Source organism: Pollicipes pollicipes, unplaced genomic scaffold (assembly GCF_011947565.3).
Source record: "Pollicipes pollicipes isolate AB1234 unplaced genomic scaffold, Ppol_2.1 Scaffold_7262;HRSCAF=8765_pilon_pilon_pilon, whole genome shotgun sequence".
In the NCBI taxonomy this organism is placed as follows: Eukaryota; Metazoa; Arthropoda; class Thecostraca; order Pollicipedomorpha; family Pollicipedidae; genus Pollicipes; species Pollicipes pollicipes.
The window spans coordinates 9,833,239-9,974,654 of NW_023597055.1; the positions used below are offsets into that span (position 1 = coordinate 9,833,239).

The 141,416-nt window shown below is 56.3% G+C and overlaps 6 protein-coding genes and 1 pseudogene across 6 annotated transcripts; 4 read left to right on the plus strand and 3 right to left on the minus strand.

The window, feature by feature from the left end:
• Positions 1 to 1,744: 1,744 nt before the first annotated feature.
• Positions 1,745 to 16,024, plus strand: LOC119113763 (dual specificity mitogen-activated protein kinase kinase 4). Its single transcript, XM_037238005.1, has 11 exons — positions 1,745 to 1,888; positions 5,494 to 5,575; positions 6,375 to 6,471; positions 6,912 to 6,981; positions 7,858 to 7,971; positions 9,552 to 9,671; positions 10,327 to 10,446; positions 11,184 to 11,363; positions 12,974 to 13,037; positions 13,938 to 14,100; positions 15,682 to 16,024. The coding sequence occupies exons 2-11, from the start codon at positions 5,512 to 5,514 to the stop codon at positions 15,839 to 15,841; spliced, it is 1,152 nt and encodes a 383-aa protein (XP_037093900.1). The 5' UTR covers positions 1,745 to 1,888; positions 5,494 to 5,511; the 3' UTR covers positions 15,842 to 16,024.
• Positions 16,025 to 28,188: 12,164 nt separating this feature from the next.
• Positions 28,189 to 40,056, plus strand: LOC119114274 (multiple inositol polyphosphate phosphatase 1-like). Its single transcript, XM_037238472.1, is given in 11 exon segments — positions 28,189 to 28,234; positions 32,269 to 32,452; positions 34,227 to 34,361; positions 34,993 to 35,168; positions 35,451 to 35,567; positions 36,094 to 36,244; positions 37,179 to 37,279; positions 38,056 to 38,165; positions 38,402 to 38,493; positions 38,496 to 38,550; positions 39,732 to 40,056. Coding segments are annotated over 11 exon segments (1,398 nt in total). The 5' UTR covers positions 28,189 to 28,228; the 3' UTR covers positions 40,003 to 40,056.
• Positions 40,057 to 44,797: 4,741 nt separating this feature from the next.
• On the minus strand, positions 44,798 to 51,104 carry LOC119113408 (uncharacterized). Its single transcript, XM_037237728.1, has 5 exons — positions 50,899 to 51,104; positions 49,189 to 49,310; positions 47,461 to 47,643; positions 46,074 to 46,120; positions 44,798 to 44,828 (listed from the first exon to the last, which is right to left on the minus strand). Exons 1-5 carry the CDS (start codon positions 50,969 to 50,971, stop codon positions 44,798 to 44,800), a joined length of 456 nt encoding a protein of 151 aa, XP_037093623.1. The 5' UTR covers positions 50,972 to 51,104.
• A 1,535-nt stretch (positions 51,105 to 52,639) lies between these two features.
• On the minus strand, positions 52,640 to 64,036 carry LOC119113409 (all-trans-retinol 13,14-reductase-like). The gene is made up of 5 exons (XM_037237729.1): positions 64,029 to 64,036; positions 63,086 to 63,246; positions 61,998 to 62,148; positions 53,572 to 53,679; positions 52,640 to 52,677 (listed from the first exon to the last, which is right to left on the minus strand). The coding sequence occupies exons 2-5, from the start codon at positions 63,233 to 63,235 to the stop codon at positions 52,640 to 52,642; spliced, it is 447 nt and encodes a 148-aa protein (XP_037093624.1). The 5' UTR covers positions 63,236 to 63,246; positions 64,029 to 64,036.
• Positions 64,037 to 65,375: 1,339 nt separating this feature from the next.
• LOC119113410 (all-trans-retinol 13,14-reductase-like) lies at positions 65,376 to 99,939 on the minus strand. The gene is made up of 10 exons (XM_037237730.1): positions 99,787 to 99,939; positions 89,865 to 90,035; positions 89,172 to 89,302; positions 69,622 to 69,767; positions 68,485 to 68,602; positions 67,483 to 67,611; positions 67,006 to 67,081; positions 66,191 to 66,285; positions 65,579 to 65,687; positions 65,376 to 65,437 (listed from the first exon to the last, which is right to left on the minus strand). The coding sequence occupies exons 2-10, from the start codon at positions 90,028 to 90,030 to the stop codon at positions 65,376 to 65,378; spliced, it is 1,032 nt and encodes a 343-aa protein (XP_037093625.1). The 5' UTR covers positions 90,031 to 90,035; positions 99,787 to 99,939.
• Positions 99,940 to 102,048: 2,109 nt separating this feature from the next.
• Positions 102,049 to 102,881, plus strand: LOC119113411 (vacuolar protein sorting-associated protein 26C-like; the record flags this gene model as incomplete). The annotated part of the gene is given in 4 exon segments (XM_037237731.1): positions 102,049 to 102,063; positions 102,065 to 102,368; positions 102,371 to 102,588; positions 102,590 to 102,881. Coding segments are annotated over 4 exon segments (792 nt in total), but the record flags the coding sequence as incomplete, so codon positions are not given.
• Positions 102,882 to 104,799: 1,918 nt separating this feature from the next.
• On the plus strand, positions 104,800 to 110,080 carry LOC119113412 (CCA tRNA nucleotidyltransferase 1, mitochondrial-like; annotated as a pseudogene).
• The last annotated feature ends 31,336 nt before the right edge of the window (positions 110,081 to 141,416 follow it).

Sequence of the window (141,416 nt, forward strand, 5' to 3'; positions counted from 1 at the left end):
TGGGGGGAGGGGGGAGGGGGCAACAAACTCGGCGGGCGGTCTGGCCGTGGACGTGTCAGAAAAAAATATCCAGCTCCCTGAATCTCCAGGGCCATCATGCGGAACCAAAAATGACTAGGAGCTAATTTGCTGGTCGTCGTCTGAGAGCGTCAAGTTCATGGCATGGAAAGTTGTGTTAGGCATCACACGTGACCTGACCTAAGCAATTGTCGCTGTCCACCTCCATCTCCTACCCCCCCCCCCCCCCCCTCCCCGTCCAGTCGACGGGATGTGGTATTCCCGCAGCAGCCATTCACCCGGCGCATGATACCGATAATCAAGATCTGCATTCCAGCACTCAGTACACATCTGCGTACGGACTTTGTTCGCTTGCTTTTGTCATATGAGCTTCATTCCTGACGAGCATTTTTCGTGTAAACTTTGCGTACTTACACCACATATCAAAATACGACCATGGCTTAGGTCGCGTTCTTGTACGCTCTTTGTGTGAAACCAAAGTTTCCTTCAACCAACATTCGCGCCCGAGCAATAGTGCAAACTATTGCTCGCGACCTTTTTCCATTTCTGCGAGCACGAACATGTGTGTTGCGAACTCCTTCCTAACGAACATTTTACGATGCGATCTTGATCCGTGTGCGTACTTTTATCATGAAAAACTTTTGCCGTTGCATTCTTTTTACGTACTTTTCCGGACGAACATGAGGCGCATGCCGCACATGATCTTTCGAACAATTTTCATAGTACTTTTCTATACGTACTTCTAGTTTGTTGGCAGCGTTTGCTGATACGCAGGGGCGAAGAGCCATACTTGAGGCCGCAGGTTGGGATGTTTAAAGGGTGGCCCGAGCTCACTAAGAAGTCATTATGCGGATATTAAACATAAAATTCAGCTGTCAGAGATGCCCGAAGCAGGAACGAATTATTTCTGAAAATGCGTTCGGTGATGAGGAGTAAAACATGACGTGACCTACCCCAAACATGCCAAAAAACGGGCGGCTTCTCCCTGCAGTTGGCCTATCTTCTTTTCAAAGTTGGAGCGGGAAGGGCGGGGCGGGGGCGGGTGGAGCCCAAGTTCGTGGGGGGCGTAAAGCCCCCCCTTGTCTGAGCGACTAGGAAAATACACCCCTGGCCAGAGGCCATCTGCGGTGCTAATGCGCGGGCCTAGGGGCGGGGGCGAACTCCGCCCTCATCCTTGGCTGCGCCTGTACTGATACCTCATGAATATGCAATTAATTGCATCATTGATGCCTGCAGATAAATTATGACGTAAATTCCAAGCAGTTTCCAGCGTTTTCCGTCCTCCACTACTACTCGATTTCAACGCGACGCCAGCGCTATCATCGCTCCAGCATTACCACGGTCGCTAGTGTAGCAAATTTCCAATCAAATTTGGAAATAATTGATCATATCCTGATAGGTCATTCGTGGCGCAGTTGTTGCGACTATGGCTCTATTGTGCTGCCCTTCAGTACCGATGTGAGAAATCTACTAGGAGAAATGGTACACTTAGATGCCGTTCATTATTTTCTCCTAATCTTTTGACAAGTTTTCGCTAAAAATCAATGATATTATTTTGAAAGGGCAGCCTATCCAATTATTTTACTATTTTCATCATCTACATTTAACAATTTTCAGAAGGTAAAGTTATTGAAAATTCGAATATTCTTGAAAATGTACGGAGATATGGTATATAATTTGGGAGAAACATGCTAAACCAAAACATCACTGAATTCGATGTCCTGGGTACACTGGACGTTGTTCTCCAATCATTCACAACAACATCACGACGTTGGGTAGTTATGGTAAAGTGAAATACCATTACGTTGCCCACTGACACTGGTTCTGACATCCTGCTGGCGTAGCTCACAGCCTGCCCTGCTTGTTTTGGGTAAGTGAATGCGTTGTTGAGGAGCCCTCGGTATGCCATGCGCGGGCTGCCTGACCAGATTATGGGCGTAAGAAAAACATGGCATTTGTTCATGGAATCGGGGCTAGTTCGGCACCGAGGTTATGCAGATAAATACATATTCCGCTTGGTTGTATTTTTATGGCTCCTCATTTCAAACATTTTGTTCATGTAATGGTGATTGCTATGAATGCTTCTGCATGTCTCAAACAGCGTAGGTCTGTATATGCTTGTCAATTAGAATGGTGTATGGTGTGTTTGTGAGTAAAGTATTTTCATTATCTTTGAAATAAGAGTTTTCTGTTTTCTAAGCCTATGTATACCACATTCATAGAGGCCTATTAACTCTGAACTTTAAGTCAGAAGAAATTACCTCTGGATCTGGATAGTTGATGGTTGACTTTCACCTTCTTGTGTGTCTCACTTGCACATACATTTTTGTCAAGTTGCCAGTATTGAAATGTCCAGAAATGTTTGTAGCAATAGGTACTTCTGTGAAGGACACAGCACAGGTGATTTCAGTAGTAACAATTTCAACCAAAACAGTGAATCAAACAGTGATTTAACTTGGAACATGTAGTTAAGCAAGTTCTTGCAGGATGATCTGGAAATAAGGTTATCTTGCTTAGTAATATAATAAGGGTATAATACAACTTTCATTCAGGGTCATCTGAAATCTTGGCTTACATTATTGGTTAGATAAGCCTATGTATGCATAATGAAGAGAAAATTTATTTTCCTTAATGTTTAGTGCATGGTTGTCACTATTGTCACATATAAAATTACTAATTTCCCCAGGATAGATGTATCATAGGTTTTCAGTAAAAACTATACCTGCCAGTACACTATACAGAGTACCTGTATGGTGGGCTCAGGCCTTCCACATCCTGGTTGTGTATACTGTAATCTGGTGACTACCATGATATGGGATACATGTTATGCAATAATGAACTATGCTTTTTTTTTACTTGAAGGTCCTTTGTGTAGCATAGTATGTATCTTATTGATATGGTAGCTATTTATATTGACTACCTTAAATCAATTTGATTTTCCTGACCTATGCCTGCAATCATGGAAGCTTTTTTGCACATGATGGCATGTGATAATGGAGGCCATCTTGTGGTAGGCTGATGTTCACCAATTCTAGTGCTGTGTTCAGCTAGTGCATTCTGTGGTATCATTGGGATGTCTTGGAAGTGGAGGTTATTGTTCATGGTCAAGTGATATCAGTAGGTGTCCAAAGATTCAGTCTAATTTTGTTGGAAATATGTGGCATGGAATCACAGAAAATGTGGTTTGACTAGCTAATTGGAGCAGGGTGAAGCCAAGCCCTCTCTTCAGGAGCTTGCTAAGTGGAGGATGTAAGTCAGCCCTCTCAATCACAGTTAGGCTGGGCTGTGGATTTTTCAAAATGTTGTGGTTGTTTATGGACTTCTATCTACTAGCTAAATATATCTACCATATAGTTGCAAGTTAGCATGGGAAGACCATCCCAAATCATAAGTTATTTTAGCCTGGCCAGGGTTACTTGCAAGAAATGCACATAATATGCTTACCTCACTTTTCTGGAGTTTAATGATCTTGATCCAGGTGACTTTGATTGAACAGCCTGTAGTTGGTTTTATATGCTTGCTCATTGTGAATGGAAGTATTATGAAACAGTTTCAAGTTTTGGGTTTTAAACACTTGCTCAATGCTGACATGAAAAACAGTTGTTACCAAGATCATTGTGAAACTCTGTCGAGAAGCGCTAGCTGTAGGGATAGCTGGTGTAAGGACAGTAGCAGTGGTGTGCCAACAGGAGCTTTGTTTCACACATGATTTAACACCAGGTATTTCCTTTGAAGCCTTTAGGAATTTAAGTCCTAGGCCTGAACAGTCCTGGTATCCATAGAGTCCCTGGACTAATGTGCAAATGTCCAGATAAATTTGCCATCACATATCTCCATGCAAAGTTATGGAGTAATTGGGAATACAAATCAGAGCACACATGTAATGCACAAGCAATACATGTAGTCTACAGTACAAAGTATTTGCTCATTTCCTCTCCACAACACCAAGATCTCAGCTCCATATCCCTTGAAATCCTGCAACTCCATCCTAGCATGCATGCCATCTTTGCTGTGTTGTATGCTCAAAGCTGCTACCACAACTTCAGTCAAGCACTTTAATCATGCAGTCAGGTACACTATGTTGTGTGCTCAAAGTCACCACCACAACTTCAGTCAGGTACTCTTATCCATTAATACAGGTACCTAGGAGCCATTCTACAACTACTACTACTACACTAACACCTGATATGGTGACACACTGCAGACATTTTGCTGCGGTGCAAGGCTGCAAAAATCAGGCATGCCATGTATCACAACTCTCATGAACATGAATATCACTGCATGTAGTTGAGGGGTAAGTCCTCCACCACACCCCCCACTGCATTCATAAACACATTCAATGAATGAAGGTCAAAAGGTTACTCTGTGCTTGCATGCAATGCTTACCTGCATGCTATAGGAGTTGATACCCAAAGCCACATATTTATCATATGCCATCCCTTTCTCTCTCCCTCACTAATCAGAAGACTAAAACCTGCTGCCACAATCTGAGCATTCATAATTGCATACCTTCCATACCACTCCAAGGACCCAAAGTCTATGCCAAGAATCATATGTGGAACATCAATGCATTGTTGAACCACACCTCTTGTTTGACAACACATGATTGCAACACATTATTTTATTATTACACCAACACAGCCAGTGTGAGGCTGCAGTCACAGTGGTCCCAGGCCGCTGGTGACAGGCTGAGGTCCGCCGCCTGTTACAACCCCACCGACCCTCAGCTCTGTCTCGACTGGCCAAAGGCCGTGGCGGCGTCCTGGGGGTCCCCACCTGTCACAACCCCGACGCTCACAGTCTGTCTCGACGGCCAGGCCGGGGCCGGCGTCCTGGGGTCCCCACCTGTCAAACAACAAACCCCGAGCCTCAGCCCGGTCTGGCCTGCGGGCCGTCTCGGGCCAGCGACGGCGCGCCCGCGGGCGCCCCGCCCTGGCCAAGCCCACCCCGTCCAGCGAGGTAACGCTCCTCGGAAATTCTGCGTTTCGGCCACCCAGAGTGCCTTTTATACCAGCTGTGATTTAAGTCCTGCTCAAGCGAGGCAGTCAGTTAGGGAAGTGAGGAGAGTATGGCGCGTGGTGACCAGGTTCAGGCGAGCAATGCAGCAGTCGGTTTATCGGTGCTGCTATCGGAATTCCAGCGGCAGCTGCGGACGTGGCAAGACCGTTCGAAGACCAGGACCGTGATAAGCTTTGCAAATGTGTAAATGTAGTAGTAGCAGCGACTGGTGGGGGTGTATTTCCACCAGCCGCGTCATTGGCACAGTTGAACACACTGCTTGGTTCGCAACGCCCAAAGGTACGCAGTGACGTTGATGCCCCTTCATATCTGAATATTTGCAGATTGAAGTGGGAGTGACTCATACCGCATGCCTGGTCACACTGTCGCCAGCATACCGAACTGAAGTGGGTCCAGGGTGACGCAGACGAGTGCGTGGCGTCCTGTGCGGGACTCGAGCGACGTCTCTGTCCGCAGGCCTCTCTCAGGACAGCCATGGCGGACAATGAAGGCAACTCGCCGTACACCCAGCATCGCCCCGGCTTCTTCGGACCCACGGGTACGGTCGTGGCGAGGCAGATGATGGCCTCTGACTTGCACCTGCCGCCGCTCGCCAACGCTGCGCGCCTGTGCGATGTATAGCGGGCTGCAGGGGTCATGCAGTATGCTGATGGTTTGGTCGCCGTGGTGAAGGGATTGGGGGAGGCTGGGCTCCAAGCGTTATCTTGCTGTTCTGTGGGAGAGATCGTTGCCATCAAATATATCTGGCAGTTCCCGAATACGAAGGCCATCGTTAGCCCAACCACGTTCTCAGCTCATACCATGCATTGCTGCCTGTATTACATCTTGAAGTACTTGACGCGCCATCTGTATTGTAATTTGTTAGCAGTGCTCGCGGCGTATGTCGTCGCAGAAGTAATCTAGCGAGTTGTTCAGCTGGCAGCTCAGCCTACGCTCAGGGACTCTTTCCTTTGTCCGAAGTGCTACGCCGTGGGCCGTCTTTTGGTGTGATGCGTTGTGTTGCGATTATGGCCTCATGATCGAACTCTTTTCGAAGCACAGCTTGCTGAACTGGCCTTGACCTCGCTAAGTCAGCACTGCTCTTCAGCCATATATCATTGACGGAATTAACGCACCGTGCAACGTTGTGATGCGACCGCCTCGTACCAGTTGAACCTCATGAACAGCTGCCATCGACTATCGGATTGGTTACCGAAGCGTGTTTTTTCCGTGGAAGCCAACCCACATGCCTGTGAGATGTGGCCATAGCGGAGTCGGGGCGTCCTAGGATGTTCCGGCTTTCTGTCGGCTGCGCTGCGAGAACGCCGCCTTCACAGCGTCTGTACTGGACTTTCCAGGCAGCTGCACAGAGAAGCGCAACCGGCTGAAGCTCTCGTTCAACACCTCGCTGTCGAGGCAGACGCCCATGCTGCCCCATCCGGTCCCCACCACGGTGTAAGTGGACGCTCAGAGCGCTGGAGACTTCTGGCTCCGGCAGTGTCGGCTCATTTGATAAGCTGATGAAAAGGTCAAGTGGCTATTCACGTGGTTATGGCCTTTATGTGTCGTGTGGAACTGCTCAAATGAGCAGCGGGGCGCTATTTCGCGCCACATAAGCGCGCCATTTCGAACTCGGTGATGTTAATCGGGAGATGATGCGAGGATGTATGGTCCGTTTCTGACTGCTTTACTTGCTGTTTAGAGCTGATCGTTTCGGTCGTAATCTCTCATTCTGAGACGCAAGCTGCTGCTGAAGTGATATGCATGTGACTAAACACGAACGATGTCTTCGCTTTCAGGCTGATTATTTTGGTCGTAATCTCTCATTCTGAGGCGCAAGCTGCTGCTGAAGTGATATGTACGTGACTAAACACGAACGATGTCTTCGCTTTCAGGCTGCGTGAAAAGCATTTCGTGCCGAAGAGTATAGCGCAGTCGGGCATGATGAAAATAGCGCCTAACCAGGTAGGCATTCGCCAAGTGGGGGGTGGCGCGTGCGTGTATAAATTACAACGGCGTGCGTATAGATTGCAGCCATCAGCGTGCTGGATGAAGCCCGCAGTCGTTGCTAGCCTGCCCACCCACGTGATGGGTGGAGGGTACGGGCCGCGCGTCGGCTGTGGACCGTGCCTCCGGTCAGTTTGCCCACGACATTGGCGATGCATCCATATCAAGTTAAAGCCCCGAATCTCGACATAGTTGCGGCTGGCGTGGCGTGTGCGGCCTATCCGCACAATCAGCCGCATGATGTCATGATGTCATGATGTCGATCCATTTACGCTGAGGTCATACCTCGGCTCGGTGTGGCCCGTCGTGCGGAACCTGAACCCGAGCGGCCCGTGTTCCGTGTGGTGGGGTGCTGTGTTAGGTTTGTCCGAGGGTCGCGGGTTAGATAGCACTGAGGCTCAAAGATCACCGACCGAGGCTCCTTGATCAGTGATCTCCAAATCAGTGGCACACGCTAGTTCATCGAATGCGCAGAGGAATAGCGACGGTTGATACAATTGGGACGATCAGTGATTTAGAGATCAGTGACAGGATGTCAATGGATCACGGAAAGTGACAAATCGGTAAAATTAGACGAGTTACGAAATAATCAGTGGATGGCAACCATATCAGGTGATCGTACCTCTGCTCCCTTGTGTTCCGCGCTTGGATACCCGACTACTCACCGTCTACCCCGGCATGTTCTGTGCTGGATATGTCACACACCCGGCGCCACGCAACTGTGTGTTGTCGCTAGTGGGCTTGGTTAGTGCACGGCCCCTTGTTGACGCGCGTTGTTTGGCGGCTTGTACGCTAGATGGCGGCCAGGTGCTGACGTGCGTGATTCGGTGGCAGGTATACCAGTTTACGGCGGAGGACCTGGACAATTTGGGCGAGATCGGCTGCGGCAACTTCGGCACCGTCAACAAGATGTTCCACAGGGCGTCCGGCACCGCCATGGCTGTTAAAGTGGGTCCTGCAAATATTAACGGCGCGTAGCGTTGAGGGAGGGGGCGGGTGGGGGGGGGGGGGGGCGGAAGGTGTGGGGCCACGCTGGTTAGCCTGTTTACCTGGCTACTCTAGAATCTGGCTCTATGGGAATTGTAAATTGGTGCGTTTGTTGTAGAGAGACTTATTTGGATGCCTTGTTCGGGTGGGGGGAGGGGGGGAGGGGGAGGAGACTGCGGACCGCCAGCATAAGAGGACAGTCGTTGCTGCCCGGGGCACTGCAAGGCCGCCGGTCTTCGAACCCCCGAACTTGTGTGTGGGGTGCGTCGGCACGCCTTCTGTCCTCCCCTGTCCGGAGAGAGCCGGTCTGGTCAAACGTTCGGTCGTACCCGCATCTTCAGTGGTCACCTCCCCGGCCCTTGGAGACAATCAGCGCTGGCAGTCGGTCGGGTAGATTGGTCAGCAGCCGAGGCGTGCTGTTAGTGCGAGCTGCGAACCCCCCCCCCCCCCCCCCGGGCCTAATCGGACGCAGCGAGCCAACTCCGGGATCTGGCAACGTGCTTCGTGCGACCTGTCATGCTGGCGTATCTTACCGCTACGAAACGCAGCGCCCAACTTCCGCCCTGATGTGCCGTCCTTCAGAACGCGAACTGATTGGGGTATGACGCGACCCCATGCCGTTTCCGTAGTAAGGAATATAGAGCCTCGCTTAAAAAGTATTGGATTAGTATCGATGAGATGTAGCGATCAGTAGAAGTGTTCTGTTGCGTGATCAATGTATGACGTCCACCAAGCCTGGTCAAAAAAAATCTTGAAAATTTTAACTTCAGCTTTACATGCTAGTGTGTAGGAAACCGTGCTCCGTAACATTAAACATAACCAGTCGTGTACCTTGTCAGTTTTGAGGTCAATGGTATGCAGTTTTATGTGTTTTGAGCGTACATTTAGAATAGAGGGCTCCGTTAATGCAACAGTATCGACCCGTCTGCCGCGTTCCGCGGAATAGTCGGTTGCCGCCCACCACCCGCACCAGCCGGGGATCACCTCGCAGAGGTCCGAAAAAACCGTCGCTACTCAGAAATCAGAAATGCCAGGGACACTTTGTGTCAAAACGCGTGCCATGGGTGCCCCCCCCCCCCCCCCCCCCGTAGGCTAACGAAAATACGGGCGCGATTGCACGTCATGCCGGAGAGGCATCCTCAGAAAACCTTATGGGGGTCTCATCGACCCCCCCCCCCCTCATCAGGGCGAGGGTTAAGGTGTGCGCTGTGGTGTCGTCGGACGATCAGCTGTCTCGTTTGCTGATGCGACTCAGCCGCGCCTTCTCGATACGCGCCTTGAGTTTGCCCTGCGTGTTCGTGAGGCGCGTTATCTGACCGAACGGAAGTTCAGATGCCCGTACATACCGACATCGTGAGGTGTCATGACCCGCGTGAAACAGGACTTAGGAACATTGCTATAAATCGGTGGGTGCCAGTCACTACTCTTTTCACAACATATGCTACTTCCCAGTTCTGCCCGAAACGCACACATCCACACGCGTTCGCTGTCTGTCCGTCCGGTTGTCACTCATCGCTGTTCTGCTGTCGCTGTGTCTACAGAGGATTCGCTCTACAGTGGAGGAGGGCGAGCAGAAGAAGCTGCTGATGGACCTGGAGGTGGTCATGAAGTCCAATGACTGCCCCTATATAGTGCAGTTCTACGGAGCCATTTTCAAAGAGGTACGAAGGCGCTGTCCTGATCTGCTGTTCTCTGATATGAAGTAAGCGTGTTCATGTTCAGGTGTTCTGCAAAGAATGCGGTCTTAAGAACGCACGTTCCCCTGTTTGACACTTAGACGGGACATGTGGACGAGGAACCACTGTTGTGCAGTGTGTGGTGTCAGTTGGTGTTGTCAGTCAACAGCCCGTCAAGGCTTTCATGTTCGTTGAGCGCCATTATGTGCTTCTTGTATTTTTCGTTATCGTTCGCTCGAAGTGCTGAGGACTGATTGCACCTCTGATTTTTGCTCTTCGCTGACTTTGATTACATGTTTAGGTGTTCTATCCGAATGGCATGTTTGCCTGCTTGGCTGCCTCTTGCGCAGGGGAGCCCCCCCCCCCCCCCCCCCCCATTACCCCTTGGTTGATCTCCTGATCGACTACGCTTCGGACTCCGTTCTCTGTTGGTTGAGGTTGCCCCCGAATAGCCGTGCTCTTCTCCAACTGTCATCTTAATCGAACGCGTCCTCGATCGACTGCAGTGTGTCGATCAGGTGGCCTGGCCCGGTCAAACCTGCTTCTAACACGGGCGCCTCCGTGCCGGCCGGCCGGCTGCCGCTGGTCGGCGGCTCCCCGACCGACCACGCCCGGTGATGGCCGCCCTCCCCTGCGGCAGGGCGACTGCTGGATCTGCATGGAGCTGATGGACACGTCGCTGGACAAGTTCTACAAGTTCATCTACGAGCACGGCCGGTCGCGAATACCGGAGACTATTCTGGGCAAGATTACCGTGGCTGTGAGTAGGACGGAAGGGGAGGGGGCGGGGCGCTCGCCGGGCCGCGCCGGGTAGGCGCCGCACCCTCCCGGCGCGGCTGGTGCGCTGATAAAGATGGAGCGAGTGGTGGGTCAGGCGTCCGATTTGAAACATGGCGCTGGCGGGGGTAGTTCTGGTCAGGTGGTGAAGCTTGCGGTGAGTCAGGCGTCCGATTTAGGACACGGTGCTGGCGGGGGTAGTTCGGGTCAGGTGGTGAAGCGCGCGGCGGGTCAGGCGTCCGGTGTGGGACATGACGCTGACGGGGTTAGTTCGGGTCAGGTCGTGGGCTCCGCGGCTGTTGGCTCCGTGAACGTCCCTCTGTCATGTCTTGCCAGTGATGTAGATGCAGTTGGCCAGACGTTGTTGCCCTGTGTCAGCCAGGCAGCGGCACACACAGCGGGCCAGATGTAGCCACGTCTGTCAGGTGCCGTGCCGTCGTGTTCATTGGGTGAGGTAGCCTCGCACCCAGCACTGAAATCGCCGACACAGGGATCTCTGGGGTGGGATGCTGCTCCTCATCAACTGTACGACCTGGGAGCGGGATCTTGTCGTTGGGAGGATGTGTGAGATCCGGGATTCCCCTTGAGATCCAGGCGCGTGTGTTGATCGGCACGCGCGGCCCCGGGTGTTCTGAGATCCAACCGACGCGACTGCGCTCGCGCCGTCGCCGCTCAACGTCGCCAACCCGCCCGCCACTGACCGAGCCGCTGCCGGTACAGACGGTGAAGGCGCTGAACTACCTGAAGGAGCAGCTGAAGATCATCCACCGGGACGTCAAGCCGTCCAACATCCTGCTGGACCGGCGCGGCAACATCAAGCTGTGTGATTTCGGCATCTCCGGCCAGCTGGTGGACAGCATAGCCAAGACGCGCGACGCCGGTTGTCGACCCTACATGGCGGTGAGTGGCCTGTCGCCATGGCAACGCGTATTGGCAGCGGCGCGGTCGGCGTGGAAGCGGACAGGGCACTCTGATCGCCTCTTGCCAAGGTGATGTATCAAGTGAACTTGTATCTTGTGGTTTTGTCGTGATTTCGTTGATTGCACGATTTATTTTTCAGCAGCATGATCAGTTGAGAGGATGGCGCCTGTCAAAACAGGTTTCTTATTCATGTGTACCGTGACAAGCAAGACCCCGGTTTGGAGCGCATATGGATTGTAATTAATAATGCATCGATATTTTCCCCATCACGGACGGAACTGGCGGAAAGGCGCTGACGTTTGGCACCCAGGCACGTGTTTGCAACTGGCATTTCGGGGTTTGGTTGAGCTTGGCCCTGCCAAGATCCGGCAGGTTGGGTCATCGAGGCGGCCGGGCTGATTTGTTCGCCGTTTTTGAGTGGCTGTGGCCGACGCATGGAGAAAACACGTTACTTTTGGTGCGAAGATTGGCCGTGGTAAACCGCGCGATGGGCCTGTGCGGTTTTCAGGGCGCTGTAGCTCTTGGCTTAAACCACAGTGGGACGATTGATTCTGGCTTCTGAGAAGAAACATCAGCTGGTTCCCCTCTGTTTCTGGTGCACATGTGGGCCGCACGGTGTTGAGATCACTTACCGATTTATGGACGGTGCGTTCGCCTACAACGTGCCGATGGTTTCACGTCTCTACTTCCTCTGGCTGCCCAGCTGGAACATCAGTCTTAAAGCGTCTGAAAACGGGCGGGTCTGACGCTCGCACGCGAAGGCGCGGCACGGTCGGCAGTCGTGCTCATGAACCCATGCTTTTGTCATGCCATTCATTGTAAGTTTGTGTCCTCTTGCCACGGTAGCAGGTCGCCGAGATCTGAACCTGTTCCCGCCCCGCGCCCTTAAGCTTTTTGCGACTCGAAAATGTGCGGTCGCATGTCATTGGTAAAGGGCGGTGAAATGGGAGCGTCATCGCAACGCTGTAGAAATACGCCGTAGTATAACAAATTCTGCACTTCAGCCGATTTACGAATATTCACGCAGCTGTAAAAGAATTATGCCACTTGTTGCTAAAGACTCCGTGGAGGTACGATCAGTCGTTACAAATATGGAAGCCCGTCAAAAGCGACGTGGCGGAGTCGGACCGGGCTCGGCCGAACAGTCGCTGCTGCAGAATGTCCAATCAGTTGACGTTACCGCGCGCTCGGCCTCCCTCCCAGCTCGCTCCCCCAAAAAAGAATGTCAGGATTTCGTATCTAAGATTGGTTTGAGTCGCGTCGGGCGGCTATCCGGTGCACGTGTGGTCCTGGCCGTTGCGTCATCTCCGCCGCGGCTCCGTTGCTTACGTCCGTCTGGCGTCATCTGCCCGCGCGTTTGCCTTCGGCCGGACGACTCGCGTCTATCGAGCGCCTTCCAGCCGTCGGTATGACGTCACTTCGTCCGTCTGTCGTCACGCCGCGTATCTGATATTAGGCCGCCTGTCTGATATCACGCCGCCTGTCTGATGTCACGCCACCTGTCTGACGTCACGCCACCTGTCTGACGTCACGCCGCCTGTCTGACGTCACGCCGCCTGTCTGACGTCACGCCGCCTGTCTGTCGGCAGCCGGAGCGAATTGACCCGACCAAGACTCGCTTCTATGACGTGCGCTCGGACGTCTGGTCGCTGGGTGAGTGGTGTGCCGAGCGGCAGCCCCGCCGCCCCGCCGCCCCGCCGGCCAGCCGCCCCGCCGTCTCGCCGCCCCGCCGTCCCGCCGTCCCGCCGCCCCGCCGTCCCGCCGTCCCGTCGTCCCGTCGTCTCACCGTCTCGCCGCCCCGCCGCCCCGCCGTCTCGCCACCCCGCCGCCCCGCCGCCCCGCCGTCTTGGCACCTCGGCACCGCGTGATGGGCTGACGGTGCCCCCTGCCCGTGCTGTGGACGAGGCCGGGGCACGGGCGGGCGGACGACGCCCTCAGCGGTGGCTTCGTCGCGATAGCACTTTGTTGATTTGTTGATCGGGTGTTGCAATGGGTCGGGTTGCGCAACGCTGCGCACTGAGATAGATGTAGCGGGGCGAGAATCTCGGTCCGGCTGCTGGTGCTGAAAGATGTGTCGAACGTTGGGAAGGAGAACATTTTCCTGCCACATGTCTCCTGTTATGATAAATCAGTAGCACTGCACAGGTGTGGCGTTTTAAGATACCACCTCAGACAAAGAAACAGGAGAGGTGTCGTACTTTGCGCCATGCCCTTGGGCCTCGCCCAACCAATGTTGAAAATGTGCGCTTTCGCGAATGTCCCAACGAAGGTGTAATCTTACTACGCGCGATCTGTTGACAAAACTAACTTGTTCGTTCTTGCGTTTTCCGCCATGTTTAGAGGTCTCCGTCCATATTTTCACCCCATCATGTCCAGGACACTAAGATTCAGCCTCTGGAACGCAGGCTGCGCCCCAAAGACCACGCGCCTCGCGCAGGGCCACCCATTAAGAATCGCCACTGCCCTCCCTCCGCCGCCGCCGCCGCCGCCGCCGCCGCCGCCACCACCGCCGCCGCCGCTGCCCGGCGCTCTGACGTGACGCCCCGCCGACAGGCATCACGCTGTTCGAGCTGGCCACCGGCCAGTTCCCGTACCCGCGCTGGAACTCGGTGTTCGAGCAGCTGACGCAGGTGGTGTCGGGCGACCCGCCGCGGCTGGCCCACTGCGACAACGGCAACACGTTCACGCTCGAGTTCGTCGACTTCGTCAACACCTGGTCAGTGGTCAGCCGGCTCGCAGGGGGGCCACGCGGCTGCGGTGCGGCCGCGCGACGCCGCGGCGTCGTGTCGACAAATAGGAACTGTTGTGGTTCCTGTGACTTGGATGGATTGGACCCATGCATGAGTGAGAATGTTGGAGCTAGACATTTGGAAAATTGTGTTGTTTGCTCCAAATGATATGATATTGTTACTTTTACCGGAAGTTACGTTTTAGCTCTGCAGCATCGTGCAGTTTAGGGTTTTGCAATGAGCCATATGAAAGAGTCGCGCTCCTTTCAGATAGCAACCTGTATAGTAGTACTTAAACATGACAGCAATTTTGTTCATAGTGGCGTGTCGAAACCGCCGTGGAACAAAACACGGCAAATGTGACGATATTTTCGGTCGCCGGTGTCTTTTCGTGCTGAAAAGATACTCTTTGAGGCCTTTATTTTCGCCACGGTCCGAAAAAGGAAAGTCGTGCGTAATCAGTCTGTGGGCTAACCAGCCCCTGTCCGATATTTTTACTGACCCCTGGGGTACTATTTGTCATATTCATGGTTTGTGGGAAAACTGCAACCCTTGTCTTTTAGTTTCAGCTTGTCACCTTCATGCTTTCCGGCTTGCTTCCGCTCCCCTACCCTCCCCCTCGCTATCCCCCTACTCGTTGCTTTGTTTATTTACTGCTTTCTGTAGATTGATGAAATTTGGCCGTATTAATTTATTTCAGTTTTAAGGTACGCATTTTTTACTTTAATTTCTCAAATTCACATCCGATTTCATATATTTCGATGAAACATATGATGATGTATCAGTCATTTCGCGTGATTGGCCAAGGTTGCATCATTGGCCAGGGGTGACACGGCGTGGCGGTGAGTAAAGACTACAGATTCACGTCCACAAGAGATCCACAAGAGAGGCCCACCTTCTCAACACATGCCAAAACATGGTCTCTTTTCTCTTAAACTCCTTGAAGTAGAGACGGCGATGGAACCGTTTCCGCGGTCTGCTGGCGTGGTCAACATCGCCTCAGCAAAAGGTTCCGCGGAGACCAAATACATTCCCCGGAGACCGGAAGAAGGCTGAAAACAACGTTAAATTAAACAAGCTTACGTGTGTTGTTCAGTGCATTAGCGAGGAGCATTATTCACGTAGATAAGGCAGTAGTATTAGCCTTATTCCTCGGAGAAAAACCAGTAGAATAGAGATATAGTTGGTTTGATATTTCGGCAGCATGCCTTCATCGAAGCAAAAGCAGAAGCAAAAGGCTTCTGCTATAAGTAGAATATTTATATAGCAGAAGCAGGAGACTTCTGCTCAACAGTAGCAGAAGACTTCTGCTATTGTTTCGCTAAAGGCGTGTTGCAGAAATATCAACCCAACTATTTCTCTGTTTTCCTGGTTTTCTCTGAGGAATAAGGCTAATAATACTGTCTTATCTAAACTCACGTTTGGCAGACGGAAATTACGATAGCGCAAAACTAAGAGCCAGAAATGGACCGGAGGATGTGTACTTTCCCCACCCGTCCTTGAGGTTTGACGCGGCGCCTCCCGCGCGCGCCCGTCACTGACCCGGCGCGCCTGCCTGCCTGCCGCAGTCTGGAGAAGGATGAAAGCAAGCGGCCCAAGTACAACACGCTGCTGCAGCACCCGTTCATCCGGCGTTCGGAGGCCGACTCGGTGGACGTGGCCGGCTACGTCAACATCTACCTGAACGCCGTGGCCGACAACCAGCCGCCGGAGGGGGCCGGCTGCTAGACGCCGGCGCGCGACGGCGTTGTGGACGGAGCGACGGCAGGCACCCGCGGCCGCGTCACGGTGCGGTCGTGACGCCGCGCGGGCCGCCAGCCCGCCGGGAGAGGGAGGGAGCGACGGACGGTGCGCCGCCGGCGGTGGCGACTCGACGGGACTCGCCGGAGTGTAACAGTGACGTCAGCAGCCTGGGAGGATGCCGCCGCTTCGGCGGCGGCCGGCGGACGCTCCTGTGGCGGCGCGCGAGCGTCGGGTGCGACGAAGGCCGCCGCGCGGACGCCGCCCGCGACGCTCGGCGGCCGCGAGCAGAGCCGCGGCCTGTGGCGGCGATGGCGTGACTTCCAGGACGTGGTCGGCGGCACGGCGGCGCGGGCGGGCCGCTGGCGTCGCCGTCGTCGCCATGGCAACGGCGGCTGAACGGCGGCGCTCGCGGTGCGGACGGTGGCGCGGCGACGTCCGTCCTTGTCCGCGTGGCGCCCGTCGATGGTCGAAGTCCGGGCCAAGCGGTGTGCGTGGACGATGCGGTCCTGTGGCCGTCGCGCCCGGCCGCGCTGCATGACGTGAACTCTGCTGGAACTGCGCGATCGTGAGCGTGATTTAGATGGTGACCTGACCAGTTCCGTGACATATTTAAACTTATCCCGGGCGGTGGTGCAGACCGTGCGTTAGAGTGGACGGTGGCTACCTTCAGCGCGCGGATGTAGGGCAGTCGCCCACTCCTAGCGGTCGGTGTTGCTCTTTGCTCGGCCGCCGTCCGGGCCGGCCGCCTCGCCCTGCGCCGTAGTCTGCCCGGCTCCGTCAGGACGCGGCCACGTATCGGCTCACCACTGCACCGCTCCGCGCGCCCGGTGCGGCCCGAGCGCACCGGCGCCGGGGCATTTCCGGGCGAGCGGCGGCGGCTCCCCCGCGCCACGCCCTCCGACGTAGTGCGCCGCAGCCGGCCGTTCCCTAGTCGAGCCGCGCCGTAGTGGTCGTGCGTGGTGAACTGGAGTCGGCGCGCGCGCAGCCCCGGCAGGACGGCGTCACGCCGCCGCCGGGTGGCGCCGCGCCGACGCGCGGTGCTCGGCGGTGGACGCGGAGGAGGGAGGGGGCTCGGCCGCTCGCGGGCGGAACCATTCCACGGGCATGCGCGGCCTCTGGCGGCGCGCCGGGCGCCGGGTGACTGTCGTTTCATGTCCTCGGCTGTACCGTACCGCACTGGATCTCGGTCGCGTCGTTGTCTGTGCTGTGGATGGGAGTGATGCCGCCGCGGTCGGGGAGGCGGGGACATGCCCGTGCAGCGCCGCGGGGAAGAGGCGTGCCTCGTCAGATTGCTCAGCGGTGAAACGGGGCATTTTGTGAACTACAGAGGATGTTGGGGCGAGCCGTGCACATGGGAGGATCTGTTTTATCTCGTCTTTTGCGGTTAACAGCAGCGTGGTTTTCTTACAGCCAAGTCAAAGCCCGTTCTTGGCGAAGATTGTAGCGCACTTTCCAGAATGTTTTGTTTTTAGATGACGCGTTCCATCAGCTAAACGCGGCCCAAGCTCCGCTCGAGGCTGGGTGCCGGCCTATTATGGAGCGTGGTGGCGACCGGGCCCCCGCCGGAGGGCGCTCACGAGTGAGACTGCGCGGCGCGTCCCGCCTCCCTCGGCTCGCGTGGCGGCTGATCATACCGCATTGTTTCTGTTTTATCTCCGGTGAGGTGGCAATACGACTGCGTTAAGTCGACAGATGAATACACGCGAGATCACCGGATGAATTCTGAGGATGCCGGGACCCGGCGGGTTTGGGTTGGGCGTGTGGTGCCGTTCGCTGCTGGCATGGAAAAAACATGGCCGGCCAGTCTGCTTCTCTGGCTGTCTCCATTATGTGGTTGTGAGCATCGGCGTTTGTGACGACTCAAGCGTGGTAGGAATGCCAAAGGGGAGGTTTAAGCAGCGCGTCAGTCGGTTCTAGGCGACTTCGTCCCACAGTTTCAGAGAGAGAGAGAGAGAGATAAGACAAAAAGGAAGTTGGCCGTGATCGCACGGCCAGCAAAGGTCTGACGACCATGCTTCGGAAGAGAGGAAATGGCGCGTCTACACGGCTGCTTTCCCCTCCCATATCCACAGGAGGGAACAGAAGCGGAAGCTGGGGATGTATCGCTGGAGGGGGTGGGGGGGGGGGGGGAGACGGAGAATACTTCTCAGTTTGTCCCGGAATGGGTATTTGAACTCCGGACGCCACGCGCAGTTACACATCTTCCAACCGGTTGAAAATTCAGTTGACGGTTATTGTTCTGCAAATCCCAGCCCACCTCTGACTCGTGGCATGACAGGTACGCTCGTCAGCACGCAATAGTCTTGTTCAGCGACCCCCCCCCCCAACAAAAAAAACGGACCAAGCGCCCCCTTCCTCGGCTTGTTTCCTTGGGCTCCGCTGCGTGGGGCTAAGCAACGTCGCTTGTAACTTTTTCGGACTTTTTACATCATGCATATGGCTCAGCATCCATTTCATGTACAATCTACGTCCAGGGAGTTTTCAATGCCTCTTAAGAACGCAGAAAACATGGAATTTGAGTCTATGTAACAATTATTGGACCACCTGCGGCGATTAGGGATGTTGTGGCATCAATGCAAGTTCCTATGGCGATCCGGAGCGAACTGCGTGGGTCAGAAGGCCTTCCGCGTCATGGAGGGGAACAGTGTGATGTGGTATATAATTCTAATGGCCTCCGGATCGACCAGGAGAACCCGCCCCGTGTCGCCAGAAGACATTTCGCGATGGGCCGGAATGGCCCTTCAGCCTTTGGCCGGAACCGGTAATGTGTCCCAGGTGTTCCGCCCCAGAGGCCCCTTGCCCGGAAGGAAATAAGGGGTCTCATTATTAAGTAGAGTGGGTCGAAATGAATTAAAACAACGAACAAGACCATCCCATTTTTGCCTGAGAACGCTCATTTTTGGTAGAACGGATTTCTAAAAAAAAAAGTGCATCAGAAGGTTTGAACATGCCCGCCCGCAACCCCGAGAGCAAGGACGATGGCCTGGGTTGCAGCTTCCTTAAGACCGTCCGGCGTCGACCACTGCAAGTGACAACAGACTCGCAGTGTTACGGGAGGACAGAGTAACACGGCGGACGCCGTGTTGCTGTTTTCTGGACAGATTAATTGTCACAAAAACACGAAAAGTTAAGATTCTTCTGTTACTCTCTCAGTTCCACCACCACCAGCACCACTTCACGGTGCTTTAAGGGCCAATCCGTTCTCATCGTCAGGTTAAGAAGAGCACACATGAATTATGCCCCCAGACTGCCTTCTAAATGTACGATTTGATGCCCTGAAGCGTTGAAATGTACTTTTTCCGAAGTGGCATGATCTTCGTCCACCCGTTGACCAGGGCTCAATATTGACAACTGGGCGAACGCCGGGCGGTCTACGGGGACTGCAACGCCTGGCGTCGAGGTTTTAGTTACAAAGATTTACGAGCGCGCATGTTACATTACAACCACGTTACATAGGTTGTATCACTTATCGATTCTGGCTGAGTGTCAAATCTTTCCAGACAAACATGGCTTGGCCATGTTACTACACGTTGTTAACCACTCGATCTACAATCAAATTTTCGTCTTTAAATTTCGGTCAAACATATCCATCTACAACCTACCTTCGCGCTGTACTTGATGTCTGAAGAACCCAGATGAAAATTCTTGGAATTTCGCTTCCCCAGGAAAGACAATGTTGAAGTGGACGAATCGTCTTGGAAATTTGGATAGCCTTATTTGCGGAATAACAGGTGAGTCGAGTGGGCAAGATTGTTGCAATAATGAGAAACAGCTCTGAATGCATATATAGCATAGCAGCCATGGCATTTCAGTAAATACCGGTAACAACCTCCGTCTTTACCCCCCTCCCCCCGGTCATAAGGCTTCTTTTCCAAAAACAAATTCTGAACTACGCCCCTCAGCTTGGCCCCCACTTTTTGAAACGTTCCTTCTCCTGTGCTGCCATGGGAGGGGGGGGGGGGGGGCGCAAGCGAGCAATGTGGGAGGTGGGAGGCCATTGATGTGTCGTTCGACCCAGTCAGCAGCAATGCGGTCATCGCCGGCGCTAGGAGGAGCCAACGGGAGGCGTCCATGGGTCAATATGCCGACCAATCCAGGCCCTCACAACCGACCGGATCTACGACCTTGAGACTGGATCAGCCGCGTACATGGGCCAGGCCAGTGTGCCATTGCCCTGGGGCAGGCCATTGGTATATACGCGAATACTCCCGTAACTTCCCGTGACTGGCATAATTCACCGAGCCATGAGTCACATCTCTGTGTAGGCATAAAATCGGACGAGTATATGACGTCATTTTTACTCTTTACGCGGGCATTTGAAAAATCCCCTGCACGTGGTGCGATATAATTAATCTATAAAAACTTTGAGAATCTAGCATGCCCCAATGTGGCATGCCATTAATTGAAATTCAGCAATATGCGCGCTTTGTTATTACTCGTTGCGTAAACGGAATATTTAACCAAAATTATGGTCGTTTACAAAATATAATGTATCCAGTTGCTTGATTTAAGTACAAATCAGCCTAATTTTATTGTGTGCGTTTAAATATCAGAGACGTTAACAAATCAGCGTGCATGGTTGGGTGAGTTAACAATCTGATGACGTCAAATTTGCCGATATGTGGCTAATCGATGATACATTCCAGAGCCCGCAGCCTTGCTGCGCCGTTTTGCTTATAATCCAGTGCGTGCTATCTGTTCGCTGCTGTCGTTCGCTAGGGGTACTGGAGTGTAAGTTCGGGCGGGGTGCTGGCATGGAATATTGCCGAGTTACAGGCATTTTGTGGACCTGGGCGAAGTAACTACGGGCTGTGGAGTCCCAAGGCTTGCAGCCAACAGCTGAAGTTACTGATCGTTGAAGTAAACAGGAGGCGGCGAGCCGTCAAGAAGGCACAAAGAAGTTCCATTCCGTGTGGTGCAGCTGCTGCACAGCTGCGTTGGTGGGAATTTATTAACGTGGCCATGGAATTTCCTGATCTGGGAAGCACTGCTCCCAAAGCTCGTGCAGGCAGATTGATTTTTTGGCCTGTGAAATGTGATGCATGCCAGAACATTTTCTGCAAAGACCACTTCACTTATAGCCAGCACCAGTGCCCCTCTGCATACAAGAAAAAAATGTTCAGGTGCCTGTGTGCCCACTGTGGCAGTGCTCCTGTTCCAATTGCAAGAGGTGCTCTGCCCTGATGCTGCTGTGAGCCTTCATATTGACAATGACTGTGCCAGTGATCCAGCTGTGAAGAAGAGGAAGATCTACACCAACAGATGAAGCAAAAAGGGCTGCAAGTGAAGGAGCTGGTGAAGGTCACATGCGATAGCTGCATGTTGAAATTCTGCCTCAGCCATAGACATGCCCAGGATCATGATTGCAAGGGTGCAGGTGGACGCCCAACAGTCTCAAGGGCTGGCCTGGCTGCGATGCAGAGATTGCAAGGGGCGAAGCCAAGTGGCAGCAATGCTGCATCAAGACCAGTGCACCAATGGAGTCGAAATGCGGGCCGTCCCTCCTGTCCCACACCGCAGCTGCTCTTCAGGGAAATGTTTCTGAGGATGAAGCTTTGGCCAGGGCATTGGCACGGCATCATTATCACAGTCCAATGTTATGTCTCAAGAGGATATAGAACCGTCAGATTGCTGAAGCGCTGGCTGCATCTGATGATGCACAGCATCACACACCCAGAAATCAAAGGACTAGCTGGCAGTTGTTCTCTTCATAGCATCACCATGTGTTGTGGGATGACCATGTTGGGTAGCAATGAAATGAGGGTATTTTTATATTAGTTGCCATCCATTTATCTTGCTGATATGCTTAATTTATTTGTGGCCATTGTAACGTAATTACTTCTCCCCCGTGGAGCCTACTACTGTTTCAGAAGTACCTATGAACTGGCATGCATAGCTGGGTTTAACTGTTTGATCAGTAAGAAATTAAGGCTTCAGGGCTTGTGCTTAAAATAATGGTGGCACCCATGGTTGTTAAGGGTTATAGGTTTTAATATGCAGCCTGTTTTGAGAATCACTGATGACAAATATAATGATGATTGGACTTATGTGTTTCTGGTAAGCAGGAATGCCATGTGATTATCCATTGTACGCATTATGCATTGGCATGTGCTGAAGTTAGTTGTGTTTACATTTTGCTTGGCATTGTAACAGTTTGACCAATTCTTGATGCAGAGATATACTGTCTTGATGCATCATGTTGGATCAACTGGTGTGATTTCCCACAGTTCTGGGGTTCCAGCAACATTTTTGGCTATCATGTGTAATTGTAAGTCCCAGTGCTGGTAAATGGAGGATATTAAGGCTAAATGATAGTGTAAATACCATGTGCTAATGAGGAATTATTCTGACACATGATCTATTGCTGAAAAGCTTTTTGGAACGCCAGCTGATTTGTCCAGAGTTTAGTCCATGGCTAAACCCGTGATGCCACCCGTACCCTTCCGGGCGGTTTCCTATGTGGCGATATTAGCGCCACCTTTACAAGTGTGGGTGATACCCCAGGCATTGTCACTCCGCTTGGAGCGCTGGCTGCGCAACGCTGACACCGAATCACCGAACACAGCATGCTTCGGGGGGAATGGGGAGGGGTGCCTCCTGGTTACTGGCAGACAGGGGAAAGGTATGTGACAGTCACCTCGAACGTGTCAGAGACTGCGCAAACCGCGCGAACCGGAAGTATTGATATTTCTAAATTATTATCGAAATTTGGTGCGAGGAGCCTCATACCTGAGCTCGGTAGCATTGAGTCGAGCTCTGAAAACCCTTTCTGCATCAGGAGTCCCGTGCTCTGGATGACGGGACCTTATGGAACACATGTTCGGGATCGGGATTTTGTGTTAGAGAGACCCCTAGGTGATTAATAAGGAAGCCCTGTTCCGGAACAGGGGACCGTTTTTTGCAACAAAACGTCTCTTCCGGCTCAGGGGTAATGAGACGCTTTGCTGGATCTGTAGGTTCTCTGTGTTAGTTGGAATAACTCTGTTTTGATTAAGAGGTCCGCTATGCGTTAGAAAGGCCCTTTTCTGGAATGGAAGACACTGTTTTGGAATGGGAAGGTATGTGTATGGATGGAGAAGCCCATGGATTAACCTGATTATAAAGTCGACGTTTTGTCACTAGGATATTAAGGCACGCAGTAATTTGCTTGACGGGGGAAACGTGCCTCCGGTGTTTCTCTTGCATACGTCAATGCCCAGGAGCCCCCCCCCCCCCCCCATGTAAGGAGCTCGTCTGGAAAATCCCGTCCCATGCCCGTCTCAAAATATGTAGCTCCGTCATTTAATTTCATGCCCCCCCCCCCCCCCCACACACACTCGCTGAAAAGGTTCTTGATGGCAACATGTCAGGAGTTTTTAGCGTATTGAAGAATACCTTACGTCCTAGGCCAATCCGCATCGCATCGGAGCGCATTGACAGTCGCGGGGTTCTCTGTTCGAAACAATGGCCATTGCGCCCCGATTCAGACAGCGCACAGGTAAAATAGGTATGAACTGAACAGGTATAAACTACGTATATTCAGTTAGCCGTGCACGCATAGTCAAATTCAGACGACTCAGCCATCCCCCGCCTCCAGAGGACGGCGAAAAAAACTGCTGACTCATCTTGACGTCCGGTGGAAGCAGGATGTAGAGCAACTGTACAGCTGCCCGCGAGCGGAAGCGCTCTCACCGACGTCATTCCTCAATGGGGGTCCTGCAGCAGCCTCGTGACTCACTGGGGAGCGCTGTCGCGCTCACCCTGAAGCGGGCGATCACTGGCCGCCGGCTCTCCGTGCCGATAGGCACCTTGTGCGTAGGACCCATCGTGCTCAGTGTCAGTACTTATTAGGGCTGTGGCCAGTCCAGTGCGGCACAGGTCAAAGATCTGGTCAAATCTACGGTGTTCGATAATTACTCACGTGCCAAAAATAAGAAACGCTGCTAACCTAAGGGGTCGTGCATAGCTTACGTTACGCATGGAAGGAGGAGAGGGGCTTTGATGGAATGTAGCCGAAGAGTAACAAGGAGGAGAGGGATGGAATGCATAACGCAACGCTCAGGTGCAGTTACAAATCATGTTAAGTCCTCTTGAAGCGTTTTGAAACCGACCGATATCGCTGGCTTACCCTTATGACAAACAACACGCCCAACTTTCGTAAATAGTTATCAAGTCATGTATGGACGGCCATCCAAGTTATACCTTGACCCATTTGTATGTACTTACAAACACCACCTGACCCCCAAGGTAACCAGAAAGAGTCAACAAATATGAGGACAACTTCAGGAGCTGGCTTCGAACGTGCGGGGAGAGGGGGGGGGGGGGGGCATCACCTTCGTGTCGCTCGTATTCTGCACATTATCGTGCCCCATAAATATTTACCATTGGCAAAAGCTCTGACAAGGTCGATCCCAGGCCTAAAACAGGCATCGGGCCGAAGCCCGAAAGATCCATGCTGTTGGCAAGCAGCTATGAGTCCAGGTTCACAGCCATGAGTCTGAGTTCTCAGCCACGAGACTGGGTTCGCAGCCATGGGTTTGGGTTCGCAGCCACCAGTTTGGGTTCGCAGCCATGAGTCTGGGTTCGCAGCCATGAGGCTGAGTTCACAGCCATCAGGAGTTCACAGCCATGAGTCTGAATTCACAGCCACGAGTCTGGGTTCGCAACCATTAGTCTGAGTTCGCAGCCACGAGCCTGGGTTCGCAGCCATGAGTCTGGGTTCGCAACCATGAGTGTGAGTTTGCAGCCACCAGTTTGGGTTCGCAGTCACGAGTTTGGGGTCGTAGCCACGAGTCTGAGTTCGCAGCCGCGAGTTCGGGTTCGCAGCCAGGCGTTTGGGCTCGTAGCCATGAGTCTGGGTTCGCGGTCATGAGTCTGACTTCGCAGCCATGAGTCTGGGTTTGTCCCGAGCGTACACGAGACGAAACCAGACTCACTACGAATTGTCCATCGAAGTTACAAGGTATATGAACGCGGCGGTGCACAACGAGCCATTTGGTGTCATCCGACAAAGTTACAGCTTCCGTAGAAGTACATTATGGCCAATTAAAGGTTCCGGAACGGTCAGAAAAGTCACATTCCATCCGGAAGAGAAAAGGCAGCGGTCTCCAGGAAAAGGGCGAATCGATGTCGACAGTCCACGCACACAAATAATCAGTCCACAGCACACAAATAATCAAAATCAGTCTCTTACACAAATAATAGGACTTGAGATTTTGAAGGCGTTCTACAGGATTGATGTCAGACCTAGCCAACACAACCAGATAACGCCGCAAGCACGATTGTCCCCCCCCCCCCCCCCCGCAAGCGCATGTAACGTCCCCACATTACTCAGTCATCCCACACAGTACGACGGCGGCTGAACATACAGGTTATGAAGTCTGTCAGTCACAAGTCAGTCAGTTTGAAGTCAGTCACAAAGTCACCAATGTTTTGTTGCCGAAAACAACCTCGAATGCAGCACGCTGTCGCCGAACTGAGCAAGCGGGGGCGATGAAATTGGCACGCATATGAAGCTCAGTCACCCAGCCTACTTGTGCAGTTCGCAAGACCTTGACAGCAATCATTAAAGGCGTCCATAGCGCTGCAGAACTCCCCGTTTTCGTATGTGGAACATATGCCACGGTGCCATACAGTCCACGGTGCCGACTGCGAGTTGGTACAAAGTCGCAAGCTAGCACCAGAGTGCCCCCGAACTGCGGATATGTAGTGATGCCACTGCGGGTTTATGCGAAGCCGATGATTCTTATCACACCACTACAATAGTGCTGGGATCCGTTCCAGTGTGCAGCCTGTCACGTGCTTTCGAGCGTTGCAGTTGGATTGGCCAATGGCCTTGCTATATCGTCTTTATCACCTATCAGCGTGTCCGCGTACTTACATACTAACACAGCAGACGAGACCGATCACCGAACAAGTCGAGATAGTCCATCCGCGATGTTGATATCTCTTCTCGATCCCTCCGTAAAGCAACACGGAAGCTGCATAAAGCTCACACAAAATGCTCCTAAAATTATCAACACCGTTGGAACTTGAGGTAGCGAAATACCTCAAATCACTGAGGGACAACCTGCAAATAGATAAATATAGTATGATAACAAATATAACAACAAAAAATGCGCATCGCGCAACGCTGGCCTCCTAAAGAAGTTGCCCTCCCGGGGTAAAAACACCGCTATATCTTTGGACGTGTACGTGTGACGTGACGTGTGACCGTAAGGACGTGTTTGGCGGCGATCAACCAGCGCGGTCACCAGCGCGGTCACCGATGTGGTCACCAGCGCGGGTCACCGGTGCGGTTACCAGCGCGGTCACCAGCGGCGACCAGTGACCGCGGACGGAAGTCGTGCTGGAAAGGTGATACGAAATGGTCGTATCAGAATGCGTGACAGAGCTGTGGCTGAACGACTCATCCCAGCGCCTTGGCAAATCGTAGCATGGTGGGTACCGCCCGATACGAACGGTTGGATCGATCGGAGGGATCTGAAGACAGGATAGACTGTTGCGTGTTCCGACCGGGAAAGTCGCGCTGGGTTATGCAGGGATGATGATGGGGAGGATAGCATCACCAAAAGCAAGGAAGCAAGTCTTGAGCACTGAACGAACACGAATGCACGAATGCAGAGGCCGTCAGACCCACTTGCAGCAAAGTCCGCGCGTGCTGAAGAGCGTGCCCCCGCCGCATGTTTAAGCCAATGGGCCGAACTTCAAAGTCGGAGGCTTCTGTGCGAGAACGTGTCAGCTGGTAGCGGAAGTCGGTCCCGTTCGCGCGCTACTCTGGAGCCCACAGAGACGGACAGGCCGTTAGGTCAGCTCAGCTTAGCTCGCCTTTAGAGATCACCGGTGACGTCATACGACCTGTCTTCTTACAATCTACCGGGGTGAAAACACTGCACCAAACTATGGTTGGGCTGCGCGGTCTCATTCCCTTCATGACGTCATACGACCCGTCTTTTCGCAAACCTACCGGAGTGAGAACGTTGCGCCAAACTGTGATTGTGCTGCGCCACCACTCTCGGTTCGTGACGTCACCACAGGTATCATTTCACATGGCAGAATTCACAGTGTGATGTAAATTGAGCTGTTCGTGCATTTGACGCGCCCTTAAAACCCATAACAACTAAGTTATGCTCTACAACCTGATTCTCGCCCACACCTTCCCAATGCCCCACGACTTGCTTGCATCCGGCTTGCAATCTTGTTTGCAACGTAAGAATCAACAAGGCAAGATATGTGACCAGACATGAACAAAAAACAAACGCTTGACACGTGGACGCAGGTAAATGTAGAGCAACGTGTATTTTTCGGGAGTACCCGGTCACGTGACCACGGGCATCCCGTGACGGAGACAGGCAGCTGAGGCGACACTCAGGAGCAGCTCAAGTGCTATAAATAAGGCTGGCAGAGAAGCGACGGGACAACCGAATATAGATTTAACGGCAGATAAGGCAGTAGTATTAGCCTTATTCCTCAGAAAGACCAGGAAAATGAAAATATAGTTTTTTCTGCTTTTGCTTCGATAAGGGCATGTGGCCAAAACATCAACCAAATTATATCTCCATTCTCCCGTTTTTTTCCGAGGAATAAGGCCAATACTACTGTCTTATCTATGTGAATAATGTTCCTCGCTAATGCACTGAACAGCTTCCGTAGATTTAACAATGATGAATACGATGTAACAAAAAGGATGACTGCCGGATATGTGAAGTGTTAGGTTAACAGCATCGAAATTTCATCTGCACCAAATGTGGTTACACTTTAAAGCCTGATGTCGTTAGTTCCCTCCAATCACGAACGAGACATGCACCCTTGTTCCGCACCTCTAGCTCGAAAAAGGGCCAGACCGACGTTATATTTCCGTGATGGTATGCTAAACATAGTGTACCCATGAGGTGGGAGCGATTTCGCTCAGCGTAACCAGTGCGTAACGAAGGGAAGGGGGGTTGAAAATGTCCAACGATGCGTGACGTAATTTTGAACGTCTCCTTCTGGCTACGAGCACCACCGGCCGATTCACACCCGTGGACTGTGGGGGCGGCATAGCACCTCCGCCCACCAGTCCCCTTACGTCACTTTACGGCATGCATGTCAAAGACTCATCACTTTCCTGCAACTAAACCGGTTATGTGGCCCGGCTGCTCCCGCGCCAGCCCCCTCTCGTATTCCCCCGACAGGAAGGTCGGGTTTCCCATTCATCCCGGCCGGGCGGTCGTCCGTGGCGGCCCGGCGGGCGTCATCACAATTGCGGCTTCATTCGTCCTAATTCCGGTTCGTTGGTGCGGGCGCGGCCGGCCGGCACACCCACCGCCGTGGTCTGCGTGGAGTGGCACGGTACAGGAGGCGCGACCGCCAGCGTGGTGGAGCCGCCGGGGGCAGAGGACGACAGCCGCCAGCATGGAGGTGAGGACGGGCTGTAGTCAGCTCGAGATATCTCTCGAACGTGTCTGACACCAGAAACAGGCAGATGGACTTCGCGTGCATTTCGCTGTCTTTGAGCCTCTGGCATGGCTGATTTCCTGAGGTGCATCGTACAAAATGAGCCGTTTTGCTCTTTCTGGGTGTTGATCTCACACGCTGGTGCCCGTATCCTTTTTCGCAATTTACATGATTCAATAGATGTCTGGTGCGACGCACATGGTGCCCAGGCCCCGCGGGAGATATCTGAGCCCCGCGGGTGATATCTATCCCAAAAATGCGAAATTAGTCACAACCTGACCGATTACTGACCTCGCTGGCGGCCGGAACGGTGATGCGATGACTCGGTGTTTTGGAGACGGCACAGTCACCCGCATCATGCAGTCGACTTCACGCCGTTATCTTGTCTGGTTATCGATATATGTAATCAGTCCGCCACGCCACAAAACTGGGAGGCTTCTGGTTTGCGCCAAGCACGCATGACGCGCAGCGCATGTTAGCGGACACTTTTGCGATTTGTTAATCTTGCATATCCCATAATCGTCGAGCGGGATGGGTAAGATTTGGATGACGTCGACGGAAAATAGGGCTTGAACAACCGTGCAAACACGATTTGAATATAGCCGCAAACCTTCAGAAACATTGCACCATTGCACAACAAAACTGCCCGCGCTGTGCATGCAGATATCCCACTAGGCTGGTCATACAGAGCCGCTGAAGGTACGAGCTCGGCCTTCGACCTCGCCCTTGATGGCAAAGAGCCCAGTATCACTTCGATCCAAACTGTCGAAGATAGGCTGCTGGGTTAGGAGCCTATCTTGGACAGTTTGAATCGAAGTGATACTAGTCAGTCACAGTGCCGTTCCGCCCTTAAACAGTCACGCTTTCGAGACCATTCATGTTGAGCTTAGCAAATGCCAAGATTGCTAGGCGAAGCAACGACGTAAGTCGTCGACTGGTCTGCAGCCAGAGAGTCACTGGCATTACAAGACCAACATGCTTCACAGTTCAGCCCCCAAGGCTCACGGCGCCCGGCTAGATGCGCATAACCTATCGACAATGCGCCGCTCGTCCTCTTGGGTTGAACAAATTAGATACAGTGGGTCAACCAGATTTTACTTCTGCACGATCCTGTGTTCCGCCACGGGCCAAATGACTTTCGGAGATTTTCCGGTTAGATGAAAAGTTAGACTGAGGCGAACGCATATTAAAGATACTGCAAAGAATCTGGGGGTGTATTTGACACTACGCTGTACTTGTGGGATTTGTCTCGGTCTGGTCTATCTTATAAGCGTAAAACGTTCAGAACACTGTCGTCTCAGAAGTTGTCACTCACCTGACAGAATGTAAGACCTTTCAAGCGTTCACTCACACGTTTTGCCCACAGTGGAACAGGAGCGTGTGGGAGTTTTACCTGGTCGTCGTTTAATTCCTCAAAAATGGTAGTTTCCTTTTCAGGTTGCTGGGTTCCAGCCCCCCCCCCCCCCTCAACTTGGCTTCGCCCAAATTTAAGAAGGAAATAGAACAAATCCGAGGAAAAATTCGTTTCTTGGCGCATTTTGAGGGTTGGTTGTCATTTGTCAGTACCCAGACCCCCACCTTCATCCCAACCCATTTTGCAAAACCACGCCCCCGTTCACCAACGAAACATTAATGCGAGGGTAAAAGTGATGAAGGTGGCGAAACCGCATCAAAGTCCACTGTCGCGACAAATGCCGCCGCGTAGACCGCAGTTCGTCCACGGTAACAATCGTTCCGCGAATTGTTGTGACCGTGGAATTTAGAAAGCCTCTTTTCTTCGCAAACATGACTATTTTAAACGAATCTATCAACTAGGGCAATACTAAAACACATCTTAAATACATTTGTGCACGGTTTATTATTATCGATGGGACAGTATCCTAACATATAGACTAGGGCCAGAAACCGCTGTAAAATATATTTTCTTCGTTTGTTTACGGTTGTGTGCAGGATTGTCTGTTCCGCGTTCTGCTTGTATTATTTGACGCGACGTGTTATACAAAACCTCTGTGTACACCTGGCCAATAAGGTGAGGCGCTGGCTGGAAGCGGTGGCCGCTTAGGTAAACTTATCTCTGTCGCCGATTCCCATGGGTAAAATTCATCTGGTATAATAGCTTACTTAGGGTGCAGTGTATTGGTACCCTCTAGATCTGATAAAAATTTGCTGCACGTACTGTTTTCTGAACCACCAAAATAATGATGAGGTTTGGATGGAATTATAGGGTTAAATCCAAAGGAAGGCCAACCAAGCCATGCCCCACCATAAAATGGCCCAATTTGGAGAAGATTGAGATTGGCTGTAACATGGAAAAGTCAGTATCTATGTGTTAGGAATTAAAAGTGGCAGCAGTGATGAGTTGCAAAATTAAGGCACCTCTTCGGGATTTACATAAAACGTGGGGCTTTGTATCATTCCTTGATGGCCTGATGAGGTGTTTTGCTAAAATGATAGGTAAGTTAGTTTATTAGTAGTACAGCTGTGTTCAAATTTTGCACCAACTGGCCACACTGTAAAATGTGAGCTCCAAATCTTTGTACAATTGTGTGACCTCTCCTGCCTTTACCATCTTATTCCATTTTTGGGAAGTGTTTAGCAATAATTAAATTAGAATGATGTATTTAACCAGGTGAGACCAGCACCATACACCACCACCACATTATTTGTGGTACCATGATCACCACCACAGCTTTCCAGTGCATTTGAGCTGCATAGAAAACAGGTCCTGTTCATATGGGAGCTTTTGGTATCTAACATTTTGTGTGGTATTCCTTGTATTTGTAAGATAATGTGAAATTCATAGATATGATGGTAAAGTTATTATGTGAGCAACCCAAACAAGGTTTTATATATAATGAATAAGATGTAATGTGAAATATGCTAAATTATTCAATAGAACAGAGAAAAATGACCCAATTTAATAGCCTTGTGACACAATATAAATATGTTATTAGGTGACTTTGAGACTTGAAGCTTTTGCTTCTCATAGCAGTGGCACCATTAGTCTATTTTTTCACCATTTAACTTTCACCACTTGGCACCACATTATTTAACCAATACTTCCTGGTGCATTTAAGTTTGATAAGTTAGCATAAGAACTCAGGACTTGTAACAAAGCTTGGTGATACATTTTTGCTAGTTTGTGTCTGATTTATGAGGTGGTCATGCTAGATGTGGGTCACACCATATACATGCAGTGTATCTAAACACCAGGAATTCAAGACATTTTCATCATGGAAGTATGTTTCAAGTTATAAAAACAAGGTGCGAGCCTCAGAGATATTTATATTTGTGCATGGTTGATGGGCAGCTACAATCTAACTGTCTCCATGACAACCCAAATGGAAGTTTGGACCAAAAATACAGGCTTGCACACATCTATGTCATGTTGTGCTTGCTGGCTAAGCATTCTGCTAAGGGTGACAACATGACATAGTTTGCAGCCTGCAAAGTTAGTGTCAACTGCTATGGACTCTGGCACTGTCCATTGTTTGTTAGTTTGTTGATATTGGCAGGGATGCAGTATGACATTGCATTTGAACAGGGTTTTACAAATGGAAAAAGAGAGCAGTGGCTCCTAGGCTCTGCCACAGCCACCGCTGGTGGGCCAGATGGAGTGTGACTGGCAGCAGTAGTTCAGGAGGCGTTTCGCTGGCCCGCCCTCACCACTGCTGGCTGGGCTGCAGGGGATGGCCCCAGACTGCAGTCGCCACTGATAGGTCTGCTGTCGGTGGCCATGGTGGCGCTGGCTAAGGGCGCGCTCCTCCCCTCTGCCGCAGTCGCCGCTGATGGGGCTGCTGGGGGTGGTCGTGGCGGCGCTGGCTGAAGGCGTGCTCCTCCCCTCTGCCGCAGTCGCCACTGATGGGGCTGCTGGGGGTGGTCGTGGCGGCGCTGGCTGAGGGCGCGCTCCTCCCCTCTGCCGCAGTCGCCGCTGATGGGGCTGCTGGGGGTGGCCGTGGCAGCGCTGGCTAAGGGCGCGCTTCTCCCCTCTGCCGCAGTCGCCACTGATGGGGCTGCTGGGGGTGGCGGTGGCGGCGCTGCTGTACCATGCCTGCGTCACAGCTCAGGCAGGCGCCCACGAGCAGTGCTACGCCGAGGTGCCGGAACCCTACGACCACCTCGCCACCAAGACGCCGTACTATGTGGTCCAGAACAACAACGACAGTGAGGAGGTGTTCCCAGGTGAGCGACACAGAGTGCTTGCTTGTGGATGCTTTTATGTTGTCATGAGTAATTTATATATTATATATATATATATATATATATATATATATATATATATGTAGTTTTTACATAATGCAATAAAATATATATATATATAATATAAAAACACTGGTCACCCCTCGGTGTAAGCCGGGCGATTAATTGTGTGGATAGTTTCCAGTGGCAGGAATCGAACCCCGGATCTCCTGATCTGGAAACCGACACATTAACTGTGATCAGCAGCCTAGGGATTGTGCTGGTCAGGTGCCGTACATCGCGAAGATGAAAGGTACACGTACTCCGGCTTTCTTTCATCTCGTCTTCAGTCTCAGGACCCGACAAGCGATGAATACGTAACTGAACAGCACTGAACTGAACAGCACGTTCTGTTTTGTGTACAGCTTGCCACCACGGTTGAAGAAGTGGGCCTGTTTTGGCAGCCAGAAATGGAAATTGCTATATAAAGTCGTCACCAGTGGAGGAAGAAGGCCGTTCTGTTCTGTTCGACATCATACCCTTCCATATCGCTCGCTACCCTAGCTCAGGTACTGAGCGGTCCGTATTCCCTGGTATTTTCGACTTTACATGGCCACGGTTTACGTGACGGTGTGGTGCCAACAACTTTGAATAGAGAGAACTTGTGCGGACAAACAACCGGTGGGGATGGTATTTGTATGGCACGTGTTAGGCATCATGCATTTTGACGCTGCACGCATAGATGGTTCGGTATTGGGTATTCGATTCTCAGCAATGGGGCACAATCGACACACTGCTATGCATGCCGGTGTCTACGCTCGCGTGCAGCACATTTTTTAAAAATCGTTCCATTAATAAACAATTATCTTGGCCCAAATCAATAACTTCTTACCGCTCGCAAATGCCTGCACGCTACATGCACCACCGCGATGATGACCAGCGCGGTTCCCGTGACGCCGCTGCTGACAACGCGCCGCATGGCTGCACGTGGGAGCAGCGGCCCATTTGTGGTGGGCGGAGGAATGTTCCCTCCCCCGCCCCCTGTGTCACATCGTTGATGTCACGCGGCAGGGGAAAGCGCCCGCGGCTATCGAGCGGTGATGGGATGAGGTGGCCGAGTTTAGCGGTGCAGTGCTGAGAAGTCACTTGACGCCTGTCGCGGGCGGGGACTCCGGCGAGTGGGTGGGACGCCGCTCCCTTTGAAGGTTGTGGGTGTGTTTAAGGGTGCTACGACCCCGTGCTGATGGCGATTTGTTTTGTGTTTGTGTGTCGTGTTGGCGCCTGTCACCAGCATCACTTCTCCTCATCACTTCTCACCACAGTGTCTGGCCGTGCCCGTACGGGTGTCGGTCAGTGCACTGACGCCCTCCTCACCCCTGCCCGCAGTGTGCCGGTCAGTTCACTGACGCCCCCCCCCCCCACCCCTGCCTGTAGGGTTTTGGCCTGTTCACTGACGACCCCTCACCCCTGCCCGTAGGATGTCGGCCTGCTCACTGACGCCCCCTCACTCCTGTCCGTAGGGTGTCGGCCTGTTCACTGACACCCCCTCACTCCTGCCCGCAGTGTGCCGGTCAGTTCACTGATGCCCCCACCCCTGCCCGTAGGGTGTCGGCCTGCTCACTGACGCCCCCTCACCCCTGCCCATAAGGTGTCGGTCAGTGCACTGACGCCCCCTCACCCCTGCCCGCAGGGCGTCGGTCAGTTCACTGACGCCCCCTCACCCCGTGCCCGCAGGGTGTCGGCCTGTTCACTGACGCTCCCTCACCCCTGCCCGTAGGGTGTCGGCCGGCTCAGTTCTGGCTGACGGCCCGCCACGGCACGCGCTACCCGGGAGACGACGACATCATCCACATGGACCGCCGGCTGCCGCTGCTGCAGCAACACATCCTCCGCAACTACGCCGCCGGCCGCAGTCAGTTTATTTAAATTTTACATTTGTTATCTGTTTCTCTCTTCACATTCTTCTTTCACGTTCTTTCACTTGTTGCTCGATTAGATTGATGTAGTCCATAACGCCACCGGAGCGCGCAATCCATGCGGGTTAATAAAATTTGAAAGAAACATGGTAAAACAGTGGGAAAGTGACACCCCAGCTCTCCGACGACTCTGCCGTTATTTGTTGCATCCGTTTAGATGTCGTCACGCGTCAGTTCGCGGCTTAAGTACCGCTGCAACGAGGAACCTCTCGTCGCTTCGCGTGCTTCCTCTCGCTCCTTTTCGGGACATGCAATCTGTTTTCATGCTGCACTGCGATCGCAGCGGCTCGTTTTCTATCGGCTCACATTTCAGACAAATTAACACACTTCATGTGGGTGTGAACGCGTACGTGCGTACGTATGCGTGCGTGTGTGCGTCCGTGCGTGCGTGCGTATGTGCGTGCGTGCGTGCGTGCGCGCCGCTCGTGTGCGCGCCGTTGCACACGTTCCAAGCGTCCCCCGTGTTCGCCCAGGTTTGTGTGCGTCCGTGCGTGCGTGTGTGCGTGCGTGCGTGCGTGCGTGTGAGCGCCTCTCCGCCACCCCACCGTCCGCCCTCCCCCCGCGCAGGTAAGCTGTGCGCCCTGGACCTGGACAACATCCGCGAGTGGCACCAGGCGTTCGACCGCAGCATGGAGAACCAGCTGACCGAGTCGGGCGAGCACGAGCTGTTCCACATGGCGAAGCGCTTCCAGAAGCGCTTCCCCACGCTGCTCGGGGCGCCCTACGACCCCGACAAGCACAAGGTCAGTGGAGGACACCATCGGTCATTTGAGGTCACCGGGGGTCATCACAAGTCACCGGAGGTCACAGTTTATCGACGGAGGTCGCCGGGGATCACCTCAGGTCACCCGGAGTTCACTAGGGGTCAGGCACGCGCCTCACTGCGAGCACAGCAATAACCGGCTGTTTACCACTGTGTCGTCACACTTCCCCACCAGCCGTATGACGCTAGTGTTGACCCCGCCGATCGCGCGTGCGCGGGCGCGCGCTGCAGCGTGGTGACCGAGCCGGTGTCGTGTCGGCAGTTCCTGACGACCACCAAGCAGCGGGCGATGCAGAGCGGCCGCTGGTTCGCACGCGGCCTGTTCGGCGACCAGCCGGTCATCTTCCCCAAGCCGAAGACGAACGACCCGCTGCTGCAGGTCAGCCCGGGCGGGGTCAGGTCGGGTCACGGGACGCCACCGGTCGGACTAGGCGCAGTGCCGGGTCACGTCTCGGACTGTTTTACGTGTGAGCTCGTGCGGTGGCATTGGCGAGTCCGGCTGGCGCGAGTTAGGCTACAGCCTGCCCCGCCTTCCTGCTGTCAGTGGGTGTGATGGCCGAGTGGTCAGCGCCATCGACTCCCATGTAAGGACCTGGGTTCGAGTCCCAGTCGCAGCACGGCGCCCGGGCGCTGATACGATCGTTGCAGTCGCTGTCGCTGTATAAAAAGGGCGTGACGATGCCTGTTGCGTCCTCTTGAAAAACCCTTCGCCGGCCATTAGTTACTTGGTCCTAATGGTAGACAACTGACTAAACTTTCCCGCAATCACCATCTGTAGCATGAGGATGATGATTGAGGCTTAGGGATACGCCGACGGCCTAAGCCATTTCGCGCGTGACGCGATGTTCCGCGAGCGGGACGCCGCCGCGCCGCCAGGGGTGTGAGCCCGGTCTGTGCGCCGCCAGTTCTACAAGACCTGCGACAAGTGGCGGGAGCTGATCGACGACAGTGAGGACTCGCGCCGCGAACGCTACGCGTTCCAGAACTCGTCCCACATGCTCAGCACCATCTCCGGCGTGTCCGACCGACTCGGATTCGTCGGCAACATGTCCTACGGTGGGTGACGTTAGTGGATGACTACGTCAGAGGATGGTGCGCGGGCAGTCGCAGGCTGTCGTAGGCTGTCGTAGTTTTTATGAGGAATTTGGTCGCATTACGTGTTGGCTGGTGTGGTGTGATTGTGGCCCAGGTGAACACAGTTTGTGTCGTTTTGACAGACCCTTCAGCCGAAATTTTTTGGCGGTGTTTTTCCACAGCGTGTACTCTAAATGACGGCGAGGCTTTCGCTGTCCAGAGCTCCGTGGTCCGGCCCGGTGACCTGACCCTCTGACCTGACCTGACCTGACCTGAAGACCCGGCGCATTATCCCGCCTGAGCGGGATGAACCAGCAACCTGCTCTGACCTAAGGACCTGCCGCAGCAGTGTGACGTGACAGCATGACCCAGGGGCGCACCGTGACCTGACCACGGGCCACGGTAACCTGGCGCCTTTGCTGAGTGACCTGCGGTGTTATTGCCTCGGATCTGGATCCAGATCCGATGTAATCGGATCGCATCAGATGGCCATTGCCGGTCGGGCCAGACACATTGGCGTTGATAACACAGTAGTGTTAGGCTTATTCCTCGGAGAAAAAACAGAAGAATGTAGAAATAGATTGGGTAATATTTCAGCAACATACCTGTATCGAAACAATTGCTGAGGTAAATACAAAATCACTTCTGCTATTGTTTCGATAAAGACATGCTACTGAAATAGCAACCAATCTGTTTCTCCATTATCCTGATTCTTCTCCGAGGAGAAGACTATTACTACTGCCTTATCTATGTGAATAATGCTCCTCGCGAATGCACTGGGCAACTGACACTGGCGTTGCATGAGCGTCGTATCCCTCCGATCCGGTGATGGTCCCAGTTCCCGCATGTCTTGAGGATAACTTCGCCGGTCCGTGGAGGTGACATCACGTGACGTGTGTGTGTGTGTGTGCGGCAGCGGACGTGCGGCTGATGTACGACATCTGCCGGTACGACAAGAGCGCCTTCCCGGACCGGGTGTCGCCCTGGTGCGCCGTCTTCACCGAGCTGGACATGAAGGTACGACGGCCCCTGCAGCAGGCTGGACCGCGGGAGTGGGCGCCATGGGCTTCTCTGGTGGAGGATTGGTGGGAATCAGATCGAAAATTTGGGTTGGGGGCGCTGTGTGGCGACCACACCGCACGTGTGCGTTTCGTGGCATGTGCTGGGAAACGAGGACTCATTTCACGACTGCACACTTCCAGCCTGAAATGCCGCCTGTCTTTACACCGCGTGAGTTGTCATAGTTAGTTGGGCGATAATCCCACGACACCGACAGCCGGGGAGGAGCAGTGGAGATGCCCCCCGTGGGAGCCCCCGTAGGGGAGCCGTGTGACCGGCGCCGCAGGCAGGGCGCCCTCTGTGGGTCCCCAGCACGTGCGGCCGGGCGTGACCAATCGATTGTCAAGATACTGGTGCGCGCAGCGCCCGCGCATGCGCGGATATAGAACTCGGCGGCCGAGTTAAAAAGTTGGTTTCACGCCGCTCACGAGAACTGTAGCTTCACCGGCGATTATTGCATGGTGGGTTCATGCATGGCGACGGTCCATGGCCAGTGTAATCGTGCCTGTTTGTGCAGCGTGTAAAGTGGCGAAACGCTGATAGGAGATGAAGACGTGGTGTAGCCACGTTGGATCACCACCGCGGAGCATCATTTGAAACTTACTCCTTCCAACGGCTAGCCAGGTGTTAGCGGTGTTGCTGTGTTGGACGGCGGGCCAATGCTGCAGCAGGCAGCGGGTCCGTGCTGTGGCGCTACCCCTCATGCCATTGACAGTCGCCACGTGACGCGGCAGGTGTTCGAGTTTGACAACGACCTCGAGTACTACTGGGTGGACAGCTACGGCAATCGTCTCAATTACGAACAGGCCTGTCCCAAGGTGAAGGACTTCATCGATAAGTTCAGGTCAGTGCATTGCGTTGCAGTGCGGTTAGCGTGTAGTGTTCTATGTTCTCCACTTGACAAGATCCTTGTTCGCGAACGTTTGCTGTCATACCCACTCTCAACGTGTCGTGAACCGGCGTCAAAGCACTGCTCAGATGCGGCCAGCGGGCCAGGACTGTCCGTGATGTGGGTCAAGGCCTGATGCTGCCACTGCGCTCTGGTGGGCTTTCTATGACGTCATGCCCGCGCATGCGCAGTGCGGTCGGCTCCAGCCCCGAGCGGCAGCCGCTGGCGCACCTCTACTTCTCCCACCTGGGCGGCGTGCTCAAGTTCATCACCCGGCTCGGCATCTTCACGAGTCGCGCCCGCTGCGCAGCGGCGACTTCGGCACCGCGCGCGCCTTCAGGTGAGAGCCGCTCTGAAGCGGCGCCGCCGGCTGGCTGGCCGGGACAGCATGGCGACCGGGGTCCCAGCTGGCCGGGACAGCATGGCGACCGGGGTCCTAGCTGGCGGGGACAGTATGGCGACCGGGGTCCCAGCTAGCCGTGACAGCATGGCGACCGGGGGTCCCAGCTGGCCGGGACACACACGGCGACCGGGGTCCCAGCTGGCCGGGACAGCATGGCGACCGGGGTCCTAGCTGGCGGGGACAGTATTGGCGACCGGGGTCCCAGCTGGTCGTGACAGCATGGCGACCGGGGGTCCCAGCTGGCCGGACAGCACGGCGACCGGGGTCCCCAGCTGGCCGGTACAGCACGGCGACCGGGGTCCCAGCTGGCCGGGACAGCATGGCGATCGGGGGTCCCGGCTGACCGGGACAGCACGGCGACCGTCAGCCACCTGCCCTGAGGCGACGATTGGATGGCTCAAACGTCGCCAGCCCCGCGGGTCGCTAAATCTTTCGCAGCGTCGGAAGATAGAATGACCCCTCTGCCAGTGTCATTCTTGGTATCCGGTAGCACAGCTATAAAAATGGCGTTAGCTCCGAGTCCCGTGTGCTTTTAATCGGCCATTCGGTAACTTCTTTTGCTTTTGACCTGCCGTGTCGGGCAAAACGCGACTCATCTATGACATTTAGCGCTTTGCATGTATGGGCGGAGTAAAGCCGATAAAAACATCTCACTCCACCATTCACCTTCAGTAAGCAGTGCTACTCCCCGTGAAAGCGTTGCGAGCGGCGCACCCCCGAGAGTAAGTGTTGGCTCGCTGAATGTGGCTGAGTCGCCACGCTCTCCGTCTCAGGACGTGGTTCCGTTGCATCTCCACCATTGGGGATATTAAAACAAGCTCCGTGCAGAAGCAAACCAAATCCGCCTCGGGGCATTGAAAGGAGTGAGAACATGAGAGCCATCCCAGAAGCAACGCTCGCACTTTCGATCCACCAGTTACAGCTCTCGGATGTGAACTGCCCGTCCCAGTTCCGGCGTTATGTTCTGTGTAGCCCATTGTCTTCGTGAACAAACAAGCCCTACGATTTCTGTCCCGTGATGTTTGGATATGACGCCTGTTGGTCTTAAGCCCTCCTTCTGTGTAAGTGACTTCCACCAAGCGTGCTCGGTCGCTGACTCCGTCCCGCCCGTCCGCCAGCTCCTCCTATCTCTCGGCCTTCGCCTCGAACGTAGCGCTGGTGCTGTTCGAGTGCGGCGACGGCTACCACGTGTCGGCGTACGTGCAGGAGCACCCCACCCGGCTGCCCGGCTGCCCGGGGCAGCTGTGCCCCCTGGAGCGGCTCGTCAGCCAGTACCGGGACGTGGTGGACGGCTGTGATCTGACCACCATGTGCGCCAGCGGCGGCTGGCTGGCCACCATGTGGAAGACGCTGGTCTGGGGTCTGCCGGCGCTGTCCGTCCTAGTCTGATGCGGCCGGCGCCGGGTCGGGCGACGGCCGAGGGGGATCAACTGCGTAGTGACTGCGCTGGGCCGGGGCGACGGTCGAGGGCGATCAACTGTGTGGTGACCGCGCCGGGCCGGGCGACGGCCAAGGGGGATCAGCTGCGTGGTGACCGCGCCGGGTCGGGCGACGGCCGAGGGAGGATCAACCGCTTAGTGACCGCGCCTGGCCGGGCGGCAGCCGAGGGGATCAACTGCGTGGTGATGCATGTGTGCGGATGGGTTATGTAGGGTGTGTGGGGCAGTTGATGTGGGAGTGTGTGGGCGGGGGATTTGGGAGTGTAAGCAGGTGATGTGGGAGTGTGAGCGGGTGATGTGGGAGTGTGAGCGTGATGTGGGAGCGTGCGAGGCGATTCATGATGCTGACGGCCTCAGCAGGAACGGCGTCGTTAGTCAATCGTACCCGTTACTTGGGTACGAAAAGCCTGTGAGGGGAATGTTTAGGGTTTTAGTACGTCAAAAGTATGTATCGAATGGAGTGTTTCTCTCAAAGCGAAGTGCCTTAGCTGAAGCCGTCTGCAGGGCTTTGGTATCTGCAGGTTTTAGTGTGACTGATATTTCGTTGTTGAATTGCCATGCCGTAGGTGATGACAAAATCAAATGTTTTTAGATCGGCCAAGAAAAAGTCGTCCAAGTGCATTGATATGAGTGTGTAGAGAAATGATCTGAGATCTGCCTTGATATATGCATGTTTTAGTCTCGTGACGCTCGCTGATTTTGACCCTTGAGCTATACAAAACAGTGTTCTAGCTTATAATGTACACCCTGCTCCACCTGGCAACGGGGCGTTACATTTTCATGTCACGATCCGAGCGACGAGTGCCCGGTAACCCATTTTGAGCGGCGGTCTCCCGGGAAGTGCGTGGAAGGGTTTTCACAGATGGGGCCACAGGGAGGGTAGACCACAGTTTTTTTTCGAAGCATTTGCAGAAATGGTTCGAGAAGTGCCCGTGTAAGTAAGCGCACTGGAAATCAAAAGGCTCTGCTTCGGTGAAGGGGATGTGTTGATCTGTTGTCTTCCGTGGGGAGAAGTTCAGACGGGCTTCACGCTAAATATATATCGTAAGTTGTGATAAGGGAAATCTTGATTTTCCCTTGGTGTTGACGCTCTTAAGTGTGCCAGCGTAGGGCACCGTAGCCACTGCGTGTCTCGCCAAGCATCCACTTACTCGTCGGCGATGGTCACAAAAAGGATTCCAAAGTGATAGCGTTTCGTGAGCTTCGTGAGTCATGAGTGTGCTTGCCAGTGCAACCAACAAATACAATACTCGGGCACTAACAGATGTTCATACTTGTGTTTAATACCGCTTCAGCGGAATCGATTCCAGCTGACTCGCCCCGTGTCTGATCCGACTAAAAAAAGACCAGGTCTGGGACGGATTCCAATGGGCTGTATTTCTGTGACGACAGCGTGAAAGATTACCTGATTTATGACCCTCGTTGAGGCGTTGACGGGGCATTTATTCTGCTCACAATGCAGTTGTATATGATTATGTTCCATCCTGCGCACACATTAGCTGTCACGCTGTGAACACATCCTGTTGTTTACATCCCTACGTCCGTGTTCGACCCGGATATCGCCGAGAAGCATGCACAATTGACTCGAGAACTCGGGGGGTGGTCTTCTTTTCGCAATGAATGACACGGCTGTCATGCGAGACGGAAGAAACTGGGACAGCTAGCTGAGCGGGGTGGCTGGCTACCGATTACATTCGTATAAATTTTCGGCTCAAGCTGAAGGTTCTGTCCAATCATATCGTAGATATGCATTCGTCTTCGTTCCCAAACGAACATACCTTCATAGAACGTGCGGGAGATGACTACAGGACACCAAACGCAACAATTGTAGCATATTCCCCTTGATCTGCACTAATTTCCAGTTCATGCATTTACTCTAGTACAGCTTCCTGCACTGAACGAACTGTTACTTGGGCTCTGACGTCACCGAGAAGCCACCCCCCGCTCTGAGGTCACACGAACGTGCTTATCCCTCTCATAACGTCACATGGAGGCACCCGAATGGACGTCAGCTGCGTGAGATCCTGCTGGCTCAAACTCCAATCATCTCGTGTTCGTCACAGACGGGGCCATGTCGTAAACTCGTGTATTCACTACTGGCCACATGTGTGAGGTCCCATGAGGCGACGCTCGGACGGTAGCCGGGGGTTCTAGCGATCGACTGGAATATTAAACACGTGACAGCGTACAGCCATGATGTCTCGGGCGCTTAGCCAGTTCACCACCAGCTGTAGCATAGTGCGCTTCAGCGCGATGCACCTTTTCAGCATCTTTTGATGCTTCTGGCACCAGGTTGCGATGCTTGCAAGCTTCAGCGCTTCGGGGCCAGGGCTCATGCCAGGCGTTGCCTCCTGACCTGATGTCAAGAGCCGCCGCCGATGGATGTCAGACGTTCAGGAGCAGGGTCCCGGTGTCATGACTGACCAGGATCCCGGCGTCAGGACTGTTCAGGATACCGGTGGCAGGACTGATCAGGATCCCGGAGTCAGGACTGATCAGGATCCCGACGTCGGGACCGATCAGGACCCCGGCGTCAGGACTAACCAGGATTCTAGCGTCGTGACTGATCGTCTTGCCTCGACACTTCCCGGCAAAATTTCCAGACTCGTCGTCCCCCGCAACAGAACCACATCACTCCACAACGGCCAACCCGCAGTTCAGCTTCTCGCCCTCGCCGCTGTCGGCTGGGCGGTGCCCGCGTGGGCCCCTTACGGACCCCGGACGGTCCCTGGTAGACCCGCAGGGACCCGGGCAGGCCCCGGCGGACCCGCGGCTGTCGGACGCCGGCTCGGACCGCGAGTCCCACGGCGCGCCGGCTCGAGCCGGGGACTCCAACAATGCACGGACGGAAGATGATAAGGCTTCTGAACCACACACGGGACTCAGCGGGTGCTGTGAGCGTTCAGGGGTACAGTCAGAGGTGCGCAGGCCTGGGGCAGTCCCCAGCTATCACGAGGTGGCAAGGTACAAACCTATAGCTGGCGGCCCTTTCACTAGGCCGCTGTGTGATATTTGTCATATTGTGACATAAGGTACCACGTGCTTTATTTTCTATCGGTGGCTATTGTTCTCAGTAGTCGGACAAATCAGCTACACATTACAGGCTTTCATTATAATCTGGGTTTCTTTTTCAACCTTGTGGTAGTGTGCCGAAGTGGTTAAAGTAGTGAGCAAAAGCAGGGAGCGCAAACAAAGTATGACGCATTATTTACACCTTAGAGAGATCAGCTAATCTAACAATACAAGATGATATAGAAAAACTACAGAAGTCACGCAGCAGTCAAAACAAGGTCACAACGGCCGTCGGTGCGTCATTGTCAACCAGTTAAGGCTAAGGGTTAGCGACTGTTTGCGAGAACTTCGCGCCCTCTCCCACACTCCCTCCAGTGCAAATCAAGCATTATACACCACTTATAACTACGCCCACACGTTCTGGGCGAGGTGCACAGATAAAGTCCACATCCTCTAACAAATCTGATGCGAACGCGCCCTGCCGCTGTGTCTCCACCTGATCCCACCAACTTGAAGCCGGGATGCGGCTGCTCCGGCCATTGGATGCCCTGCCTGATCTGAGTAGATGACCCGCCTTATCTGATTATATGTCCTGTCTGGTCCGAGTAGATGACCTACCTGGTCTGATTAGATGACCTGCCTGATCTGATTAGATGACCTGCTTGATCTGATTAGATGACCTTCCTGATCTGATTAGATGACCTGCCTGATCTGATTAGATGACCTGCCCTGATCTGATTAGACGACCTGCCCTGCCCACAACCCCTGGACAGCTCGGGTAAGGGAATGGCTCGAGCTTAAGTGAGAGACTGCTTGTGGCAGAATCCAAACCTGATGGCAGGGGGGTGTAGCCTACGACGGGTGTGGATCCCATCTTTGATTAGCATGTGTTTTTGCTGGCCATCCTCCTTTGCCCCCCACCCATCCTGAGTTCCAATCTTACTCTACAGAGGGAGAAAGAGAACTCCACCTATCTGGATTTCTTTCCTCCTCCTCCTTCTCCAGTCTCTACATGTTTTGGGCTTCCTTCCTCCTACGGCCCTTTTGTTTGGACGCTTCCTCCCTTCTCAAGCCCTCTCGACCCGTCGTGCGTCTTTGCCGACGTCTCTGGCGCAGCTGTCGCCTCCTGCTTCTGACCCTCCACCTTCGGATGAACTGCGTCGGGGGACTTCGATTCGTCCTTCTGCTTCTTCTCTCCCTCGTCTCTGCCCCTTTTTCTTTTCGTTCTCATCCTCCCCGTCCTTCCGCTTCTCCTCCTTCTCTCCCGCGCCTTTTGCTCTTCCCCCTTCTCCGCGACGTCGTCCTCCACCGGCAGCGGCTTCAGGCCGATGGCAATCCCAGCTCCGAACCAGGCGTCGATCCGCACGTCCCTGTCCTCGACGCCGTCCCATTCGGGCAGGACGGGGTCGCGCTTCGGGGGTCGTCCTCATCGACGAGCGTGGCTCCGCCTCCTTCCCGCCCCCTCCGCGCCTTCTCCATCTCCGCCGCCACCTTGGCACGCAGACTGTGGTGCTGCAGCGTGTCCTGCGGGGCGGGAGCGCCCGAGGCGTGGGTCAGAGCCGGTCTGTGATGCTGAAGCGTGTCCTGCGGGGCGGGAGCGCCCGAGGCGTGGGTCAAGCCGGTCTGTGATGCCGAAGCGTGTCCTTGCGGGGCGGGAGCGCCCGAGGCGTGGGTCAGAGCCGGTCTGTGATGCTGCAGCGTGTCCTGCGGGGCGGGAGCGCCCGAGGCGTGGGTCAGAGCCGGTCTGTGATGCCGAAGCGTGTCCTGCGGGGCGGGAGCGCCCGAGGCGTGGGTCAGAGACGGTCTGTGATGCTGCAGCGTGTCCCTGCGGGGCGGGGAGCGCCCCAAGGCGTGGGTCAGAGCCGGTCTGTGATGCTGCAGCGTGTCCTGCGGGGCGGGAGCGCCCGAGGCGTGGGTCAGAGCCGGTCTGTGATGCTGCAGCGTGTCCCGCAGGGCGGGAGCGCCCGAGGCGTGGGTCAGAGCCGGTCTGTGATGCTGCAGCGTGTCCGGGGCGGGAGCACCCGGACGGTGGCACGGAGTCGAGGCCCGGACGGTTGGCACGGACGGAAGAGTCCGTGGATGTGGCGGTAGCGCGTTGAAGGGCGGGCACGGGAGAAGTCTGTCACTGGTGGGAAGCATCTCCGGCACAGCGCCAAGGTGTCTCCTGCGGCAGCGCTGGGGTGCGCGTGGGCAGCCCAGACGCCATACAAGCGTATTACATGAATCAAGTATATCATAGGGCAGCGCGGGTGCTCTGCAGGCGTGCATGAGGAGCCAGGCAAAGACACAGACAGACGCGGACAAAGACAGTACGGCACATGACCCGCCAGTAGATTCAGTTCTGGGGTGAATTCGAGACATTAAGCCCGGCAATGCGCCCTCTCTTTTCTGGATCTGGACGTGGGATTTCTCATCAATTCTACCGTGACAGCTCGCATTGAATGTCGAGTCACCGTTGTGCTCAGTGGCCCTCCGCTGTGGTGTGGTGCTCATTATTTCCCGGGGTCCTGCAGAGGGATCTAGGAATGTCTCCCGGTTATGCGGCGGGATCTAGGAATGTCTCCCGGGTGTTTTGCGGAGGGATCTAGGAATGTCTCCCGGTGTTTGCGGAGGGATCTAGGATTTCTCCCGGGGTTCTCCGGCGGGATCTAGGAATATGTCCCGGGTTCTGCGAAGGGATTTAGGAATGTCTCAAGGGTTCTGCGGAGGGATCTAGGGATTTCTCGCGGGGGTTCTGCGGAGAGATCTAGGAATGTATCCCAGGGTTTACGGCCAGCATCCAGGAATATCTCCAGTGGTCTTAGTGACCCGGTCCGCAGCGGAAACCATCACACTCACCATCAACAACTCCTTCAGTGGGATCCAGTCGAAGTTCGAAAAGACTGTGGATGTAGTCGGCGAAGAGGCTGGAGTCGCGCGCTGCATGCGCAGGGCCTCGGAGCTGTTGAAGAAAGTGCTGACGGCGCGGCCGACCCAGCTGCGGAGGGCACCCTGCTGCTCGCGGCGCACCAGCGCCGCCACATCAGCTTCTCCAGCACGTCACGCGGGATTGTGACCTGTAGGACAGGGCTGACGTCGCATGTCCACGGCTCCGCCATGTGACTTCACGAGTCAGGCTCTCCGCACGTCAAGAGACATCACGTGTTGCGCTGCTTGGTGTCCCTCCAAGCACGAATGACATCATAACAGGAGCGACTGACGTCACACACGAATGACGTCATACTGAGAGTGACTACGCTACACATGGATGGCGTTGTAATGAGGCGACTGACGTCACACCAGACGTGCGGCGTGTCGTGCAGCGCGATCGTCTGTAGGCTACGACCGATGTTACGGCGAGCGCAAGTGACGCTTCATGACAACCGCAGTAGTTTTCCTCCCACGCGTTTCTTTGGAATCGACACGTCAAGAGAACGAGTGTCTCCACAGCTCACAACGAGCGCAACTGGTGTTTGACGTCATTGAACTCTGGTGTTTGACGCCATTGCAATGAACACGACTGACGCCACAGTAATCACAGCTGTTGCCATAACTGGCACGACTGTCGTCAAAGCAGAAGCCAACTGGACGTCACCACGGGAGCCAACTGGCGTTACACTTGAGTCGACCGTCGTCATAGCATGTTTAAATACATGATCCAAACCATTGGAAACAATGGATTTCTAAAATCTGAGCTCACGCTAAGCACTGTTCGTTGCGTGAAAAACTGATCAGTTACCATCCGACTGTGCAATGTCAGGCCAAAGGCGAAATAGTGGCGAAAAATTTCGCGTGTCGCAATGCTCGACAACGATACGTCCGCCCTCTGACGTCACCTGACCTTTCGCGCAATCGCTGTCGCCGGGAGCAGGCAATTTCGGTCAAGAGCAAAAAGTGAGCGCCCAAAGCGACTCGAACCCATCCAGCCCCGGATGGGTGGATCGGGAGGCAGCCGCTCTAGCCAAGCGAGGTATCGAGACAGACTTAAGTGCGCTGCGAGACGGAACGGCTTAAAGTACAGTTCAGGGGGCGCGTAACCCGAGCCTGACTGTCGTCACGACTCGAGCCCTGCTGACGTCACGCAGAGGACGACTGACGTCGCACTGAGCCATATGACGTCACATTGGCACGCTGACGTCACACCAAGCGTTTCCAGTGCCTTCCGCGACACAGCCGTGCGCTACAAGCCTGCCAACATGTCCTGCAGGGATTTGGTGCTCATCTGATGCAGGGAAGACGGCTTCCCTAGGGTGGGTGATCAGGTTGATGACCTGCGGAGATCTGGTGCTCACCTCATGCAGGACAGACATCTTTCCCCAGGTTGGTGAGCAGGTTGATGTCCTGCGGAGATCTGGTGCTTACCTTGTGCAGGACAGACGTCTTCTCCAGGTCGGTGAGCTTGGGATCTGTTGCTCACCTCATGCAGGACAGACGTCTTCCCCAGGTTGGTGAGCACGTCGATGAGGGGCGCCATGGCGTGCCCGCCGCGCTCGTGGTACTCGGCCCCCAGCTTCGAGAGCCAGGTGGAGTTGGAGAGGTGCTCGGCGACGGCCGAGAGCAGTTGCGGAGGCACCAGGAACTCGTGGATGTGTGGGATGCTCTGGCGGCAGTGGAAGACGTGGAGAGACTGTTGTAGCTCATGCGTTTGCCAAAGGCCGAAGAGTTCTTGTCCAGGATTGTCGTACTGCGCTAGTTCGCAAGTTGGCTTAGATTCACCTATGGTTAAATTAGGTGAGACATGATTACAAATCAGAGTTTGGTCCAAGTCTCATGATCCTAGAATCTGAACTCGAGTCCTAGTGTCCGAGTCGAAGTCCGAGTTCGGTAGTCGTCAAACTGATGAGCTCGAGCTCGAGTCCAGTTCAACTGCTCAAATTGACTCGCTTAAGTACAGAACGCGGGACTCCATGATTCTTTACCTCAGTTCGAGTCATCCGAACTCAGGTTAGCCATTCCCTTGGTCAGCACAACTGAACAGTTTCCATCCAGATATCCCGGTTCCCGCATAGGCACATTCTCGAAGACTCCAGGACTCCAAACAAATACATGACTAGTACCATGCCATTTGTCAGAGAACTAAAACAGCAATCCTAAAAGCAACGGAAAGTGATGAGGGATAAAAACATTCAAACACACGCCTACACGAACAGCGTCAGACAAACCTATCGCATAAAGGACGACTTGGCAGCACGCTCAAAACCTGTCGTATCCAGCCATCTCAAGTCCACGGGCACTCATTCAGGAAACAGTCCGACCGGTATGGGAAAGACCGCTGTCCTGTCGCCGCGCGCAACACCGGAAGGCGCAGGTTCGGATCCCTGTGGGAAGAGCGATCCCAGATCCGCGCGTCGGCGTTTGTCCGACGCCACAGGCAAGATCCACATGTTCACCTCGCTCGCGGGCTTAGTGCGTAGCGACAACAGCTCGCGTTTCGCACGCTTGGCGAGGCGCGGCAAGGTGCAGGCTTTTGGCGACGCTTCCCGCTCTTGGTGACGCCCCCCGCTTTTGGCGACGCCTCCCGCTTTTGGCGACGCTCCCCGCTTTTGGCGACGCTTCCGGTTTTTTTTTGGTGACTCTTCTCGCTTTTGGTGACGCCTCCCAGCATCGGCTGGTGTCAACCGTGAGATATCGGCAATGCGACGGGCACTGGACACCGGAACAGCGTCGGCTACAGCTCCCTCTACGGCACCGCCGGGGCACGGCTCGTGCGGCGAGTGGCTGACTACAGAGCACAAACTTCGCCTGTAGGCGCCGCCTGAACTCTCGTCCGCGGTCCACGGCACTTCGTGGCGAGGCGAGCAGTGGTGGCGTCACGGTTGTTGTGACGTCACAACTGTGGTGACGCCACAGCTCTTGCACGGACGTCGGATCGAACGCACAGCCAGGAGGGCTTGGGTGAGCTGCGCTGTCTGATCCCATCCTTGCAGCGATTGGGGCCAAACAACATGCTCACAAAATTTGACTTTTTGTCTCCATTGTTGGCAGTAACACCCCCACTGCTTGGCATATTCCCGATTATGAAAACCGCTTTAGGCACGATCGTTCCCAGGTCCGAGTGTCCCGAGTATCTGGGACAGGGCACGTCCACGTGGATCACGCTCGGTAGACACCGTCGGCAGGCCGGCACGCGCCAGCTCACTCTTACCAGCAGCTTAGTGCGGTTGGCAGCGTCCGCCTTGCTCAGCAGCTCCATGAAGGCGCGGAACTTGTCCCAGTACTCCTGACTGGCGATCTGTCCCTGCGCGTCGGCTTTCAGCACGGTCTCCACTGGCGAGAGGCTCGAAAATCAGGGCGGTTGGACTCCTCCGTGGAGTCCTCCGATGCGAGGGTCAGTCTCAAGGGAAGAGGGCCTACAGGAAACTTTGCATCTCTAGAGGGTGTTACCCCGCCCCTGGTCTCACCACCTTAAACGGAGCCCGGGGCACTGAGTGCCAATTAACTAAGACGCCAACAAAAGAAAAATGAAACATTCAAAAGGTAATGCTGGCAAGTTTACCGCCAGCCCATTTGCAGCCTCTCCGAGATGTTGAAAGCTGGCCTGTTCTCTGACGCTGTGACCCTGGCTCCCTTGGCTCCCATCGGAAAGTGCGCGCACGTGACACGTCCAACGCGGGGCGAGAACACGTGGAAGACGCCATGTTGCAATGGTTATGTGCCATTAGCCGTGAAATGCGAACCTTAGATACAGGACCGGACAACAACGGTGGTAAGGACGACCCCATGGAGGTGGATGTGGTACGGTGCAATGCAGAGGAATGCGTTCAGTGGAAGTTTGTGACTTGATTAGAGAGTGAGTGAGGGAGCTCAGACCTGTCCACTGGATCCGCAAGGCTCAGCCACGGCAGGCTTGCGTTCAGTGGAAGTTTGTGACTGGATTAGAGAGTGAGTGAGGGAACCCAAACCTGCCCACTAGAGTCGTAGGGGCTCAGCACGACAGGCTTAGGTTCCGTGGTAGTTCGTGATTGGATTAGAGAGTAAGTGAGGGATCTCAAAACCAGTCCACTGGAGTCGCAAGTGCTCAGTCACGGCAGGCTTGCGTTCAGTGGAAGTTCGTGACTGGATTAAAGAGGGAGTGAGGGACCTCATACCTGTCCACTGAATTTGTAATGGCTCAGTCATGGCTGGCTTGGGAGTAATACCGTGGTACATGTAAGTTACGGATACCAGCAACACGTACGCCAATCACCGACATCTTGATTGCACTCCTTGAACTTAAGCGATTGGAGAGATGCATCGCAACACCATGATGCATTGCTTCTAGCATGCTTATAGGTACGCGACCAAGGACCTACATCAGCTTGTTGTGTAAGGCGAGGCGTCAGCATGTAAATAACGTCAAGTGACTAAGCGTTTAGAAATGCTTAATTAAGTTGCGAAGTTTGCAAGCGGTAGGCTCTCTGTAGTAAGACGAGACTCGTCAGATATCACCATAAAGTTTGTCAACCAGAAACCGCTTCAAAGCCAACCGTAGATCACCGGGGCTCAAAATCGAGTCACACTGTAATAAACACTATCTGTCCAGTGGAAAACGGCCACAAGACAACACGCACACGCCAGGGCATGGCACGCGCATCCACTGACATTAAAGCCGTGGTTTTTGACAGCAACGTTTCAACTACTTCGCAGCAAAACCAATTAAAACGTTCTGAACAAGCTACACACTTCCAGTAAACAAACATTGACACGTAGAGGGGTCCTTTGGCCTCATTGGCCTTGTGGCCTTGTGGCCTAAAAGGCCCGTGTGGCCTATTATGTGGCATAGCATCACATTGCCTCTGTACAGGAAGACGAGCGTCGAACGCTGCCTGTCATCAGCACAGCAGGCAGAGTCGCCCGGCACCGGTCCGCCTCTCACCGGTGATGTTGAAGGCCAGCGTCGGAGCCAGCAGCAGCTGGAGCAGAAGCAGACGGCAGAGGAGACCGGCCATCGTCTCAGGCCGTCCGAAACCGGACAAACAGCGGCGAACCCTGGCCAGGTCACGGGCCCCGCCCCGGAGGCCGACTCCCCGACTCCGCGCTGGTCGACCTCGAGAGTCAGGCGCCCTCCAACGGAGCCGACGGAACCGACTCCCAACTCAGACCCGACTCCCGAGCAGCCCGAGCCGACTCTCGACTCAGACCAGACTCTCGAAAAGCCCGGACCGACGTCCCCGACTACGGTCAGCAGTCGACTCAGGCGGCTCGGACGAGGCCTGCGTGCTCGGCCCGACACGGCGCGGGTCAGCTGCCCCCAGACTCGGCCGCCTGCTCCAGACTAAGCCCCGCTAACCGATCGGCGGGAGGCGACGACCCGCGCAGCCGCGTTCGCCGGCGCTGCCGCGGCCGCCCGCCGCCAGGGTCCTGTCGCCGGCCTCTCCGCCGCCGGGGGCGCTGCCTCCCGGATCCTCCGGCGAACAATGCGGCCGTCAGATTTCACGGTCGTGCCGGCGGCTCGGCTCACCGGAACAGGGCCGGCGATGGCGTCCCAGCCAGCGGGATCAGGCCAGACGGGACCTGCTCTGGTCTGCTCTGGATCAGACGGGACCCGCTCCGGTCTGCTCTGGATCAGACGGGACCCGCTCTGGTCTGCTCTGGATCAGACGGGACCCGCTCCGGTCTGCTCTGGACCAGACGAGACCCGCTCTGGTCTGCTCTGGATCAGACGGGATCCGCTCTGGTCTACTCTGGATTAGACGGGACCCGCTGAGGTCTGCTCTGGACCAGACAGGACCCGCTTCAGTCCGCTATGTCGGGCACGGATTCGCCCTACGTGAGCGTGTAATGATCGTGGCGATCTTGATGAGGAAGCTGGTAACCATGATGTTGTTGACCTCGATGTTGTCTCTCCACGGTTACGTTGGTCCGCTTGACGATCTTGTCCCAATATCCCGAGAGCGACATTTCATGGGCCCAACTTCCTCTGCGCTGCTTCGGAGTCGAGGACTTCGAGAGGGAGAGGAATCCCTGTCATAGGGCTCTCACAGAGAGGTCCGCGGCTGATACGTATATTTCGGCAGCATCGTAGCAGCGTCGACTGGCGCCAAGGGTGAGGAGTCGGTGTGCTGTGCAACAAGCGGGACGATTCCGCTGGAGACACGCACGTATGACACGAGCTCGTGCCGGAACCGAGTACAGCCCAGCGTAATTAGTTACCACGTGTTGGCGTGCAGGGCTCCACCTCCGATCCGGGCAGGGAATTAACAAGGTCTTCTCAACAGACTAATACCTGCTCATGCACGTAAGATCACACCACCTACCCTCCAAGTGTAAATCTCATGGGCTATATAAGTGCTCCAAAGACAGCGAACGCACCGCAGCCTTCGCCGTTTAGTCACCTTCCTTCACCGCAATCAATAGCAGTACATAAATACTAGCAGTCCTTGTTTGCACAGGCTACATTACTTGTAACCATTCCCCCCTGACGCAACGAAAAAATCCGTAGCTAGATATTTTGTCTGGGCACAGGTGGTAAGAGGTATATAAAGTGTAAGGGATTTCAAAGTCGAGGGGCCAAATACGCAGATGTTCAACGCAAGAGTTCACAGAAGAAAAAACATGACAACGGATATCATCTCCCCGCCACAATGGAACAGTTTCATCAGCGCTTTGATGCGTCCTTAGACACCGACTCGCACCTTCATCTTGAGCACGGTAGCTACCAGACGCAGTAACAGATCTCACGGGACACCCATTCCTCTGCGCGATTCGGACCCCTTCGCATCACGCTCCACGTCAGCAAGCTATCACCGGATCGCAAAACGCTACACCCTACCTACACCGCTCATGCGGTCATCTCGCATGAACAGTCCCAAACACCACGGCTGGATGAAACAGCCTGAGACGTTCCTGCGCTTCCCAACCTTCCGCAGCGCGGGCTCCTGAGGCTCAGATACAGGAGTCGTCCTCTTCCGCCTTTCAATGCCCCAAATGTCAGGCGCCAGCCGGCTGAACTGACGGGAACCGGTCCTCGCCAGCCGGCCTGAACTGACGGGACCGGTCCCCGCCAGCCGGCTGAACTGACGGGACCGGTCCTCGCCAGCCGGCTGAACTGACGGGACCGGTCCCCGCCAGCCGGCAGGAGTGACGGGACCGGTCCCCGCCAGCCGGCAGACCTGACGGGACCGGTCCCCGCCAGCCGGCAGGGGTGACGGGACCGGTCCCCGGCCAGCCGGCAAGACTGACGGGACCGGTCCCCCGCCAACCGCCGGGACTGACGGGACCGGTCCCCGGCCAGCCGACAAGACTAACGGGACCGGTCCCCGCCAGCCGACAAGACTGACGGGACCGGTCCCCGCTAACCGCCGGGACGGCGGGACCGGTCCCCGGCCAGCCGACAAGACTAACGGGACCGGTCCCCGCCAGCCGACAAGACTGACGGGACCGGTCCCCGCCAACCGGCAGGACTGACGGGACCGGGTCCTCCGCCAGCCGCCAGGACTCGTGACGCCTTCCACCGCCGCCGCCAGGACTGCTCCGGGAGGGAGCCGCGGGGCCGGCCGCCGTCGCCGCCTACGCCGCCTTCTTTGAGCTGCTTGTGCAGCGTCTCGACGTCCGGAGAAGCAGTTGCGGCCCAGCACGACGCTGGCGGGCCAGCACGCCGCCGTAAGGCCGCCCGAGAAGCCGCAGCTGAGGATGTCCTGGCCGGTCAGGTACAGACCTGTTCGGGCAGGGAGCCGCGTCATGTCAGCAGACTCACACCGGGACAGGCCGGGGCGGGTACAGATGGAAGGTGTGGGCAGGCCGGGGCAGGTGCAGACGGAGGGTGCGGGCAGGCCGGGGCAAGTGCAGACGGAAGGTGTGGGCAGGCCGGGGCAGGTTGCAGACGGGTGCGGGCAGGCTGGGGCAGGTGCAGACGGAAGGTGTGGGCAGGGCCGGGGCAGGTGCAGGCGGAAGGTGTGCGCAGGCCGGGCGGGTGCAGACGGAAGGTGTGGGCAGGCCGGGGCGGGTGCAGACGGAAGGTGTGGGCAGGCCGGGGCAGGTGCAGACGGAGGGTTGTGGGCAGGCCGAGGCAGGTGCAGACGGCAGGTGTGCGCAGGCCGAAGCGGGTGCAGACGGAAGGTGTGGGCAGGCCGGGGCGGGTGCAGACGGAAGGTGTGGGCAGGCCGGGGCGGGTGCAGACGGAGGGTGTGGGCAGGCCGGGGCAGGTGCAGACGGAGGGTTGTGGGCAGGCGTGGCACGTCAGGTCAAGGAAGAAAGTTTTGAAATTTTAAGGTTAAGGAAGGATTCTCAATGCGGCGGATTAGGTAAAGCACATCTGCAGCTTTGGTCATGAAGGTCAGACTCGGTACAGACTGGCAGTGTCCGGCCAGAAAGGTCGGGTCACATCCGGAAGAGAACTGCACGTGGCACATATACGGCGGGCGCTATCCAGACTGTGGGGGAGTGGACCGTGCTTATACTTTCTCATCTCCATTCAGCCTAGCAGAAGGGGACAGTGACCGAACGAAGCCTCTGAAAACCCAACAAGCAAGTTCCTCATGGACGCTCATGTATGACGTCAGACCGCTCGAGGTCACCTTGCAACGGAACACCGCGGCCGCGGCCGCATGCCACGGCGTCATTACCTGGCGCCTGGACACTAACGGCCCCGATGGTTCATGGTACACAGCGTCCGTAACGTGCAGGGTTCATGGCTGAGTCATAGTTCACGGCATCGTAATACAGTCGTTCAGACACGTTTACTGAGTAGACACTTCGTGCCAGGACACAGCTGAATGTCGGGCATCATTTCCGAGCATGTGTTGTCTCGAGCGGAGGAGAGCACAGCGAACGTTTGAAACGTTTTTGAAACCGGGAGGACCCTATTCCGAACACATGTTGTCTCGAGCGGAGGAAAGCATAGCAAACGTTTGACGACGTTTTTAAAACCTAGTTCCCTAAAAACCTAGAATTAAACCCTACTTAAGTTTCAACACCAAATTAACGTAGCACCAGCGAAAGCCAGTTCACAGCGGTTTGTTCCGAGTGGTTTTCGGGCACACAACGGCCGTCGCCGCAGGCATCCAACGGGAAGGGTATGTCTGCATTCTAAGCTATGCAACACTAAGAAGTCAAATACAATGAAACAATGAAGCACAGCAATACCAAATATCACGAAATGATACACAGCTTATGAGTGCAGGTCTGTATTTAACAACACGGGTAAAGACAAGCCCGCAACGACGAACGATAAACGAAAACTTAAAACCTCACACCGACGAAGGTCCTCTCACTGGCAGAGCGTATTTGCACCGCCGAAGGAGAGTGTATCTGTGCATCACTGGTAGCTATAGTCCGTCGACGGCCACGTGACGACAGCGCAGCTGACTAACCGACGATCGGGCCGTGTTCGCGAGCTGGATATCAGCACTCCCATCCTCGCCAGCTCCGGCCTCAACCCCGCACGATGTCTTCACAGACACTCCACGGGAGACGAATCTTTCCCAGTTTTTCTCGGGTGTTCTTATTTGTAGGCCTGAAATATCAATCGATGCTCGCCTCGCGCTACTGGGCGGACAGCCACGGGGCTGCCGCCTCACAGCCGGCGGGCGCGTGCTCTTGTCAGGAAGACTTCTGCTCAGTTGGGGTCGCACGGCCTCGGTGGTTGCCACCGACCACTTATCCCCCCTCCTTCCACGGGGCTGTACCACTGCCGACCGTCCGGGCTCCGCCAAAACACCAGTAGGCGTTTGCCGTCTGACGGGCGGAGCCGCACCCGGCTCCTGCCGCCGCCGGCCGCGGTAACCGTCCCGGCCGCGCGGCCTCCTCGCCACCCGCCGCCGCTCACATGCTGCTTTGCCGCGTCATCACCACCACGCCGTTGGGTGAGAGGCCGCACTCGTGCAGCGTGCAGGCCGTGTCCCAGAGCATGCGGCGCGGATAGGCGTCATCAGGCCGTACGGCTCCTGCGGCGCCCGGCCACTGGCCTCGATCCGGCGGCGCAGCTCGGCCACCGTGTTCGACGCGTCCAGGTCCAGCGTCAGGCACGCGTCCTGCGGCGTTCGCACGCGCACCGTGGTCGGCCGCGGCGGCGGCGGAGGTGGCGGCGGAGGCGGAGGCGGCGGCGGCGGCGGAGGGAGAGCGGGAGGAGGCTGAGCCGCAGGTGACGCCGGGGCCGACTCCCCGACGGCCGTCGCCTGCGGCGGTTGCGGTGGCGGCGGCGGCGGCGAGGACGCGCGGCCAGTTAGCAACTCCTCGACAGAGCGGCGGATTTCAAATCAGCCTGCCGTCGCGCACCACCGTCTTGGGCAGGCGCGGCTAGGAAACGCGACACGGCCTGCGAGGGCGCCGGCAGCGGCGACGGCAGCGGCGCCAGCATCGGCGCCGGCAGCGGCGCGCCGGGACGCGCCTTCGGCGAGGCCGACCGGCGCGGTGGCGGCGGCGACGTGCCGCGGTCGCAGCCGCTGCCGGCCGACAGGTAGCCGGAGCTGCCGGGCGTGCGCCTCGCCGCCGCCACCGCCGCCGCCCCAGCCGCTGCCTTGCAGGCCTTGGCCGCCGCCGCCGGCGGTGGCGGCGGCAGCGGCTCCGGCGAGCCGACGCGCCGACGCCGCTGCTGCTGCAGCTGCTGCTCGCGCTGCCGGCGGCAGTAGTGTTCGGCAATCAAGCGCGAGGAGCGCCGGCGGCCGCCCAGCCGGTAGCCGGGCCCCGAGAAGACGCGCGCCGGCTCCGGCGGCCGGTACTCCTCGTGGCGCCGGTCCGTGAGCCGCAGCGGCACGCCGTCGGGGAAGCGCTCCTTCAGCTCGGTCGGGAAGTACCCGTCCTGCAGGTCCATCACCAGCAGCTGCGCCAGCGGGTCCGAGTACGGCCGGAACGGGCCCGCCTCCAGCACGATGCCGTTGCGGTACACGGCCAGCGGCAGCGGCGGCACCAGCATGAAGCGCGCGCCGCGCGGCGTGCGGCACAGCTGCTGCTGGTCGGCGCCAGCCAGCACGTTCAGCTCGGCCACGCGCGCCGCCAGCAGGTCGAAGTTGACGGCGAACGCGTCCCGCGGCGACGCCGCCGGCAGCGAGCGGTCCGGCTTGTCGCCGTCGCCGACGTCGGCGTCGGTATGCGAGCGCGCCGTCGTCAGGTCGTCGCTGCTGGCGCCCGAGCCGACCCACTCCAGCCCGTAGTCGGCCAGGAACTTCTCCATGTCGCGCACGTGCTTCTGCAGGCGGCGGCACTCGCGGCGAAGGTCGTCCGGTCCGCAGCCGGCGGCGGCCGCCTTCCGCGCGCCGGCCGCCGGCGCCGCGGCCGGCGAGCCGCCGCCCGCGGCGTCGGCGGCGCGCAGCTCGTCAACCAGCCGGTCGCGCTCGGCCAGCGCGTCGCGCGCGCGCGCCAGCTGGCCCTCAAGCTGCGTGAGCCGCGCCAGCAGCAGGCCGACCAGCTCGCGGTCGGACGGCCCGCCGGCCACCAGGCCCGTCGCCCAGTACTTGTTGCGGCGCAGCCGGTCAAGCACGGCGGCCGGCTCGTCAGCCGCCGACGCTAGCTCGGCCTCGGTGCCGCTGCCGCCGCCGCCGCCGCCGCCGCGCCGGCCGGGCGTCTCGGTACCGCCCGAGTCGTCTTCACGGCAGAGCGCGCGCTCGCGCGCCAGCCGCCGCTGCTCGGTGGCCTCGGCCTCCTGGCTCTGCATCACCATCTCCATCTGGCAGATCTCGCCCTCTGCTCGCGTGATCTCCATGAGCTCGTGCAGCCGGCGCAAGTCGTCCTGGTCGGCGGAGGTCAGGTTCCTGGCCGGCTTCTCCGGCGCGGCGGCCGGCCGCCCATCCGGGCAATCCGGCCAGCCGGCCGCGACGTCCCGGCCGCCGACGCGAGCGCCGTCCGAGCTCTGTCGCCGCGCCTCATCGCGCCGCCAGCAGGCCGCCCCGCCGCTCTGGCCTCCGCTGCGGGTGGACGCCCTGCCCGAGGTGTGCCGCTCCGCCTCCCCGCCGTGCCAGCCCGGGGGACCGTTCCCACGACCGCCGCCGCCGCCGCCGCCACCGGGGACGCCGCCCTCCCCCTGCCGGTCGTGCGTCTGGTGCACTAGCTGAGAAATGCTCTCGATCAGGTGCGTGCTGGAGGAGCGCTGGCCGCGCCTCTGCGGCTGTGACTGGGGCAGCTGGGGCAGCTGAGGCAGCTGTGGGCGGCGGCTGAGGCGGCAGCTGAGGCGGCGGCTGAGGCGGCGGCTGGGGCGGAGTCGCGTGCCGAGCGCCCGGCCCGTGACCACCAGACGTCCACCGCGGCGGCGAAGCAAAGCAGTACGGCTGGGGCGGCGCCACCGGCAGGCGCGGGCCGGTCGCCCGCGGCACGCCGCTGCCCACCACGCTGAAGCCGGCGCCGTCCGCCGGCGAGGCCGGCGCCGCCTGCTGGAACGGCTTGGCCGTGTAGACGCCGGCGCCGCCGCCCCGGCCGACGGGCGTCGGCTGACGGGCCGGCACGCTGCTGTAGTGCGCGGCCACCGGCTGCGGCCGGTGCGGCAACCCCGACGGCATCGGCTCGCCGGCAGAGCTGCGCATGGCCAGGATCTCCTCCAGCTTTTTCCACTGCGGAGGCGCGTCCGCGAAGCGGTCCAGCGGCGGCTCCTTGCCCCCGGCGGCGTACTTCTGCGCCTGCTGCGCCGACATTCGGGCCCGATCGTCGGTTTCACGGCAAACACTAGTGGCGGGAAACGGCGGGGGCGCACTCGTAGCTGAGCGCGTCGAAGTCCGCTATCGATCAAACTCAGGACGTCCGAGCGGTGAACATCAGGTGCTTCGGCCGTCCCTGATCGGCGATATGCGCGGCGAAAAGATAATCTGACACAAATGTGCGCAACAAGTCAATCCGTTATTAGTGCACTTTTTATGATAAACTGTATAGTTCATTTAAATTCGTGTCGATCGTTATCAATAACGCATCCGCTCTGAAGACAAGAATCTTTTTTGATCGAGCACGTGATCTGGGCCTTACGCTTCCGCACAGAAAGAGCGGGCAAAGTTCAAACAGCCGAAATGCAAAGAAGCGTGTTCGGACATTGGCCACTAGATTCTACGTGTTTACGAATGAAACGCATATAATCTGCAGAACACAATTCGTTTTAGTGCATGAAGCAATAATTGTCACTGATAGCTGGTTTGTTGAAGCAGTGGACAAAACTGGAACTGATTCTATCTTAGCTAGAAATGATAAGAGTTTGCCATGGCGAGAGTTCACACTTAATAGGAGCATTCCTCTTCCGTTAAAACGTATATCCACAGGTTGGTATCACCTACCTTGCCAAACTCTTTTTTGTGTGAATTTTATTACTATCTCCTTAACACTACCGTCAAAATGTTCATATTGATAATGCATGTGGTCCACCTAGTGACAAGCAGGGCGAGTCAGCATTTCGCCGGCTTGTCGCCGCCTCGATAAGAGCGTGGCCTCGTCGTTTGCTCGCTCCGTCTCGACTGTACGGTTTGGAGGACTGCATCTACGTTCGTCAATAGCCGATCACCTCGGGTCATCTCGATCAAATCACGGCCGCTGTTAGCGCGAGGCTTCTGCCTTCCCAAGGACTCAGCTAACACAAATGGATGGCTGACGAGTAAGCATAACCGATGAGCACGGAGTGGAGGTTGTCGTCTGGTGCTGGGCTACGCGTCCATACGTTTATGGGGCAGAGTTCCTCGCTGGTCCAGCTTCTAGGTTGGTGTCACCTAGTATTTTTCACCCGGGGCTGCAAATCACGTGTTTATTGCAAAATAAACCACTTCGGCCGGTTTGTAAGTCACAAAACTTGCGCTGTAACGTCCGCTTATTCACCTGACCCCGTGAGGCATGCAGCCTGCCCTCTTATCAAAGCCACTGTAGCACATCACCAGGCCCGAACAGCCAACGGGGCGCGCTACACGCTTGTGACTGCTCTGCCCGGCCGTCTGCTACATCCTACGCCAGCTCGACCGAATCGCATCCGTACATCCTACTGACTGCACAAAACTCCCAGCATGAATCGACTGACTTGTCTGCATACGTCACCGATCTCTTTCGCGCGCTTTTTCCCTGCTTGGCCAGTTACAAGCTAGCGCGCGAGCACCCCGGCACCGCCCCTTCCTGTCCTGACTTCAGTACTTCTGAATTATTGACAGACGCACGGTTTTTTCAACGTCTTGGCATTCATGTCCGTTTCGAACTTAGCTGCCGCCTCTGTTCAATCGGGGTTTGATTCGCGGCACCTTTACGCTCTGTTCTCTGGACCGGACGGGAAGTTTCGGTGGCTTATTTGGGCCAATCTGCCCTAGGTTAGGTGCCACGATCACCACGCAATCATGCAGAATGCGGTATCCTTCTACCTCAGTCTAGGCCGCGCGAGATCTTCCTTCGGACGGCGCTGGGCAAACATCCTGAAGGGATCACGTGTCGTTCGTGGCGCAGCGTCTTGCGTGAATATCGCCGTGGAAAAGGTAAGTAGCGTCATCGCAACGAGGAAGCAGTGCTGAATAAGCGTGCGCGCGCTTGTACCGGAGGAACACCGGCGAGGACCAGAGGAATTTTCTGTTCGCGACTCCCTTGAGCGAATTCATTTCGGAGCCCGCGTCATCGTGAAGGCAGCGATCATGACCCATGGGACCAGCACACTTCTCATTCGAGACGGTAGTCCGCAGCAACCGGCCTTCAGCCACCACACCTACTGCCCACACAATATTTATAGTCGTGCTTGCGCCGATTGGACGTTCCGGAAGAGGACACAACTTGTGACATCCAGCTTGCCACATGCGCGCAAAAATTACGCTGTCAAAGAATTTTTCGATCAACGCCACTACAATCAAACCCCTCCGGCCATGACGTTTTTTTTTTTGTTTTGTTGCCCGGAGGCACTTCCCCACAAAGCTATCCTCACGGTGCTCGAAAACCTCAGATAAACATCACATAGCAGGCGTCACACATTTAAGGAACCTAGAGCGCGATCGCTGCGAGTTCGTCTCTGCTCTCTAATCCCAGCATCTCCAATACACCGATCGCAAACGTTGCAAATCTGTTGCTTAACGCCATGATCCGTCGAACATATTTCATAGGCTATTTCGTTTGACTGTTTCGGTGCGGATACGTGCTCTACCAAATATCAACTGTATGCCCACAGGGCCAGGTTCAAAGGAACATTGAACCTCGCGCATTCACCTACTCAACAAACGTCTTCATGACCCACACTGCTGGTAGCGGCTTTGGTCTGTTTCAAGCAGCTGAACGACACTGGGGCTGCATTCAGAACGCCATCGATGTGGTCGCTGTTGCCGAGGAACGCGTGACCGGCGGCGGGTGGCGTCATCGGTTAGAACGGGGACTGAGCCGTGTCCCGCTGTCGTCATTGTCAGCCACATGTCTCCGCTCCTGCACATGTCATGTGTTCTTGCGCATTGGGCTGACCTTGCCCGTCTTCCCCAGGGTTTTAGCTCATCAGTTAGGAGATGAAATGAAAATGGGTACAGCAGGCACTTGTGGCGTGGGTGAAATCCTCAGAATTACACAGTGCAGCGGGATTGCCGCGCAAAGTGAGACGTTTGGCCTACCCCACCCCTTGCCTGGCCTGACCTGCTCCGCACCATCTGACTGTCCCGGCCCGCCTTCGTTGGAGCTGGCCCGTCTCCCCTAACCTGACCGGTCCGATCTAATCTGACCCGTCGCCTATCTGACCTGTCCATCCCCCATCTGAACTGCATCGTCCCCGATATGACCCGTCCGTCCTCATCTGGCCTGACCCCTCCCCCATTTGACCTTGTTTCGTCCCCAATCCAATCTGATCTCTTCTAAAGCTACCCTGTGTCGTCCCCGTTTGACCTGACCCGCCCCCATCCGACCTGACCCCTCCCCCATGCGACCTGCCTCGTCCCTCGTCTGACGTTTCATTCCCCATCTGACCTGCCTCGTTCCCCATCTGACCTGTGTCGTCCCCCGTCTGACCTGACCCGGCCCCATCTGACCTGGCACGTCCCCATCTGACCTGTGTCGTCTCCCATCTGACCTGCGGCGTCTCCCATCTGACCTGTGTCGTCCCCCGTCTGACCTGACCCGGCCCCATCTGACCTGGCACGTCGGTGGCGGGACGCAGCAGGGTCTGACTCTCGCCGCTGAAGCGCTCCTGGTTGTGGTCCATGCCGTACATCTCGCCCCGCGGCGCCCCCAGGTAGAAGTTGTTCGTCACCGGGCTCCCGAAGCTCACGTAGTCGATATGGTCCTGCGGCCCGACCCGGACGCGTTAGGCGGAACAGAGGGGTGGGATGGGGTGCGGAGGGGCGACGAGGCGTCCTCCGTGTGCGCAAACGTCGCAAACCTTCGATGGCAACGATCCAAAGTGCAGGTAATCGAATCAAATGCTTGATTATGCATACTGTCACCACGTAGTTGAGGCGATGTTCTATGTTAATCCACACCAAGCCAGTCCAACCGGACTGCGTCCAAGCAATCCAACTGTAGCACCATACCAATAGCTCTATCACTAGACAGGACTGGCTGGCTCTCTCACCCTGATCTGAGGGAACAGACGGCACTATACCGACAGCTCTATCGCAAGAGGGCTCGCGTTCTCACCCTGATCTGGGGAACAGACGGCACTATACCGATAGCTCTATCGCAAGAGGGCTCGCATTCTCACCCTGATCTGGGGAACAGACGGCACTATACCGACAGCTCTATCGCAAAAGGGCTCGCGTTCTCACCCTGATCTGGGGGAACAGACGGCACTATACCGACAGCTCTATCGCAAGAGGGCTCGCGTTCTCACCCTGATCTGGGGGAACAGACGGCACTATACCGATAGCTCTATCGCAAGGAGGGCTCGCGTTCTCACCCTGATCTGGGGGAACAGACGGCACTATACCGACAGCTCTATCGCAAGAGGGCTCGCGTTCTCACCCTGATCTGAGGGAACAGACGGCACTATACCGACAGCTCTATCGCAAGAGGGCTCGCGTTCTCACCCTGATCTGGGGGAACAGACGGCACTATACCGACAGCTCTATCGCAAAAGGGCTCGCGTTCTCACCCTGATCTGAGGGAACAGACGGCACTATACCGATAGCTCTATCGCAAGAGGGCTCGCGTTCTCACCCTGATCTGACGGAACAGAAGACACCATACCGACAGCTCTATCACAAGAGGGCTCGCATTCTCACCCTGATCTGGGGGAAGAGCCGAGTGGCCTGCGCCACCAGCTTGTCGCCGATCGTGTTCTTGACGCCCTCGTAGTCGGCGCCGCGTTTGGTGCACCGCTCGTTCTCCCACTGCTTGAACCAGTCGTAGTTGGCCAGCGTCACAATAGCCATCGTGGTCTTACCTGAAGGCGGGCCAGGTCGGCGGTCAGCACGACGGTCAGCACGGCGGTCAACACGACGGTCAGCACGGCGGTCAGCACGACGGTCAGCACGGCGGCCAGCACGGCGGTCAGCACGGCGGTCAGCACGGCGGCCAGCACGACGGTCAGCACGGCAGTCAGCACGGCGGTCAGCACGGCGGCCAGCACGGCGGTCAGCATGGCGGCCAGCACGGCGACCAGCACGACGGTCAGCACGGCGACCAGCACGACGGCCAGCACGGCGGTCAGCACGGCAGTCAACGCGGGCGGTCAGCACGGCGACCAGCACGGCGGCCAGCACGGCAACCAGCACGGCGGCCAGCACGGCGGCCAGCACGGCGACCAGCACGCCGGTCCGGCCATCGCTCATGTGCCCGACGCGGCTGGGCTCTGATGATGTCCGGTCCCGCTAACACGCTGACCCCAAACACCTCCACAAGAAAGGTCACGTGAGACGACGCCGGACACACAAATTGCTCCTTAACTTCGTTACCCACAGTTATCACAGGCCGCGTCACAGGTGGGAGACACAGGACTGCCCATCACTTGAGTCAAACATATTCACTGCTTTAAAGCGAGTGAAAAAGCAAGGCTTAGGAAGGCGAGCAGTAAGCTAGTCATCCATGGGTGTCGATGCCCACCCATTCACGACAATAGAGGCGCGCAGCGTACCAGGATGGCGAGGTCTCCGCTCAAACCCCTCGCGAGCGATACCAGTCGCCGCCGAGCCCCGCTCCCGGCGGCGGAAGGGGCGCGCCACGTACCCGGGTAGCGTTTCTTCTCCCACTCGGGGTCCTTGGTGGACGGGAAGGAGATGAACATGAGCGGCACGTCCCGGTCCAACGCCTCGTCAGCCGACAACGCCATGTAGTCGTTGCACACCTGAAGCAGGGCACCCGCGCGCTCACAATCGCTGTCGTCGTGCGCCCGACAGCACCCACACAGCACCCAGACAGCGCGCCACGTCCAGAGAGGGCGGCGGCAGCGTCGGCGCCGTCTGACCGACACCGCGTCCTCCGGCTTGCCGCCCCTGTCCAGCCCGGCCCCGGGGAGGTGTGTGGCGCGGCGCCTCAGGCCGCGCGATGCCACAGGATGCGAGGTGTGATGGGGTGCGGCGTAGGGCGGCCGAGGTGGGGGCTAACGGGCAGCGGACACCAGGCGGGAGCTCCAGGACTTCATCATCCGCCGCTGCTGCTTATTTTAGTGGTTTAAAAAAATGGCACACAAAGGTGGACATGTTAGCGTTCCGGGGTCACAACGCTTCGAGATTCAACTCCCCCCCCCCTCCCGTCCGTGCCCTCACCTTGGTGATGTCGTTGTTGGTGAAGACCCACCAGTTGCGGGGGGAGATGGTGCTGTCGCCGCTGCCGCGGATCTCCTCCAGCGGCGCGTTGAGGGGCCGACGAACACGGAGAAGCCGGCCGTGGCGTGCGACATCTTGGTCAGCGGCCACAGGCGCGACGTCTCGGCCACCGGCCGCGGCAACAGCCGTTGCATCGTATTGTACAACCCTGCCGGCAGCCGGCGGGGTCACCACGGGCCGTCACGGTCACTGTCGCGGTCACGATCAGGCCACGGTCACGGTCACGATCAGGTCACGGTCACGGTCACGATCAGGCCAAGGTCACGGTCAGGTCACAGTCACAGTCACAGCCACAGTCATAGTCACAGTCACAGTCACAGTCACAGTCACAGTCATAGTCACAGTCACAGTCACATTCATAGTCAGTCACAGTCACAGTCACAGTCATAGTCATAGTCAGTCACAGTCACAGTCACGGTCACTGAGGACCCGTCTGACCGCCCCCCCCCCCCGCGTGGTGACCATCCACCGCCCGCGCCACATACACACACACACACGGTTGCGTCGCTCCCTAGTCTCCCTTTGCATATTTTGTTCTCATCGCACTTTTCTTTCCGCTGCGGGTCTATTGCCGCCCGTCTACTGTTTCAACTTACACCTCACCAATCAATTCAATTCTTCACCTCACCAATCAATTCAATTCAATCAACATCCTCCTTCACCATCCTTTCGACCCCATTCTCAAATGCCCGTTCACACACCGATAAGCATTCGCCTCATTGTTCTCATCCCATTCTGAACCACCTCCTCACACGCCAACAGACGCCGCCTCCACCGCTCCCTCCACCCACTCTCCCAGCTCATCCCCCTCTCGCACACAACAAACGCACGAGCTCTGTATTGTCAGCGGAGCCCACCCGCGGAGCCCTCGCGTTTGAGCCCTCGCCCTCGCAGCGGAGCCCACCTGCGGAGCCCTCGCGTTTGAGCCGTCGCCCTCGCAGCGGAGCCCACCTGCGTTTGAGATGACCATCGGCGCGCGTATCTCGTGGGTCGAGCTGCCCTTGGCGACCTTGACGCCGACCACTGTGCTGCGGAGCTCGTCCATCAGCAGCTCCTTCACCTGGCGGCCGGTGCGGACAGTGACGTACCGCTGCTCGAGAACTGCTGGCTGCCACACTGGGAGGCCTGTTGGCTGCTCAACTGACAGACCTGCTGGTTGGCTCACTGAGAGACCTGCTGGCTGCCCCACTCGGAGACCTGCTGGCTGCTCAACTGAGAGACTAGCTGGTTGTCCTACTGAGAGACCTGCTGGCTGTTCCACTGAGACCTGCTGGCTGTTCCACTGAGAGACCTGCTGGCTGGCCCACTGAGCGACTTACTGAAATGACATCAGAGACCCACTAACCCACTGAGAGACCTCCTTCACCTGCTGACAGTCCCACTGACGGCCGGTAGCCAGCGCACGGGCCGTCCTCTCCACCCACGGCCGACCAACGGCCACCACATCCCGAACTGACCGAATCAACCGGGCGTGCATCACTCTTCTAGCGGCGGTGCCCGCCTCGGCTGCTGACCGTCGCCATGCGACGACGTGGCACTCTTCTCACACAAACAAACGCTCACCTCGGCTCTCACCAGCACCCGGCCGCCGGCCTCCTCGATGACGGGGATCATGTGGAAGGCGATCTCCGAGGCGCCGCCCACCGGGTACGAGCCGCCTGCGGGGGCACCGGGTCAGGCCGGGTCAACGACATGGTCACCGGGTCAGACCAGGTCAATCCGTAGAACGGGTCGGTTACCGGGACATGTCGGGACATCGACAGAGTCACCGGGTCAGGTCGGGTCATCTACATGGTAACCAGGCCGTCGACAGGGTCACAGGGCCATCGACAGGGGTCACAGGGCCATCGACAGGGTCACCGGGACAGGCTGGGTCATCGACAACGTCCTCGGGTCAAGCCGGGTCATCCGACAGGATCACCGGGTCATCAACAGGGTCAGGCCGGGTCATCGACAGGTCGTGCGGTCAGAGCGCGACGGCGGAGCGTCCGGCCTCAGATCCCGTCGATCCCCAGAGCGGTCCGCCGATGGATAGCATGTGCTAGGTCGGTGTGATCTATACGCCGAACGCACCCGCAGAAGACAGCAGAACGCCACATCAGCGGCTGAAACTGCCTGAATCGACCAACTTCTTAGTTGAATACTATGTGCTCCCATGGTATCAGCACAATTCGTAACGCTACCCTCACAAAAAAAACAATCAAACGACCATCAACATGGCCAGTCACATAAACCACAACAACGTGCAGAAAATAGCACCCCGTCCCATGGCAGCGCCCCTGCGGGCGCGATACAAACTCGTGCCTAGCCGTCGGCGCCACCGTCGTCTCACCGTGCCAGAAGTGGGCCAGCAGCGTGGCCTGCATAGGGAAACCGGCCTGGTCGGGGCTGGTGCCGTAGTCGCCGGAAGCAGTACATGAACAGGGCCTGCAGATCCTTGTTGTTCGTCTCGGCCTGGCGGTGACCATCCGCACCTCAACATCAACAGTCAGTGGGGTCGGGTTGGGGTACGGCATAAACAATGAGTTCGGGGAAACATCGGATCCGTCTCATTTTCCAATGCTATGGGACCATTGATAGCGCTGATGTGCGCTGCACGAGCCGGCGGAACTTTTAGCAATCAGTGAAGAAAAAAACATTTGGGTATGTTCGCATTGACGCTTCTGAGCCTGCGTAAAACGTTCACCTGACGAGACACAGTTCGCGAGGCGTCCGCCAGGAGGCGGAGGCGTCCTCCCGGGGCCACCTCTGCGGCGTCCACCGGCGCCACCACTGCGGCGTCCACCGGCGCCACCACTGCGGCATCCGCCGCAGGCTTACCGTGACCACCTCCTGCACGGAGCGCTTGTTTCCACTTGAACACGTCTGAGACGAGGTTGAAGAGGCCGGTCTGCAGCAGCAGCTGGCTCAGCCACACCGGCAGCATCTTCACCAGCACCATGCCCATGGCGCCTTTCTTGCACTTCACCACCGCCTCGAACAGCCTGCGCGAGTGGATGGCCCAGTGGCTGAGGTGGCCGACTTTGGATTGACATGTGCGGGCTTCACTAGTTCGGTTGTAAATTCCTTCCGGACGACAGCACTTTCAGTGGCTCCGATGTCTTTCAGGGGTGCCAAGTCATTTAGATACGTCGAATATTCGCGCAGCAATGACCTTAAACAGCGCTCAAGGGAGGCGGCGCTCAGTGTACTTTTCACGTGTGTGTGTGTGTGTGTGTGTGTGTGTGGTGTGTGTGTGTGTGTGTGCGTGCCGTGCGTGCGTGCGTGCGTGCGTGCGTGCGTGCGTGCGTGCGTGCGTGCGTGCGTGCGTGCGGCGTGCGTGCGTGCGTGCGTGCGTGTGTGTGGGGGGGGGGGAGGGGGGTCGAGAGCTCGGGACGGGCGTGGTTCTGACAGAGTTTGACGGACAGGCAGGAGCCTTGCGACAGCCTATCCCATTGCCTGTCCCTTGTCCCAGGAGCTTTGGGAGGCAATCAAGCACGATCTCCTTTGGCAGATCGTCGGAGGTTTGCCACACCTGGGCAATGTTGGATGGAACGGCGGGGGTCCGAGTTCAGCACGCCTGCGGCGTTCCGACCGACAAAGAGCGGCTTGTCGCGATGCCTTCACAACGCGAAAACGGTAAAGCCGTGACCGTCTCAACTTTCCGCCGCCTTCATAAGGGCCGCCACGACGGCACACACGGCTTCGCTGGACGAGGCCGTACGCCACCCGAGACCCAGCGTCGAAAGCGCGCAACAGCGCGCATTCTCCGCCTCCTGCCGACCAGCCGGTCCCGAAGGACGGGAGACCGGCACGGGGGCGCTGTGGCCCCAGCAGCGGCTGTGGACGCCCCGGCGCGGCGGCGCGCGGGCCCTCACCGATCCACGGCGTCCGTGTCGTCGGGGAACTGCTTCTTGACGTGCTCCAGCCAGCGCCGCCTGCCCGACACCAGCGAGTAGCGCTTGTCGCCGAACACGGCCGTGTCGAACTCGTCGTCTGGCGGCGGCGGACGCGGCGCCGTCAGGACTCGCGGGCGCGCGCGTGACGCGGATGAACGGGCGGACGCAGCGGGCCGGAACCCACCCAGGCACGAACATAACCAAAGACATGGACAGACGGACGCAAGGACGGACGGACACATGTGCGAGTGAACGGGGAAAAATAAGGCGATGACATGAAGGCAGACACTGACTGAGATGAATGGACGAACGAGCGGGGAGAGAGATCGAAGGGAGGCTATGACGATCCCAAGAAGCAGTCAGAGGGCTTACGTGCACGCCGTATCGCATTGGGACGGACACTGCGATAGGACGGGGACAGCTTCTCTTTACACGCCGCGAAGCACATCATATGGCTGGCCACACACCGCTGTGTACAACAAAACAACGCGCGCCAAACACAACAAACGTAAAATGTACAAAAATGCACTCCATGGAACAAGAGTGGGCGTTTGACTGGTGGCAGCAAAACACCAGCATTAATGATGATGAGGACAAATGACTCTACGGGCGTGAATCAAGCCCCCAAGATCATGCAGAACCCAACCACCGTGGCACACTGCCTGCACAAGGACACGTTAAAACGCACTTATTGCACATCTTTCATATCGACAGCGAGGAACGAAATAAAACAGAACACGACCAATGACTGGTCCTAGCACGTCACAGCACCGCTCCGCTGACACATGCTGATAGCGTTTCTCGGCGCCTGAGACCGCTGCCGAAGGTGCTGAAGTGGGTAGGTGCCCTCCCGTACCTGGCGGCGCCCACTGCTGGAGGTACTGAAGTGGGCAGGTGCCCTCCTGTACCTAGCGGCGCCCACTGCAGGAGGCGCGGAAGTGGGCATGCGCCCTACCGTACCTAGCGGCGCCCACTGCCGGAGGTGCTTAAGTGGGCAGGTGCCCTTCTGTACCTAGCGGCGCCCACTGCCGGAGGTGCTGAGGTGGGCAGGTGCCCTCCCGTACCTAGCGACGCCCACTGCCGGAGGTGCTGAGGTGGGCAGGTGTCTTTCCTTACCTAGCGCCGCCCACTGCAGCTGTCCGTGGGTCAGCTGGGTCAATCAGCGTCTTGGCCGACGTCTGCGAGTTCAGGTTGCCGATGTAGTGGATGCCTACGTCGAACTCGTAGCCCTTGTCGATGAAGGTGTGGCAGCAGCCGCCGGCCTGTGGGAAGGCGAGCAGGGTGAGGGTGAGCGACTCCCGCCAGGGCGATGCCCCGTCGCGCGGCATTGGATACATCAGACATCAGGCAACGCCCGACAAGTTGATCCTTTCACGCCTTTTAAGTTGTATTACAGGACGGTAGTTTGCTTAAAACGGTCCTACAATTAGACCGTCGTTCTTCGTTGAAAGTTTGCCACGCGATGATCTTTGAGAATCTGTCAATTGTGTACATTTTCCCTTCGAGTTTTGCCGCCATCAAGGGCGGCTCATTATGATGTTCACGCTGACACAAAGACGACGTAAACAAAAGCCCTCCGCAAAACACTGGCCGTGACCACACCGACGACAGCATCCCACAGCTAAACCCCGCAACCGCCGCCAGAACACCAGTCCTCCTGCCTTTCCCACTGAGGACGCTCTGTAAGCCACCACCCCCGCCCCGCCGCCGCGCCTCCGCACCCCGCCCGCCTCGCCCGCTCCGTCGCCGCCGGTCCGGCCGGCGCGATCCCGAGACGCGGCGCCGAGTCCCGTGACAACGCGCCGCGACACCTGGCCATTGTCCGCTAAACGGTCACGCAGCCGGCACGGCGGCACGGGGCGGCGCACGCCACCGCCGCCGCCGCCGCCGCCGCCGCCGGGGCCCTCCTCGGCACCCACGACCCGAGCACCGCACGCTGGCCGGGCTCGGTCGATCGGCTCGGTCTGCGGACAGTGCCAGCCGACAGCGTCTACGCACGATGGTTAAGGACATGCTGTATGAAGTGCGTTTGCCTGCTGCTGGCGCCGCACCCCGTCCGCGATAATCTGAGTAAGTCAATACATAATCAGCCCGCGATTATCTGGGTAAGTTAATGCATAATCAGTCTGCGATTATCTGAATAGGTCAATACATAATAAGTCCGCGACAATCTGAATAAGTCAATGCATAGCCCAGTCCGGCCGTGCGCGATACGCGCGTGCCGCCTCTGACTCCCAACCACCGTCGTGCCGTGCTCGCACCCGCTGTCCGGCTCGCCGCCGGACGGAACCGCGCCCGACTGATGGCGAGGGGAGGAAAGGAGGCAGGAGGGGCGGAGGCGGGGGGGGGGGGGGAGTTCTGACCACCAAACAGTCGTATTGTCACCCGACAGCCTGCCGAGTTCGCCAAGGTCAAGAACTTTTCAAGCCTGAACAGTTTTCTTGTCCGAGGACGGTGCGGGGGCCGCGGCGGCATGAATCATGTGCTAAACGGCTCCGGAGCGGGCTCACAAAGCCTCGCCGGTCTCGCCTCGCTCCACTACGCAGGCGGCGCCACCTCTCGGGATGATTCCACACCCGATGCGCTGGAATCAGAATACAAACAAGCGGGGAGGTAATCTCGTGGAGATCTACAGGTCTTGCCAAGCCGTTTTTTCATTGTATAATATAGGACGGTTCGCTTGAAACGTTGAAAGAAAAAAGTCGAACTGGGCTTTTGCCGCCTTTAAGTGGGCTCGCATATTCTTGCAAAGTAACGTTTAAACAGGTCACAGCATCCTATAATTTATCTCCACGAGTTATGGTAGGCGACGCGGTCAATTTCGGAAACCTCATACGACCTTGGCCTTGCTTGTACCCGCACGCGCCATCTAGATAGACGATGGTACTCTAGTGGGCACAACCGTGAAAAAAAGCTTTCGGTGCCCCAATGCTTTAGGGCGGTTTTGAAAGTGTGAACTTGATGTGGATTTGGTCTTAATGACCACTACACTACAACCTACACACCGCAGGAGCTTCGAACCCCTGATTGCAGATCTAAGGTCAAGTTCAACGTAAAATGACCAACTGAACTTGATGTATATTTGACGTCGAATGTCAATCCACCAGCATTGATGGCGCTGATGACATAACACCCTTACACCAAACAAGAACCAACTGGACAAGAGCATCCTGCACATACAGCTAAGAATGCGATGCGATACCACTCTTTTCCAACCTTTTTTTGCCACGCACCGCTCCGAGAACGAGGTAAAAGGCCAGCGACTTGGCAGAACAGCAGCTCGGAGCGTGCAGCCAGGTGTCAAACGGGTGTAAATTCGGCCAGCGAAATGCAGTTATGATGCCCGTAACCGCTCAGGAGATGCCTCCAAAAAGCCAAGGTGGCTTGCACCTAAACTGCAATGATGAAGTATAAACCATCCACGTAACGATTTTCTTGAAGATATTCACGCGCATGCTGCTGCTATAAAGCAATCACAAATTCACGTCTACCAGTGACAAACCTCCAGCATTCATGTGGACTTCACGGTTTTGGATAGCAACAAGGCTTGCAGCGTCTCGAGACCGAAGGGGCGGGCGATATCACCATCCGCGTGCGAGTACGCGTGCCCTTGACCAAGGTCGTGATTGGCAGTCGCCGCATCGAACGCATTCCTCGTAATGAGTCACAGACCGGTTAGCACGTGTTACCTGGCGAATCAGCGAAAAAACAACGCAATAATTCAGAATTGGAGGCGCGCTTCGAATACATCTCAGCCAGCCAGGCTCTTGCACGTATCAGGAGCGAAACGGCGGTACATCTCTCCCTCCCAACTTGTGGAGGACTGGCTGGGCTTTCCTCTGAGCACGACTCAAAACATCCCGCTGTATTGTCCAGGTAATCGCCTTGTACCCCCGTAATAATGCCATTGAGGATAAGGTAGCAGTAGTTGGGGAGCCGAGCCAATGCACGAGGCCGATACAGGAACGCCCCACATCTCACAGGCAACAAGTCAGCTAGCGCCGCTGTTGAGGCGCAAAGGTCCGTCCTGTGGTGTCATGTTGATAGCCAGAGGAAGACGGGGTCAGAAAACCACGCTCTTTGACCTCCACAGAGCCGCAACGCCCAAGGACCCAAGGCACCCATGGGTGAAAAGGCCCCAGAGACCAGAGCACCACCAGCCACACGACAACAGCCAGCGGTTGAAGGCAGCGGCACCAGGCCTCCCAAGCACGCGCTGTGTGCGGCATTATCGTGACACCGCGTACGGAGCGCAGCAGCTCAGGCACAACCTCCACTGCGCCGGCAGACTCAACCGGTAGACTGCGCCGGGAGACTGGACCGGCAGATTGCACCGGCAGACTTCACCGGCCAGACTGCAACAGTAGACTCAACCGGCAGACTAAACCAGCAGACTGCCGCCAGACTGCGCCGGCAGACTGTACCGCCAGACTGCACCGCCAGACTCCACCGCCAGACTCAACCAGCAGACTGCATTGGCTGACTGCATCGGTAGACTACACCCAGACCAAACCGCCACACTGCACCAGCAGACTTTACTATCAGACTGTACCACCAGACTGCACCCACAGCCAGGTCAGGCGGCGCGACAAACGCCGCCGTCGCAAACGAGCCGACGCCCTTCAAGGCGCCGGGGCGCCGGAGCCATGCGCCTCGCGCGACTGGCGCCGGAAGCAGGCGGCCGCCGCCCCGCCGCGGCTGCGGCCGGCGGTCACGCGGGGCGGGCCGGCCGGCGTGCCGCCGCACACTGCCGCCGAGCACGCCGGGACCCTTGCGGCCGCCGGCGCCGTCCGGCAGCCCGCGAGAGGCTGGCGAGACGGGCTGCCGGCTGTGGTCGGCGGCCGGCGCTGGCGGCAGGCCGCCGCCTCCGGTCGCCGCTGGGTACCGCGAGCTGCGGCGCGGGCCCGCAGCGCGCGGAGGACCGCCGCCTCACCGGTGTGATGACGATTGGAGTTTAGGGTGCCCCGATGTCGGAGACATTTTGTATCCGTAACTAGAGTTAGGTGCGGCGTTTTCTGATTAAAAGGGATTGATTGCGGGTAAGTGCGAGCGAAGAAGAAATACGTCGGAGATGAGGCAGGCCGCTAGGATACGCAAGGTCTGTGGGATGAGTCCAACGAAAGAGATTAGGTCCCTCATGTACGGGAGAAGGAGGTGGAGGGGGACATATATATACAGAGCAGGTGGTAGAATGTCACATAGTTGAAGAGTAGGTAATGAAAAAACAAACCAACTGCATTAAAATGGGGTACACCTAATCAATGAGATACCAACGAACTGTACTTGAAGGTGGTTTTCTACCCCGCCACAAACTATCCCGAAACTCACACTTTGTCGGAACGAAGCGAACACCCGGAGCGTTACCAAATGAGACTGCATTACCACACCCAAGGTTCTGTACACGTTCCTGCGACGTCGACCATTCGTCATCAGCCAAGTGACATGGCAAATCAACTTCCAAACCTGGCCACACGCCATAACCGGCGTGTGACCTAGAAACACCTTCCAACTGGTGCATGACGCATGTGCCGCGCAGCGCGATCTACCGGTGTCCGACAGCTCAACGAAACCGTCGCCGCACTTCAGCCTGACCGGCCGACACCCGACGCAAACCCTCGCGCGCGAATTCCCCTTCGTCTGGGCCGGGAGTCCTGTGGTGCAGAGCGGGAGGCGCGCGTCTCGAGCCTCTCGCTCTGCGCGACAGCCCTCGCCGCCGGCCGTGCGGCTGGCACGCGCGTCCTTGGGCGCTCCTCCGGCTGCGCGGGCTCCTCGTGCGCTCGGGTGGTCTGGTCGGCCGTGACCACGGTCCTGGACCACCCCTGAGGATCTCTAGACCAGCGTCTTGCAGCCTGCAGCCATGGTCTACGTGAATGTGCGGATATTAAGGTCTTGGGCTTTACTGCGATTTGGCGTAATGCCCCTTGCATGATTCAGTAAGTCTCATCAGCTTGGATGTGCACTTAATGCTACGAATGAGAGTTTCAGTATCGTGCACATTTACCTTATTCCGGTGCACTGCTTGTTCATCCTACGTGGTCCCATCTAATCAAAATCCCATCCCATCTCATTGGTCTTATCTAACTACATTGATCACAATAACATCACGCCATCCAATTTAATATCTAAATTATCACATCTGAGGACAGCGCCAGCTCGCGCCGGAAGCCACAATAACCAGCATAACCTGTGCCATTTCACGGGCTTCTTATAACTCCACTTTCCACCAGCAGCCTTGAGCTCCGCTATGAACTTGTTAGCGCTGAAAAGCTCGCCTCACTCCCGTCACAAACACCAATCTGCGACGCGACGAGTCCCCGCATCTCCACCTCCCGCCAATTAAAAGCCACCGCACGGCGGCGACGCCGACACAGCCCGTAACAAACAACACGCCGCTCCTGAACGGCACAACCGCGACCGTTAGCCGCCCCCGTAAACAGCGTTCGGGGCGGGCCGAGAGGCGCCGCCCGCGGCCGGCGTCCCCAGGCCGGCCGCGAGCGGTCGGTCGGCCCGGTGGACCGCTGCCCGACCGGGGCGGGTCGGGTCAGCCGGCTACCGAGCGTGACATGTGGAGCGACGATGGGCGGCGGCGGGCGGGGACGGGAGGAGGCGCCGAGCGGGGCGGCAGTGACGGCGGAGGCGGGAGGAGGCGCCGAGTGGCGGCGGGAGGAGGCGCCTGGCGGCGGCAGCGGCGGCGGCGGCGGGAGGAGGCGTCGAGCGGGGGCGGCAGTGACGGCGGAGGCGGGAGGAGGTGCCCAGCGGGGACGGGAGGAGGTGCCAGGCGGGGGCGGGAGGAGGCGTCGGGCAGGGGCTGGAGGAGGCGACGGGCGGGGACGGGAGGAGGCGCCAGACGGGGGCGGGAGGAGGCGCCGGGCAGGGGCTGGAGGAGGCGACGGGCGGGGGCGGAAGGAGGCGCCGGGCGGCGGCGGGGGGAGGCGCCTAGTGGCGGCAGCGGTGGCGGCGGCGGGAGGAGGCGCCGAGCGGGGCGGCAGTGACGGCGGGGGCCGCCCGCGCGATGAGAGACGGCGGGGACGGGAGTGGGACCGGCCCTGCGGCGGGACGTGGGTACATGACGGGACGGGGGCGGAGCAGCTCCGTTGCTGGACACCGAACACACCAATGCCAGCGGCAGAAAACAGGGAGTTTCCAGTCGAAATACCAGTCGAGAAGTGTCTAGCATTTCGACTGAAAAAGATTATGATTTTTATCGTGTGTCAACTCAAAAGGATCGGGCCAGGGCCTGCCTTTGACGGGTAGAATGTGCAACACCCACAACCAGTGAGGTCACTGCCTCCCCGGACCCCAAAGCGATAACCAGAGACTCTACAGCGAGAAGACGGGACCGCTTAAGCAACAGATCGCGAGCTTGGCGACCGACTTCACCCCGCGGCCGACCCTCTGACCACGGCATGGCCTCCCTCGCTTCCTCCCTCTTCCCTCGGAGACCTTAGTCTTAGTGTGTGCAGGACAATGTCTGCCGACCGAGCACGGAGGGGGGGGGGGGGGGGGCGCCACCGTCGCCGGGCCGGCCGCACCTGCCGTTCCGGAGGTGCCCTCGCCACCCCTGACCCCGGATGACCGGCGGTGACTAACCGTACCTCTTTGTCTGGACGCTAGCACTGAATGAACTACGCCAGGGCGGATACGAGTGGGACGGCGTGAGGACGGGCTAACTAGCCTTGCCGCGAACCCCCCCCCCTCCCCCTTCCCGTCCCGCCATGGTACAAATTAGACGATGATGAGGAAGGGTAGGCAAAGGGAAGGAAGGATGGAGAATGGTAGGGTAGCGATTGGTAAGATGGGAATGGAAGGATGGGTATTGGTAGGGTGGGCACTGGCAGTATGGGGACTGGAAGGACCGGACCTGATAGGATGGAGAGGGGTCGGATGGGGTTGGCTGGATGGGGATGAAGGGATGGAGAGGCTAGGCACGGGGAAATGATTGGATTTGGGACAGGATGCAGTCCGAGGTCATCAGCCATCCTAGGCACCGAGCCCAACAGACCGCGATATGGGCAGGTGGGCGAAAACACAGGATCGAACACAAATGAAGCAAGCAATTTGATGCAAGACGCGATTTTATTCCTTTTTTCTAAATAGTTTGGTCAATTTCGCTCTAGACGTTTCCTCATACGTTGCACAGCCTTCGAGCACCACCTCCAAAAGTGAAGTGTCCGCCAGAAGAGCAGTGTTCGCCGGTTCCAAATATAAAGAACCATAAATATTCTTAGCGGCAGACAATGGAAATATGCCATCTCCGGGATTATTATATATCTTCGGCTGTTACAATGGCTCCGGCGTGTTCTATGGTGCCCTCAGTTTTTGGTTGGCATGACCTCCAAGTGGCCTTTCGCGGCTTCCAAAAGTTTTTTTTTCTCCACTTTAATGGCCGCAACTACTCCAATGGCCCCCACGTAACAACACCCCTAGCGGCCTTCCCTATCCGCCGCGTGACGTAAAACCGTGACAAGCAGCGCCACAGCTTTTTCGGTAAGCCCTTCACAAGGCCGCCGGAACCCTTCGCTCGTGCGAGAGCGGCGGCACAGCAAAACGCCCCCTCCCGGCGGTGGACAGGGGTAGGGCGGAGGGTGGGAGGGCGCCTCAGCCCACAGCGTCCAGCGACCTCCGCGGCCGAAAGAAGCGGCCTCTTTGTGCGGCCGCAGCTGGCTCGGCGGGTTTCCGGCGGCGGCGGCCCCCTATCGGCCACATCGCGCCGCCTACTGTCGACCCGGCGGCGTGACTGCCGACGTCGGCCAGGTTCAAGATCACGGCGGCGCTCCTCCGCCGGAGGGCGTCACGTGACCGGCCGGCGGGCAGGCGGCGGGCGTCACGTGACCGGCGGGTGAGGAGGCGGCGGCGCGGCGCCGCCGGGGCAGTGCCGAAGCGAGGCCGAGCGGCGCAGCAGCCCAGAGACGACCGCTCCCGGAGGGCTGACCCGAGGCAGAGGAGCCGCAGTCAGACGGCTGAACGCTCTCCCAGCAATCTTCACCGCACCGAACAGGAGCCAGGCAGCTGACCAGGAGAGCACGCAGCGCGGTAGCCACCGACGGCGTCCGCACGTCCAGCGACTCGTCCTCGCCAGCGGAGGAGCATGGCGCCGCTGGCGCCGCTACTGGTGGCGATGCTGCTGGCGGTGCCGCCGCCGGCGCGGCCCCACCGCCTGCCGTCCAACCACCGGCGGCCGGGGGGCTACGACATCGTGCTGAGCGTCGAGGATGGCGACCGCAGCGCCGCCTACCACGAGTACGTGCCGGGCGGCGGCCGGCCGCTGGTGCCGTTCCGCTGGTACCCGTACGTGCCGCCGCGGCCCGGTCACCACAACGTGCTCTACCTGGACAGGGAGCCGGCGGAGGTGGAGCCGCCGACGCGGCCCGAGCCGGAGCCGACCAGCGGTCACGCCGAGAGACCCGCTAGTTATCCGGAGAGGCCCGCAGTTATCCGGAGAGGCCCGCGAATTATCCGGAGAGGCCCGCGAATTATCCGGAGAGGCCCGCGAATTATCCAGAGAGGCCCGCGAATTATCCGGAGAGGCCCGTGAATTATCCGGAGAGACCCGCGAATTATCCTGAGAGACCCGCCACCGGCGCCGAGCGTCCCACCGTGCAGGCGGAGCGGCCGAAGCCGCCGCTGTCGCCGCCGGCCGAGCTGTTCGTGTGCCCCGACCGGCACTCGTGCTCGGACGCCGTCTGGCAGCGGCGCGACACGCGCGCCAGCCTCTCGTGGCACGAGCGCGGCTGCTTCTGCGACGCCGCCTGCCGCCGGTACGGCGACTGCTGCCGCGACGCCGAGGTCGAGGACCGGCGCGGAGCCGGAGGACGCGCCGGCGCAGGAGGAGAACGAGGTGCCGGACGACGGAGGTGAGAAGCTCAAGGAAAAGTCGAAGGGAGACGCCGGGCAGGCGGGAGCGGGCGAAGAGGAGGACGAGGACGAGGACGAGGACGGGGAGAAGTTCGTCTGCCGCGCCGTGCGGCCGCTCTCGTCGCTGCCCGACACCGTCACCGACGACGCCGAGCAGTGGTACATGCGCGCCGCCTGCCCTCCCGCCTTCGACGGCTACGACAACAAGGTGCGCTGCGAACTGCCGGCCTCGGCCGCCGAGGACCCGCTGTCGGCGCTGCCCGTCACCAGCGCCGCCACCAACGTCACCTACAGCAACCTCTTCTGCGCCATGTGCCACGACGACGCCGAGCAGCTGCACTTCTGGCCGGTGAGCGTGCGTTGCCCGCGCTGGGTGGGCCGCGCGCCGCCCGGCGCCGCCGAGCTGGCGGACGCTCTGCGCCGCGGCCCGGCCGGCGGCTGGGCGCTGCAGCTGCCGTCGGGCCGGCTCACGCCCTGCGAGGTGACGCCGCGGCCGCCGGCGGCGCCGCGGCCCGCGCGCCTGCCGCGACGCCGAGTCGCGCTGCCCGGCCGGCTCGCCGCTCGCCGAGCCGTGCCGCAACCACACAGCCGTGGTGTACGCGGCCGGTCGGGCCTTCCGCAACGTTTACTGCCTGCTGTGCGCCGGCGGCAGCGCGGCGCAGGTGCGCTGCGCGCGGCCGTGCGCGCCGGGCGAGCGGCCGGCCGGCGCCGGCGGCCTGCGCCTGCGGCTGCGGCTGGAGACGGGCGCCGACGAGCGCTGCGGCCCGCTCCAGGTGCGTGACCCGTTCACAGCTGCCTGCCGCAGCACCGTCTGCAGCCGGCCCGGCCACGTCCTGGAGGAAGGCCAGTGCGTGAGGCGGCAGGAGCAGCCCGGAGCGGAGCAGGAGGACGGACAGGCGCCAGGCGGAGATGGGGAGGATCCCGAGGACAGAACCGACACAGAGGACGGGGAGGGGGCAGATGACGGGGAGGACACAGAAGGCAGGGAGGACGCAGAGGGCGGGGAGGACATGGAGATTGACATGGAGGAGGACAACGAGGATCCCGCCGAGGCCGAGGAAGGGGCAGACCAGGCCCTCGGCGAGGACGAGGCCCTCGACCAGGACTCCGACGTCGTCGACATGGATGACTCCGCCGACAGCCTGCTGCCGGCCTACGATGACGACGTGGAGCTGGTGAACGAGCCGGGAGAGGACCAGAGTGAGGCGCTGCGGCTGCCAGCCGACGGTGGCGCCCCCACGTCGGACGGCGACGGCGCGCAACAGGGCGCGTCCGAAGGCAGCGGGGCCGGTGGGCCGGAAGTGCCCCTTTGAGGCAGCCCTCGGCGGCACCAGCATCGGCGCCGCCCTCCACGCGCTGCACACTCGACGGCGGTCTTGGCCAGCTATGGGGACAGGAGCTGCGTGTCTAAAGAACGTCAAGGGAGAACCGATTGCGTTTTTAATTCTTCAAGCATGCCGACGTCATTTTCAGTGTAAAGTGAGGGCGTTCTGAGATGTCTGCACGTCATATTAACATCCAAACATGCAGCACAATTTGCGGGGAATATGCACGGCGTGTCGAAAGCGAATAACTATCAGATGGCTGTCCTCATTTTCCTCCGCTTGAAGCAAAGGTACCTGAGCAGGTTACATCATCGAACAAAAATAAAAGAAATACGGCGTGATATGCCAGTGTTTTACGACCCTCTGCGGCGAAACACGAGGACTATGGCGACGGAATAAAGGCGTAGGGCTACGCTCACGACCGACTTTTGTCAGATGCATGCAAGGCTGTCTCCGTTTCGCACCGGCGAGTCACGCCACACGGCGGCGGCACGCAACAAGGTAAATGGTGCTCCTCCGCGGATAAACACGATTTATCAGAACACAACAAGCACATCGCCAAAGGTCACACGCGCGAGCCAGCCGCGGGCCAAGGGGCGGGCACTTTTCACTCGGGGCTGACTTATGGTTCCACGGTGACGGCGGAGATGCACGGCACGCCATCTGGGCTGCGCTAATGTTCGCCGAATGTACGCGTGCCGCGTGCGAGCGCCGCCTGGCCTCGGTAGGCAGCTTGTGCTTGGTGCAGGTGGCACCCCGCGGTGCATTTCGGACTGCTCTTCACTCCCTCTGCAGCATCCCGCCTGCAGCGGAAACTACCAAGGCGCGCCGTGTTTGTACTGACGCTGACAGAACGGCACGGAGCCGCCAATGCGAATCTCAAACAGCCGGGTCCGCTCCGAGAGGCAAAGACGCACGGAACCCTGGGCAAAGCTGATCCGTATGAACAGTGTCATCGCGTCAACCGGAATACTTTTCACTTCTTTCTTTCTTTCTTTCTTTCTTTCCACTTCTTTCTTTCTTTCCTTCCTTCTTTCTTGTTGGCCGCTATCAGCATTACCCCCTGCCCACTGCACCCGTTCCATGTTCGGTGTCATCACGCACCAGCCTCGAGCACACACACCCTGTCAGAGCGTCCGCCGCGGTCCGCATGCATACAGCGAGACTCATCGCAGCGACCCAGAGCCAGTCTGACCTGTCAGGCGGCCCAGAGCCAGTCGACCTGTCGAGGCGGCCCAGAGCCAGTCTGACCTGCCAGGATGGCCAGAGCCAGTCTGACCTGCCGAGGCGGCCCAGAGCCAGTCTGACCTGTCGAGGCGGCCAGAGCCAGTCTGACCTGTCGAGGCGGGCCAGAGCCAGTCTGACCTGTCGAGGGGCCAGAGCCAGTCTGACCTGTCGAGGCGGGCCAGAGCCAGTCTGACCTGTCGAGGCGGCCCGGAGCCAGTCTGACCTGTCGGCGGGCCAGAGCCAGTCTGACCTGTCGAGGCGGGCCAGAGCCAGTCTGACCTGTCGAGGCGGGCCAGAGCCAGTCTGACCTGCCGAGGCGGCCAGAGCCAGTCTGACCTGTCGAGGCGGGCCAGAGCCAGTCTGACCTGTCGTGGCGGGCCAGAGCCAGTCTGACCTGTCGAGGCGGGCCAAGCCAGTCTGACCTGTCGAGGCGGGCCAGAGCCAGTCTGACCTGTCGAGGCGGCCCAGAGCCAGTCTGACCTGTCGAGGCGGGCCAGAGCCAGTCTGACCTGTCGAGGGCGGCCCAGAGCCAGTCTGACCTGTCGAGGCGGCCCAGAGCCAGTCTGACCTGTCGAGGCGGGCCAGAGCCAGTCTGACCTGTCGAGGCGGGCCCCAGAGCCAGTCTGACCTGTCGAGGCGGGCCAGAGCAGTCTGACCTGTCGAGGCAGGCCAGAGCCAGTCTGACCTGTCGAGGCAGGCCAGAGCCAGTCTGACCTGTCGAGGAGGGCCAGAGCCAGTCTGAACCTGTCGAGGCAGGCCAGAGCCAGTCTGACCTGTCGGGGAGGGCCAGAGCCAGTCTGACCTGTCGAGGCGGGGCCAGAGCCAGTCTGACCTGTCGAGGCAGGCCAGAGCCAGTCTGACCTGTCGAGGAGGGCCAGAGCCAGTCTGACCTGTCGAGGCGGGCCAGAGCCAGTACGACCCTGTCGAGGCGGGCCAGAGCCAGTCTGACCTGTCGAGGCGGCCCAGAGCCAGTCTGACCTGTCGAGGCGGCCCAGAGCCAGTCTGACCTGTCGAGGCGGGCCAGAGCCAGTCTGACCTGTCGAGGCGGGGCACCCGACAGAGGGGTCTCTCTCCAGGCGGGACACGTCTGTGAAGCCGCTGACTGCCGCGGCGGGCATCGTGCAACGCGGCGATCACTCCGCTCATTAGCCAGAATTGGTACTAGTTAAACATAACACAAAAGGGCCCTAGTGGTAATCTAACAAATTGAAAGCAAGGCAACCGGCGTGAACAAATGGCTCCTTCCCGGGACGACGGGGTGTGACGAATGGGTATGAGCCTATTGCCATGAAAACAATGCCAGTGGAAGTCATCAAGGCAACCGACTCCATCCATAAACCGCCACGAGGAAGCGTAAATCACAACTCGTGAACCCAACTCGTAAATTCAACTCGTGACCGTGAGCATTGCCAAAACTGCTGACTGTTTCCACATCCCATTTCAATGATTTCATGACATCGTCTTTTCACAAGTACACCCTGGCTTCCTGAAGGTCTGCTATTGTCAACAGAACCGTTCAAAATATGTAAAGTAAGGTCCATTTCTTCCACTTTTTTCGCCACAGACACTCACAGAAAACAAACGCGGAGAATAGCGCATGCTAATAACACTTAAGCTCTCCTTTGTGGGAAAGGGACGCTTGGTACACTCGCTTTACCCATAAGCATAGTTTTATTGACAGGCATGCGTTTCAACATAGCGGCCCACTTCATGTTTTCAATTGTTTCCATCATAATTTACCTTCTACTAGGACCAAATTATGCGTGTATCTGGAAAGCCAGTTAATCCAACTGACACACCACTGGTTTGTGTCAGAGTCGACTAGATTCCTCCTCCACACTTGCCCTGAAGGGGTCGACTTCAAGGACAGGGCACGAGTTTGCGCGGCCACCGAAATGTGCCAGTCACGGACACAAAGGTAGCTGTCACAGAGTCTGAGACACCTCACGCGACAAAAATGGTTCGTGACCTTCCCTCGCCACCACCGACGAACTCGCCGACACACGCCAGAACCATCGTTCATCCCGCCCCGACGCCGCGGCTTTGTCTCGCAGCCAGCGGAGGAGCGCCGCTCACCGAAGCGGCCCCGTCCTCCTCGCCGGTTTTCAACGCGCCCGCCATCACGGAACGGATCACGGGCGGGCGCGTCCGCGCGTGCAGAATCACCCGTCGGCGCCGCCACCTGCCGCGCGCGCGCCCCCTCACCGGGCGTCACGGGGCGACGGCGGCGCCGATGCGCCGTCTGCGGTGACGACCGCGACGGCGCCAGCGGGAGGGGGGTCACGCCGGAACGGGGGGGGGGGGGTCACGCCGGGTCGCCGCCGGCCTTGTGCATGGCCGCGGCCGGGACGGCCCAGCGGCGGGGCAGGATCACCTGCGGCGGGACAGGCGATCCGCTCGTCAGCCCAGCAGAGTGTTGCAGAAGGGGAGGGGGAGGCTGGGGCCGCCACCGACCGGCACACGGCGCCCGTCCCGACCGCTGGGACGGCCGCCGGACGTCATCAGCGCAGGGCTGCGGGGCGACCCAGGCCGACAGCCTGGCGTCACCAGGGGGGAGGGGGAGGGGGCGCCAACGAGCATGGCCGAGGTCGTCATCCAGACGCCGTCAGCAGAGGACAGTTTGTCAACGGAGCGGCCCCGTGGCGGAACGGACCTCCGTCCGGCCGCCAGCACGAGCACCGCGCCATCGCAGGAGGCCGTGATCGGTGGACAGTCGGCGCCAGGTTTGATGGTGCTAACTCCTGCCGGTACCTCTGCGTCACCAGCGCAGCGACCGCACCGCCGACGGAGAGCGATGTTTGACGTCATCAGGATTTTTCACGAGGACTTCAGACTCCACTTTAGACCAGAGGATTCTAGACACGAGGATTCCAGACCCGAGGATTCCGGACCCGAGGAATGCAGGCCCAAGGATTGCAGACCCGACTAATGAGGCCGTCACAGACATGATCAGAGGCCGTCACAGACGCCATCAGAGGCCGTCTCAGACACCATCAGAGGCCGTCTCAGACGCCATCAGGGGCCGTCTCAGACACCATCAGGGGCCGTCACAGACGTGATCAGAGGCTGTCACAGACACCATCAGAGGCCGTCAGAGACGTCATCAGAGGCCGTCACAGACGTCACGCACGCCCAGGCCGCAGCGCCGACTGATGTCATCGCCGGTCGTCATCGTCCCGTCGGCGTCACCACGAGATGTGGGACGCACGACCGACCGGCGCCCGGACGTCATGACGTCACGAATCGCGCCCGCGGCCACAGCTGAACACGCTCGTGCGGCGGCACTGACCACATAGCCTGAGCCCGTTACGTCGGAGGCAGCATCCAGCCTCCAAGCCCATGCTCTGGACCTACGTCGCGTCAGGCCGCGGCCATCCCGCCTTCACCGTCCGCCAGCCACGCCAGCCAGCCAGCCACAACGCAACAACGCCAGCCAGCCACAGGTCCGCGTTCCCGTCACATAGGCCAGCACGAATGAGCGGCGTACTTCCTGTTACACAGCCGGCTCACTCTGCGGTCCCAATGTGCGAGGCGTTGCCGGAGGTGTGAGGACCGTCGTTCACAAGGACGGTCCGCGGGCTGATGAACGCTTCAGAGACGAAACAAAGCGGATGTCCGCACGTGGTCATTATCGGCTGACACGACGTATGCTATTCACCACGCGGCGGTCGGTTCAGTGTCTCCTCGGCGCCAGGCGATGGTCAGACCGACAAAGGGACGCGCTACGACGCCATGTCGTATTGTACTACGACACCGTGTCGATAATACGACACACCGCGCCGCGATGGCCGGCATGTTCGTCCGCGACGCTCTTGATCCGACGATGCACGAAGGGTGCCGATAGTGAAGTGGTTAACGCATCTACGTTAACAACTGCACGTCTGGGAGACCAGTGGTACGGAGTTCGATTCCCGGTGCCAGATGCCCTTCCTCCCAGAGTGGAGGCAGGTGGCGTCAGTTAGCTTCAGCAGCTGAGTGCATCGTAAAGCACCAACGATAATGACGCCGGCGAGGCGCGAGACCAGGTTCCGAACGGCTGGGCCATGCGCCGTGCTGCCTGAGTGGCGGAGGGCGGACGCCGCGCTGCCGGAGTGGCGGAGGGCGGGCGCTGGCGAAGTGTGCCACTATTTGGTCTCTGGACAGGGAGCAAGAGCCGCACGTGTCATACGTGTCTGTCCCGATAGTTCAGCTGGTTAGAGCGCCTGCCTTCCGACTCACCCACCAGTGGCGGGGTGGGTTCGAGCTGTTTCATGCGCCCGCTGTTCGCCCTGACTGAAATGGTCCGAGGTCTAAGCGTAAATGTCAGGTCAAGTCAGAGGGTGGGAAGGATCGTGAGAAGCACTGCGGCAGACCAGGCTTTCGCCATGAAATTGAAACGTCAGCCCGGGATTTCACGGCCGCTGCTGTAGTCGGCCTCGCGCAATCCACGTTGTTTAGCGCAAGTTCTGATCTCAGACGCAAATGCAATAAACAGGTTCGTCGTAAATTCGAAAAGGAAAACACGTGCGTTACGGGCAAGTGATATTGCACGCCATGTAGAAGCCGATATTGCTTCGAGGCAAACGTTCGGCGACAAATTGTTGTGCGGACTGCATTTGTGCAAATGAAATACATAAGTTAAAATCATGAGCTTTCGCGTGCACTTCGTTCAGTTCAGTGAGCGCTATCATCGTTCAGAGTAGTCAAGCCAATGCCACTCGTTCTTGTTCCGTGCGAGCACGAAAATGTGAAAGCATGCCAAGGGCGCAAGGCTTTATGTTCTGCCCCAGATCGCCAGGTTCGTCTTAGTTCTTAGCCTACCGTGACGATACTGACCCGTCACTAGCAAACCGCAGCCTAGAGGGGTCACTAGCAAACCGCAGCCTGAGGGGGTCACTACGAAAGCTCAGCCTGAAGGGGTCACTAGGAAACCGCGGCCTAAAGAGGTCACTAAGAAACCTCAGCCCGAAGGGGTCACTAAGAAACCTCAGCGTGAAGGGGTTACCAGGAAACCGCAGTCTAGAGGGGTCACTAGGAAGCCGCAGCCTGAAGGGGTCATTAGGAAACCGCAGACTTAAGGGGTCATCAGGAAACCTCAACCTACAGGGGTCACTAGGAAACCGCAACCTAGAGGGGTCACTTGAAAAACGCAACCTAAAGGGGTCACCAGGAAACCGCAATCTAGAAAGGTCACTAGGAACCGCAGCCAAGAGAGGTCACTAAGAAACCGCAGCCTAAAGGGGTCACCAGGAATCCGCAATCTAGAAAGGTCACTAAGAAACCGCAGCCTAGAGAGGTCACTAAGAAACCGCAGCCTAAAGGGGTCATTAGGAAACCGCAACCTAATGGGGTCACTGGGAAACCAAAACCTAAAGGGGTCACCAGGAAACCGCAATCTAGAAAGTTCACTAGGAAACCGCAGCCTAGAGAGGTCACTAAGAAACCGCAGCCTAAAGGGGTCACCAGGAAATCGCAGCCTAAAGGGGTCACAAGAAAACCGCAAACTAGAGGGGTTACTTGGAAACCACAGCCTAGAGGGGTCACTACCTAGAAGCCTAGAGGGGTTACTAGTAAACCGCAGCCTAGGGTGGTCACTAGGAAAACGCAACCTTGAAAGGCTTCTTGGAAACCACAGCCTAGAGGGATCACTACCTAGAAGCCTAGAGGGGTTACTAGGAAACCGCAGCCTACAGGGGTCACTAGGAAAACGCAACCTAGAGGGGTCACTTGGAAACCTCAACCTACGGGGGTCACTAGGAAACCGCAACCTAGAGGGGTCACCTGGAGACCGCAACCTAGAGAGGGTCATTTGGAAATCGCAGCCTAGATGGGTCACTTGGAAACCGCAACCTAGAGGGGTCACTACCTAAAAGCCTAGAAAGGTTGCTAGGAAACCGCAGCCTACAGGGGTCACTAGGAAACCACAAGCTAGAGGGGTCACGCAGGCTCTCAAATCGCAGTGACCGAGTCACACCTCCTACAGGCGGCTATCACATCATTCTCTAAATGGATCGCTGCGCACGCGTCACGCCCCCTTTATGGAGAGCCAGCGAATGCACTGGTCATGCAAGCGCTCGGAGCCCATGGCGCAACGGGGATTCGAACCCGGGACACCACATGGGAGTCCGACACGCTAACCACTCGGCCGTTGCACTCCCTATCCCAACTCACTAAGGTGGGATCTGAGAAGTGGTCACATTTTCGGCAAGACCAGTCGTGCTCGGTTACCGGCGAAATGCGACTAAGGCTAAGGCTAAGGCTGGCTAATAACAGGCTACGGCCGGCGACTGTTTGAAGTTTGTTAGGTTATAACCATTGAAGGTTATAACGAAACCTAACCATTAACGTTAGGTTATAACCATTGAAGTCAGTTTCCGAAACCTAACGCATTTTCGCGTCACTTTCCGTAACCAGTAACGTATTTCGCGTCAGTTTCCGTAGTCACTCCGCCTCCCTACATTTTGCTAACAGATTCGCGTAGCTCCCAAGCTCTCGGGACACGTATGCACCAAATTAGCGACTTTTTCAACGCTGCACTTGAAAAATTAAAGCAGTGCTCAAGGCTGCAGCACCTGCTGAATCATGAGGTGCCAGGCAAACTTCGTTCTGGAGCGCGAACGAGCTCCCGCCGCCCGTACCGCCACCCAGTGGCCCACCGAAGTGAAACTGCTTTTCACTTGGGTGGAAGGGGTGACGCCACAATTTACAAGAAGATAGAAGAATTATAACATTGCCGACATGTTAACAGCACAACAACGTGTTGGGGCACCAACGTTTGAATGCGTCCCACTTGTTCTCTATACCGTCCTCTTTTTTCAGGATCCAATTACCGTCCTGCTGGTCTGGTACTATCCACTGTTCAGTGAGGGCTATATGTTCATGGCGTGATAGTTACTCGTGATAGTTAGCGACGTTTGTTGCATTTGAATTGGTAGAACATACGTCTCAGGTGCCAAGTGACCTTTAGGAGATTCTCTCCGCTTAGCTGCAAAGAGTACGCAATACACCAACGAAAGCACGTTGCCACGATCTCAATGCAGTAGACGTTGAAGACGCTAATTTTTTACGGCGTGGTATGGAGCTGAAGAGAACTGACGCGACACCGGCGCCATCTATCACCGCCAGCGGGAGGCCGTCCGCCAACCACGACGCCGGTGCCATCTATCGGCGCCCACGGGCGTCCGGCCACCGACGCGACAGTGGCGCCACCTATCGGCACCCGCAGGCGGCCCGGCGCGCCACGGCGCGCACGCAGAGGGCGCGCGGTCGGCTGAGAGTGTGACGCGGTGACGGAGAGCTTGGCGTCATGTTGGTCGTTACATCAGTGGAGTGCAGTTGACCAACGGCATCGGTTAGATCGTAAGATAGTCGCTTCCAGCGACGATGGCAGTTGTAAGCGACCGTCGCCTAACTGAGAAAACGCCTGATGCGTCCCACCAAACTTTCCCAAAAATGCATCAAAAAGTAAACGAGGGAGGCATTTAGCTCACCCGGGCTGAGAACGCAACGCAGTTGGATATCACGTGCCCCACGTTACGAAACAGTCAGCCGACGCGTGGTCTTGGCAACCTGGAACCTACCCTCTTTGACACCGAAATGCTATTATATGTACTCAATCCACCCAGTCATGACAAAGCACTTGGACGCTGCGGCTTCCCCAGCCCTCGATGTAGCCCGGCCGCTACAGACACCCAGCGTGGTGCCACTTCTTGCCACAAATAGCGGGCCTGCACCCGGTCAGATGGGTTCCACGGCCGCGGGCCCCAAGGGGACCAGCGTCAGCTCCAGACGCCGCACCCCCTCACCATCTCAGCGCGAGCCGCGCGCCAATGAGATCTCTCGGCATCAGTCCCGCACCTGTTCGCGCGCCGCCTCCCCACCACCCTCAGACACCGCACCGCCTCCCCACCACCTCAGCACGAGCCGCACGCCGCTGAGATCTCTCAGCACCAGTCCCGCACCTGTCCACACCGCCTCACCACCACCCTCACACACCCGCACCGCCCCATTACCTCAGCACGAGTCGCGCGCCACCGAGATCTTTCAGCACCAGTCCCACACCTGTCCGCACCGCCTCACCACCACCCTCAGACACCGCACCGTCTCCCGACGACCTCAGCACGAGCCGCGCACCGCTGAGATCTTTCAGCACCAGTCCTACACCTGTACGCGCGCCACCTCACCACCATCCTCAGTCCACATAGCTGCCGGCCCCCTCCCGGCCGCACCGTTTTAGACCAACCACGGGCTGCCGACCCGCTCGCAAGCCCAGCTCCGTACCTGATCGTGCTGCTCCAGCACCAGCACCTTCTTGCCGGCCTTGGCCATGATGGCGGCCACGGAGAGACCGCCGATGCCGCTACCGATCACGATGGCGTCCAGGTCGGCCGGCACGCGGTCAGGCGAGAACGCTGCCGGCAGCGACATCTAGTGAGCACAGGTATAACACAAAGTTCGCGAAAGCGCGCACCGCCGCTGTCGCAGGCAAGCGGGCTGTGCCCACTACGCCGTGAATGATCGTGAACTTAGTGCAGATGACCATGATTTAGGCTACACGACACACCGAGCTTCCTGAAGAATTTGGGAAGTGAATGAGATATGTGGAAGCTGTCAAGCGAGGGCTCCAAGCTTTTACAAGAAAATGAATGAAACACTAATTGAGGCTAGAACGCGCACGCTTCCACGTAAAACACACACCTTGAAGGAAATCAAGGGAGACCAAAAACAACATATTTCGAGATTCTCAGTGACGCCAAGGATAGCAAAACTTCGCACGAGCGATACCTTGAAAACACGCAAAACAGCTTACCCTCACCGACGTTTCACAACCTGGCCACATCGAAGCAACATACCACATCAAAATTACACAACGCCAACACGCATCCAAACGGGCGAGCCCAGGGCAGCAGCAATATCTGCCGTCAACCACGGCTGAGCCCGGGGCACGGTCGCCAGCCCAGCCCAGCCACTCACACTGCTTGATGACCCGATCGCGTGCCTTCTGGTCGGTGACGAGCGGGCGCACGGACTGGCGCGCGTCGCTGGCGAACGGGTTGTTGGAGCGCGGCCGGCGCAGCCAGCGGACCAGCAGCCGCACGGCCACCAGCACGGCGGTCACCTTCAGCACCAGCACCAACATCGCGCCTGCGGCACACGGAGGCGACCGGTGAAAGGACGGAACGACGGTGGTGACACCTAGCGGCGGCGGGGACAGCTAGCGGCGGCGGCCATATCTAGCGAGTAGCCCGATCCCTTTGGAAGGTATCACCAAGTTTTCGGGACGGGCTCGGCGTTCGTTCGCGGTTCAGTAGTTTTACGGGACGTCGCCCGCAGAGGGGGTAGATTGAAGGCCGCGACATATTAGATAAGGCGCAGTTCCTTGCTTCTTATTCAGGGACACTCTTACGGTCTATGAAACAGCTACCTCAATCCGCTCATCACCGCCCGACAAATCATCGGCAGCAGGCTGTCACTGCCCGCCACCTGTGCGGCAACCACTTGGTGAGCTTAGTGCTTTACCACACAGCGCCCCTTCAGTTTTCGTTTAAAAAAAATGGAACGCGGCGCACATCGTCACCACCCTTCGGTGGAGAGTGGTGACTGCAAAAATCATATTAGCATTGAGAGGGCATGGCGCAACCGGGATTCGAACCCGGACCCTCCGCGTTGGAACCGGAGGGTCCGACGTTCTAACCATTCTGTCACTACGCCCCCATCCACCGAGAAGTGATTCGACAGTCGCTGACTGGCTAATGACGTCGACAGAGGGCGGAAACGCGCGTCCTAGCAGTAACCGCCCCTCCATCCTCTCCATCCCCCAACTGCTTGTTTTCGGAGAGCATCTAGCGTAACAGCTTTTTCGTAACGCTGCTTACCATAAACAAAGCGATGCCTGGCAGAATACTATCAGACAGGATAAAAGATCTGCCTTCGGTCAAGGAAGCTGTGGATTGGGTACCACAATTCGGAATACAATGGCGCACAAAAAAAACGTCTGAGGAATTGGGTACCACAATCTGGAATGCAATGGCGCACAAAAAACTTCTGAGGAACTGGGTACCACAATCTGGGATGTAATGGCACACAACAAACTTCTGAGGATATCTGCTACACTGCATTAAGAGATTCGAAGCCCTTTGTAGTAACATACCGACAAATTTCGCTCGTAGCGCGTTCATCAAACCGCAAATACGTAAGTCATAAACTAAGAACGTGCAGTTGTACGCTAGCTGTATGGTGAAGAATTTAAACCACTGAAAGCTCCCGTCCATATCACTGGTCGAGGCAGGTGACAAACAAAAGCAAAAGCAAAAGCAAAAGCAAAAGCAAAGCAGGCGGTCACCTGACGTGACGCGTACAGATCACTTGAGCACTCTTATCGCGTGACGTCACCATGACTTGGCACATCATCCAAAGACCCACACCGATTGCAAGAACGCCCCTTACTCCCCCTTTGCAACACAGCCATAGTGACTTGGCATATCGCAGCTTCCTAAGGATTCAAGGACGACAGTATTCAAGAGCTCGATTCGCACTCGACAGTCACTCGATAGGTGCTCGACGCGCAAGTGATTGGTCCTTTTCTGACCACAATTGATGACACCTCGTTTCTGGTCCGCTTGCACTGCATAGCGGATAGCCGGTTTGTTTCCCGTGTGTGAGCCAGTGCATCGCCGGTTTTTAATTGTGCGATCGTATCACCATGGCTGTAAGCTCGACAGCACTGGACGACGCTTCGTTGAAGAGAACAAAAACAATAGCCGACCCGTCTCGTGGTAGCTAAAACCCAGTGTCCGGTACGACAACGCAGCATCCGAACGAGGGGGGGGGGGGAGGTCTTCGACGGAAAATGCACGGGGCACAAACTGAAACGACGTGAAACGGTGTTCTGTGCCCATTTTGGGGGCCAATATGACCATGATATAATCAAAGACTGTGCTCAAGCGGAACTTCACGATTTTCCGCACACCAACCACGGCGCACAGCCCGAGTTCAACATCACACTCTGTCGAAAGATGACCACGACTAACGAACCGCAGCTGGACAAAACTTCTCCAAGCCTACATCTGCCAAGGCCCATCACCCTGTCACCACATCACTGGAAATGACTTCCGCTACGGACTGTCACGGCGTGATCAGCATCATGACAGGTTCATGAACATGACAGTCACACAGTCACGCATCATGACAGGTTCATGAACATGACAGTCACACAGTCACGCATCATGACAGGTTCAAGAACGAGGATCTCATGCTGAGTTCATAGCGAACTCGCAGAAAGATCTCCTGGCCAGCATGTGCAACCATCACGCGCATCGGAGGGCAACGCACGCCCAGCAAACGCCGAAAGTCGCGCTGGTCCTGGCACCTACCAGAGGAGCGGGCGGGCCGTGAGAAAGGAGCTCGGGTCCGTCTCACCACAGAGTAAGGTCCGCGCACACTCGCCAGAAGCCGGCCGGCTCCGTATCTGCGAGGCCGCCGAGCCAGGACCACCACCGATCAGGAGCTGTGCGCGGGCCCCCGTGACCTTCGACACGCACAGCGGCGCCGCCAGGGATGCGTGGAGGGGGCCCTCGGCGGGGCGGGGCGGGGACATACGCGACGGGCACTGGTAATTTCAAACTGGACAAGGGCGACGCCAGGGACGCGTAGAGGGGGGGCGGGAGGACGTCCCCGGCCAGGTGACGGAGACACTGGTCGGTGAGCCCTGATGATTCTGAACGGGGCGGAGGCGCCGCCACGAGCGCATGAAGGTGCGTCTTCGGTACTGCATTCATTAAGCGACCCCCGCCTGGAGAGACAGGGCCATAGCACCCCCCCCCCCCCCGCATAAACCAACACACATGCGCACCAGTGACCGCGACCCACGGCAAACACATAACAGGGAGCGCCCCTGCACCATGCACAACCGCATGAACATGACAAGGCAGCGGCTCGGCCAGGTCCGAGCCTCGCGCAGGACTCCCCGGAGGTGGGAACGGCCGGCGTATGCAGGCCGGTTGGCCCGCGGGGACAGGCCGACGTCGGGACTACGCGCCCGATGACGGCGAGGAGCCGCCCATGGATTCGCCCCTGGTGTCGCCGGGCACTTCGACCGCGTGGTCACTGCAGCTGATTACGTCACGGCCTCCACGGTCGGCGGGAGCCGCTTCCGGGCGCGCTGCAGGGATCGCCACCGTGCCAGATCGGCGTACGACCTTGTGACCTATCGCAACCCTGATTCTGACAATGGGAGCGCCCGAAGCCATCGGTGCTCTGTGCACCCGACGGCCCCTGCCTGCCAGCACCAAATACGCAGCTGAGCTGCAGATGTCGCTCCCAGAGTACATACGTCACTCATGTCAGTGTATTGTGGCGTTTCATTTTCAGTGGTTTCTTCTCGTACACTTGCTTCAGTATCTTTCAATATTTTCAGTGCTAGCCAGTACTACTAACCACCAAACCAAGTCCCTGTCGCTACCTACCAAACTCGAACGGCAAACGAGAAGCGCTTGAAAGCCGTACTAGGAAGGAACGATACTGCAAGCAAACATCCAAAAACCCGAGATCACAAACGCTTCCTATCTACGCTCGCGCTGCACCGGACGCCACCCGGAACAACGCCCGAGCACACCGCCGCCCCGGCAGGCGGGCCTGCTCGCGGCCCGTACCATCCGTTCCAGCCTAGTACCGGGAGTCATGCGCGCCCCGTCTCACCGGTGACACGCCTCTGCGCGGCGGCGCACACCTGACGCAGCAGCCGGGCGTCGGCCAATGCCTCGTAGCGCCCACCGTCGGCGCGCGGCGGCGGCGCTGCTGACCGGGCGCCGTGGCCGCGCGCCAGGGGAGCGGCGCCGACCGAGCCGTCACCGACCGCCGCCGGTAACGGCTAGGCTAGGCACGGCACGACGTCTGCCCGCTTCTGCCCACACAAGCCTGTCTGCAGCAGTGTCCACATACTACCGTCCACAGGCCTCCATCCATACACGCCTACCCGCAGGCGTCTACATGCCGACCGTCCACAGGCTTCTATCCACACAAGCCTGTATGCAGGAGTGTCCACCCACTACCGTTCACAGGCTTATGTCCACACACGTCTGCCCGCAGGAGTGTCCACACACTACTGTCCACAGGCTTTCGTCCACACCACGCCTGCCCGCAGGCATGTACATACTACCGTCCACAGGCTTCCGTCACCACAAGCCTGCCCGCAGGCGAGTACACACTACTGTCCACAGGCTTCCGTCCATACAAGCCTGCCCGCAGGCGAGTACATACTACCGTCCACAGGCTTCCATTCACACAAGCCTGCCCGCAGGCGAGTACATACTACCGTCCACAGGCTTCCGTTCACACACGCCCGCCCGCAGGCGTGTACATACTACCGTCCACAGGCTTCCGTTCACACAAGCCTGCCCGCAGGCGAGTACATACTACCGTCCACAGGCTTCTGTTCACACAAGCCTGCCCGCAGGCGAGTACATACTACCGCCCACAGGCTTTCGTCCACATACGCCCGCCCCGCAGGCGAGTACATACTACCGCCCCACAGGCTTCCGTTCACACAAGCCTGCCCGCAGGCGAGTACATACTACCCGCCCGCAGGCTTCCGTTCACACAAGCCTGCCCGCAGGCGAGTACATACTACCAGCCCACAGGCTTTCGTCCACATACGCCCGCCCGCAGGCGTGTACATACTACCGTCCACAGGCTTCCGTTCACACAAGCCTGCCCGCAGGCGAGTACATACTACCGCCCGCAGCTTCCGTTCACACAAGCCTGCCCGCAGGCGAGTACATACTACCGCCCACAGGCTTTCGTCCACATACGCCCGCCCGCAGGCGTGTACATACTACCGTCCACAGGCTTCCGTTCACACAAGCCTGCCCGCAGGCGAGTACATACTACCGCCCGCAGGCTTCCGTTCACACAAGCCTGCCGCAGGCGAGTACATACTACCGCCCACAGGCTTCCGTTCACACAAGCCTGCCGCAGGCGAGTACATACTACCGCCCGCAGGCTTCCGTTCACACAAGCCTGCCCGCAGGCGAGTACATACTACCCGCCCGCAGGCTTCCGTTCACACAAGCCTGCCCGCAGGCGAGTACATACTACCGCCCACAGGCTTTCGTCCACATAACGCCCGCCCGCAGGCGGTGTACATAACTACCGTCCACAGGCTTCCGTTCACACAAGCCTGCCCGCAGGCGAAGTACATACTACCGCCCGCAGGCTTCCGTTCACACAAGCCTGCCCGCAGGCGAGTACATACTACCGCCCACAGGCTTTCGTCCACATACGCCCGCCCGCAGGCGTGTACATACTACCGTCCACAGGCTTCCGTTCCACACAAGCCTGCCCGCAGGCGAGTACATACTACCGCCCGCAGGCTTTCGTCCACATACGTCTGTCCGCAGGAGTGTCCGCACACTACCGTTCACAAGCTTCCACACGCCTGTCCGCGGCATACATCCACTCACTCCTGTTCCTATGCAGGGCGGGCCCAGGACGCGACAGGCAAAACGCGTCACCAAAGCGACAACAGGAGCACGGTCCACGCTTCGGTTTTGAACCCACGGCCTGTTGCGGCGTTTTTGTGCGACCGCACCAGTCTGGAACAGTTTTTGTGCCCACAGACGGCCCACCCGGACGGTCGGCTGCGGACTGGACCACCCGTAACGGTGGCGGATCTGCCGCTCCCCTCGACGTCACGTATAAATGCATCACAGCACGGACTGAGTAACAACATTGTACCCGCTACAGTCAGGGGCGCCAACAGTTTCTGTGCAACGAGCTACGATGCAAAAGCTAACTGTATAGATACGGAAGATACACCGAACGGTTTAGGAATTCGGCGTTATCATAGGGTTACCACGGCGACGGTGCGAGTTCGTGAAAATGTCGCAATAGGGATATCCGTTCATTGTGATACGATGTTCCTTGGCCCTCAACACTAGCGCACAAATGACAGCTCAATACTATGCACAGTTTGGGTATTTGTATGGCTGTTTTTAAAGTTTGCGGATGACTGCCACCCGCCCCAGGGTCCCCTGTATCAATATGTCGATGAAAGTTGTTCATGCATTTAGTCCCGACATCCAGACTAAGCCGATCCACGACACATAAACTCAATATGGCCCCTTTCCGCCTTTTAGCTGACGTCATTCAGACCCAATCCACGAGAGAGGGTTGTTTTTTGATACATTCATGATTGATACATTCGTAAAAAGTCGCATAACTACGGCACTGTTAGACCGTATTCAACTTTAATATGGAATGATCATATGAGAACATAATTAGATCAGCCTCCAGTCTATTCCAGCTCATTAGAGCGTACAATTTTCATCCAATTATATCTAACGCGTATTTGAGACTTTAACCAGTTACTTCAGTTCGATCGACAAAATATGTGTCATCTGAAGATTGTCCAGTCAGGGAGGTGTGCATAAATGCAAAACTACAAACACTTCAATATTTAGATACATGCGTCCAGGGGTGCCACTGTATACCTTGGATGAGAACCAGCCGTCTCTAGCCATTGTTTACGTATTTAAACACTAGACTTGTGGCGATGCATGGAAGAACGGGTATGTTTCATAGATGCGCTGAGCTCTCGCACGCAGGGCTCTCAACAGGCCGTATCAATTCGCATGTCCATGTTCACGCAGTGGCGGATCCGGGGGGGGGGGGGGGGGGGCACGGGGATATGCCCCACACCTTGAGCTTCATAAAAGGCTCCGAGGCGCCCACAGCCGGCCGAACAAACACAGCCTCCAACACAAAGCGCAACAAAACTGACGTCTTTGGGCCTCCAGACACAAAAAATGTTGCAAGCGGAAGCAAAGGGCTCACAAGTGGAAGAAGAAAATTACTCTTCTTGATTGAGCGGGTGGTGATTGGAGAGATGTTAGGGCCCTTTGAGCTGTCTAGGGGCCTGTGCTGTTGCCCGGGGCCCTACACGTCCACTTGCAAGGGCGATCTGGTGGCTAAGGAGCCTTCCACGTTGTCATTGATATCTATGCATTTGCTGGGAGTGTCCTACGCTTTTGTTGAGCCCTATCCGCCAGCGTGCTGGGGCACTATTGTCGGTCGGGCTCTCCAAGGATTCTTCCTATTCGCCTGAAAAGCTTTTACGCTATTGCCCGGAACTCTATATGTTGACCCGCAGGGCTACTCTCCGCTGCTTACGGGCCCGTCACATCGGTCTCCGTTCTTCCACTGACACACTCGCGATAAGCTCATGGGCCGTCTACAGCGGTCTAGGGCCCTTCCCAATCTGCCGACACTTGCCCTGCCTTGCGCTCTTATTGGGGTCCCTATCGGATAATCTGCTCGGCAGACTGGATCATCCGGCCCGCCACTCCGGGTCTTTAGTATTTACTATCTGAATGGAGCGCTCTACGCTATTAGTATTACTGTCTGAATGGGGGGGGGGGGCTCTACGCCCATCATCGGGCACCATTTGTTACCTGCTAGTGGGGCGTTTGGGTCGTTTGGGGGGGGGGAGGTGGCTCCAATTTATCTTGGATACTTTTAGTTTGCTTGAAGGACCCAACGCTATTGTTGGGGGCCCTCTGTCACGCTGTTCGGGCCAGTGGCGGATCCAGAGGGGAGCGCACGGACTATGTACCTCCTTGGGCCCCCGAATGAGCTCATAGGCTCCGACGAGGTCCACAGCCGGACGAACGGATGCAGTTTTGTAACACAAATACATCACAATTTAATCGTTACAAAACCGTAAAAACTATTGGGCGTATTCTTCGGCCAGCATCTGACGTGGGACTCGCGTACACCCATGTTGGTCTGTCGGTGAACCTCCATCATATCATCCCTCCACAGGACCTGTGGTATCATTTACATCCGACTTCCTCAAACTTCTAGTCCAGGCAGAAGTTTTCCCACACATCTATCACTGCCTTTCTGTCTGCGGAGGAGCCACTAGTGTCAGCTTCAACGTGTCCAAAAGACACTGGAACTTCGCGGCCAGACGTGTGACTGGGATGCGGCACTCGGAACACATTTCGCCGGCTCTACAAGCACTTGGCTGCACAAGGGTGGAGGGGACGGTGCGCCACCACGACCTTGCACAGGTGCAGAGAGCCCTGCACCGCAGCTAGTGTCCCCCTCCCCCCCCAACTATAATGGACATGTCTGTTCGCATCCGTGCATCATCGCGGGATACCCGTACCGGCAGCGGCCGGGATTCTGTGGTTCCAAAGGAGTCGACTTACAAGAACTCAGCGAGAGTTTGCGCATCGATCCGTGCCATGCTGTGAGGCCAGGTCTGCGGAGCCGGCTGCCGGGGGACAGCAACGTGTGATGTCGCTGCACTGCACTTGGGACGGTCTTGTTGTGGCATGCGTATTCATAGGGAGCGTTTAAAGTAGCACCTATATTTTACTTCTATTGCAACCATTGCATACTACTTTGTCTGACACTTTACAGCATCCTGTAAGCGCATTGACTGAATTCGTAATAACCACCGAGTGGTAAGATTCCAATAAATGGCTATGACTATGACTATGGCCATGATAATTCCAATAAATGGCTGTGACTATGACTATGACTATGACTATGACTATGACAATGACTATGTCTTAACCTGACTGGACACTCCCGATCGTTTAGGGGCTCACCAAGCTGGTCTTGATCCTTCTCGCGTTGCTCTCAAGACCCTGCACTGTTGACAAGAGCCTCTCTGTTGACCTGTCGCGGCACCCTCGATCGCTCAGGCACTGTCCCCATTGGCCTTGTGTTTTCCCACTTTATCGGAGGACCCACGCTGTTGATCGGGGGGGGGGGGGGGGCTAAATCTTATCGGCCGGGCATTTTGACCCGTCCGGGGCTTCCACGTAGATCGTGGTCCTTTTTGATGATGTCAGAAGGATCTTACATTGCTGCTGAAAGCCCCACGTGCTCGCAAATGCCGGAGCATTTCGCCTGCTCATGTGTGCGCCCGTACGGGCACGGATAAATCACTTCATGTACACAAGTTTGAAATATACACGATGAATATCCTTGGCACATTAGCCTTAGAGCAGTAGTTGCATCGGTGCTGCTGAATCTTTACATGCAATTGACGAAGATAATTGTACAATCCAACCCATGTCGGATATGTCGTTTCCGCCGGTTTTCAAGTTTGTGGCACTCATACTTGTGCATCACGTTCTAAACACATTTAATACTAGATGTTTTATACCCCTCCACAACATCAAAGCAAAAACTCTCCTAGCATTCTTTGCTACTTATTCCCTATATTTATTTCCTAGGTGCTGCTCTCCTAGCATACTTTGCATCTCACCTTGACAGATCAAAGCAGAATATCTTTTGACAATTAGCTGAGATATCAAGTTATCATGTGCCCATGGTCCTGCTTTACTACCATCACACCTAAATATCATCATGCATCATGGCATAGCATGCAGAACATTACCCAGTTGCACACTGTATGTCCAAATTTCAGAATTTAGCTAGAGGACTTAGAATCATAGGCACTGCCAATTTCAGTGCAAGGAAAAACTTTTTTCAAGAAATTATCATCCTACATGGGTACTCCCAAATTCCTTCCTTGCACACCAAAATTTCAAAATCAGCACAATATGGCCTGGCATGAGTTAGATCCACACACATGTGATCTCCATCATCCAGATGGCTCCTAGGTGTCTCATGCTCTAGATAGACATTTTGTGGACTGGGCCAAAAGCACAACTAAAGGGATCCCGTCAGCAACACCACTGCCCCCTTATTTGGCAGCCTTACATGACATTTTTGGACTCCTGGAGCAAGATATAAGAGCAAAACCCCAGGCACCTTCATAACAAGTAATGGCTGTGTACCTGGTTCTATCTAACCACGCGACCCTCATAGCCATGAATAACACCAATAAACTAACAAAAGCAGGACGCACAGCACTTACTGATTTCTGTTGTTTTTGGTACAACAAAAGGAAACAACTTTAGTATATTAAGTATGCCTCATGGGCACCATTCAATGTCTTGCGATAATTATGTGTCCACTCGACCTAGGTCGTTCACAACTTGCTCCAAAGTACTGGCCTCTGCCAACAACACGCGCCCACCCCAAATGGCACCAGGCGCGTGACACCGGAATCTCGTAAAATTGCACTGACAATCCTGTCTTTTGTCAGTGATGCGCTGGAAAGACCGACATTAGCTATAAAGTCTATTGAGGCTTCCTCCGTTCGTCCTGCGTTGTTTTAATAGACAGCTGCCTAGGTGGTAATAGTTGAACAACCTGATGCAACTCGCATTGTTCTTACGTGACTAGAAGTTTTCTACACCATCTATTGCCATTTTTATCATATATTTAGAAATTAGGATTAAGAAGACATTTCTGAATCATTTAAAACCGTTTTCTCCTATTTTTACGGGTTTGAGTAAACCGAGTGCTTGCAAAATGTGGCCCGACTCACGTGGACCAATTGATAGAACTTGATTTTAAACTTTGGGTGATGTGGTCGCTGGGGGTGTTGTATTGCCCTGGGTCGCTGGTCGCATGCGTTCAGGCTGGGTGAAGATAAAAGCCGTACTTGTTGCGTGGTGGGTCCGTGTTTCGTCCGATGTGCAGCTGAATCGTAGAATTAAGATTTAACAGGTTAGTTGCTTCCTTTCTGCCTCGTTGTGATGCTGTTTTCTACTTGTCCTGCCCTTGTCTTCTGCCATATTGACGCAGTCCTCACTCCTCGGCGTGATGGAGCTGCGGGCTGCGTGCAGTTGCAGCGTGTGAAGGAGAGGTTGGGAGGGGACATTAGGTGTGTGTTTAAACTCCCATGTGATGCTGTCATCTTTCATTATCAGCTTATTGCATATTATCTTGACCAACTTAAAATTGTTCTTTTGCCTTCACAATTGGACAAGATATCATGAAATTTGGCTCAGACACTATTCTTGCTCCTAAATGTTATAAAACATGTGTTCTGATGGCTTGAATTAATTTCTGATGACTTGGGATCTAAGGCATATTCAAAGCATGACCCACAAGTCACAAGCTCACTTTTAGAAGTCAGCAATGATTACTGATCTTGGGTATGTACTGTGACATCAAGCTGTAAAGATAACACCTTACCTGGACATGTCCTGCATGTCAGAGGTTGCAGCAACAACTATCTATCTATCTATCTATCTATCTATCTATCTATCTATCTATCTATCTATCTATATATATATATATATATATATATATATATATATGTTTAAGTTGTAACATACCTTTGGTATGCTATGGCATAATAAGATTTTATCTATCATAAATAACAACAACCTTCTCAAATTTTATGACTAACAACCCCTGATCCATGATCTATAATCATGGATCATGACTACCATGATCCATGTTCATTAGCTATGGTGGACCGCTCCAGCTGCTGGGAATAGTCCATGGAAGTTGGCATTGATATTATTTATAACATATAATTACTGATGCAAGTATGATTTGGTATTATCCAATATTGTCAGCATAAAGCTAGTTGGATGGAATTGAACAAGGTGTCAATATAAGTGCAAACTGTAGATTAGAGGAGTGTTTTAGTAAAAAAGGTGATATTGGTGATGCTCGTGAACTGTGCTGGTGGTGTAGATAGGTTTGATAGTTTTATGAAATCTTGGCCTGCTGTCTGCAAAAGAAGATAATGAGCTTGAACACTGTATTGTTCAGTGCATGACAAAACAAATGTCAAGGCTATTTCATAGTAGATCTGTTCTTCTGCAAGTGTCATGTAGCCTTTGGTTGAGTGCAATGCTTTTGCATGCATGAAAAGGGAATGGAAGGCCCCTTGGAGGGAGAATAACAAATATTCAACCACAAGATGCATCACGACCACAATGCCATCAAGCATCAACAACATCCAAGAGTTTGGCACCCCGGGCGATTGAGCGTGGCTTCGCGGCATGTGAGGGTGATGGCGGGCACACGCCTCGCCACTGTCGTCTGGCGCGCGATGAGCGGCGCGCCGCTGTCGCGAACCCGTGCCGAGTGACCCGGCTGTGACTCCGCCACCAGCCGCAAGATGGTAGGCCGGCGCCGGCTGACGCGCCGCCGGCTCTGCCGTGTTTCAGCCATGGTCTCGGTGGAGCTGCGCCTGCAGCGCGCCAGCAAGGTGTACCGCGAAGGCGAGCTGCTCTGCGGCGTGGCGGCGCTGACGGCGCGCACCGAGCTGCGCCACGAGGGCGTCCTCGCTCTGCGTGCAGGGCGACGTCCAGCTGACGCACTCGGGCAAGTCGGCCGGCCTCGTCGACAGCTTCTACGCCACGCCCAAGTCGCTGCGGCTGCTGCACGAGACGCTGGAGCTGGCGCCGCCCGGCCGCCTGCCGGCTGGCCGCACCGAGGTGCCGTTCGAGGTGGCGCTGGCGGCGCGCCACGGCCGGCCGCTGCACGAGACCTACCACGGCCTGTACGTGAGCGTGCAGTACACGGTGGCGTGCGAGGTGCGGCGGGGCGTGCTGACGCGCGACGCGCGCGCGCAGCTCGAGTTCATGGTGGAGGCGCGCCGCGGCGCGGCGCCGCCGGCCGCCGAGCGGCCGCTCAGTTCCTCGTCTCGCCGAGCAGCCTGACGCGCGCCGACGCGGCCGCCGCGCCGCCGCCGCGCTTCCGCCTGCGCGGCCGACTCGACTCGACCGAGTGCGCGCTGGGCGAGCCGCTGCGCGGCGAGCTGGTGCTGGAGAGCAGCGAGGCGCCGGTGCGCAGCATCGAGCTGCAGCTGGGTGCGCGCCGAGGCTTGCGGCCGCGCCGACGCGCTCAGCCGCCAGTGCTCCGAGGTGCAGAACATCCAGATCGGGCTTGGCGACGTGCCGCGCGGCCTTGCCATCCCCATCCACATGGTGTTCCCGCGGCTCTTCACGTGCGCCTCCGTCAGCGCCGCCCACTTCCAGATCGACTTCTCCGTGAACGTGGTGGTGGTGTTTAAGGATGACCACCTGGTCAGCGAGAACTTCCCGCTGAAGCTGACGCGCTACTGAGCCGCCCCTGGCGGCGACCTGCCGCAGTGCTAGTCGCAGGGCGTGCGGACCTGTTGCGGTCAGGAGGCGGCAGGTGGCGGTCCTGTTGCCGGCGGGCTGTGTCGGGTGAAAGGCTTTGGAGCGAATGGCCACGGGAAACCGGAGAGGCATCATGCAGCTCCAGCTATCTACTGTGACCATGGGATGAACACCCGGATTATCTGTTGGAGCAGAAAGTGCCTTGGTCATCGCGAAAGCTGGAAGAAGTTTACCCATTCTGCATAGCTATCTGCACAATTGTATGCATGCTTGTATTACATGCGTGTATTGAGGTACTGAAAACATTGGTATTTGTAATATGTGCATTTTAAAGACCCTTTTGACTCGAAAGGGGCATGCTGCATAGAGTGCTTGACCAATTCCTCATTCAGTTTTTAATGCAATAGACCTACTTTGACGTTGGAAGGGCAATCTTCACCGGGTGTTTACATGCTGAGTGATGGCTCCATTGCTGCCTGTTACTCTCTGCCCACGAAGCCTATCGGGATGAAACGTTGTGATATGACGGCACAGACAAACGGGATCAATGCATAAAGATAGGATACGCGTGTACCATAGATGATGTCCTTGCGGGGCGCGCAAAACAGCATGTGCGATTTCGTCGTGCGTGATTATCGTGTGAGAAAAGAGAGGTGTCAGTCACGCCTTTGTATTGAGTGTATCGAACCGCTGCACCGTGCAATGTTGTCCGGTAATATTTCTATACATGGTAGTTCGTCCGGGAATACATGACGTATTTTTCAAGGGACGCGTTTCCTAATATGGCTATTCGTCGTAAAGGTGACTTGTCGAAACACATCTGTGTACTTCCCATGTATTCCCGTGTACCGCATTTATGAATATATTCTGGCACGTTTTGCCGCGAATATTCTGCATTGTTTCACATGGGTTTGGCTTATGATAGCCGCCAGCATTTACCAAAAACGAACAGTTGAGGCACTGAAAGGCTACAAACGACAAACTTTATCACGTTGATCTCTTTGGCCTCCTTCATTCTCTACTCCCCACACACGTGTAGCTTCTCTGCTGCACCCCGTCTTACTCCTACCGCGCATCTCCGCGACAATTTACTGTGAGTGGGCCTGTCCGTTAGTGGATGTCTGCCCTCTCCCTGGCCATAACTAGCGTTGTGACTTGTCGCGCCTGGCTTAAGTCTGACGGCTTCCAGCTCTTTTCTCTTGCCTAAGCTGACCCGGTCACCGGCTAGTGGGTAATGGGTAAATGTGCTGGTGTGTGTCACTGCAGACAAGCAGCCTGCATGTCGCATGTCGTCTCTGAGGGCTAAGAGGGCACCACCGCCGCTGCCTGGCTCTCTGACCGACATCTGTGCACCGTCCCCTTCGTCTCGTAGACTCCAGACTACGCCTTCCCTGCTCTTCCCGCCAGACCCTCCTGCCCTGACGACCCTCCTCCTGAGGATCCTGCCCCTGCCAGCTCTCCCCCGCTCCCTGATGGCCCTCCCTGTGACTTCTCTCCCCCTCTCCCTGACGACCCTTCTGAGGACCCTCCCTCTGACAGCCCTCTCCTTTCCCTGACGACCCTCCCCCTGAGGCCCTCCCTCTGACAGCTCTTCTACTCTGCCTGACGACCCTCCCTCCCGGAGGACCCTCCGCCCTGACGACCCTTTCCAGAGGACCCTCCCCCCCGACACCGCTCCCCTCCATGACAACCCCTTCCCTGAGGACCCTGCCCCTGACAGCTCCTCCGTCTCCCACCAGGCGGCTCCTCTGGGCGCGTCGGTGGCCGCCGCGCGGACCGGATGATAACGCCGCCCCTGCGCCGCCTGCTGCCCGCCCTCGCCCGCCGACCGCCGGCCGGCCCGCGCCCTCAGCCGGCCAGGCAACTGAACACCATGCAGCTGTCGACCGAGCAGCTGCGGGCCGCTGGCCACGCCCGAGGTGGCGCTGCTCGCCGACATGTTCCGTCGCCATGGTTACCAGCTGCGGCTGGCCGGCGGCGCCGTGCGGGATATTCTGTCGGGTGAGCTAGCGGCCACGTGGCTGAGAGCTTCTGATGGTGGTGAAGATAGGCGTGGTTTCTGAGTGACATTGAGTGCATGCTCGCAACCAGTTCACCACCTGTGCTGGCACTGTATATCGAGCGGATTTGTTCTGTTTGTTGTTTGTTTTTTGTTTTTGTCTTCTGAAGCGATGACGCGATCGAAACTACGTGTGTACGTGTGTCGCCTCACAACTACAAAAATATGTTATCTCGCGGGTGGGGCAAATTAAAAACGGACGGTCGGCTTCCGCTATGTCTGTTTCATGATCCAGTGCCGGCCAGCACTCGGCAGTGGTGACCTGTAAATCGATTAGACTTGATCCGTAAACCTGCTTATGCCTGTAATCCCTGAAACCCCTGTAAATCAGCGTATTGTGCTATGTGCCCGGACAATCCGAGCAGTTCTCCTTCCCCTTCCTACGGATAATCCGGGCAGTTCTCCTTCCCCTTCCAACGGATAATCCGAGCAGTTCTCCTTCCCCTTCCGACGGATAATCCGAGCAGTTCTCCTTCCCCTTCCAACGGATTATCAGAGCAGTTCTCTTTCCCCTTCCAACGGATTATCAGAGCAGTTCTCTTTCCCCTTCCAACTGGCAATCAGAGCAGTTCTACTTCCCCTTCCAACGGACGTGGCGAACACGACGGCAGCCTCGTCGCCTTGTCGCGCCCGCGTGCCGCGGTGGCGCTCGCGCAGCCTCGGGGCAGCTCCGCTGTCGGCGCGGCCCGGCCCGGCGCGTGTGACCGGCCGACCCCGGTGACCCCGGCAGGCATCGTCCCTCACGACCTGGACTTCGCCACGCCGGCGACGCCCGGCCAGATGAAGGAGCTGTTCGCCAAGGAGGAGGTGCGGTTGATCAATACCAAGGGCGAGCGGCACGGCACCATCACCGCCCGCATCGCCGACGCCGTCAACATGGAGGTCACCACGCTGCGCGTGGACGTGGCCACCGACGGTCGGCACGCCGAGGTCAGAGGGCAAGGGTTAGACGGTATGCCGGGGTCAGAGGGGGAGGTTCAGATGGTATGCCGAGGTCAGAGGCTTTGCCGAGGTCAGGGGCGAGGATCGGAGGGCATGTCGGTCATTGTGACGGTCATTGTCGGCAGGCCGTAGAGACGTCCGGTAGCCTGGCGCTGGCTCGCACTCGGCAACGAATCTGTGTCGCAGACTCGCGCGCGTGCTTTACGCCTAGGTCCAGAGAAAGCCAGTAGATTCCAGGGACTACGATTTGGTGTGGAAATTGACGTCATCTCATTTAAATGGGATACCTTTGCCTGATAGCACATGAAAACTAAGGCAGGGCGTCAAACGCGGTTGTGCTTGAACCGTGACAATCGTGGGTCACTGCGGAGATGGTGCGTGTGCGTGTGCGTGTGCGTTTGCGTTTGTGTGTGCGTGCGTGCGTGCGCGCGCGCGCGCGTGCGTGCGATGGCAGCGAGTGCGTGCGCTCGCTCAGGGTGCGCGAGCGCGCGGGCACGGCTGGCCGCCGGAGCCGCCGCGTGCTCACCGCGCCGCGTGGCGCCGGCGCTGGCAGGTGGAGTTCACCACGGACTGGGAGCTGGACGCCGGCCGCCGAGACCTCACCGTCAACGCCATGTTCCTCGACTTCGACGGCACCGTGTACGACTACTTCGACGGCGTGGACGACCTCGAGCGCCGGAGGGTCAGGTCAGCTGGGCGCAGACTGTCCCACCGCTCCGCTGTCTGCTCCAGGGGTCAGACTGGTCGTGCTAGTCGTGCTGACAAGGCCGGGGTCAGACTCCGGCAGTCAGACTGACCGTCCCAGGCTCTGATTGGCCGAGCTGGGGCTCAGGCTGACCGGTATGAGCTCGTGTTCGGCTGGTCCCGGGCTCTGATTGGCCGAGCTGAGGCTCAGGCTGACCGGTCTGGGCGCGTGTTCGGCTGGTCCCGGGCTCTGATTGGCCGAGCTGAGGCTCAGGCTGACCGCTCTGGGTGCGTGTTCGGCTGGTCCCGGGCGTGAGATCGACTTATCAGCTACCGTCGCGATAGCGCGCGACCAGTGACCGGGTAGGTATGAGAGTGTACCGTCTCTCACAGTTGGTGAAGACCAGCGTTCTTGAGCCAGGGTGCCGAACCCAGACAGACGTTTTCAACCTCTCCACCAACCCGCGCACCGCCGGAGCCTCCGAGGCCTCGGCCTCGACGTCTCGCTGATTTATGACGACAACCCACCGATGTATGTTGCGTTCCCTTCCCATTCGATTCTATATTATACCCTGTTCATCCCTCCCGATTCTGTATCGCCACTGACCTGAGCTCCGGCTTTTGTCGTGCCTTGACCTTCCCCCCCGCCACCGCCGCAGGTTCGTCGGCGATCCGGCCCGCCGGATACAGGAGGACTACCTGCGCATTCTGCGCTATTTCCGCTTCTACGGCCGGCTGGCGGCGGCGCCGGACGCGCACGAGGCCGCCTCGCTCGACGCCATTCGCGCCAACACGGCCGGCCTGGCGCGTATCTCCGGCGAGCGGCTCTGGTCGGAGCTGCGGCGCATACTCGCCGGACGGTACGGAGACGGTGCGGGCGGGGGTGAACAGCACAGGTGGGCGTGGACAGTACGGAAACGGCACGGACGGGACTGGCCGGTACGGAGACGGCACGGGAGGGGTGAACGGTATGGAGGCGGCACGGTGGGTGTGGACGGTACGGAGGCGGTACGGGCGGGTGGGGGGGGGGGGGGGGGGGGGTAGCAGTACATGAGGTGGGGGACGGCACGGGTGGAGGTGGACGGTACGGAGACAGCACGGGGGGTGGAGATGGACGACAACGGAGACGGCACGAGCGGGGGTGGACGGTACGGAGACGACACGGGGCGGGGGTGGACGGCACGGGTGGAGGTGGACGCCCCGGAGGTGGAGAATGCTGAGTGGGTCGGCGGAACCGGCGGCTGGGGCTGTTGACGATGCCCGCTAAACTGCTGGGGGCGCCGTCGTGACCTGACCTTACGTGATATCTGCCGCTGCTCGAGGCCCCTACCGGCACCTAGTGTCGCCATATACCTTACGTTCTGGTTAAAGCCTGACGTGCGGGCTCGTACCGCAATCTTGCAACCATCTCGGCCCACGGACGTGCACTTGGACCCAGCATCTGTCCCTGCGCCAGGTTTCCGTCGCGACATTTGCCCCTGCGCACGCTGACCCAGCCGCCGTCCGCCCGCGAGGCCTCCAGCCTGAACCCGGCGCCCGCCGCTGCGCCAGGTTTCATCGGGAGCTGATGCTGACTATGCTGGAGGCGGGGTGGGGCCGCACGTGGGCCTGCCTCCCTCGCCCGACACGGACGAGTTCGAGCGCGTCTGTGACCGGACGCAGGCGGTGTCGGAGCCGCAGCCCATCATGCTGCTGGCCGCCCTGCTCCGTAAGTCCGCGGCTCGAGGCGGCGGCCGTTGCCGCCGAGCCGGCCTTGGCAAATGACGTCTTGTGGTCTGACATCGTGGGTGCTGAGACTTGGGGATAGACGGAGAGATTTCGGCCAGTGGTCAACGCTGTGATATGAGGGCTGAACGAGCCTGCGCTGTCGTCGTGTCCCGCATGTTCAGCGTGTGTGTTGCCGCCTATCTGGCTGTCCCGTCGTCGCCACGCTTCCATGCCGGCCGGCAGGTTCTTCGGAGGAGATGATGAGCCTGCACCAGCGTCTGAAGCTGTCGGCGTTCGAGCGCGACCTCGGCCTCTTCATCATCGCCCACCGGGAGATGGCGCCACACCCGCAGCCGATAAAGCCGCTCCAGCAGCTGCTGGCCGACTTCCGCGCCAGCAAGCGGCTCGGCAAGCAGTTTTTAGTTGAGCTGGCGATGTATAGAGGGCAGCATGAGCTGGCGGCGGAGTTCGAGGCTTGGGAGCTGCCGAAGTTTCCAGTGACGGGAGCGACATTGAAGGTAAATAAGAGATCTTGTTGCTGCAGGGGAACGCCTATGACTGGATTGATCTGGATTACTTGCCACGCACACTCCAATGCTGGTGCTATATTCCGGTGATTTCAGGCATGTTTGTGCTCATTGGTAAAATGTCTTAAGAATGAATGGTGTGATATACCCCGGAATTCGGCCACGGTCTTGGTATAGAGAGGAAAGGCAATAAAATAATGTTCGCATTAGCATTGCTCATGTCGAAAATATGCGGTTTTTTAGATGCTAGAGAATCCGACCAAATGTGGGGTGACGGTAGTGTAATGGTTAACGCGTCTGCGTTAACCACTGCGCGTCCGGGAAACCAGAGGTACGGGGTTCGATTCCCCCCGGTGCCCGCCCGTCCTGCCAGGGTGAGAGGCAGGCGATGCCAAATAGCCTCAGCAGCTGAGTGCATCATAAAGCCCCAGTGCCACACACATCTGGCTAAATGAAGATGCCAAGCAGTCATCAGTATATTTTATTAGAATGTTCGGCGTTTCAATGCAGCTTCATTGCCACGACTGATGGGACCATAAGGGCTTCGTTTAAATTTCAAGTAGTCCCGTTGCATATGCCAATGATTTCTTGATAATGTAAAATAAGTACCCTGTGACATCTTGATTGAAATTTAACTTTTCAGCATAAGAATTCGTTATGTCGGTTCATTTCATGTTTTCGCAGGTTGCATGGCATCTGTTATGCGTTCAGTGTCTTCACCTTGGTAGGTTAACAGCTTGCTTGGCGATGCATGTACTACGTGCTCGCACACTTCCACATGATGTCGCCGGGCGCTGCCGCCACGTCCTCCCCGTGCATGCTGTCCTCGACGTCTCTCGGCCGCCGCACACTGTCACGTGCTCGGCGTGTCTGGCCGTGCCCGGCTCACCCCCTCCCCCTCCCCTCCCGCAGGCGGCAGGGGTGCCGGCCGGCCGGAACATGAGCCGGGTGCTGGACCGGCTGCGGCAGGACTGGATCGACGCCGACTTCGCGCTGGACGAGCCGGCGCTCGCAGCGCGCGTGCCGGCCGTCCTGGAGGAGCTCGGCGTGCGGGCCGACGGCAAGCGGTGATTGGAGGGGCGCGGCGCTCGGCGGCCGCCGCACGTCACATGCCGCACGTCGCACTTCGCATGTCGCACGTCGCGTGTCGCACGTCGTATGTCGCACGCCGCCTAGTCGGGAGATGGGGCCGTTAGGAGTGGTGCAGACTGGCATGCGTCGGGATGCAGACTGGCGTGCGGCGGGATGCAGACTGGCGTGCGGCGGGGTGCAGACTGGCGTGCGGCCGGCGTGCAGACTGGCGTGCGGCGGGGTGGTTTGTGACGGCGGTGTACTGATGCCGCTGAGGCTGGTTCGACAGGAGGGTGGGAAGGACTAGGGAGAGGAGCAGTTGGAGGTGCTACGATCGCACTAGATCACCACGAAGTTTGCAAGTGGTGATCATCACCACGGCACTTGAAAGATGCGCACATGCGGATTAGGCTTATTTTCCTCCTTGCAACTGAATCGTTTCAGTCCAAATGTGGTCTGGAAATGAGTTGCTGTTAGGCCGTGACCTACTGCTCAGCGTCGTCAGCGTCGTCATCAGCTACCGGTCCCGTGGATTCCAGCATAACGCACCGCCTGCCCTCTGGATGTCATGTCTTTGCAATGCTCATCCAATTGTGATGAATCGCGCGACGTTCGTGTAGTCAAGATGCTGCTTTGTTTTCGATTCCTGTTTGTATGGATCTTTTGGTGTGCTTTGTGGCAATACACATATGTATGCGGTATGGGGCGGTTTTTGCGTAGTTATTCAGAGATAACGAACATAATACACTTCTGCTGATACGCCTTGGAAGGGTCGAAAATGCGATCCTATAGAACGCTCTGTCTCGTCTCCGTTTTAACTTTCTTGGGCGAGATGTATTTACACCAGGCATGCGCACCAATCTAGTGAGAGATCCGACAGGCACATCCGGTGTTGAGCTCATCCTCCCTGACATGTCTGGTTCAAATGAGAACTGACATCGGTGAACTTGATGCGTCACCAGTTGGTTCATTGCAGCCGTCCATTCGGATAAAAAGCATAAATGCACTTTTGCTGGAACGTCTTGGAAGTGTCGAAAATGCGAGCCTGTAGAGCGCTCTGTCTCGGCCCCGTTGTAACCTGCTGAGGCGGGATGGATTCGCACCTGACATGCGCACCAATCTAGTGAGATATCCGACAGACATCCGGTGTTGGGCTCATTCTCCCTGACATGTCTGGTTTATACGAGAACTGACATCTGTGATCTTGATGCGCCACTGGTTGGTTCACTGCAGCCGTCCATTGGCATTCGTTTGTTGACATTGGTGCAGGAAGTCGCACATCATGTTTACTGTTAGATAGGGGTAACACCTTGTGACGCGTCAATCACGCACCATCCATGGAACGAATTGGCAAATTCTGACCACAGAAATTAATTCAAAAGCACTTGAACATCCGCAAAACAGCTCCCACCGAGTTGAACCCGTATCAGCCGGTGTCGTACCGGGTGAGCGTGGGCCAGCCTCGCCCCAGTGCCCCACGCCCTTCTCCCTCCTCTGTCAGGCCCACAGCTGACCCCGTCGCCGCGCGACACACAGCGACCTGGCTGCCGGGCGGCGCACATCTGCGCGCGTGAAGTTCGCGCGGTTTTCGCCCCTCCCCCTTCCCCTCACGGGAGAAAGCCGACGGCCGGCCAGCCGCGCCAGTCTCGGCGCACTACCGGCCGCGGTGTGGTCCGTGTGACGTCACCGGGCGCCGACGGCCGCCGGTCGGCCGCGACCGCGCAAAACGGCTCCGATTACGGAAACGGGGGGTGTGACGGTGGTGAAAAGCGGAGTGGAACGGCGCCCTGTGGGCTCGGCGAGCTCTGATCGGGGGCGGGTCAGCGTGACGATTTCAGAGGGCGAGGCGGCGCGGGAGAGAGCGGTAAAATGGATCGCGTGAATGAAATCGTACGGACTGAAGACCTTCTCCATGCGGCCTGAGATGCTACATAGTCGTTGTTAGGCGTGACAATGCGCAGACATATGAATGTACACTGTCATTCTTTGAGCTTGACTTGCGGATGGAGGCGGTTTCGGAGCCGGTTTTTTCCGGATGGAGCCGGTTTCGACTGGAACTGACTAAATAATGACGGACGTGAGATGGCGATCACGCTGGTCGAAACGTTGATTTTGCTGATAAGAGGGGTATGTGAAGCTCCTGATAGACACAGTTGCTTCCGGAACACCTCGGATCCATTATTAGTTGTTACTAGCAACGGACGAGCCCAGGAGTTTTGTCGTGATGAAGCCAATCAAAAAGTGTAGTATGCAGCCCATCTTGAGGCTGCCAGGCTCAGAGCTCATGGATGAATTATCGGCACATAAAGCCGCTATGAACGGTGCAATATTTTAAGCAGGCTGCGCAAAATGGGCAAAGAAAAACACTACACGTGTGGGTATCTCACTTGATCAATCTCGGCCAAAACTCGACGCCTGCCAGGGCACCTACTGCGCCCATTGAAACGGTGCTAAATGTTGACTGCGGGTAGGAGTCAGCTCAATGCACTGCGATTCATACTGGGAGCGGATTCTGCGAAAACATTGTTGGATCATACATGTGCATCTGTCCAGAAGGGCACAACATGCAACACCGAGATGCGTCAAAACAGTGTTGGAGCACACGTGTGCATCTGTCCAGACAGGCACGACATGCAACACTGAGACGCGTCAAAACAGTGTTGGAGCACACGTGTACATCTGCCCAGAAGGGCGCGACATGCGACACTGAGATGCGTCAAAACAGTGTTGGAGCGCACGTGTGCATCTCCCCAGAAGGGCGCGGCATGCAACACTGAGGTGACAATAAAACAGTGTTGGAGCGCACGTGTGCATCTGTCCAGAAGGGCGCGACATACAACACTGAGATGACATCAAAACAGTGTTGGATCACACGTGTGCATCTGTCCAGAAGGGCGCGACGTGCAACACTGAGATGCGACAAAACAGTGTTGGATCACACGTGTGCATCTGTCCAGAAGGGCGCAACATGCAACACCGAGATGCATCAAAACAGTGCTGGAGCAGACATGTACATCCGTCCAGAAGGGCGCGACATGCAACACTGAGCCGAAGTCAAAACAGTGTTGGATCAGACGTGTGCATCTGCCCTGAGGTGACGTCAAAGCTGTGCTGGAACACATGTTAGCATCTGCCCAGAAGGGCGCGGTATGCAACGCTGAGCTGACGTCACCGGCTGCAGCCCGCACTGACAAGCCGCCCTCTCGCAGACGAGCACGGTGCGGTGCGATGCAGCACAAGGCCACCTTTCACTCACTCCGCGGATGGGGTCGGAGACCCCGTCTGCTCCCACCTCGGGTCGCAGAGACGAGCACGGGCGTCACGTCTTCTCCCGCCGTCGGTCGTAGGCGCGCCCCTCTCTCAGGTGGTGTCGAGGAGCGTGTCTGCCTCCACCCGGTACCACGGCAAACGTCGGCTCATGGCTCCACTTTGATTAGCGATTGTGGCAGCCACTGTACAAATAGTGGGCCGGCTGGCTGCTGGCCTGGGAGAAGCCCGGCGGAAGGCAGCCACTGTATAGACAGTGGGCGATCTGGTTGCTGACCCGGGAGAAGCCCGGCGGAAAGCAACCACTGTATAGACAGTGAGCTTTCTAGTTGCTGACCTGGGAGAAGCCCGGCGGAAGGCAACCACTGTACAGACGATGGGCCGGCTGGCTGCTGACCTGGGAGCAGCCCGGCGGAAGGCAACCACCGCATGCCAGTGCGCGGAACAAAAAGATCCGTTCTCTTCTGGCCGAAAAGAAACGGCACCAGGAACGCACGCTCAGCTTGAGCCGTCCCACTTTGGGAACCGGTCTTGCAGGAATCTGGTTCTGGCTCACCTTAAGCAGCTCACGCTGTTTAGTTACTTAAGTCAATGCTTAAGTCACCAGTAGAAGCGAACATGCTTGCAGAAGACACCAGCTGTTTAAAGCCGTGGGCTAGGTTCGGGTATGACTCGCACCCTTACCCTCATGTGCAGTCCTGATACATGCACTGGTAGTGTTATGGGGTTGTAGACCAAATAACATACTGCAGACTAGTGTTATCGCAACCTGTGCAAAAAAAAAACACGAACGGCATCAGGCTTGTGCTGGACTCGATTTCCTATTTGAAATCAATTCAATAGTCGTCTCAATTATATGTGAATCAAGCTTGGTCTGCATTCATTAAAAGCCCTTACTTCTGACGTGAGTCAGAATTGGAGAGCTATTTCCAAGCTTGACACGCGTTACCACAATGTTATCTCGTTTGGTTTCCACTAAGATTAGGCGTAATTATTGTTTATTTTGAAAGCTATTAAATTAACCTCCATTTCTAAACATATTGACTACACTTTCGTGGTGCTCGAAAAAACCAAAGGTCACTCGATTCTTGTCACCCAGATCATCTAAATCAACGTTAACTTGCTTTGAATCAGTATTAAGCTATAAGTGCCACTAGAAATTCAGAGTGGTGTTTGCACTGAATGATGACATTGGATTCCAGAAACAAACCAACAATTCTGCCAAGAAGTGGAAGCTTGCTTGAACTTTTATAGTTTCTGATAACAGGCCTGCGGTTATATGACTGAAAGCCTGGAAACAAGGTTTCATGGGCAGGATTACACAATTATTCTATGCAAAGTATTCGGGAAAGATAAATGGACAAAACTTATGGCGTAAGTTTAGCCATCCCACAATTTCATAATTCATGGGAAAGCAAACTCGTTCGATGAATCCGAGAATGTATATATTTCCTAGGTATGCACCAATGCACGGAATGTTTTTTAGACGCGCTGTGGTTCTGGCCATTGCCATAATCGGTCAGTCTACCAAACTGTAGCAGTGGTGATACGTGTTCTTGAATAAAAATGCTTACTTTGAGTCTAATCACGCGGATTTAGCAAAACTTGTGATATTTTTATGTCTGATTCAGAATCAACCAGAATAACTTATTTCAGTTTGTTCGAATAAACATTTCATTTAAAACAATCTTTGGGAAGCAAATTTGATTCGAATTAAGATTCGGGTGGGAGGTATTTTAAACCGAGATCAATGCGTTCATATGGTTTTAAATCGGGTATAAGTCGCCACATGACGTGTGCTCTCGGGTTATTGACATCCGCTAACAACGTCCATGCCTGTACGTGCAGCGCACATGCACTTTCCCATGCACCGTCGCACACCCTTCATCTTGTGACGAACTGCTTCAAGTGCACGCCGCTCCGGCTGCGAAGCGGTGGTATGCGAGACGAGCGAGTCTTCCGCGCGGCGCCAGCGAGTCTTCCACAAATGCATGTTGCGATGACTCCGGCTGCGAAGCGGTGGAATGCTACCAGCGAGTCTTCCACAAGTGCATGTTGCGATGACTCCCACTGCGAAGCGGTGGTGTGCGGCACCGGCGAGTCTTCCACGCGGCGCCAGCGAGGCTTCCACAAATGCATGTTGCGATGACCCCCACTGCGAAGCGGTGGTGTGCTACCAGCGAGTCTTCCATGCGGCGCGAGCGTGTCTTCCACAAGTGCATGCTGCCACGACTCCGGCTGCGAAGCGGTGGTACGCGGCGCGAGCGAGTCCCACGCGCGGCCACACCAGCCAGCCAGCGTGGACGGTCCGTATCGGACAAGCCAGGTGTCCACCCTCCGCGGGAGAGAGTCCAGTGCTTGAAGGGCAGGCCTGACAGGGGCAGGGTGGCCGACCCATGCTTTGGGGACGTAGTTACTTTCTCCGCATCGGCTTTCCAATGAACCGGCTGAACCGAATCGCATCAATCTGCCTAAAGACCTCGCAGGCCCAAAGCGACGTTACTTAATCGAAAAAGAAATCGTATTACGTACAGAAGATTGACTTCATTTTTCAAGCGGTATATGATCCGACGTTGATAAATCTGACATTATTAGGTCAAACATACCTGCTAATGTACATCGTATTTGTTGTCGAAAAGTGCCGGCTCGGTGGATTATCGTGTTTCAGGCATCAGTAATCTAAAGCTATTCCGCAGATACAAATCCAACAGCGTAGATCATTTGAAAAATATCACAGAGGCGCCTGAATCCTGCGCCTCCTTCATATTGCTGTCGCGCTTTTCAGGAGCTCACGCGGGTTACTGCGCCTCGCAAAAATTGCGACGGGTACCGTTCAGCTCTCTCTGGAGCGGCGTCGCCGCCCGTCCGCGGCCGCGTCCCCAGCGGACGTCCGGCACAGAAACGGAGCCCGACCTGCCGCCTGGCCTCTGACCTCCGACGCTGCTGAGCCCGGTCGTGCGCGCCGAGGCCCGGAAATTGGCGCGAAACGCGGCCGGAACGGCGCGCCGCGGTCGCGCGCCCCGCGTCCGGCCGCCCGGGCTCCGCAGAACCGGCCCGACGGTCGTCGGGCCCGGTCACCCTGCCTCTTCAAGCAGGCGAAGCATGTCACTTGGCAGCCCATCCAGCCAAGCCGGCTTTCATTGCAACTGGCTTGGTTCGGCATTTCCTGTCGCAGTCGGGCTGTTGTCGGGCCTATTGAGAGCTGTGCAGCGGTAAGTTTTTCAATGCTCTTCCCCTCCGCCGCCTCCGCCCCCGGGGGTCTGCGCCGCCCCCCGAGGTACTGCTAGAGCCGTGGCACCAATCTCCGGGGAGCGCTCCTGGCTGAACGATGGTCCCGAAGTGGGGCTGGGCCACGCCTGCAGCCCGCGCGCGTCGGAAAGTGGTGCAGAACGCCCACCGGGCCACGGTTCCCAGGCACCAGCGCGGTTAACAGTCACAACCTGGTGCCAGTTACCACCTCAATGGCTACCAGACAACCGACGGCTGGATTGTGCGCCCGTCTCGCGAACACACTGGCGGCGACGGCCTTGAGCACCACATGGACTTGTGTTAGCCGGTCATCAATAGCCCAGCTGACTCCGTGGGAGCATTTAATTCCCGTTCCGCTCATCGCGCGAGGCGCGATCTCGGGCTGGTGCTCGAGGCGATTGTATGGGCGCGCAGGAGCCAGCTTCACATCACTCACATCCCGCATCTCGCTGTGAGACCGACTGAAGCGGTGGCAGACTGACTGCTGCAAAGATGCGGCCAACAGCAGACAAAGCGAGCGGGGATTCGGCAGGGCGCGTGACGACGGGGGAGGTGACCAGCTTACTGCCGAAGGCTGCGGGACATGTGACGACGGGGGAGGGTGACCAGCTTATCCCGGGGCCTGCGGCCGCCGGACGTGTGACGACGGGGGAGGTGACCAGCTCACTGCCGAGGGCTGTGGGACGCGTGACAACGTGAGGGGGGATGAACGGTTCACCGCCGGCGCAGCAATACCGCCAGGGAGAGTCCGGGAGGCGCCGGTCCGAGAGTCGGGAGCCGGCAGGTGGGAGACGCCGGCAGAGGGCGTGGCGCCAGCGGTGCGCCTCCGTGAGACGGCCGGCGCCGTTACCACAGGTGCCGCGCTGTGCTCCTGGCAAGGCCTCGTTAACGGTACGCGGCGCTAAAATGGCCTGCAAATGTGCTGGAATGACGAAGCAGTGCATTAGTAGTTAAAAATGGCGTTCACGGCTCAGTTTCTGTGGCGCCTCTTTACGGGGATGTCTGGTGCCTTACAGAAGGGCCTAGCCCTGTTTTGCACACGTCTGCACAAGCTAGAATTTGCCTCCTCCAAAAAGCTATGGCTACTGAGCTTCTAACCGAAGAAATGACTACCGCTCCCCAACCGACAAATGGTTTCTGCGACGGACAGGTGCCTTTTCACAAAAACCCAGCACGCCTACACATAAAAAGTACAGGGAAAGCACATTGACAACGCTACTTGACCGGCAACTTTTTGCCCCCCGGCGTGGAATGACGGTACATTCCACTGTGCTCGATGTTCTCTAGCTGTCGAAATTTAACACCAATCCTTAACCCTTTCCCCAAACTGCTGGATTAATGCCTTGCTTTCGAGAGCGCGTAACCGGCTGCATACATCCATTCTCACCTTTGCCAATGCTACAGATCGCTCCGCGATGTGTCGATCGCTTTTGGTTTCGTGTTGCCATGGCGACGAGTGGCCAAAATCGGAATCTGGAGTCGACTGGAGTGTTGCATGAACCTTCTGCGCAGTTGGCAAGCTTTACGTTTTAAGAGAATGGGAAGGCTATGTTTTGTTCGGATTGAAACACTGTATGAAAATCACGTCACATCAGAAATTATAAACAACTGTATCCATTACACAACGCAAATTCTAAGGGGTTAGGACTTATTGTTACCGGACACTGCATGGAACAGTAGGCTTTGGTGCGAAGAAATCGATTTTTTGAAAGTGCCACCATCGGTCAAGGCAAGGCCGGGTCGTGGACACCAAAGCAAAGCACGGCATCTGAATAATTCGTCCTTGCGTAAGCAGGACTAGTGCGGCTTGCGGTCCCGTTAATAGCACGCATTCAGCGACGAGTCTTTCAACTAGAAGAACCCGTTCAGCTGACGGCGCCCGCCCTCCGCCGTAGCAGCGGCGGCAGTGGCACGGCGGCGCTGAAACTGGCGCAGCGCGCCGCCACTGTGTCACCGGCCGGCCGACTGGGCTGATCCACTTGTGAGCGGCAGCCGCGACCGACGGCCGGCGCGTGCCGTGGAGCCGCCCACGGTGGCTGCGGCTCGGCGGCCCGGCGGCGCGGCGGCCCGGCGGCCGCTCTGGTGCATACCGGGCCTGGGGGCGACGGGGTGGGGTGTGGTTACTGGCGGATACGACAGGAGACGGGGCGAGACGTGCTCCGAAGTGGTGGCGTGTAGGACTTTTTTTTACCTCGGCTTGGATTTGGGGCCATAAGAGCAACGTTAGAAGACGCAGTACCTTGCCCCCTTCGATCAGTACTCGATCCATCCTGCTTACACTTCGGGACCGGGATGCAACGTCACGTTTGGCACCGTGCGGTCCGGTCGTACGTTGCTGAACGTTGGGCGTTGTCGGAGCTTTATCGGCAGCTGACGTGGAGAGCACCGAGTAGGGTTCACATCAGGGTCTACCGTGGTCTTAGACAACCATGAAGCTCTCCGCTCGAGGGACGGCTTGCACCCATGCAGCGCCTGTCGTCCAGGGTATACCGTGGTGTTAGACAACCATGAAGCTCTCCGCTCGAGGGACGGCCTGTAGCCATGCAGCGCCTGTCGTCGCGTTGCAGCTGCTTATATCCAGCACGGGGTATAAAACTCAACAGCCGGAACTGCCATCTAAGTGGCTACTCTGCGGCATAAGTCATCCCTGGTTATGAGCACAGGCAATCACTCAGTTTGGTGGGTAAGTTATGGACGGAGCGGCAGGAAATATAAAGACGAATTCATGTGAATGCAGTCGTAACATTTCTAAATAATGAATGGCTTCCGGGTTCAAACAAGACCGTCGCGTTTTCCGAGAACAATGGCGCCACTCGACATGCCATCCTCCACTTCTGCGCCGCCGACCATCCTGTCTTAGCGAACGGCGCTTCTCATTGCGGCTCGCGACGAAGCACCGGATTGGAGCAAACGCTACGCGCCCGCCGCTAGACTACGCTCGGCAACGAGGAGTGAGTCTCGCCAGATGTTACGACCCATATGCAGATGGAGGCTGTTGAAAAAGTCGGTGGGACACAACTGCCGTGTCGGCCATCTTCCGATGCCGGGTTGTTGGAATTCTAGTAACTCTATGGAAGGTCGGTGTGGTCGCTGCGGCACCCGATACGCGATATTCTCCGCCCATTGCCGCAGATGTGAGCCGGGGGCTGTCCCGCCGTTGGGCTGATTGCACGAGCTTGTGCTCGCGCCGCGAGGTTTGCTGTTGACGCCGGTGTCCAGCGTTCTCCTGCCCGCAGCCTGCTCTATAATCTACCTCGGTGACTTGGTGTAGGATGCAAACGATATGTCGTTAAATTACATATTTAAGTTTTATCTTCAGTTGCCATGTGTCTTATTCGTTGCGTCTTGGGTTATAGGATGTGCTTTTTAGTGTTTATATGTCTTTTCTGTATCGGTGGCATAATCGTTTGTTTTAATTTTGCGTCATTTTCCACCTTTGCGAGGGTCTGAACAGTTCGCTTCATTACGACCCCAGCACGCGCTGGCCGGTCGCCGCCTGCCAATTCAAGGGGACAGCAGACTGCCCGAAGAATGCTGTATTGGTGATGGGTAGGCTAGACATGAATTGAAGACTGGTTGGCTGGCTGAAGACTGGTAGAAGGTTGGCTGAAGATGGGTTCATGATCGCTGCACCGCCGGTCCAAAACCATCGCCGCGATTATCACCTAAAAGCCTGCGACTTAAATCGATTTAATCGGCTCGGTGATCTAGTCCGCTATCCCCAAGATAGATGATAAAAATCATCCATCGCTATGAGTACTCATTAATCTATTTACGAAGGCGCAATGATAGGCGCGATGCCCAAGATAGATGATAAAAATCATCCATCGCTATGACTACTTATTAATCTATTTACAACGACGCAAACGCAAACGCTCTCCTGCCGTCCTAATGGTCCTATTGACGTCCCGCCGGACGGACTCCCTGTGACGTCACACTCGCCGCGACCGCATCCAGCTCCGACAACTGCTAGCTGAAGGGGCGCACTGATTGGCGATTATCGGTCGCTGCCCCGGGGCTGGGGGCGCGTTCATTAGTGCCGGCTCCCGGCGGGCCGTTCAGCTGACGTCTTCATCAGCCAAATGCGGCGCAGGTGGGGCGGAACCGGCGCGCGCCGCCGCCGCCGGCCGTTCACCGATCAGCTGACGCCGGTCGTCGGCCCCGCGCGTCTCCGGTGGACGCGACGGGTTCGGCCGCTGGCGGCTGGAGTCCCGAGACTGCACCGGGGGGTTCGGTCACTGGAGTCCCGAGACTGCACCGGCGGGTTCGGTCACTGGGGTCCCGAGACTGCACCGGCGGGTTCGGTCACTGGAGTCCCAAGACTGCACCAGCGGGTTCGGCCGCTGGAGTCCCGGGACTGCAGCGACGGGTTCGGGCCGCTGGAGTCCCGAGATTACACCGGCGGGTTCGGCCGCTTGAGTCCCGAGACTAGAGCGACGGCTGTCTAAGTTCTCTGGGATCTTAGAAGAGGCTGATGAATCTGTGCGGGGCCTCGGTAAGGGCCGTTAGAGCTGCCTCATCGGAGATCCAGGAGCTCATGAAGGACCTCATCGGAGATCCAGGAGCTCATTAAGGACCTCATCGGAGATCCAAAAGCTCATTAGGGACCTCATCGGAGATCCGGGAGCTCATTAAGGACCTCGTCAGAGACTGATTGAGCTCCCCGGAACCTCATCAGAGACTGATCAAGCTCCCCGGAACCTCATCAGGAGCCCACAAAACCTCTGGTTTGAAATTTCTTTCCCCAAGTCACATGTCGTTGGGCAGTGACTAGGAACAGCCGATCTCTTTTTAGAGCGACACATCATATCCAATGTTATCAAACAAGTTATCGTTATTATCAAACGGCACCAAACGAACACGCTCCAGACCGTTCACGCGGAGGCTGCCGCCTGGCCGCCCCAGCCTGGCCGGGTCACGACAGGAGACCATTATCACACGCAGCGTGGGGGCTGCGTGCTCGCGGCCGAAGGCCATGAACCCCCCCCCCCCCCCCCTCCTTCACCCTTCCTGGGTGGGCAGCGCCGGTGGTCGGCGGCTGATGAAAGACGCGGTCGACGGGCCGGAGAACCCGCGGCTCCTGCCCCAGGCCACGAGGCGGTCCGGCGCGTTCCGTACGGTGGAGGAAGGGCGACCCGTCCAGAGGGAGAGGGTCTGGCTCGGCCCGTTACCAGGGGGGCGCCCGCGGAAGGAAGGCTGCCGTCTTGACAGGAATTAAGGCGGGCTTAAGAATGGATTACAGTTCGAGATTCGGTGACACCTGAGGCTGACGTAAGAATTGAATCTCTGGCCAGGGGAAAAAAGGAGCTGGAAAAATAAGGAGACTAGCTGCTCAGTGCGATCTTAATATTACGCAAAACGGGACATGTTTTGAAGACCCTCACATAACACAAAAGTTATCAGCTTTGATCTCTATCGTATAATACATGACTCAGAACTATTTACTATGAAACTGTGCCTTCCTGGCCGCTCCTGTAAAACAGCCGTTTTATCAGTGTTGCTTAGATTGGAAAATAGCTGGCAAGATGCTTAGCTAATATTAGAGCATGAATATTTATTTGCCCAGCACCTATTTTTTCACATTAGGTTCACGAAAAGGGGCGAGGTTTCGGCTGAACAGGAGCATCTTTTATCATCGTTCTTAGATGAACAGTAATGTTTGATTGTCTGGAAATGTCGTGCTGGCATGTCTAGATGAAGGTAGGTCACACCTTGGCCAATAAAAACAACCTCAATCGATACGGCGTTCCGAAAGTAATTCATGACTTTCACCTCACGCTGCGTAGCATATGCATTGGCTATCTGGCGGCTGACCACGCCAGGTGGGTAGGGCTCATCGCTTAAAAGCAGACGCATCTTTTCTCTCATTACGCTTCAGGCGGCCTCGTCAGAATCTCTCCCGGAGCTCCAACTCACCATCGTCGTTCGAAACTCGTTCTCATATTAATCGAAAGGATCGAAATCCGCGACTCGTCACAGCGCTGGCCGTGCCCCACGGGACGCGGCCTTGCCGTCTCTGAACACGGCCGTCGTGACGGGAACGTGACGGTGACGTGACGGGAACGTGACGTGAGATCCGCGCTCTCGGCGGCTCCCCGACGCCGCCATCCCGGCCGTCCGTCCGACCGCCGCTTTCCTCGGCGTTTTCACCGGCCGTACAATTAGCCGTCGCCTCCCCGAGCGCTGCCCACTCATCCTGGCTGGCCCCGGCTGACTGGCCGGGCAGCCCGGCCACCATAAAATCTATCTGGCGGTGGAGGCACGCCTGGACTCTCACTAGCTGCGCCGAACACTTTCTCTCTCCCCGCCTCTGGCCCGTCTATGCATCATCACATCTCTCTCTCTCTCTCTCTCTCCTCTCTCCTCTCTCTCTCCTCCTCGCTCTCTCTACTCTCCATCTCTCTATCTCTCTCTCTCTTCCCTCTCCTCATTTCTCTCTCTCTCTCTCTCCTCTCTCTCTCTCTCTCTCTCTCTCTCCTCTCTCTCTCTTCTCTCTCTTTCTCTCCTTATCTACTCTCTCTCTCTTCTCTTCCCTCCCTCTTCTTCATTCCCTTCTCTCTCTCTTCTTTCTCTCTCTCTCTCTTTCTCTTTCTTTGCTTCCTTCTTTCCCCTAACACACACTCCTCAGGATGATTATGATCCGCTCCTCCGCGCGCCAATCCTTGCCAGCGCATCTTTCCTTCCCGCTGTCCGTCCGCGCGCTACGACTGCATAGGCGATCCCCGCTGTTCCGGGAATTTTCAATTTATACGGAGAAATACCGGCTACCCGGATCATTATTTTGAACGTTGATCCGGTGGATATTTTTGCACTCAAAGGACAGCTTCAGCATACTTTCATGGTTTTGGGATTAAGTTGGACTCCGCAAGACAATTGCACCAAAAGTATATCTTAAAAGCTACCTAGAAGTCAAAGGGATAATCTTCCACCATTCTCAGAATGAGGAGTACGTGTGTCCCTGGTATAACGGGAGCTCCAATTAAACTGACTGCACTTTTTATTGCGGTTTAAACGGTACCTGGCCGTTCGACTTATTCCGGTTTCACTCCTGACGAGGCATTCGCATGCGACGACTCCGGGCCACCGCTCATCACGCATCATCCGGCGAGATGATCACAAAGGCGACATCAGTTCCCGCTACGCATGATCGCTAACGGGTTCGCGCCGCGGCCGCGCCAGGAGCGCCGCGGCCGCGTCAGGAGCGCGGCGGGCCGGCGGTCACCGGAAGAGTGAAAACGTCCCCGCAGGCGCCGGCTGCCGACGGAGATGAGCGAAAGTCGCCGCCGCTCGTGAGACGCCTCGCGCTCGGACGGCTCTGCAGAGGCGACCGGCCGCGCGCGCCGGTCGCTGTGCCGGCCGACGCGCCCACGCCAGTCGAACCGCAGCGACAAATGGCGGCGAGGGATTCTGCCGAATTGACTTATGCATTTAGGAGCGTGCGTACATTGAGGTCATCGCTGTACATTTAGGAGGGTCGCTACACCAATTAGGTGACAGCTTGGATCGGGCAGGAATAAAACCCATTTGTGAGCGAACATCAGGCAAACTTTTCGTAGTCCGCTCAGCACAGTCATCTGAAAAATATTAACGGTCACGAGCATTTGACGCACAATCATCAGACCAACAGCAAGCCATTTTTACGTATGCACCTCGCGCATCTTACTGCGCTGAGCAAAGACAAGTGAGGCTACAAACGACAGATAGGATTGTTTTTATCTAACCTCAAGCTCAGTTTTACCTCGTGGCAGCCATTGAATGCGCTGAAATGATAAAAAATAGCAGCGCGGCCTCGCTTCGTGAGCGGTAAACTTTGTGCGTCTCGCACAGGATAATCTTAAGTTATCGGTTGTCCTTAAGCTATGTTGAATTACCCAGATTCACCTTGAGACTGAATGAAATACTGTTAGACATGATGTTTGAATGAAATGCACGACGAGTATATGCATATGCAGCATCAAATATCATACACCGTAGCGTACACCATAGACCTGTACTGACCTAATTTTCCGTTTAATTCAGTGTCAGAAATGTCATTAGCATGCTTCTCATTGATGCGTAAATCATAGTGCTCAGGCAAAAAACAAGCTCCTCATTTCCATATGAGAGCTGGTCCTTCTCATAAATATTAATGGCTTGCTTTTCGGTGGATTTCCATCCTTGATTACTGTTTTCATGATCGCGGCGAGTTTTGTTGATGTATGGCGCGTATTTCACTGATGAACAAGCTAGGTCATGTCACACCGCCGAAAATGGACCCGGTCTTTAAAGTTGTTGTCGCCAGCTCTCCCGTGAAACCTGTTCTCTGACCACCGAGGAGGCGGCCCCACACATCTAGTGTGAAATTCCACAAATTAAGGGTCCAGTAAAATGCCTCATCACCAACTATTAAACGTAACCGAGTAACGGCGCAGGGAATCACCACGGAACCTGTGTCCTCTGTCAACATCCCACGCCAGCCAGGTCTTTTTCGTTTTGTATTCGTTGCCTTCGGCATGCCAACACCTTTCCAGAGTTTACGTTAGATTATCTGCATTTTGCACGGCCATACACAATGTGAATACATGTTTCATTGCGAACCCAGTTTGCTTCATACTGTAACAACACTTGAGCCATTTGATTCACCACTCATCATAGTATGTACTGCTTAATGTTCATAATCGAAAATAAACATCAACTGAAGTCAAAACTACCAGCCATGAATAATGCCACAACTCGACGCGGAGAACAAAGCAGAAAGGTCCCAGCTATCCCTCCGATGTACGATTACCTAACACCTAATAGATTACCTACCTACCTTACCTAATAGATTGGCGGTTACCCCTTCGGTCGCCATATGCCGTCGCATTCCTTCCGCCGGGCAGAGAATGGGGCTGGACGAAGCCGAGCCGGCCGTCGACAGCTGCGGAGACTGCATTGGCACATAGGGCCGCGCGAGCTAACACTGGGAGACCGTGGCTTCGAACAAGACACTAGCTTTCAGACGAGTCGTTCGGTATCCGACCAAGGCATCTCAGACCGAACAGGACACCGGTCTCCGAGGAAGGAAAAGGCAATCGTCTCCGTACAAGACGCTGGCCTCAAGACTCTAGTCTCCCAAGAGTTACTCAAGACAACAAGACTCTAGTCTCCCAACAAGTTACAACTACAAGCGAGTCATCCGTTATCCGAAGGAGACACCAGAGTCCTAACAAGACATCAAAGTCTGAATAAGATACATGAATTCGAACAAGACACCGGTCTTCGAACAAAACACTGATCTCCAACCAAACTACCAACCTCCGAACAAGACATCTACCTTCGAGGAAGACACCAGTCTCCAAACGTTGCTCTCCGAACTAGTAGCGGAGGAACCTGTATGGAGAAAGGCGAAGGGGAGGACAACGTGATGACATCTTTCTCTCTTTCCACACATTCCCTTAGTTGTGGGGTGGGACGAGGGCGGCTGCCCTCCTCCCCTCCCTGCCCCACCCGGAATCCACGACCCCTGCATTCTCCGAACAAGACACCTGTCTCGAAACAAGCCAACCGACACCCGCACAAGCCACTCGTCTCCGAACGAGACGCCGGCGCGCGCTGCGCCGCCGTGCGCCGCCGACCGGACGCCGGCTGACGCGCGAGACAAGCCCGGCGCAGCGGCAACGGCTGGCCAATTACGGCCGGCAGCTGGTCGCCGTCGCACAACTGTCCCCGGCTGGGGATAAGGCTATTTATCTCGAGGACCGGCGTCTGGTAATGGACGGCGACCGGCCGTGACGGGCTTTGAGCACGCACATTCCGGGGCTGCGCGAACGGGATGGAGGTGGTGCGGGTCGATTGCGAGATGGGGAGCGAAGTTATAGCACCCGCGCGTGGTGGATTTGTGCCGCTGGAGCTCGGGTGACCGCTAAGTGAAACATGGGTTCATGAAAACCGGCTGAAATTTGTTTTTTCATTGTGGTTTATGAATACAGCAATGACACAAGCTGACGTGATGCTTTGAACTTTATTTTTATTTATTTGCCAGAGCTGGCTGGTCATGCGTGGTCACAAAAGTAAATAAAAATCATTACACGATGCAAAATATTAGACCACTTGTGTTGCATGATATGGAAATGTAATGAAAACAGTGAAGTAAACGCATTGTTTGGAGGCTCATTACATTTACTGTGGGTCGAGCCACAGGTTTTGCCAAGTACGGATTGTTGGCAGTTGGCATGCTCTTTCTGGCGACTTTTTGGCACAGCAAAATATCTTTATGGGAAGGGGGTTGACACTGACATGAGAGACGACGCTTCGCCTGTAAAGGGACGCAAGATGCCTCCCCTGTAGAGGGATAAAAAGCTCCGCTTGTAGCAACAGGTCATTATTATTGCTTAAACAGAAGGACCGACTCTTAAGGATATGAGCTTACGGTCGTGGCGACCTTGGGCCAGAATAGTCGAGCAGGGATTCTTAATGCGCTCTTAAATATTATAAATTGCGTCATGGCGATGGGTGCAACTTTCCAAGCACTTGAAGGGCCTCGAGCTCTTCCCTCCGATTCGGGATGTCTCGAAACTTTAACATGGGTCTATGGGCGTTGTGCACAACAACTTGGCTTAAAAGCCCAGTATGTATCAACAATTTGGAAAGCTTTCACCTCTGGCCTTCCATGGCCATGAGCCTGCCAGTTCGCCATCGTCAGAGGTCGAAAGCACTGTCTTCGTTCACACCACCACCGGTATCGTCCGCTTGGGGTCCGCCCACCACAGCTCCCGGTCCCCTTCTTCCCCTTGCTGACCCTCTTCAGGCCGCGCCGCCCGCCACGGCAGCGGGTTCCAACGCCGAGGCAGCAGGTTGGTCACGGGCGGCACGCGATGCCTCCAACCTCAGGGATGCCATACGTCGCCGGACGGGCCGGGGGCCTGGCGTCCGTGACCAGCGGCTCGTGACGGCCCGTTCACCACGCTGGAGAGCTCGGGCCGGCACGCCGACCTCTGACCAGCCCGTCAGCCAACGCTGCACTGGCCGCGGGCCCCGGGTCGCCCGTCACTGGAGACAATCCCTGTCGAGGTCAGCTACCTCCAGCCGGTGACGGCGTAGGGGAAGGTGGCGGCTGGGTAACGGTCGCTCGGGTCCCAAGCGGTGATTTATCGCAAGCTCGTGCAGGCACCTCAGGCACGTTTGGTTGGAGACAGAAAGTCTCGTGTGGGTTTGGAAAGCTCTTGGCGGGAACAGAAATCAGGCTTTTAGATGACGTATGAGGCTAATCGATTTCACGATCCCTCTCGAATAATCGTGGGTGATTTGTCATGCTTAGCACATGTCGGTATTTTAAAATGTACCCTAGCCCACTGCCACGTCTTCCATGCGCATGAACACTCAATTATCGGAAATGAAGGTACTATGAGAGGTTTTCGACAGACAGCTACTTGAAAAAGATTGACAATAAACCTGCCAGAATGTTACAGAAGCCAATCATTAGGATGGAGTCATGTGCTGCTCACGGCTAATGGATGCTGGCTGCGGGGGTTAAACGCAGCATTTAGGGAGGACAAAAAGTTATCGGTGTACTGAAAATAATGTTGGCGAGTCCATTTTTCCAAGCGGGTTAAGTCGTAGAGAAGCACAAAAATCTTTGACTTTGACGTCCTGGCAAAGGAAGCCAAGTTCGGCAGGCATTTCTTGCAGGGGACTTTGTCGGCGGGCTTTACAAGATGGCCGTCGGGATGCGGCAAGTATGGAATATTATGCAACTTCACGGTAAATCCATGTACGCGCATTGGCTTTCTGGTGTGCATTCGGTCCGCGACAATATTGAAATGTTTATAACATAAATATGGGCGTTCAGCATTGCCGTTGTCATTTCCCTAGACGATACCGTACGCAGCACAGATGTCGCAATAGGTAAACGACGCAACAAACTACACGCGGGTGCTTCATCAGTCGATATGACCTGCCCACAGGGACAGCTACAGCTACAGCTACAGCTACTCCCCTGACAGTCGGCTGTCTCGGTAACGACCCCATGCGTCTCCGCCGGGGCCATGCAGCGTCGGATCCTCCCCAGTTTGTCTCGCGCCGCTGCAGAGCCTGCCGTGAAGGTCACTCACCTGTGCAGGCCCCACCTCCGCGTCCCTGACCGCGATGGCGCGATGGCGACGGGAGGTGGAGTCAACGACTGCAGCTTCGTTCGCTTCGCTGCGTTGATTCGCCAGGTTTAATCACTTTTGCAAACCTGGGTAGGTCTGACTCGTTGAACACTTCAATATTTTTATAAGCATAAGTTTTGATGATGCAAAGAAACAATGGTTTAAGATTCCAAATTACTGCTGCTTTTATTCCTTTCTGGGATACGTTGTTCTCTACAGCCAAACATGGCTGCGGACTCAGCGCCTGGTGGATGCTGCAGGGCATGGTATGCTGCCGCCGTGTTGTCATCCTGCTTTCAAGTGACACCGGGTTTGTACTCTCTTGGGAAAACAACCACGCTTCAAAACACACTGACAGCACGATGTTTTGCCGAGCTCTCCGACGAAATCCTTTCAAAGCGGGCAGCTCGTCAGTTATGCACGTGGGGATGCTGGTTACGCCGCGCCGCACTGCGCTGAGCGCGCCTCGGCGTTGCCTGGCGACGGTGCACGGAAAGCTGGCGACAGGCCAGGTCGGCCGACCCCGGGGGCATCGGGTCAAAGGTCGACTGACGATGACCACCTGCAATGGCCAGAATTCACGACAGGCAAGTACGAAACACCAGAGAGGCTTATTGCTGTCTCTTGATGAGGTATGAAATACGAAAATGCTTACTGCCGTCTCTTTTGCGAAAACCTCAGGCAAACGGATTTTTTGAAGCTCAGCAATATCTTGCAAGTATGCAATCACACGACCCGTTCATGTTCCACAACAACTTTCTACTAAGCTTTTGCTGGGCCAGGCCTCAAGTCGCAAGCCACGTCATCCTGCACCACCGGCCGGCGATGTGAATGCGTCTTCCCTGTCTGTCCTGGAGCGACCTCCGTCACCGTGCAGCATCGTTAGGAACGGCCGTGATCGGTAGCCTCGGCCGGGCGTCGGTACGTGATAAGTCAGTGCAAGATACGCTTAAAGCAAAGCAGATCGACAAGCCGAAAACGCGATATGGAATGTTCCGCCTACGTGTCGCCTGCTAGTGCTCGGGAACATCTTTTGCCGTTTCGGCAACGAAGCTCAAGCCGCGGGCTTCGCTTCCGTCGCCACCCTCTCCTCAGCATGTATGCACGTGGAGGCCGCAGCACAGAGATCTCTCGCGATGCCACACGAAGACTGTGGAAGTGTTCCAGTGGCTATTTTTATCGCAGACGTTTCAACCGTGGCTTGGTGCAAACACCTTTCTCCCGTAGCTAGGAATAGCGAGCTTGCGCGGTCCCGTCGTACCACTATGAAGAACGATGTCTGAAATGTTTTTTATGAACGACACTCATGCTGGAACGAAGGCCCTCTGGTGTGATTTCTTGCCAACAACAGGAGCGCAGTGTTTTTTTCAAGTGATTTTATGAAAAGCTTGTCAATTCTGCAGGTATCATTCCAGGTACGCTCTTGAACTGCCCCTGGGCGTGTTTTTTTTTTTGTTCTCTGGCAATCGGCTTACGGAACAAAGGCGATAGGTCATCATCAGTTGACCTTTGCATCGAACCTGGGTGACTCCCGTTGGCGAAGCCGACGGGGCCATAAAAGCGAGGGTCACTTGGTACAGAGCAGCTGTGCCCAGTGGTCATGACAGAGGTCACTTGGTACACAGCATCTGTGACCAGTGGTCATGACAGAGGTCACTTGGTACAGAGCATCTGTGACCAGTGGTCATAACAGAGGTCACTTGGTGTAGAACACCTGTGACCAGGGGTCATGGCGGAGGTCACTTGATATAGAGCAGCTGTGACCAGTGGTGACGGCAGAGGTCACTTGATTCAGAGCAGCTGTGACCAGTGGTCATGGCGAGCAGACAAAAAACGCGAGGCGCACCCATTCTTGCCTGTCAGCCGACTCCGTGATTTAAATCCGCCGCTACAGTAAAGCACGGAATCGAAAACCCATTGGAGCATATTTCAACGCCACGAACTCAGAACATCCGCTTTAGCTAAACTATTGGAACAACGGGCCCCAAGCCCCAAGACACGTCTGGAAGCGTCTATGCAAGGTGTAAGCAGAATTCAGAAATGTATATGAAACTAAAAGGGGAGCCAGACCTGAATGGGGTAAAACAGGTGCATGTACATCAATATGCTAGTCCTGAATTACGTAAGTTGTTCACCGCGTTAGGGAGAAGCGTTATTCACATATAGATAAGACAGTAGTATTCACCTCGGCTATTTTTTTTAAAATAAAAGCACGTTGCCGAAATATCAACCCAACTATGTCTCCATTCTCCCGGTTTTCTCCGAAGAATAAGGCTAATACTACTGTCTTATCCATGTCAGTCGTGATGTCGCAAAATGGACGGCCATTCGTCGCGTCGTAGCCGGCGGTTACATGTGCGGACGCTGTCTGGAATGCATCCTGGCACTCGGTGAACTCTTGGGCAATATCTTCCAGATAGCCTTGTAAAACAAGCGTCAAGTGGATGACATCACATTCAAGGCAAACGACCGTAAGCGGGATAGCGAACATTCCCGCAAACTTTTGGAGCGCGATGGGCTCAGCACTGATTGTCCTTAACCTACTGTAAGTTCTACATGCCTTAGATGATAGGGTTAAACACAAATCGGACGAAGTTTTGAAACAGAACAGGCTTACACACATGCGTGCCTGACAGGCTTACGTTTAATCCGTAATGGAATATTATATATGCAAATGATCTAATGCAAATGAAATAACTGGTAGTATGTGATTCCAGTACATGTACACCCTAATTCGTCTTGCTCTTTTTTTAATTCGTGGCTGTTTTCCATTGACAACTTGCGGGAGTAATTCGCTGCTCTTCGGTCATGCCTTATGCCATGCCGCGCTGGTCTACGTTGGAGAGCAATTATCAACTAAGTATTTGCTGATAGCTCGATCGTTTGACGGAGCCGATAGCCCGATGGTTGACGGAACCGATAGCCCGATGGTTGACGGAACCGATAGCTCGATCGTTGACGGAGCCGATAGCCCGATGGTTGACGGAACCGATAGCCCGATGGTTGACGGAACCGATAGCCCGATGGTTGACGGAGCCGATAGCTCGATCGTTGACGGAGCCGATAGCCCGATGGTTGACGGAGCCGATAGCTCGATCGTTGACGGAGCCGATAGCCCGATGGTTGACGGAACCGATAGCCCGATGGTTGACGGAACCGATAGCTCGATCGTTGACGGAGCCGATAGCCCGATGGTTGACGGAGCCGATAGCTCGATCGTTGACGGAGCCGATAGCCCGATGGTTGACGGAGCCGATAGCTCGATCGTTGACGGAGCCGATAGCCCGATGGTTGACGGAACCGATAGCTCGATCGTTGACGGAGCCGATAGCCCGATGGTTGACGGAACCGATAGCCCGATGGTTGACGGAGCCGATAGCCCGATGGTTGACGGAACCGATAGCCCGATGGTTGACGGAGCCGATAGCTCGACCGTTGACGGAGCCGATAGCCCGATGGTTGACGGAGCCGATAGCCCGATGGTTGACGGAGCCGATAGCCCGATGGTTGACGGAACCAATAGCCCGATCGTTGACGGAACCGATAGCTCGATCGTTGACGGAGCCGATTGCCCGATCGTTGACGGAGCCGATAGCCCGATGGTTGACGGAGCCGATAGCCCGATCGTTGACGGTGCCCATAGCTCGATCGTTGACGGAGCCGATCATCAGCGACCAATTCATAACCAGCAATGCCGAAAACGTGAGCCACATCTTTTTTGGTTCCATCGGCGACAAGGGCGTCATTCCGTGCGTTCCTGCCACGCTCAGACGTTGAGCGCACTTTGGGCTGTCAGCTCCGCGGCCGTTTTTTAGACAGCCCGTCCGCTCTGCGTAACAGTGCCTGAGGCCTCGCGTGCGGCAGGTCACGTGACACGTGGGCGCCGCCCGGGGCCGGCTGGCAGCGACCGGGGCGGTTGGCAGGACCACGTGACCTGGAGCCGGTCCATGCTCTGTTTGCCACCGCGGAGGCGTGGCCGGCGCCGCGTGACGGGCCGGGTCAGTGCCGACGGCCGCCGCGGGCGTCACCTCACTGGCGGCTTCCCACGACTTCCCACCGCCGCAGGGATCCAGTGAGCACAAGGGTCGCATTGGAGATGGTGCACACGTCTGATGTATGTGTTATGTTAGGGGCGTATGCAGGAATTCGCGATTGGGGAAGGGGGGGAAGCGAAACTTATTTTTTGTCAATGGAAACACAGCATACCTCACTGCAGCCACGCCGAATTTTCCTGTGTGGTTTTAAAACAGTATGCGCGTTCTTGCCCTACTTACTTTCACGCGCCTGTTCGAATGCTTTTTTTAACATGCACTAGCAAAGTATTAATGCATCCAATGAAATCGATTGGGCGCATGTGCATCTGGAGAGGCAGTGTGTGCATATGCCGCTGTATCACGTGGCCGAAGGAAGGCATCGGAGCTCGGATAGGACGTCAGCGCGTCCGATCCACCAGGTGGCCTCCGACCTCCCAGGTCAGGACTGGAGCTCGGTAATGCCGTCCCGGCGCTGGTGAGGTACTCAGGGGTCCTGCACTCCAGAGCAGATGCGGTGAGCAGATGCGGTGTGTGTGTGGGGGGGGGGGGGCACCGTGCTCTCCTGCAGGTATCGCGCACCTGAGAGGCAAACGAGATTGCTGGAAAAAACATTGTTATTTGATTTCGTGAGTCTTCGACACTGTGTCAGTTTGAGCACGATTTACGCAGTTTTATTCATGAAACTGAAACCATATTTTTAGGCTGAGATTGCGGTTTCCTGAGGAATTCACACACCAAATCAGCAACAACCTCCGCTTAGCTGGGTGAACTCCCTGTACATCCAGTTCAAAACCCAGCACGGAAATGACCAGGTAATTGCCCCCTCCGACTTGTTTGACTGTACAACCCTAACACTGTGAATGAGTGGTTGCAGCTTATTGGGTGCTTACAGCGGCTTCCATTACAAGGCTTTGGCTAATAACCACTTTAAGCCTTCTCATGTATGATTTTCCTTGCCTATTACATAAAACAGTTCCTTCGGGTCTGCACCACCTCTTCGCCTGCTTCTTTACGTTTGTTTCCTCTTCCTAGCTGGGAGTGCCGCGACTTGATTTTGCTTTCTGGTGTTAACGTACGGTTTATTAGCGTACGGTTTATTGCGTCGCTGGGCCAGAGGGAGGGACATTCTTGATTACCTGTTCTTGGGTAACAGTATGGAAAATAAAAAAGACCCTCCACCACCAGCGTCGATAGCTTTCGCAGATTACCCATTGCGCTAGAATACCGACAAGATCCTTCGATATCTTAAGCATTCGCCGCATATGAAATTCTCCGTTTACTGAAGTATGCACCGGCTGAAAACTTTAAGTGCTGACATCAGATCTAACGTCGAGGATCTATACCGTGTTCTGCTTCAATTTGCTCTGCGTCAACACATGGGCGTCTCCACCACTGGGTTTATTGGGATGCGGATGCCGGATTTTGGGGGCTCCCTGGATGATCTGTTATCCACACAAGTTGACATGTGAAAAGATTGCTTACTCGAAAACATTTTGATCTAAATTTTCAAGAGTTTCAGAATGTTGTCTGCTCATTTCATATCCTTCAGACGCTCTTGTATGGCGTTGTGGCATTTTGCCAGCGTTTTAGTTCATGCCCAGGCAGAAGATGCATGCCCATTGGCAGTATTTCACGGATTCTGGACGGATTTGCTGGCGCCGAAAACCCTTCCACGGAACCAATCTTCTGCTAGGTTAAAGAACTTATTGGTAAGCTCATCCACTGCAAACAAAACTGGACTATGAAAAAATCCGGCCACGTCTTGCACAAAACGTTCCCGTTTCGGTGAGCGCCCGGGACCACCGGGGAGAAGCCCGATGGCGCGCCGGTTCGCAGTCGCAGCAGCCTACGCGATTTCCCCACGCGGAGCGACGCCGCGGCGACACGGTCGTCGGCCCGTCCGCGCCGCCCGTGAAATTGGCCGTATGGACGCGGCGGAATGTCAGCCGAGGCGTCGACGCGGCTGGCTGGACGAAAGCGCGCCGGGCCGGGCGGCGGAGGCGGGCGAGCGCTCGTGAGTCGCGTGGAGACGGTGGCAGGGTGAGACGGCCGGGTGGGTGTGCCGCGCGGTGTCGCGAGTCGGGCGCGCGGGTGAGGAGCTACGATATCGGGGGAGGGTGTTCGCATTGGAGCACGTGCAGGTGAGTCAGTCGGTTATGGCGGCCGAGATCGTGACGGGTTTGCGTGAAGGATAGCCCTGTGCTGCAGCCCAATAGATATACAACGTGTGCAATGTAGTTAAAGTGAAGCTGACAGAAGGTTACAGGACAAGAGAAACAATTATTAGGAGAATTTGCCTAGGCCAAGTGGTGCACGTTAGTACCTTGTGTATGTATCTGCTACTCCTTAAGCTGTAAATTTGCACCATTCCAAGTGGTTCACCTTCGTCCATATTTTTCTTCGGTCTCAACATACAGCAAAAAACAATCACTGAAGTCGGACAAAATCACATAGTACCTCATTGTTCTCGAGACACCTTTATTTTTGCAGGCTTTTATCGTCCGATGACGTATCAACTTTTGTTCACGCCCATGTATCTCCCGCCGCACCCTTGCCCATCAATCGGACATAAGATGGGCAAGTGACGAAGCCCGGTTTCGTCAGCCCAGATTTGTCCAAATTGGTATTCCATCAACCCGGTGAAGTTAGCAAACTGTACAACAGCGAAACAAAACCGACAAAAAGTTTTGGTTTGCAACGAGGACCTCAAAAGATAAACTGTGCCTTATAAGATGATATGGTTGATAGCTTGAAAGACACCAGTCTGCTTAGCAAGAAACGCTCGTGATATGTGAAAGCCGTTTTGATGTTATCATCCGATGAGAAGAGCATGGCATTTACGTGCTCGAGAGGAAATCCTGTTTAGGCTAAACTGCGTTAGCGTAAACGTGCCTCTTGTTTTGATTGGGGACGGGAAAAGACGTGACAGGCATCCCTACAAAGCATAAACGCTTGGGTGTTTATTATGCGAATGAAGTTTCGGAACGCGGCCCCAATTTATCATTTTGAACCTTCCAGTTCCATTTCAAACGAACGTTTTCCTTATATTTTGTCATCTTGACTGGGCAAACACGTTAGTCGCATTACTAATTGCAGTTTTTCTTTTTAACGTAGTGAGGTGATCTCGCTACCACGCCCGAACGTTAATCAATTATGTCATCGGACACGCAAAGATCAGACGGATTTCAAATCGCATAGTGAGCCCCGCCAAGACAGACGTTTGTTTTCTGTCACGTTCCGTCACATCATGCATCAGCTGCATGCCATATAAGCAAGCGTTCATGTTTCTATGTGCGGCACGGGGTCCGAAACTGTATAAGTTGGTCAGATTGGTGGCAGGAATAACCAACATGCCAGCCACTTCCACTGAGCGTCGTAACTACATAGTTTGCTGGCCCTGTAACTACCATTTAATGATACGTACGTCACATTAGTCAGCTGCGAAATTGAGGAATGTCGGTAGCGGTACCAAATAGCTGGTTGGTGCAAAAGTGTTAGTGCGTACATACTAACATACTGCTAACACACCAGATAACGACGATAGGTAAAGCAACAGCGCCATTTATAATACCACACCTCGTCTCAATCATTCCGTGAAAGTGTTCGGCGATACAGTCCTGAAAATAATGTGTTCTTCAGTGCGTTTTTGTCCCCTCTTGAAAGAAGCACGATGGTGGCTACATCTAAGCTGTGGTGCCCACCGGAGGAAAAGCAACGATTAATCTTGGCTGGTAGCCGTCTTACCCCTCAGGTCATTTATTACCGGAGTATCGGCGTGAGGCGCCGACCTGCTCCGCTAAACCATTCATAATGGATCTCGATTTGAATACTAAGTACGCCTGGGGCTCTCGCACCTGGCCGTCGTGCCGCGTGTCGTCATGATTTACGGGTGTTTTTCTCGAGCCGGACTTCTGGAAAAGTTGAGACTGACGCAACGCCTTCGAGACATGAACTGTCGCGCGTGGGTGGTGGGCTATGGGACCTCTCACACGCCGGATCCTGTTAGTCCATGGCACCAGTTGGCTGGGCGCGCGGTGCCTCCGCTGTTGTCTCACTCGATGCCAGCGCTGTCAAATCTCCGCCGACGAAACCGGGCCATGTACAAACACCGTCCCAGCGTCGGTGCCGCAGGTCAGGTCACGTGACCATCTCGGCACGCCGGCAGACAGTTCATGTGAACACTGCCCTCAGGGCGCTTGGGGTCATGTGCTAGTCGTGCAGATGTTTGCGGATGGTCTGGTCAGATAATAGATCACTGAATGACGCAAGGTGTCGGTTCGCATCAGAGTTATTTAATTCCCTCAGTTGACAACTTTACACTCAGTACCAACTGAATTACTCCCTGCAGCGGAACCCAGCAAGGACCAGGGAGTCTTAAAGTTCGGGCATGGTAGTGCGCTTGACAAAATCCACGAGTAGCTATCACAGAGCCAGTCCATGTGCCAAAATAGCGTTCCTTTAAGTACAAAATTGGTTAAAATACATCAGCCCCAGCAGGCCTAGCGCCCGCGGTAGAGTAGCTCCATTTATGCGGACGCACGCGAGGGGCTGGCAAGGGGTCTGGGACGAGCACGGTTCAATGCGTTGGTGCACCAATCATGACACCCTCCAAACAGCCGAATGCATCTCTATAGTGCGAAGGGTCCTGGCTGACGGTCGGCTCAATACAAACGCTGTTCACAAATGAGAAGACACCTCTTTCTGGAAGCGATCACGTTTCACTCATCAATCGGTTTTGGCGTGAGCACCAAGTGCAGCAGAGGTCTCTTTTCACCCCCACACCCGGTAGCTGCGCGTGACAGTGGATGGAAGGCGATAATCCGCTTATTCGTGAGAGAGAACCATTTAACGCTCAGCTGGGACGGCCTCTTCCATGTGCTGGGTAAGGCCCTCACTGTGTCCGCGCAAACGTAAACAGCGGGCGGTGCTCGGCCACAGCGAGTAATTTCAAGCGTGAGGTAACTTTTAAGAAGATCACGTTGGGTGCGGATCTACTCGATGAGTTAAGTGGTTTTCTGACAGGACATGTCAAGCTGAGCTGATTGAGTGATTCTTTTTCGCTAACGGGCCGTATTTAGCATGATAAACGCGGCCGCGTGACGTGGTGTATGGGATTGGCATATGCATGAGCCTCCCCATCAATTTATGCGTTCAGTTTGAGGTCATCATGGCGTGCCACCGTCCCACTAAACACTGATCCTTTCCAAGGCTATTCATAGCATGCTTACAATGTAATACGTTTAGAAGCGTGAACAACAATGTCGACTTGGTTGCCCCGGTAATACAAAATGTCTGACTTCGGTATTCTGCTGAGTTTACTCGAACCCTATTGAGGTTCTGATTACTCCCTGAAGCGAAAAAGCTACACTACATGCTTTTCCACATCGCATAATCTCGTGCAGACTTCTGCACTATTTCGCTTTTGCTGCATCAGTTCGGATTCCGACCTGCGACGCACGGTATTGATTCCGACTCCGATTCCGGTTTTCACACTGCAATCAATTGCGGCCCAAGGATATATGGCGCACGTTCGGAATCTGTTCCGATGGAGTTGATTCCAAGCAAGATTCTATAGAAAGGATATTGCTCGATACACCGTTTGATTGGCTACAGAAAAGGCTGTTTACGACACATATTCGGCTAGCAAAAGAGCACTATGTCTAGTGCTCTACTAGCTGCACAACGAAGAGACGTCAGAAGGGGAATATGGGTGATTTCCTAAACTTAGATTTGAGTGAACTTATAACGGGTTTTAGTCAATAGGGGTTGACTAGACACTGACTTAGACTTGCAAGCACTTTGGAATGAATCGATTCCACCTTGACTCATTGGTAGTTAGGTTGATTCCGGAGCCGATTCCGATGATGCCAGTAGTCGGGCTCCAAATGACTTCGTACATATTTATATCGTTTTAACGTCGCATTCAATCTGTTTATTATGGTATTCATTTCGTTCAGCGGAATGCTTACTTTTTTGGCCTGCACTCACAAAGCGTTCCGAAGATTTATATCTCACCCACTAAGTTTCGTCTCGAGAAAAGGTAGGAGACGGACAGCTATCGCCATCCATTGTTCGCCCACCTCTGTTCGATGTTCTGAGTCTGTAGCTGAGACACGAAATGTGTTACTCGGGAGATGTGGCGGGGGCGCCGGGACAGCTGGTGTCAACGGCAGCGCCCTCGCCCGCCCCCGCCCACTCGGCTCATCTGCAGAACAGGATCAGCCAGCGGTCTCCGCACTGCATGGTGGCATGTAACGTGCCTCAGATGGTGTTTGACAACTGCTCTTCGCGAACGATGCACGAGGCGCCTGTCTGACTCCCGTGTAGCGATGTGGCGTTGGCCACTGGAGTACGACTGAGCCGACTAACCACCAGGTCATCAGCGAAAACGACCTCTGACGTCATGTAGCGAGGCGTACAGTTCAGCGCATCATGGTCCCTCACTTAGTTGATCAGCACATCATCGGCCCTCACCTGGCCCATCAGCACATCATCAGCCTTCGCCTGGCCGATCAGCATATCATCGGCCCTCGCCTGGCCGATCAGCACATCATCGGCCCTCATCTGGCCCGTCAGCACATCATCGGCCCCCACCTGGCCCATCAGTATATCATCGGCCCTCACCTGGCTGATCAGCACAATCATCGGCTCTCACTTGCCCAGCAATCAGCACATCATCGGCCCCTCACCTGGCCCATCAGCGGCTAATCGGGGTCAGAACGTGATCCGTAATCGGTCATTGCGATGACAGGGACGCCGCTACTTTCACTGCTAATTCAGACTCGACCGCAGAGCAGAAGCTGCATCTGAGTCGCAGAGCTGGTCGGCACTGGAATGGCGAACTCGGTTTTGCTGCAAAACCTCGCTTGCGTGGCTCGGGTCGAATTGTTTGTGCCCCGAGGTCGTCTGCTGGACGCATGCCTGGGTCATGTTTCTGTGGGTAACGTTAGGGTTAGTCTATCTGACGGACGACAGAACGCGCTAGTGATTGACACATTTTGCTCGCATGAATTGACAACATATGGCTGGATTTACCGGAGAAGTGTCTGCGTCTAAAGGGGCGAGCAGTACACAGGCTACCGGCGATGTACTGCCACCGAGAGGCGGTGCCAAGCCAACGGAGGTGACTTTCTTTCCAGTGACACGGGCGATAAGTGTCGCCTTGGATCTCCTCCAGATAACTACGACAGCTCTCGGCAACAATTCACAATGGCACAATGACAGTTGGCAGATACACAGCGACACAGACATAACAACAGGGACGGGACCCAGGGTCACCGTTGTGGTCACTGGCCACACGGGGAGGCTTGTGACGTCAGCAGCAGAGTCGATGTTGTGAAATCGCCCTCACGTTGGACACCTTGCTGATAGGGCTGCCTGCTGACGGTTGTCATGGCGCGGATTGCATTATACCCAACATCAAACGCGAAAGGTGTTTTGGTGTTCAATTTTAGGGCATGCTACACCTTCCACTCACATTAATCGGTTCGGTAGGTTTTAATACTCTCTCCTTCGTATCATATTCCTTTATGCATCCATGCATGTCCGCACGGAGGCTTGCCTCCCGCGTGGGACGTGGCATTGCCGTTGGGGTAGATTTACAGCTGGGCCGCGTTTAGGTTCGGGCTGTTTAGGTCATCCACGTTCTGGTCAGTCGCAGTAGTGGGTGAGGAGCAGTTCGTGCTTCATATGTAGCTGCTGCACTGGCTACGAGGGAGGCCCACGAACAAAGCACGCTATCGTGCTTACCAGGACAGAGACGTGAAAAGCCAGAGTAATATTTGGCAGCGAAACTCGCGAAGATCAGAACTCAGCGGCGACTGGGTCCCACTCATGCATAAAACTCCCCAGCACTATCTGCACACTTCCGTGCCATTCAGGCATAGCATCAACGTGCAGACCCAGCCATGCTAAGAGCGACAGCATCAGTCTGATGAGATGTCTGGTGGTTTGCGATGACGCCAGTCTAGCTGACGGGTCTGGTGTACAATCCTCAATGTCTCGGCTTCGCAGCATGTGCTGCTGGGGTTCAATGATATAATCATCATGTCCCGAAAAAGGTTGTCATTCAGTTACGTACGCTGCATTCGCAAGCGGAGAGTAGCATCTGTTTCCTGGGTCTTGGCTGAAAAGTCGGTAATTTCAGCGATCGCACACTGTCATGCCTTTCAGCCGCCGTTCAGCCAACCAGCGGCGTGACACAACGCGGACTCTGACGCCTGCCGCGATCTCGGACTCTGGGTCCTGGCACTGAAACTCGTCACCCAGATTTGGGCTCAAGAAAAATTGAAAGAGTGAATTTGAAATTCGGGATCAGACTTAGCACACCAGGAAGTATTGAAACTGGGCTGTGTCCAGTTTTCCAGTCCAGTAAACATTAGGCCGCCCTCCCGCCAACCCCACCCACACACTACACACAAAGCACGCCTACTGAGCAGATCGTCACACTTGTTGAATTATGGTGCGAATCCGAGGTTTCAGCTGACGCTTTGAGATGTTAATGGACCGTGAGTGATTGCATTCTCGCTGTACAGCTGCACCGCGCGATGCACATATATATAGTCTCTTTCCATAGTTGCTTTTCACATGGGGCAGGTTCAGATGATGTGACTGCGTCGTGTCTTGGACCTCGCGCTGCGTATGTCATTGATGATGGAATAGATTATCCCGAAAGGTCACGCCAATTAAAGACGACGCTCATCGGTGAGCTACTTGATAACCTGATTGCCCTTTATGATGAACTGGAGATGGTAATACTATATATATACATATATATATATATATATATATATATATATATATATATATATATATAGTAGTAGCCAAATGCAAGAGTATGAAGAGTATTAGTAATAGTAATTATTGTAGTTATAGTGGTAATAGTAATTCTTGGTATCCAGAAGG

What these genes read in the sequence shown, in the direction of transcription:
- LOC119113408 (XM_037237728.1), bottom strand. Translation starts at nt 50,971, where the DNA reads ATGGCCGGTCTCCTCTGCCGTCTGCTTCTGCTCCAGCTGCTGCTGGCT. An exon ending in GCTGGCCTTCAACATCACCG is followed by an intron (nt 49,311 to 50,898) that starts GTGAGAGGCGGA and finishes GCCTCTCGCCAG; the next exon opens with TGGAGACCGTGCTGAAAGCC. An exon ending in AGACGTCTGTCCTGCATGAG is followed by an intron (nt 46,121 to 47,460) that starts GTGAGCAACAGA and finishes CCTGTCCTACAG; the next exon opens with GTCACAATCCCGCGTGACGT.
- LOC119113410 (XM_037237730.1), bottom strand. Translation starts at nt 90,030, where the DNA reads ATGTTGGTGCTGGTGCTGAAGGTGACCGCCGTGCTGGTGGCCGTGCGG. An exon ending in CGATCGGGTCATCAAGCAGT is followed by an intron (nt 89,303 to 89,864) that starts GTGAGTGGCTGG and finishes CGCTGCCGGCAG; the next exon opens with CGTTCTCGCCTGACCGCGTG. An exon ending in ACGGCACCAGCCCCGACCAG is followed by an intron (nt 66,286 to 67,005) that starts GCCGGTTTCCCT and finishes GTGCCCCCGCAG; the next exon opens with GCGGCTCGTACCCGGTGGGC.
- LOC119113763 (XM_037238005.1), top strand. Translation starts at nt 5,512, where the DNA reads ATGGCGGACAATGAAGGCAACTCGCCGTACACCCAGCATCGCCCCGGC. An exon ending in TGGGCAAGATTACCGTGGCT is followed by an intron (nt 10,447 to 11,183) that starts GTGAGTAGGACG and finishes CTGCCGGTACAG; the next exon opens with ACGGTGAAGGCGCTGAACTA. An exon ending in GTTGTCGACCCTACATGGCG is followed by an intron (nt 11,364 to 12,973) that starts GTGAGTGGCCTG and finishes GTCTGTCGGCAG; the next exon opens with CCGGAGCGAATTGACCCGAC.
- LOC119113409 (XM_037237729.1), bottom strand. Translation starts at nt 63,235, where the DNA reads ATGGCTATTGTGACGCTGGCCAACTACGACTGGTTCAAGCAGTGGGAG. An exon ending in GGCTCTTCCCCCAGATCAGG is followed by an intron (nt 62,149 to 63,085) that starts GTGAGAATGCGA and finishes GTCGGGCCGCAG; the next exon opens with GACCATATCGACTACGTGAG. An exon ending in TCCCGCCACCGACGTGCCAG is followed by an intron (nt 53,680 to 61,997) that starts GTCAGATGGGGC and finishes CTGCCCGAACAG; the next exon opens with GTCTGTACCTGACCGGCCAG.